We start from the raw sequence: 119907 nt of genomic DNA on the forward strand, positions 1-119907 counted from the left end.
CGAGGAGTTGAGACCTATGGACAGATCCTCATGCAACAGTTGAATAGTAGCTAGCATCCCTGGGGTTATTTTTTATTTCTCCCCTTAGAAAAATTTCTTACAGTGCCAAGAATGCTTGGGTCATAGACTTCTTTCTAGATGAGTGCAATGTAAAGATAATTTGTCTAGAATATCTCAAGTCAGATAACAGCTTAGAAACAGAGGGAGAAATATTAAGCCCAGGTCAGAGAGGAAGGGGTGAGACCAAAAAGGAGGGCTATCATAGCTGATATATGCTACTAGAATCACTGTCCCACTCCCCCACCCCCTTTATTTTTGTACTGTGTTGTGTCTTGGAGGAATGTGGAAAATGCACAGCAAAGATTGTGGCTACTGATGTGACAGAATATGCATCCCAGAGGAATCTGAGTTCTCCCTGGAAAAAATATTAATCCCTTTAGCTTTTTGTCAGCTTGCAGACAGGTCTGCCTGGGGCTGCCCTAGCTCTGTCTGGAGTAGAAGACCCATTCCATTTGGCTTATTGATTGCCTGTGGAGCCGGTTTGTTGCTTGAGAGCGGCTAAGGGCCGAGGTGAAAGACTAGGGGTAAAATTTTCAAAAGTAAATAAGAGCTAAATTGTGAAGGGCTTTGAAGGTAAGGACCAAATGTTTGTCTTCGATATAGTGGAAAAAGGAACCAGAGGAAGGATTTGAAGCATAGTGACAGGATCAACTAGGAAACAGCTTGGCAGCAGTGTTTTCAATGGACCCAAGGTGGTTGTAATTAAGGTTAGAGAGGAGGTGGTTCAAATAGTCAAGTCATGATATGAGTTTGAACAAGAGGTTTGACAATCTGGACAAGGAAAAGGTTGGTTCTTGAAGATATTGAAATGGAGAAATTGCAAGATTTGAATATAGCTTGGTTACAAGGGTTCAGAAAGGGAAGTGTTTAAAATCCATATGGAGTCTTGGATGTTGGTGGCCATCAACAGTGACAGAGGAAAAAGGTTTTGGCAGGAACAATGGAGCTCACCGTTTGCCATGTTCAATTTAAGTTGCCAGATCTGCCAAGACAGTAGTTCTCAATCTTTCCAGACTACTGTCCCCCTTTCAAGAGTCTGATTTGTCTTGCATACCCCCAAGTTTCACCTCACTTAAAAACTACTTGCTTACAAAATCAGATATAAAAATAGTGTCACAGTACACTATTACTGAAAAATTGCTTACTTTCTCATTTTTACCATACAATTATAAAATTGGAATATAAATATTGTACTAACATTTCAGTGTATAGTGTACAGAGCAGTATAAACAAATAATTGTCTATGAAATTTTAGTTTGTACTGACTTCACTAATGCTTTTTATGTAGCCTCTTGTAAAACTAGGCATATATCTAGATGAGTTGATGTACCTCTTGGAAGACCTCTGAGTACCCCCAGGGGTACATGTAGCGCTGGTTGAGAACCACTGAGCCAAGGTGTGGAATAGGTCCTAAGTAGTGAGGCATGTATTTGAGTCATAATTACAAAGATGGTGGTCAGAGCCTATGAAAGTGGGTAAGATTGCCTAGACATTTCGTACAGGGTGTGGAACACAAGGACAGATATGTGGGAAACAGCTACTGAAAGAGAGGGGAATGGGAAGAAAGACCCAGCAAATGACATGCTGAAGGGAATAAACATAGTAGCAAAGGAGAGCCATGGGAGGATGGAGTCATGAAAGCCAATGGTGGACAGGATTTCAAGTACTAGATGGTCATAAAGTGTCATAAGCCCTCAAAAGGAGAGTGAAGATGGAGCAGAAGCCTTGAGCTTTGTACAGGAAGAGGACAGTGGAATGAAGAGGGTAGAAGATAGGTATTTCAGGCAATGATTGAAAATGCAGTTGTCAGTTTGGGCAATAATTGGAAAGGCAAGTGAGGTCAAGGTTAGGGTATTTAAGATGAGGGAGACTAAAGGATACTTATATTGTGAGGAGGAGAAAGAAGCACAAACAGCTTTGACATTTTTTGATGACACACTCTCTGCTGGTTGTCAAAGCGCTCACCTGGGATGTGGGAGAACTGAGTTCAAGTACCTGCTCCAGAGCATATCCCACTTCCCAGTAGAGTAACTTTTGGGCTGGGACTCTCACTCTCTCCTATTAGAGCAGTTCTACTGTATAAGTAATTAAATATTCATTGGAGCAGGGACTTGAATCTGAGTCTCCCACATCCGAGGTGAGTGCCCTAACCAATGGGCTATAGTCAGTCTCTCTGTGACCTAATGATTATTTATTTATACAAACAGCTCTTGACATCAGAGAGTGAGACTCATTTCAGAATACCTTATAGCAGGGATAGGCAACCTATGGAACGCATGCCAAAGGCGGCACACGAGCTGATTTTCAGTGGCACTCACACTGCCCGGGTCCTGGCCACAGGTCCGGGGGGCTCTGCATTCTACTTTAATTTTAAATGAAGCTTCTTAAACATTTTGAAAACCTTATTTACTTTACATACAACAATAGTTTAGTTATATATTATAGACTTTTATAGAAAGAGACCTTCTAAAAACATTAAAATGTATTATTGGCACGCAAAACCTTAAATTAGAGTGAATAAATGAAGACTCAGCACACCACTTCTGAAAGGTTGCTGACCCCTGCCTTATAGCCTGGTGGTTAGGGCATTCACCTGGCTTCAAGTTCCTGCTCTGAATCATGCATGCTTCCAGTTGTCTTGTGTGACAGGTATCAGATCTTAGGTGTGCTCAGAGCCTATGGGATCAGGCCCTAGTAGCAAGATAGGTTTGAGAATCCTGCTTTGGGGCTCAACTTGAGTTAGGGGTCCAATCCAAAATATGGTGTCAGCATTTAAGCACTTGGGTCCCTTAGGCTCCTACTAGGTTAGATGGTGGCTGACTGGGGGCTTTGCAAAATACCAGTGGTGCTGAAAATGTTGGACGTAGGTATCTAAATGCCTTTGTGAATTTGGGCTATTAGCCCTGTTTCACAGGTAGGGAAACTGAAGCACAGAGCAATGAATGGACTTGACCAAGGTCCCCTAGCAGGTCGGGGCAGAGCTAAGTTCTCCTGACTACCATTGCTCCACTGTTAACCTTTTCTTCATGGCCTCAACTTTGTCCATAATTATTCTCTCTCTTCCTTGGTTCACAAGCATCCCCCTTCCCTTATAGAGAATGAAGAAGTTGTCTTGTGGCTTTTGGATGACTTCTGCTTATTTTTCTTGGACAGAGCCCCTTTCTGTTTGTACAAGGAGTCAAGATAAGAAACTGCATTTCTTCTCATTGGAAGATAAGTAACCTGTGCAGAAGGAAACTTTCCCAGAAGAGGAATAGAAAAAGGGATAAATGCTCATTACAGCCACAAAATAAATAAAATGTGGCTCTCTGCACCTGCAGAGCTACTGGCAGGTTGAGCAATTCTTAGCATTCTCTTCAAAGGGCTTGAGCTGTATGTGTCCTGAGGAAGAAGTGGGCAAGCCATTTGTGAATGATAATGGAGAAATGTAAAAAACACCAAAAAAAACCCCTCAGTTTCATCTTGTGCCTTCTTTTTCCACACAATGTGAAAGAACAGACTTCTTTATAAGCCAAATGCTGCAGCCACACACGAGTACATTTACACTTGGGAATAGTTCCCTTGACATGTGCTTTAACTTGAAGCACCTGCAGATGTGTTTGACTAGGGCCTATACATTATATACTTTTGATTTGTGTTAGTAGGGCTTACTGAGATTAGAGAAATAGCGGTGAAGTGGGTTTTGAAAAGATTCCTAGTGCCTGTGATGACTTTTAACACAATTGGTCCCAATAAATAGGTAAGCAGGTTTTGGTTCTTTGTATTGTTTCAAACTCATTGATACAACACTTTTTCCTACTGGAACAGAACAAATGAAGAAAGTTTAAAAATGGATATTTGAGGTGATCTGATTTCATTGAAGTTTTGTTTAAAATGAATATTTTCATTATAAAACAGTACTGTAACTTCACTCATGAATTTGGTACATGACAATACTGAAAAGCTCAGGTTCTCCTCAGCTTTGAAGACACCAACTTTGAAAATTCTAAGTAGCTTTGGAAACAGCAGCATGCTGATTATTTTGTTTAACAATTTAAGAGAAGTCAAGGGTTTATGTTAGATCTCTCATTCAGTGGGTGGGGCGAAGGCCTAAGAGCCAGACACTTAGGGTATAATGTATTCATAGCAGCTCATCCAGTGCTCTCACAAGAGTAGCAGTTGACTATTGCCGACTTAAAGTTATATATTGGAATCTAGATCAAGCCTGTTATGAAAAAGCAGTATCTGGGTATTTAAAAAAAACTCTACTTGGCATGTAAAAATAAATATGTTTGATAGCTGTAACCTACATTGATCATTTCAAAGTGGCAGTAACCATCTTGCTAACACATGGAACCTCATTTTCTGACTCTGAATAAGTTGGGCACAGTTTTCTTTAACAGTAATCAAAAAAATAAATCACAAGTGTGAACACTGCTGCCATCCACAGACCTAAGTTTCTTCGACTACATCTAATGCTGTGCATCATGTGAATAAAAAGTTAACCAGACCTGTTAACCACAAGTCGAATCATAGCTAGCAGGTTCTAGACTGGCTTTCCTTCACCTGGTGTGGAGAGAGATTTTATTCTGAGCACACTAACAACAATGCTGTTTACCAGTTGGATAACATAGTTGTCAGAATAAAATCCCTGTCTCTAGTGGGCAGGAAAGTTTTAGAATTCTGCCATCCACAACCATACTGTGGCTACTATTTCAAACCTAATAAGGACAGAGTCATAGATAACATTTAAAATAAAACCCTGCATCCCATTAAAAGAGGCTTATAAAGTTTCACTTTAAATAACAGAGCCAGTTCTGTTGCAGAAATGCAAACAGGTGCTCAAGTTAAGTCACCTTAAGATTAAAGGGTTGTTTTAAACCACTGTAGTAGTTTAGTGTTATTAGAACCATAAGAGGGATGGGGGTGAGGTAATCTCTTTCACCAACAAAAGTTGGTCCAATAAGAGAGAGTGCTGCCCCCACCATGTCTGTTTTATGTAGTTTAAGTGTTTGTGCTTTGAGCCCTATTGTACAGCAAATTATTACTGTTACACAAAGAGCTAAACAAATTAACTGGGTCTTTTTTCAGAACAAAGAGAGTAATAGCAGAAGTGTAACTCAAACAGACAGAAGAAGGCTTGAAGTGAAGCCTTAAATATCTATAATGTTGTACTATAGCACTGCTTTGAAGCAAAGGAGTTTGAAGTCTTGAAACCAGAAATGTGGACTCTAGAAATGCCAAAACAACGTAAAACTGATTCTGTTTTCCTTTAATAAAAGCAGGACTTAAAACAATTATTACAACAAGAGAATTTAAACCTCCTGTATATATTGTACACTGGAACCAGCAACCATGGTCTCAAGATGATTTTGCTGTAGGTTCATTGTAAATTCAAGAGAATTTATCTTCTCCTTTTCACATTAGGATCATATCTGCAGTAAAAGGGAAAAATGTTATAAGTAAACGGATACCAACTATTTATTTCAGATATTCAAAGCTAAATGTTTGATTTAAACAGTTAAAATTTGACATTTCCTTTTCTGATGAGGGTGAGGGCAGGAGCACGCTCTACTTCCACCTAAGTCAATAGATGTTGAGGGTGTTCAGTATCTTGCAGCACTGTGTTTTTTATTGCCAGTAAAATAAAAAGGGTTACACCTGGACTGTGTGCCATTTCTAGAATTTGTGAGTGGTTTTGGTTAAAAGTAACTTGGTAACTTACTACCTCCTGGGAGTTTTAGATGCTTTAATATTGCAATCAAATGAAAATCTGTAGACATATTTCACCATGAAAGCTGCTATTTCTTGCTGCAATAATTTTCATAGGCTAATACTGAAAGGACTTCCTCTCAATAACAATGAAGTTACCGATAATGACCATGTCATATGCTACAACTCAGTTCACAGAAGCATTTACCAATTCCTTCCACTTCTCCTCCCACACTTGATTCTTCTCCAGCTCCTGCCTACCGCTTGATCTTTTAATGAACTTTTTTGATAGGGTACAAAATGATTAACTAGTGCCCAGGAATGTGTTTATACTTTGAATTCAAACCTTGTCCTTTTTTCTCTCCAGGCCTGCCTCCCACCCCCAGACCAAAACACAAACAAAAAACTTCACTTCTTTGCTTCTAACCTGCTTTGTTTTCACAGATGAATAGGTTACAGTCACAACCGAGTGAGCAGGCAGTTTTACTTCCCCTAAATCTGATTCCATTTACTAAGCTTTCTTCTTTCTCTCTCTCAGACAGGAAAATGTCTCAACTTGTGAGCCAATTTACATCACCACTTAACTAGAAATGTGTTACAGGTCACTGCTGTTCCTAAGCAACTCATTTATCCTTTTTTTTGGGGGGGGGGGGGGGGAAATGAACTGTGAATAACTATCACAGGCTGCATGCTGTTAATACACTCAGAATTTGGAAAGGCTCCTTACATGTTTGAATATGCTATAATACTTATACCGCAAATCACTAGTTCAGCTGGTGAATTAAAAATGTGTTCTGTAATAGCATACAGGATTTTATTTTATTTTTTTAACGAAATCACATTTTGTTTACATTACACATAACATGCAATTCAAGTCCCACAGCTACTACTAGTTCCCTCAGATAGGGAAACGAAAGATACAGCATATACTTTTTGGCTGACTGGAGCAGGATGTTTGGCTATTTCTGCACTACAAAGCTTTTAGCGACAAGGTTGTGTAGCTACAGCTGTGTCGCTAAAAGGCACGCAGTGTAGCTGCTCTTTATCGGCTCTCCGGCCACCAAAGAGCTGTTCACACCAGCACTTGTTGTCGACAAAACGTTTGTCTTTTGGGGAGGTGTTTTTTTTAACACCTCTGAAAGACAAAAGTTTTGTCGTTCAGTTGCCAGCGTAGACATAGCCCTACACTCAACTTGATGGCATTTCTCCGCTTGTCTGTCTGGCTATAATGCTGTATGCAGTAGGGTTGTAGCTGTGTTGGTCCCAAGATATTAGAGAGACAAAGTAGGTGACATAGATGAGAGTCAATCCATCCTTATCATCATATCCACTCATTATAATCCACACCCGAACATAGCCACTTTATGAACTTCATACCCTCATATCTCAATGTCTATACTTTGACCCATCAACCTTTTACCCCCAATCGGGGATATTGCAAATTATGTATTCCTCATGCCACTTTACCTTAAACCAAACTTTGCACCCTCGATAATCTGTATGTTATTCCCTGATAACCAGAAACTTCTATGCTCAAATCTGTTCACTATTTTTTTTTAACATCATCTTAATAAAATTTTTAAATCTATTATTGGACCAACTTCTTGGTGAAAGACAAGCTTTCAAGATACATAAAGCTCTACAGGTCTGGGAAACATGCTTAGTGTAACAGCTAAATACAAGGTGTAACAGATAATTTAGCATAAGTAGTTAACACATATTTCAAGGGACCATTCAAGGCATAGGTGCTGACTCCATGAGTGTTCCAGGGCTGAAGCACTCATGGGAAAAATAATAGCAGGTGCTCAGTACCCACCGGCAACCGCGCAGATCAGTGCCTCCCCCTCCCTCCCAACACCTCCCACCTGCCTCGATCAGCTGTTCTGCAGTATGCAGGAGGCACTGGGAGGGAGGGGGAGGAGTGGGGCAGGAAGAGGCGAGGGAAGGGGTGGGGCTTGAGGGAGAGCGGGGGTCAAGCATCCCCCAGCATCTGATTAAGCCAGTGCCTATGATTTAAGGTGAAGTGGCTTGCTACCCCTCCAGTTCGGTGGGGAGCAGTTGGGCCGGCAGTTTGTGGGCTACAGATTGTTGTAATAAGCCATAAATTCCACTCTTTCTGTTCAGTCCATGATTTTTAGTGTCTAGCAAAGTTATGAATTTAAGTTCCCAAGCTTGTCTTTTGAAAATGTGCAGGTTTCCTTTGAGGATGAGGACTGATAGGTCAGAGATTGAACACTTTTTGCTAAGTGATCATTCTCTCAGAGGTGACAAGGTGTTTTTGTCTTTTATCATTTTCCTGTGAGAGTTGTCGAGAGTGTAACTATTGTCTGGCTTCACCCACCTAGTTATTAGATATACCAACTGTTGTAAACTGATTGTGAGAGTCATGATTTCTGAGTAAAATTAAGCCTCACACATGCTCTCTCAATAGAGCTCTCAAATGTCAGGATTTTTTTTTATATTTCCAGTCAAACAGGAGTTACCCCACCCTCAAGGAAGGAATGTGGTTTCTCTATCTGGCAGTTAATTCCAAAGTACTTTGAAAGACAATGAGAATTCATTTACATATCAGATAAACAAAGCTATCAAACTAACAAGTGGGGAGAAGAGACACTGTGGCTACACCCCAGCAGGGAAAAGAAACTTCATATGGGGCTATGTCTACACTACAGCTAACGTTGGCATAATTTACGTCGCTCAAGGGGGTAAATACATCACCCCCCTGAACAACATAAGTTACACTGACAAGTGCCGGTGTGCACAGTGCTATGTCGATGGAAGAGCTTCTTCCGCTGACATAAATACCGCCGCTCGCGGGGGCTGCAGTAGTAAAGCAGCTACACTAGTAGAGAGTACAAACTCTCTAGTGCAGCGGTTCTCAAACTATGGGTCAGGACCCCAAAATGGGTCGCGACTCCATTTTAATGGGGTCACCAGGGCTGGCATTAGACTTGCTCAGGCCCAGGGCTGAAGCTGAAGCCCAAGCCCCACTGCCCGGGATTGAAGCCGAAGCCCGAAGTCTTAAGCCCTGGGCAGTGAAACTCAGGTTTCAGCTACAGCCCCGGGTGGCGTGGCTCAGGTTACAGCTCCCACCATCCAGGGCTGAAGCCCCCAGGCTTTGGCTTCAACCCCCCCACAGGTGGCAGGCTCAGGCTTCAGTCCCCCTTCTTGGGGTCATGTAATTTTTGTTGTCAGAAGGGGGTCACAGTGCAATGAAATTTGAGAACCGCTGCTCTAGTGTAGCTGAGCCCTGGGACATAAAGAAGGGGGACGGCCAATCCTCGAATAAGCAATTGAATCAACTGTAAAAACAAACAAACAAAAACAAAAAACCTCCTGCCATTTAAGAGTTCTAAAAGTGAGGCTTAATTTTACTTTGAAATCCTGTTAGCCGCCCGAGGCGTGGCCAGGGCAGCTGCTCCCCTACCAGCCTGGGAAGTAGGAGAAGGGACCCCACTGCAGCCTCCCAGGGCTGGGGAGGGTGAAGAACACTAAAGAGCAGAGGTGAGGCTAGAGACTGCAGTGAGGAGGGAGGGGGCACTGAATTGATGGTGTGCTCTGAGCAGATGGGATGAGTGCTGGGAGGGTGAACTGAGGGCGGCGGGGGTTGCTGGAGTATGGGAGCTGAACTGATAGAGGTGGTGTTGATGAGGACTGGAGAACTGAACTGAGGGATGGCTGAACTGAGGGGATTGGGTGGGGAGAGAACTGATGGGGGACTGGAGGACAGGATTAACCGTTGGGCAGGAGACAGGCAGATGTGGTAGTGAGAGCTCCTGCAGCAGGGCCAAAATCACCTTATCCGGTACTTGTGGGAGAGTGGGCAATACTAATTGTCCCATACACATACCCTGGGAATGGGTAGGGGAGTTCAAAAATCAAGAGACTGGCCTAAAAAACGCAATACAATCTTTTTAAAAAATGTCATGATTTTTGGGCCAATCATGATTTTTGCGGGTCCGACTCGATGTTTCATCTCTGGAAGTTGGCAATACTACGTAGTTGCTACTGGGGAATTTAGTGCCCCTCATGAGGTACACATGAATATAATGCTGTAATTTTTTGAGTTTTGCATCCAATCAATTCCGAACTCCCAGGGAATGTTCTAGGCAGCAATGGGCTGCAGCCTATTGATTGTGGTGAAAATTGGGAAGGGAAAATGGGTGAGCCCCTTGCATATGGTTATTAGACCCAGCAACTTCAACCACTTCTGTAATTCTCTAGAGATAAAAGAACTGGCTGACGGCAGCCATCACCATCTTTCAGCAAAACATCCACTGCACCCCTCACCTCTGCCAATCCTCCCAGTAGATTTTAACATGTTGACATTGTGAATGATCTAGTATCTCCTAAGATGGGTACAACAATACTGCAAACTATTAGCTCCCAGACAAAGAAAAAGAAAAAATAAGGGTGGGTGGGAAGAAGGGACATGCAGAGTCTTTGACAGGGGGACCGGATGTGGTAGCTAGGGAGTACACAGAACCGCTAGTAAATATTAAAACTAAATATCAAAAGCAGCATAAAAATAAACTGCAGCCTCGGTAGAATACTATGGTGAAGGGTGTTTTATAAAGGCAACAAAGAAAGTATTCTAACATGTTTGATGATAAAAATTGTGGCATTCTTTGATGATTTGTGCTCTTATTACTACCACTTCACAACAAACATTCTATGGCAAACAGCATTCTTTAATTCAGTTTTGCAAAAATACCTGTAGACTAAGCACAAGATTTAGTCTCATATCTAGGGCCCTACCACATTCAGGGTCCATTTTGGTCAATTTCACAAAGGATTTAAAAAATCATAAATTTCATGATTTCAGTTATTTAAAACTGAAATTTCACAGTGTTGTAATTGTAGGGGTCCTGACCCAAAAAGGGATGTGTGTGTGTGTGTGTGGTACTGCTACCCTTACTTCTGCGCTGCTGCTGGTTGTCCGGGAGCCCAGCTCTGAAGGCAAAGCCACCACTATCAGCAGCGCAGAAGGATGGCTTGGTATGGTATTGCCACCCTTACTTCTGCTCTGCTACCTGCAGAGCTGGGCCCTCAGACAGCAACCACCAGTCTCTGTCCGCCCAGCTCTGAAGGCAGCAGTGCAGAAGTAAGGGTGGTATGGTATATTATGTATTGCCACCCTTACTTCTGCGCTGCTCCTTTGGCGAGGCGCTGTCTTCAGAGCTGAGTGTCCATCCAACAGCCCCTGTTCTCGGCGGTCCAGCTCTGAAGGCAGCGCAGAAGTAAGGGAGGCAATACCGCAACCCGCCTATAATAATCTGTGACCCCTCCTGCAACTCCCTTTTGGGTCAGGACCTCCAATTTGAGAAACACCGGTTTCCCCAATGAAATCTGTATAGTATAGGGTAAAAGCACACAAAAAACCAGATTTCATGGTCCGTGACACGTTTTGCATGGCTGTGAATGTTAGGGCCCTACTCATACATTATTCTACTGCCCAGGCATTTCTATTCTTTTTTACAGAGGAGTTTGGATTCTGCAAATTGTGATTTTTGCATAATTTTATCAACTGTAAAATTAAACAATCAGAGCTGGAATTTTTCTGGGTTCTTCCACCCCTAGTTAAAAGTTCCAACAGTAGCAGGTTTAACGAGCAATGAAAAATTAATTCTTTCTAAACAATCATATTGTTGGTGAAGTTGCAAATAAGGATTTAACTAAGTGAATGTGTGTGAATTGAGAGTCACTCTCATGATTACTGGAAAAAAAAAAGAGCTCTAGCAATAATCACAAAATACTTCATTCCAGGTTACAATCTACACATACACATACAAGTAAACTATATAGTTTACAATACATATCATACAATTTGCATATGTTGGAACAATGCAGAACAATACAGTGACTTTTAAAGAGAAAAACTGAATAAAGAGAAGCAGACTGCCTAGCAGTGGGCTTCCATTTTTGTTTATTATTAGAGATTGGGTTAAGACTCATGCCTAGGAAAAGAGGATGTAGAGAGGCAGAGAATGAACTGGCCAAGGAATAGTGTGGAAGAAGAATCTAATGTCTCTAAAGAGGGCAGACAGGGGAGGAGGAGTAAAAGTAAAATGAGGATATCAGCAGAAAACTGGTGAAGAGGGTTTATGGAAGAGAAGGTGCTTTACACAGGGTAGATTTACAGACGTACAAGATACAGCAACATAACCATGTCTTGAGTCAGGATAAGAGGTGTCACCTCACTCCTGTGGCATGGGCCCTGCCCCAAACAGGGGGATTCTGTGACCTGTAGTCCAATCAGAAGCCACAGAACCAGGGGAACTGTAGGCTTCTAACAGCATGCTGGATATAAAAAGGTTTGCTTTATTCTGGAGAGAGAGATCAGGAAGATGGCAAGACCTGCTGAGAGTCTCTCTACCAAAAAGGAAACGAGGGAAGCGCAGTACTGATCTTTTCATGGAGAAAGGGCCGAAGCAGCAGCCTGGGCAGAAGCCTGGAAATGAATGGGGCAAAGGCCCATTTAGGATCCCTGTGTGAGAAGGTATGAGCCCCCCTGTGAAAAGTGGAGAGGGTCTCCCCCAGACTCTGGTTACAGCACTATAACCCAAGCAATCTGTTTTTATTTTGGACTAGTTTTGTTTATGCTGGAAAGGGGAGTCTCTGGTTCAGCCAGAGCAAAACCTTCCAACCAACAGGGAGACAGGCACTGGCAAACTCTGATAGCAGGAAGGAAAGCTGCATCCTCACAAGTAGGAAAGTGACTCTTGATTCAAACTTAATGCCCAGGTTCCTGGAATTAGGGGCTAAAGTGGAGTTTATAGGACGGAGATGACGCAGCAACAATTCTATCTGAAAAGGCTCTAATTACCAACAAGACTAGTCGTTTTGAACATTATATTAAAAGGAGTCATGTATGGCCCAGGAACTGATGAAGTTTAAGGTATAAAGAAAGTTAGGAAAGAGCAGAAGAGGATGCCACGTTCTACTCAGATGTGGTCTCAAGAAAGGAGGCCGCCAATGGAGCATTAGCCATCACGGTTTAATTAGAAAACTGAAATTTGTCCAGAAAATAAGTGAGGTGAGGTATAACATATCAGACCTTTTAAAAGCACTAACAAAAAAATCCCTTACCTAAAGAGATCATCAGCGAGTGATTCCTCTCTTGCATGCCGATTCTGTTCCTGACAAAATAAAGTAAATCTCTTCAATATTGTTCATACTAACACAACAGTCCTGTACTGAGACATCTTGCTGTCAATACGTCACATACAATGCATTTTACAGGAATGTCAGATTATGGTTTTCAATTCTTAAAGTAGACCATAGTTACAGAAACCAATCTGAAAAACGATCAGACACTTGTGGGAATGTCATCGCTGTAGTTAGTCTTAGCCCATGCTCTTACATGTTTTTGCCCAAACCACTCTCATCCACACACAAAACCCTCAAGCATGTGCTTATTTGGACTTTGAATTTATGCTTGCTTGCATGGGTAGGGGTACGGATTAAAGCCAGAGCTGTGGTTTAGCTCAGGCTAGAACTTGCCTACTTTGCAGTGAAGATGCAGGCAAGATCACTCGTGTGCTGAAAGTCCTACAAAATCCTTTCCCACAATTTCCACCAAAGGACCGAGAAGTTCTCCCACAATTTACTGGAAAAGAATATTAGAGAGTTTCTGCACCAAAAACCCATAGGCTGTGCCCCAGACATTCATGGATGAGAGCAGTAATAATGAGGACACAGTAACAGAGGGACAGCTTTGTTGTGGGAATGCTCATACACAGGCTAGGCTAACTCAAATGCTCAGACCCAGGTGCCAATTACCTGGGCTAACTGCACAGTGTAGCGGTCCTGTGTCAGACAAAAATGAAGGGGACAGAAAAATATTCAGGGCTTTACATTACTCGTCATGATGGAACTTTCAGAAGCAGGAATGTCAGACAAACTGCAACAAGCAGAAACCTAATGGTCAAAATTTTGAGTTTTGTCACAATTAGTTTTAAACTCTGAAACTAGTTCAGCGGTGGTGTGAAGGCAGACTCCTTTATTCAGTGTCAAGTAGCTGTAAGTTAACGTAACTTATGCCAAGGAGATGCAAGTTAAAGTAATGGATGATCTACTTTAGTTTACAACTACCTATACCTTCCTGCTACAGGGTTTTTTCATTCAGTGCTATCATCTTTCAGCAACTGAGTCTGCACTGCACCAACTTTGAATTTGAGTAATTAAGTCTATCTAATACAGGTGATGAGTTACAGGGGTGTGTAAGTGGTACGTTGTGAGCCTTAAGTTAAAATCTATGCTATCTAAGTGTAACATGTATGCTTTGGTGGTGAAAAGGGAAGGGGCAAAAGGAACTGCAAATTTCACCATTTCAAACTGTCCTATGAGTTTGATCCCTTGTGTTGCTATAAAATTTTTAAGAGTTGAGCCGGAGAAGTGCTGAACATCCACAACTAAAGACAATACAAGCCACAGAGCTTTAGCATCTCTCAGGGTTAGGCCAACATGCTGGCATGGTACCTTTTTACGCAAACTATATTCTAAACTTTAAAAAATTTGGGTAGCAGCATACTCTCAAACTGTGGTGTGCTGACCTCTTCTAACCGGAGTTGCTTCTGTCATGGGAGTAAAGCATCTATGGCTGTTTTCAAGAGGGGATACTTTGTTACTTGGAATCCAGGTTATGATTAATTTTAGAGCTTCCAAAGGCTTTTTTAGCTACCTGAGCTGGAGGGTGAGAGGGGAAAAAGGAGTCAGAACCTCTCTGCTCCACTGCTCGTGTCCTTCATAGGTGTGCCTCATATAAATTCAACAATGAGTAAATTTGTGGTGGATGCCAAATTAGGATAACAAGCACCCAAGATGACAAATTTCAATGTGGCCAGGCGAGATTATGCAGTGCTTTACTGCAAGGTAAAATCTAGCACTGAAATCAACTGCTAAAATCAGGGAGAGGAAATAAACAGCAAATACAGAAGTGGGAATGGAGTAAAAAACTCAAGAAGTCCCACCTATCACATTTTCTCCTTAATACTGTCTTATTACCTTTCCAATTAACCAGGTAATACTGATACCACAGGAAAGATATGGAACCTGGAGTGCAAGATTGGGATGGGATGTGGCCCATGAGAGGAGGTTTTTTTAAAGAAGCAGCACACAAAATGAAAAAGTTGAGAACTGCTAAGGCAAGATATAAATTACATACAAATGGCAATATGTTCTCTAGTGAAAAACACAACATTCTGTCTCCTGATTACAACATGAACATCTCATATATATTTTTCATCTGAATATCAACTGCATTCTAGTCTGTGAGCAGACCATCAGCAGTGCTGCATGAGCACCTTGAACGCTGAAGTCACTGAGCTTGTTAATATAAAAACTTTCACTGCCACACTCAGAATTTATGCAGGGCTGAGCTTCAATAAAATGTTTATTTTACTCAGTCATTAAAATCACTTTCCCCTAGGTCAGTGCCTTTTCCTTTACAGCAGACTCCTCTGTACCGACAGTGTGAAAGATTTAAACATCTTATTAAAATTTTTATTAATATTACATATCAGATTTATCCAAAAGAATCAGTAGAATGTCAGCCTTATCATTGAACCCCTTTTGTTTATTTGGGTCACATCCCTAACACCTTTTTGGATGTGTTAAGTGACAGATTTGTTCAGCATATAGGCTCAACTTTTAGTACAGAGCTGCCCTGTTCTTGGGAAGGACCGCAGTTGTTTTGTTGCCTGGAAAGAATTCCTTACCTCCATTTCCTGCCTTAACCATTCTTCCAACTGTGAATTCTTTTTGGCATGGTGACCTATCAGATCTGATCCTCCAATAATATGTGGAAGTTGTCCTGCTCCAGGATAAGGTACCTGTTGGACAAGAAATGTTTTTTGTTCTAGTGCAGGCTGACAACCGTGCAAAACAAGAGTAGTCACCTCTAGTAAATTTACAGTGGCAGAATACCTTTCATCCAATTTGTCTAACAGTATCTGTGCAATGAATAGTTCTACTTAAATAGCACACGACCTGCAAACCTCCCCCCAAAGAAAGACCTGTGAATAGTTATATTTTTAATCTGTTAAATTAATAAGCTAATACATTTTAAATGCATTTGAAAACAACAGAAACTGATATTTTAAGTTTCTAATCCAGTCTGATGTAGAGAAGAACTTGTAATGCAGAATGGAAAGGATGATACATTCAAAGATATTGCATGTTCTATTAAACAACTTTAAAATGCTACTTGGAACTATGGTAGGTACAATATTTTCATACAAATGTGATTTTCAAGATGACCATGTCCATTTAAAGGCATTTACATTTTTTACTTAAATGTAGTGTATTGCATATCTTAGATTACACTGCACTTTCTCTTTAAATTCTGGGCTGAAGCTATATTCCTACAATGAACACAAAGTTTTGTAAAAGTCACTCTCAGAACCCAGTTGATCTTAGTTTTATAAGACATGCATTTTAGTAGTATGTTAGAAATCCAAATTTTCGTAGTCAAAACGTAAAACTTCAAGCCAATATATGTTCTCAATAGGTTATTTGAAAGTGACACAGTAAGCCCAAGAGGAGATACAACCTGAAGTTATAATACTGTTCAAGATCACAGTATCATTTAATGAGTCAGCTTGAGTAAGAACTGCACAAGCCTCCAAAAAGAACACAGGTCTCTAGGTAATCATCTGGTGGGAGCAGAGACGACCCGTGCCAGCTGATGGGGGGAGGACGCAGGTAAGGGCATGCTCAGTCCATGTGAGCATGCTCAGTACAAGGCAAGGAGCAAATCTGGGGGGCACGTGACTCCGCATGCCCCCCCATGGGTTGCCTGTGGGTGGGAGGTGACCTTCTCTGGTATCTGTCTGATAAATTAATACAAAAATAGCCACCGTATTTTGCTCTTTACCACAATGGTGACAGTAAGTTAATAAAATATAAGTGGAAGTAGAATCTCTAAGAATGCCTTTCATCTAATAACATTTCTATTGTATTAGCAGCACTTACATAGCTATTTCAAACAGTGCCATCTTGTGGCAGTTTAAAATATGCACTCACCTTTTTGAATTTCTTAAAGTTGTTCAGTTGCTTATAATTGATTTGTGCAGCAACAAGACTATTTGGCCTTGGATGGCTAACAACCAGTGATCTAAATTCAGTCAACAAGAGTCTGCTGGGCAGATTGCTGGAGACATCTTGAAGTCCGTCAGTGTTCTTGTGAGAGGAAAAAGGGGAAAGGAGAACTTCAAGTTGTTCAGTAAACTAAGAGCCTATTTTTAAGAGATCAGAGAATGTACCCTTGACGGGTTAGAAATGGAAGGCAGATATTAGCTCAGAACATAACAGTCTAGATAAGGCTTAAAATTTAAAACTAGATTTCTAGTAAACTAAGGCTAAACTTAAGTGTTACCCCCACTCTGAGGAAACTCGGACCCAGGTGGTTCCTCCCCTTGCCATGTGGCTTTGGGGGAAAAACTGCAGGGAGGAACGAGATTTGGACTTGGGTCTACACTGCCGCTGGAGATGCAATTCCCAGCTCAGGTAGATGTACAAGCACTAGCTTTGATCAAGCTAGCATGCTAAAAATAGCAGTGTAATCACTGCAGTGTGAACAACATCATGAGCTAGGACCAGTGGTGTGCAAACTGTGGGGCACACCCAGAGGAACATTCGGGGGGCAAGTGGCGATGCCACTATTATTGACACAGTGCCAGCTCCGTGCAGTAGGGCCTGGGCCAGCCCCCATAGGGGAGGTGGGGAGAGAGCGCCACCTCCACCCCGACTCACCTCAGCGGGTCACCCAGCCTATGGATCAGTGTGCCACGACAATTTCCACCCCCAGCAGGCTCCGTGCCCAGCTCTGGCTCCACCCCCCAGAGACCATCACATGTGGTTTCCCCCACCCTGAAAACCAGAGGAGGGTGGGGCAGAGGAGGAGGTATTGGCCCTGCCCTAGCAGTGAAAGACTAGCTGGAAGGAAGAATAAGCCCGGTGCAGAGGAGGCCTTGGCTGTGCAGTAGTGTGTGTGCGTGTGTGAGTGTTTGGAAACAACGAACAGATTCCTTTAATGGTAAGGGGGTGGGTGCGACTGGAAAAGTTTGCACACCACTGGACTAGTTGACTGAGTACATACTTGGTGTCTCAGAGGGGACTGTATGCCGGCGCTTAGCTCGTGATGCTGTCTGCACCACCATGGCTACCCTGCTATTTTTAGCAAACCAGCTTGATCACAGCTATCGTGTGTACATCTACCCGAGCTGGAAATTACATCTCCAGCTGCAGTGTCGATGTACCCAGAGACTCCAGCCCATAGGAGCAGCTGCAGAAGCAGCCAAGTCAGGGACCTTTGGACATTCAAACAACTTTCTATGGTTCTGACTGGACTTTCTCTGCCCTGTGCTGATTGGCTGTTTGCTTCAACCCTCTCCCCCTCATGATCTCTTCACGTCATCTTCACTCCACACCTACTCTCTTAACTTCTTCTCCCCTGCCCTGTCCTCCACACACACCCTTTCTTTCAGTGCCCCTTCTTCCTTCATTTTCCCTCTAATTAGCTGATCTTCCAACCCCTCAAAATTATGGAACCAATATGACATTTGCTGCCATCATATTTTTACTTTGCTTGTGTGTTATAACCCTTCACCCACCCTGTGTCTGTCTGGGCTATTCAGATTATAAACTCTTTGGGACAGGAATTCTACTACTATTTGTACAGCACCTAGCACAAGGAGGGCCTATTCTTGGCATAGGACTACCATAATAAACACGGTTAATAATAATATTTTGGTTAAGGGTATGATTTATTCTACTGTAATAATTTTATGCCACTGAAAGCCCTATTATTGACACAGTTACACCAATATAAAAGATGACTTCTACTGGTGTATTTATCTCCCTTCCCTTATGGTAATAATCTACATGGGATAAGCACTTTTATACCAATGTAACTGCATCCACATAAGAGAAGTTGGTGGTGTACCTGTACGTCTTTGACTATATACTGATATAGTTAAAGCGGTACAACTTTTATGTTTAAATAAGCCCTCATTCATCAAACCCTCCTATGTCCACTGCACACATATGAACTTAGTTTTAAAAGCAAAAAACTGTGATACATTTCCTTCACATTTCTGAGTATTAACTAATGCTAGGTATTGCTTACATTTGACTAGTTTCTTACCAAAACTGATGATTCTTGCTTAATCTCAATTTTCTTCTTTGAAGTTGGAACAGTGCCAAGTTCATTTTCCTGCTGTTTGACCAAACAATTTTAAAGAGCAATCATTGTAAATGTAAATTATGACTGCATATTTACAAAAAAAACCTAAAATACCCTGGACATATACTTTACCAATGCATTGTTCTAATAAAACCACTGTCCCTGGTTTGTTCAGATTACCTTTTTTAGTATAAGAAAACAAGTGTTTTTCCTTAAGAATTCATAATTCCTAAAATCATACCAGTAAGGATTATGAAAATCACTAAATTTTCAGGTATGAATCAAACTCTGAGTTTTCTATTTTAAAGTATATCCCAGAGTTCATGGTCAGGAAATAACTAAATGTAAGTGTCAATTTGGGAGCAATCGTGATTAGGATCAAGGCTAGTCTCCACACAGCCTGTAGTTAAAGAAGGGAAAGCATAATACTACATATCACAATTTTGCTCAATAGCTAATAACTTCTCTAAGACTTTTCTATTTCTGCTATAAAGGTGTGTTGAGGTCACAAATGATGTTTGTTATGAAAAAATCAGGTGGGGAAGGTGCTAGTATCAACTCAACGTTTCCTAAAGTGTTTACTTGCAGTGGCCCAAGTGGTCAGATTAGATTAAAATTTTGCCTTTTATCAAAAGTCCCTGTCATTTTTGGCTCAATACCAAACGTTCTTTCACACCAGAAAACTAAAGCCTTGTCTACACTTTTACCTCAGCCACATGACCAGAATCTCAGTACAAATCAGACTTTGCACCCTCAGATTCCAGAAAGTGTCCAAAAACACGTATCTGACCTCTGAAAAGGGACACAAACAAAAAAAGGATTCCAGGCCACAGTTATCAGGCAAGAACTTGTCTACCACATGAAGAATTAAGCTTATAATAAATTCTTTAGTCACTATGTCTAAAGAAACTTTAGAAGTGCTCTCGTTCAGGTGAATGTCATCAGCTTCCTTTATTTCAACAAACAAGTAATTTTCGGTGCTGACCTTCCATAATATAGGTGAAGTGGGGGGATTCTTTACTGTATAATGTGGAGAGTTATTTGACGCAAATAAAAAAATCCATTATTATTATTACAGCACTTAGGCCATGTCTACACTAGATCATTTTCCCACCAGTGTAGATTAAGCTTCAGCAACTTGTGGTGTTTTTACCACTATGTCAATTAAACCTAATCCTTGCTCCCTTACCACCGCCACATACACACACTTGTCCCCTATGCTTTTAATAATATCCTTCTCCCAAGCATCTTCTCTTGTCCTCCTCCAAGTAACTTATTTTTAATTAGACCAAACATCCAGTAACTTCTATTCTTCCTCTAGGACTTTACTTCAATCTCAAATTTAAAAGAGTCAGTAATCACAAGCTCATAACCACACAATCAATCACATGAGCCCTTATTTGTTATAACCCTTATTCCTCCATTTGCCTGCTGCCATCACTCACATTGTCTAACTTTGATTATACACTCTTTGGGGTAAGAACTAGGGTGACAAGATTCCCAATATTACGAGCTGTCTTGTATATGCAACTATATTTCCTCCTCCTTCCCCCAGCGGAAAAAAAAGTGTCATGATTTTTCCCACTTGCTATCTGGTCACCCAAGTAAGAACAGTTTTACATTTCTACAAGTTTTGTATAAATTTATGGTGCTATATAAATGTTAAATAAGAACATTTAAAACTCTTGTTTCTTTCTGCAATCTGAAGATAAAAAAAGTTGTGTAACCTGTGTGTCCAATATCTGTTGTTTAGCTAAAGGTCACAGCATGCTAATCTGGGACTAGTTTTGTTGCCACATTCTTGGCTTTTCCAAGTGCCATGCTTTCAAAACTTCAGAATGTACCTCTAGAAAAGGAGTTTTCATTGGCGAGCAACATTAGTTAATTTACTATTGTGCATACAAGTGTCTGATTTACTGTGGCAGCCCAACAAAGACTGATATATGGAGTCAGCATACAGAAGAGCATGTTTGGGGGGCAAAAATGGGATAGTGCTTTACTTAGGAAAGAATCTCTGTGGCAAACAGAGGCATATTTCCAAAGGGGGAAAAAGAGAAAAAAGTCACAAGAGCTGTTTACATTCAACCAAAATGTTTCAGATACTCATCACTTACAGTGATTTTCATAAACCCATAAGGTTTGCTAAAATATTTAAGCTGCAATATACTTATACTTTAAGAAAAATAGTGAAGAAATTAACCCCATATCAGATCAGACATCTGTCTATGCAGCTTAGTGTCTCTGTTTCACATATGGGGCGTAGCTATTTGAGAGCTATTAGGTGAGAATGCTAAGAATACATAATGATCTGACAATATATCATCTTGCTGACACCCAACACACAGTTACAGAAATTCTTTGGCTGGAAAGGAACTTGACACAGTTTCTCCTGGGAATTCAGGAGCATAACAGTTAATAACAATAACTGCACACTGTACTAAAAAACTTCTGTTCAGGACAGGAAAAGGATTGGCTGTTCTGCTTACAAAGGCTGTATTTTTTTAACAAGAGCAAATTGACAACTTCAGAAAGAAAGTATGAAGTGTAAATAACTGATGCCAGTTTAAAGTTACAAAGTGCCTCCATCTGGGGAAATAAACTCTAAAAATGCTACAGGATAGTGACTTCTGGAGACCAAGGAAGTCTATACATCTCTACCCCGTTATAACGCGACCCGATATAACATGAATTCGGATATAATGCGGTAAAGCAGTGCTCTGGGGGGTGGGGGGGGGGGGAGCTGCGCACTCTGGTGGATCAAAGCAATTTCGATATAACGCGGTTTCACCTATGATGCGGTAAGATTTTTTTGGCTCCCAAGGACAGTGTTATATTGGGGTAGAGGTGTATTTTAACTCATTCATCACAATGTTTACATAAAATCCCCAGACTATACCTACTGCTCATTTATAACGGCATGAGAGCTAATACAATGCATTCAAACTGCTCAAAGCTGGTATCTGTTCTTAAGCTGCATTTGTCTCTGTGCTAACAGTCTAATCTTGCAAGATGCTGCTGCACAGGCTCCTCCAATGATGCTGTAACTTGCAGGATCAGGTCCATAACAAGTGATTAATAAAGAACATTACTTACCAATATCCTATTGGCTTCTTCTTGAATTACATTTTCTTCTTCAATCCTTTTCCCCTTCGTTTCCAAACGTCTTTTTTTCTGCATATTGGTTCCATGCTCCTCACCACAATCCCCCATTTCAGCTTCCCAATCCAGCTCTTTGCTCCCAAACACAAGCTCTAGTGTAGCTGCATCCTCAACTAAATCACCTAACTCTTTTCTCTTCTTTGATGCAGGCTTTTCACTGGAAACATTTTTAGTAACAGTTTTATCTTTCTCTGATTTGCTACTTTCTATTGCAAGCTTTAGGCTTGTATCTACAGGTGAAAGGTTTGTTTTCAGATCCAAGGTAAATTGTTCCTTTTGAGTCTGTTCCACTTTACTTTTCCACATCAAGGAAGTTGTGGGTTGCGTTTGACTGGAAAGATGAGATGATTTTTCCTCCATCTTTGCCAGTTTAGGTACAGATGTTTCTCCCTCTTCAATCCTTTCCCTTAGCCAGAAAGAAACAAAGAATTTTTCAACATGATAAACTCAGTAAATGAACAACACACAATGACTGAATATGAATCCAAAAATCCACAAGAGATGATTTTCTTCATTTTGATTTTGTAATGTTGCTTACGCGTTTAGAGTACTTGGTTGTGTGCACTGTGCTTAGCTATATGTTGGGTATCCATGGGAGTTTGTTACAGAGATGAACCACCTGCATGAACATTGCATAATACAAGTGGGAGTTAAGGCAATCTTTATTTATATGCCTCAACTGACGATTCTCTGCATTTTTCATGATTGTGTTGGGATTTGAATCTGAGCAACCTTAGCATACACTTTTCTGTTTGGGGAAACAGATACCTAGAAAGGGCCAGTTTAAAATAAAAAATGAATAGAGGAATTCAATTTCTTAGTGAGGTAGTAAAATCTACATTGGGAATAAAATGTATGCCCCTTGAACTAAAACAAATTACTTTCTAAAACAAAAATAGCACCATCTGACAATATGAAAAATGCCCTCCCCCCCCCCCAAAAAAAAGAATTTCCGTGAACATACCTTTTCTTTGGAGCTGCCTGGAAGTAATATTTAATGGAGTTAGACTCTTGCTGTGAAGCTCTCTCTCTATTTCTATTAACTCCTAAAATTTTAGAGGGTGAGAGGGGTTGACTTTTTTGGTCAACCACAAGCGTTCTATGCATCCTGGGTAATACCGTCCCTGTATTTACACTGCCACTAGTGCTGGGAGTCTCCTTTACACTGGTTATATTCTGTGAATACATTTTGACTCTTCGATCCATTTTGGGAGTTTTCTCTGTCTTCTCTCCGCTTATCTCCATACTACACAAAAGGGAGGAAAAAATACTAAGTAAAAATACAGGCAATCATTGTAGAAACAGCATACACATTACAGAGCACCACAGTAATGCAGCTGTACCTGTGGTATACAACGAACACTTATGGAAACTATATAAATTAATATTAATACCTGCTATGAATAGATGATCTAGATAATTATGAAATTGCTTTAGAATTCTGAACATGGTTAAAAGAGCCAATCAGATCTGCTGCATCACCAATTGCATCTTCTAGTGTCAAACCTGATGCCCCCATCTGGCTTTCTTGTTGTACCCTATCACTTCAAGGCAGAAGTTGGACCACTGTGGATAGCGACCACAGTTTACTTTTGCAAGTTAGGGAGTGCCGCCTCAAATGCTGAGCCCCACTGACTATGGCAAGTCTATAACTGGCTCAAATTTCCTCTGACATGGTAATAGCCTTATTTATAGACATCAACTTAGGAAACTATTTCAAGGTGTACTTTACCATGGTTCTTCTGGTTCTGTGTCAGCTACATATGCTCTATCACTTGTAGTAACAGGCATTATGGACTCATCTACAGTTGAACTCTGAGAAAGGGTTGGATGCAGAATAGCTGATCCTGGACTAACTGGCTGTTTAGCTGCAAGTTGAACATATGGAACAATTAAAAAGTTAGCATTCTTCCTGTGGCTCTGTGTATTTATAAGCCATTATTACAGTACTATTACTGTTAACTGATTTTAATTATAAATCCACACAGATTCAATAGTTAACATACAACTCCAGGCAGTGTGCTGCTTGCCTGGAGCTAGAATTCAGGATGTGACGGAGTGTCTGCGGAGACTGATCAAGCCCTCGGACTGCTACCCCTTCCTACTTCTCCTCGTGGGCATCAATGATACTGCCAAAAATGACCTTCAGCAGGTCACTGCAGACAACGTGGCTCTGGGAAGAAGGTTAAAGGAGTTTGAGGCACAAGTCGTCCATCCTCCCTGTTGAAGGAAAAGGCCCAGGTAGGGACCATCGAATTGTGGAAGAAAATGCGCGGTTACGCAGGTGGTATCGGAGAGAGGGCTTTGGATTCTTTGACCATGTGATGTTGTTCCAGGAAGAAGGAGTGCTAGGAAGAGATGGGATCCACCTAACAAAGGAAGGGAAGAGCATCTTTGCAGGCAGGCTTGCTAACCTACTGAGGAGGGCTTTACACTAGGTTCACCAGGGGATGGTGACCTAAGCCCAGAGATAAGTGGGGAAGTGGGATACCAGGAGGAAACACAAGGAGGAAGGTGCAACAGGATAGGTCTCCTGATTCACACTGAGAAAGTAGAACAATCGACTAGATATCTTAGGTGCCTGTACACGAATGCAAGAAGCCTGGGAAACAAGCAGGAAGAACTGGAAGTCCTGCACAGTCAAGGAAATATGATGTGATAGGAATAACAGCAACTTAGTGGTGTAACTCAGATGACTGGAGCACTGTCATGGATGGGTATAAAATGTTCAGGAAGGATAGGTGGGGGAGAAAAGGTGGAGGAGTTGCACTGTATGTAAGAGCTCAGTATGATTGCTCAGAGCTCCAGTATGAAACTGGAGAAAAGCCTGTTGAGAATCTCTGGGTTACATTTAGAAGCGAGAGCAACAAGGGTAATGTTGTGATGGGCATCTCCTATAGACCACCAGACCAGGAGGATGAGGTAGACGAGGCTTTCTTCGGACAGCTAACAGAAGTTTCCAGATCACAGGCCCCGGTTTTCATGGGGGACTTCAATCACCCTGACATCTGTTGGGAGAACAATACAGCAGTGCACAGACAATCCAGGAAGTTTTTGGAGAGTGTTGGTGACAATTTCCTGGTACAAGTGCTGGAGGAACCATGTAGGGGCCATGCTCCTTTTGACCTGCTGCTCACAAACAGGGAAGAATTGGTAGGGGAAGTAGAAGTGGGTGGCAACCTGGGCAGCAGTGACCATGAGATGGTCGAGTTCAGGATCTTGACAAAAGGAAGAAAGGAGAGCAGCAGAATACAAACCCTGGACTTCAGAAAAGCAGACTGACTCCTGCAGGGAACTGATGGGCAGGATCTCCCGGGAGGCTAACATGAGGGAGGGAAAGGAGTCCAGGAGAGCTGGCTGTATTTTAAAGAATCCTTATTGAGGTTGCAGGAACAAATCATCCCGATGTGTAGAAAGAATAGTAAATATGTCAGGTAACCAGCTTGGCTTAACAGTGAAATCCTTGCTGATCTTAAATCCAAAAAAGCAGCTTACAAGAAGTGGAAGCTTGGACAAATGACCAGGGAGGAGTACAAAAATATTGCTCAGGCATGCAGGAGTGAAATCAGGAAGGCCAAATCACAATTGGAGTTGCAGCTAGCAAGGGATGTGAAGAGTAACAAAAAGGGTTTCTACAGGTATGTTAGCAACAAGAAGGTGGTCAGGGAAAGTGTGGGAACCTTACTGAATGGGGGAGGCAACCTAGTGACAGATGATGTGGAAAAAGCTGAAGTCCTAAATGCTTTTTTGCCTTGGTCTTCACAGACAAGATCAGCTCCCAGACTGCTGAGAGGAGGTGAGAACCCCTCAGTGGTGAAAAAACAGGTTAAGGACTATCTAGAAAAGCTGGACATGCACAAGTCCATGGGTCCAGATCTAATGCATCTGAGGGTGCTGAGGGAGTTGGCTGATGTGATTGCAGAGCCATTGGCCATTATCTTTGAAAACTCATGGTGATCGGGGGAGGTCCCGGACGATTGGAAAAAGGCAAATATAGTACCCAGCTTTAAAAAAGGGAAGGAGAATCTGGGGAACTATAGACTGCTCAGCCTCCCCTCACCTCAGTCCCTGGAAAAATCATGGAGCAGGTCCTCAAGGAATCCATTCTGAAGCACTTGGAGAAGAGGAAGGTGATCAGGAACAGTCAACCAGGATTCACCAAGGGCAAGTCATGCCTGACCAACCTGATTGCCTTCTATGATTCCTCTGTGGATATGGGGAAAGCGGTGGATGTGATATATCTTGACTTTAACAAAGTTTTTGATACAATCTCCAACAGTATTCCTGCTAGCAAGTTAAAAAAGTATGGATTGGATGAATGGACTATCAGGTGGATGGAAAGCTGGCTAGATCGTCGGACTCAACGGGTAGTGATCAATGGCTCGATGTCTAGTTGGCAGTCGGTATCAAGAGGAGTTTCCCAGGGGCCGGTCCTGGGGCTGGTTTTGTTCAACATCTTCATTAATGATCTGGATGATAGGATGGATTGCACCCTCAGCAAGCTCGCGGATGACACTAAGCTTGCGGGGAGAGGAAGATACACTGGAGGGTAGGGATAGGGTCCAGAGGGACCTAGACAAATTGGAGGATTGGGCCAAAAGAAATATGATGAGGTTCAACAAGGACAAGTGCAGAGTCCTGCACTTAGGATGGAAGAATCCCATGCACTGCTATAGGCTGGGGACCAACTGGCTAAGCGTCTGTTCTGCAGAAAAGGACCTGGGGATTACAGTGCACGAGAAGCTGGATATGAGTCAACAGTGTGCGCTTGTTGCCAAGAAGGTTAATGGCATATTGGGCTGCATTAATAGGAGCACTGCCAGCAGATCGAGGGAAGTGATTATTCCCCTCTATTTTGTACTGGTGAGGCCACATCTGGAGTATTGCATCCAGTTTTGGGCCCCCCACTACAGAAAGGATGTGGACAAATTGGAGAGAGTCCAGCGGAGAGCAATGACAATGATTAGGGGGCTGGGGCACATGACTTGCAAGGAGAGGCTGAGGGAACCGGGCTTATTTAGTCTGCAGAAGAGAAGAGTGAGGGGAGATTTGATAGCAGCCTTCAACTACCTGAAGAGGGGTTCCAAAGAGGATGGAGCTAGGCTGTTCTCAGTGCTGGCAGATGACAGAACAAGGAGCAATGGTCTCAAGTTGCAGTGCGGGAGGTCTAGGTTGTATATTAGGAAAAACTATTTCACTAAGTGAAAGCACTGGAATGGGTTACCTAGAGAGGTGGTGAAATCTCATCCTTCGAGCAAATGACAGAAATCACACTGATTTCAGTGGGAATAGGATTTCACCCTCACCCTTCAGCCTCGTTGCCTGAATGCACTCAAAACATACACCAGTGACCCAGAAATACCTACCATTTTAGGACTTACTGTTTAATTCAAAAACTACATAGACTAGCATGTAATTTAAACCTGTAAATATAGCTTAGGTTATTAATATAATACAAAACACATACTATTTTAATCCCTTAAACCACGTCCCAAACTTGATGCCCTACCCCCCACCCCTCCCAAAAAAACAAACGTTTGGAAAACAGGAAAAACCTATGATCGGTTGGCATAGATTTAGATTCTTACTGCATTAGTGAATACAATGCAATATACTAGAGTATAAACTGGTTCAAAAAATAATTAGGTAAATTCATGGAGGATAGGTCCCTCAATGGCTATTAGCTAAGATGGTCAGAGATGCAACTTCACACTCTGGGTGTCCCTAAACCTCCAATTGCCAAAAGCATGTGGTACTGGCGACTGTCAGAGACAGGATACTGGGCTAGATGGACCACTGATCTGACCCAGCATGGCTGTTCTTATGCTAATGCTTGGAAACAAAACACCAAAAACCAAACCTGTGAAGTCTAGACCTTTCCCTATTACATTTTCAGGCCAACTAAACTATTACTGTTCTGAATTTTTATTTTAGTTTTTTAAAAAGATTGATGCAAATAAGGAACTGCATTATAAACCCATTCATTTCTTATTATTTTTATTCTTTTTACTTTCTACTGTTCATCCTTCATCTGCTTTGCACTACTGTTCTCATTCCAAGGGTGCAGGATAGCATGGAATAAGCAGATTACATATATATTGTTCCTGTGTGCCATTTAAAAATGTGGATTTCAAAACATTCTTTTAATACGTTTTTGTATATTCACTGCACAATATATCTGATTTTAAGTCAGTGTCTGCTTTTTTCTTTACATCTATAAATATGATAATCTTTGGTGCAAAAATTACAAAAACATTAAAGCATAAAATACTACATGGAAAAAATAAAAGAACATTTATTTTAAAAACAAATATAGGCCTGAAAAGAAAATGGCCAATAGGTATTACTTGACCCTTTTGTATACAAAGACATATGTTGCCTCCTTTGCTTAAACTAAGATAATCAGCCATGACTAAGACTCCTAGGTTCTATGGTAATACAAATAATAAATACTACTAACAAAATATACACACACACACACACACACCCCTCTCCTTCCCCTCCCCCCGCAGAGTAACAAAGTTTATAAAATTACGTATGCCAGGCTGGTTTTGAGGGTTACAATATCTTTCCATAGATATGAAGATAACTGCTAATCCAATTTCTGCTTCTGGAATGGTTCTGAGATTCTTGCTATTAAAAATAAAACACTGTTTTAGAAAATTAAGTACCAAAGATCAGCAGCTTTTATATTCAAATACTCTGTTCTTTTATCCAAACATGTGCTTCTCAAAAACATGTTCAAAGATGGAGTAGCAAATGGCAGCAATCCCATCATACAGTACAAAATGCTTCATGCACCAACAGCAGGCTTAAGGGAAAAAATCGTAACATATGAGCCTTGCAGGTGAGAACTTCAATGTCCCATTGCCACTGCAGGTCCATTTTTAGTCCTAGTAATCTTGACAGTGCCCCTTTCCCTTCCTGTCCTCAGTTCAGATCTGGACACTTAGCCAAACTAAGGTGCTTCCCATAAAGTGTGCTCTAATTCACTGGGGAGGAGGAGAGTAGAAAAATAATATGAAAGACAAGTGCTTCTGACGCGATCTGACTTCTATGGAGGCACCTCTCTTCCATGCACACAGCCTCCTGTGAAACAAAACAGGTTCTCTGGTTTTCTTTCTTACGTGGATGATCTGTGGGCCTAAATACTATTAACCTATTAGGTTTGTTAAAATTCTTTTTTTTTTATCATTATTACCAATGTGAACCTCTATAAAAACATAGGTTTCAGAGTAGCAGTCGTGTTAGTCTGTATCCGCAAAAAGAACAGGAGTACCTGTGGCACCTTAGAGACTAACAAATTTATTAGAGCATAAGCTTTCGTGGGCTACAGCCCACTTCTTCGGATGCGTATAGAAAGGAACATATATTGAGGAGATATATATACACACATACAGAGAGCATGAACAGGTAGGAGTTGTCTTACCAACTCTGAGAGGCCAATTAAGTAAGAGAAAAAAAAACTTTTGAAGTGATAATTAAGATAGCCCAGTACAGACAGTTTGATAAGAAGTGTGAGAATATTTACAAGGGGAGATAGATTCAATGTTTGTAATGGCTAAGCCATTCCCAGTCCTTATTCAATCCTAAATTGATTGTATCTAGTTTGCATATCAATTCCAGCTCAGCAGTCTCTCATTGGAGTCTGTTTTGGAAGTTTTTCTGTTGTAAAATAGCCACCCGCAGGTCTGCCATTGAATGACCAGACAGGTTAAAGTGGTCTCCCACTGGTTTTTGAGTATTATGATTCCTGATGTCAGATTTGTGTCCATTAATTTTTTTGCGTAGAGACTGTCCGGTATGGCCAATGTACATGGCAGAGGGGCATTGCTGGCACATGACGGCATATATCACATTGGTAGATGTGCAGGTGAACGAGCCCCTGATGATATGGCTGATGTGATTAGGTCCTATGATGATGTCACTTGAATAGATATGTGGACAGAGTTGGCATCGGGCTTTGTTACAAGGATAGGTTCCTGGGTCAGTGTTTTTGTTCAGTGATGTGTGGTTGCTGGTGAGTATTTGCTTTAGGTTGGGGGGTTGTCTGTAAGCGAGGACAGGTCTGTCTCCCAAGATCTGTGAGAGTAAAGGATCATCTTTCAGGATAGGTTGTAGATCTTTGATGATGCACTGATGAGGTTTTAGTTGGGGGCTGAAGGTGACAGCTAGTGGTGTTCTGTTATTTTCTTTGTTGGGCCTGTCTTGTAGGAGGTGACTTCTGGGTACTCTCTGTATCTGGGTATATATATCTCCTCAATATACGTTCCATTCTATATGCATCCGAAGAAGTGGGCTGTAGCCCACGAAAGCTTATGCTCTAATAAATTTGTTAGTCTCTAAGGTGCCACAAGTACTCCTGTTCTTTTTATAAAAACATAGGACAGACCCTGCTCCTGTGATCTTATTTGTATTCCGTAAGAGTTTATTTTGAAAGTAGTTCCTATTCATCTGTTGAGAAATGCACTTGTGTCTATTTAACCAATAGATTTTCTCTCCTATTTTTCACAATCCTTTTATTCATAGCTTTTTTTTTTATTTATTTAAATGATAGAACAAGAAAGGACTTGACTTTCCTTTTTATATTGTAGACAGCAAACAGTTGGTCAAGGGAAAAAGTAAACTGACACTTTAACCGAACAAAGTCCAATTAATTGTGATTCATTTGGATGTTCTTAGACAAAATTCTCTAAGACGACACAATCCTTCCCTCCCCCCAAAATTTTAGTCAATATTTCATTAAATTATTCTAAGACTCTTGAGCAATATAGACACCCTCTCCAAAAAAATCCCATCTTTAATCCGTACACAAAGAACTAATCCAAATTACTGCTAAAATTTTCTGAAATTTCTATTAAAGTAAAAGAATCTATTTCACCTTTGTAACACGGTGATAATGGAATCAATCCAATTTCTCACTGAGTCAGACATTGGGACCTGCGAGTTAGTTAATCCTGCATCAATGACACAAACTTCAGGAGCTAACAGTAAAGAAGTTTCTTTTATTCTCTCTGGCAACAGTTTTGCTTCTCCCCCTCCAAGAATAATTGCTGGACTCAGTTTCTTATGCTAAAAATCAAGAAAGAAAATGCAATTTAATGAACAGATTAAATTTAGTCAGATCCATTAGTATTCTTTTTACTGAAGCAACAATAATATTGAATAATATCAGAACCCATTCTAGAATCAGAACTATATTAATTTGAGGAAATCTAAACCCCGTTAGAAATTTTCTGATGAAGAATTTTGTTGGAAAATGCCTGATCATCAAACCCACATTGTCTTGAGAAAATGGTTCAGTTTGACAAACAATCAGCCCTGGGAGCCAGCTGGCCTGGGAACTCTGAAGCACCGGGGTTCCCAGTCCTGAGGCAGTGGGCATGGCCAGTCTGCCCTGGAGCTGCAGACCCCGAGGGTACATCTACACAGGGATAAGAGACCCATGGCACAGCTGAAGCTGCCCAGGTCATCTGACTCAGGCTCATGGGGCTAAAAATTGATGCGTAGACATTTGGGTTTGGGCTGCCAACATCTACACAGCGATTTTTTAGCCCCGGAATCCAAGCCCAAGTCAGCTGACCCAGGTCAGCTGCCAAGTTTTTTATCCCCCTGTAGACATACTCTGGGAGACCTGGCAGCTACTGACTGAAATGGACACTCCTGTCAGTTTCACCACTGCTAGTGAATAAAACCCAACAGCAGTGTTGCAACTGTCAAGAATGTTCGTTTCAGTCAGCAGCTGCCACGTCCCAGGGAACATGCCATGTTTCAGAAATACCATGTGACAGCGTTCCCAAAATGAATTTTCTTCTGGAGCTTGTTAGTGAGAGAACAAAACCAAATTTCAAAATTTGCAATTTCTCGCAAATTGGAAATCCTGAGTTTCAGCCAGCTCTAAGTAAAATGCACATGTGCTACTCCTGGGGGTATTCTGTAGCAAATAAATAAAAATTCTGCACACATTTTAAAATTCTGCAAAATTCTGTAAATTTTATTTGTTGAAATAACACTACATAATCACACCAGTTTCTATTATTTTGGTAATTTATTTCAAAATACCTGTCAGCAAGTATGTCTGTAACAATACAGACACACACAAAAATTCCCCCAGGAGTAGAGAGTTAAAGAAACCCCTATGACAACATAGTTCCTATTTCTCTGCCCCTCCCACCCCCTACCTGCTCCCCGTCCCCCTGAGCCCAGCCGGGAGCCCAGACACCCACAACCCCTTCCCCCCAGAGCGCAGCCATGGTGCCCCCTCCAATCAATACACCCAAACACCCTCCCCACCCCAGAGCCCAGACAGCGCCCTCCTCCCCCCCCCCGACCCCGAGCCCAGCTGTGGCCCTCCCATCCCAGGGATCCAGAGGGAAAAAACAGCCTGATGCTTGGTCCCAGGCTTGCATGGAGTTTCCTGCACACTGCTGTCTCCTTCCCTTAGGGTATGCTGGGAACTGCAGTTGCCAGGAACCCTCTAGCTCCCTCCCCCCGGCAGTGTCGTCTGTGTGCAAGCTGGGCTCTGCTGGGTCCAGCAGCCCCTAATGGTGGCCAGCAACACTGCAGCCCATTTCAGTGGGGGGAAAGAAATTCTGCGTGCATGTTAATTTCTGCAAAATTCTGCATTGCGCAGTGGCGCAGAATTCCCCCAGGAGCAACGTGCTTACATACACGAGCTTATACTACCAGTGCAAGTGATTATTCAAATCTCTATTAAGCATGTTTGGCATCAGAGAGACAATATCAAAAGAGACCATTGCAAGTTTTCTGATTCCTGCCCACCTCCCCGCCAGTTGCCATCATGTCAGTATTTCTCTCATTAGACCTTGTCTCAAACTGGGCTCTGATCCTGTAAAAAGTTCTGAAAATGCAGACTTTTCTTTCCTGTGCAGAATTCAGTTATTTCAGTGGGAATCCACATGGGGTAATGATCTGCACTTGCAGATTCCTTTGCAGGACTTGGGCCTCTGACTCTAAGATCCTGAGGGAAGAGGCAGGGTCTTATGTCTGTAAAGTCCCATGAACATTTATATTTCTCATTTGTTTAAAAAAGTAAGAGGCACACATATACAATAGCACAGGTAGGCAACATCTAGGCGCAATTAAGATACTCTTTAAACTCTCTCGCCCAGTTTTGCAATCCAAGACCAAAGAATTAGTTTTTTGCACCCAACCGAAGGCATTTTTAGTGACCAACCTAAATGGAATAGGTTAACCCTACTCTTCACGTACAGATTTCAGCTGTGTGTGTATTCAACTAAAACTGTTAAAAAACGCAGCTTTTTATCCAGGCTTCTGCAAGCAGAGAGCCCTCTCTTTAAACAGAGACTGTCCAGTAGATCATATGGGCAAAGTTGATATAGTTTTAGGATACTCCACAGCCGATAAGCTTGATATAAAACTGCACAAGCACAATTGTTTTTCTATACTCAGAGGATTGTGGACTTTCAGAGCATACCAATTGGAATCAGACATTCGTGGATAATTTCCGTAGGTGAAGGGAGATGACTCAATGTTTTAAACAAAAGTGAGTAAAAGATACAGATTGAAGGGCTGAGGTCCAATTTCTGTTGATGGGTTAAGACAACGTCTCCGAATCAAGATCAAGTTCCACGGATGCTTGAACATCTGTGGCAGGCCCCCACAAAAGTTTCACTCCCTATTACATATCTTCTGAATGAGTGCAGTTTCAATACACTATCAACATACAAGATGTTACATTTGAATTCTAATTGGTGCATTTTTACAAACAAAACTAATTTAATACGTTTTCTGTTTCAAAGTATCTTTTAAATACTTTGATCAATACTGTCTTTACATCTTTGCAACCCAGAGACCAGTTACCTGTTTAGCACTTAGGAACAGAAAGGTTTTGCCTCTGAAGATAATTTTTCTTTCATGACGCATAGACAGATCCAATTTTTCAGGGCCAATAGCAGGCTCATCAACTGGAGGATAAAAACTACAATGAGGGGGGAAACAAAGTTATAAAATTCAGATTAATATGTTTTATGCAGCTTTTACTGCAATTTATTTCTACTTTGTTTATTTCAAAAGAAATCTTTGAAGGCAGGACGTCAAAATATATTGTAATTCTTTACTGCTGTTATAACTACTTATAAAATGGGGAAAGGAGGGACTGGATCTTTCAAGGGATTTATAACAGTATATGGAGCCTCTCATTTCTGGATCAGTGATTTGAGGCAGAGATTTTCAAATTCAATGGAGTTGGGCATCTCTCTCTCTCTCAGGCTCCTTTGATAATCCTTACCTAAATCTGGCACAGGTCAACTGTGACCTAGAGTCATTACCATCAGTAATGACTTGGTGGTCTAAGTGCCAGTTCTACTGAAGTGATAACCACATCATAAAAACTATCACCATGACAGATACCTTATTGACAATCTCAGCAGAAGCCCATGTCTCAAGCATCCCTGCACAACCTACTCACTACTACAAGTGGTCCTTCTAAACAGGGATAAGGTACATGTATTAGAAGAGATGAAAAACATGTACTAACTCTGACTGTGCTACATATCTTTAAACAGCAATATGTGCATACACAGACAGACACACACACACACTTTTTCATCAAGCGAAACAAAGAGAAGGTTATTCACCCTGTGTAGTAACTGAGGTTCTTTGAGATGGGTGTCCACATGGGTGCTCCACTTTAGGTGAATCTGCGCCCTTTCCCTTGTAATCAAAGATTTTTAGTAGCAGCGCCTGGTTGGGTCACACATGTGCTGTCCCCATCTCGTGCCACCTCTGGCAGTTACATAGCATTGTGCGACCAACCCCCACTTCTCTATCACAGTTTCTAGCATAAAAACTCTAAAGTAGAGGGGTGGGTAGTGGAGCACCCACAGGGACAACCATCTCGAAGAACCTCAGTTACTGCACAGCATGAGTAACCTTCTCTTTTTCAAAGAGTGTCCATGGGGGTTGCTCCACTTTAGGTGACTGTAGAGCAGTGCCCCTCTCTGGAAGGGAGGGGCTTCGGGGTTGCAATCTGGGCGGATGATAAAACTGCAAGGCCCAGTATAGCATCTGATGTCGAGTCCAGCTATACGACATAGTGTTGTGTGAATGTATGGGCAGAGGCCCAAGTTGCTACTCTGCAGATGTCCACAATGGGCACATTGTTGAGGAAGGCTATCAATGTAGAGAAAGCTCTGGTGGAGTGTTTGTGGGTCTGCAGCGGAGTTTGTATTTGTTGATGGCGATAGCAAAAGCCAGTGCAGCCGGAGATCCATTTTGACAGCCTTTGGATATGGAGTCTCCCTTAGATCGTTCCATGATGGAAAGGGATAACTTTGGTGATTTTCTAAAAGACTTTGTCCTTTCAATGTAAAATGCTAGCATCCTTTGGATGCCCAGGGTATGAAGCATTGCTTCTTGTTCCCATGAGGTTTTGGGAAGAATGATGGGATATGGATGGGTTGATTCAAATGGAATGACTAAACTATTTTAGGTAGAAACTTGGGGTGTGGGTCATATGGTAAATTTGTGAAAAATATTGAGTATGGGGGATGTGCCATGAGGGTCCCAGTTCTCCCACTCTTTGGGCGGATGTGATAATGTGTCATTAATTTATAATGACTAGGAAGGCATGGAAAGGTGGAGAAGTGAGCCCGTCACCAGGGTTCAAAAGGGGGCCCCATAAGGCATCGCAGCACCAGACTGAGTTCCCATGATGGAGTGGGGGGCTCGTACTTCAGGGTAGAAGTGGCAGAGACCACTGAGAAAACCTTTGGTGGTAGGGTGGGCGAAGATCGAGAAGTCGTCCTCTTGGTGGCGGAATCCTGTGAGTGCCGCAAGGTATACTCTCACCCAACTCAACCAAAGACCTGATTTCTTAAGTTCTAGTACATAATCCAATACCAGAGGTAGAGGAAAGGTAGTTGCCATTGTTTGACTGTTCTGGCACCATGTATGAAATCTTTTCCATTTGTGAAGGTAGGTATATTGTGTAGTAGACCTTCTGCTGTTTAAAAGGAAGTCCCTTACCTCCTCTGAATAGGTCATTTCACGGTCTTGGAACCATGGAGTAGCCATGTCTTCAGGTGGAGTCTTGCTAGGTTCGGGTGGTAAACTTGCCCGCATCCTGAGACAGGAGATGAGGTAGAAGTGGAGTGCATGGTGGGTACAAAGTGATCTTCAGGAGGTAAGGAAACCATATTTGTCTGGACTATATGGAAGCCATTAAGATGACTTTGGAGTTGTCAGTCCTTACCATGTGTATGATCCTGGCTAGGAGAAGGATCGGGGGAAAAGCATACAGTAGATGTGTATCCCATTTGTGGAGACAGGCATCAACAAGAGAACGGGTCCCAGTCCTGCTCTGGAGCAGAAGTATGGGCTCATGGTGTTTTGTTGCAAAGTGGTCTATAGTTGGGAACCCCCAGCATCTGAATAAGTTCAGCAGTACCCTGATGTTCATTTCCCTCTCATGGTCTTGTGAAAAGGTTCTGCTCAATGCATCTGCTATGGTGTTTTGGCATTCTGGTAGGTAGGAGGCTGAGATGTTGATGTTGTGGCAGATGCCTCAATACATTGCATCGCTTCTGTGCATAGGAAGTACGACCATGCCCTTCCTTGGCATTTTGTATAAAACATACAAGCGACGTTGTCCATCAGCACCTTTATGGAATTGTCTCTGATTATGCGTAGGAAGCGTGAGCATGCATTGCACACTACTCGCAGCTCAAGTGGATTTATGTGTAATGTTGCTTCCAATGGGGACCAACACCCTTTGTTCATGTGCCCCCCAACCTAGCAGAGAGGCATCTGTTGTAAGTATCATTGAGGGAGGGGTGGGGGCATGCGAAGGGAACTCCTGTACAGATATTGTGTGATTGAGGCCACCAGTGTAGACAGTTTTTTTAATTTGCTTGGCATTGTAAGAAGCTTGTTTGTGTGTGGAATATATACTGTCCTGAGCCAGCCTGGCAGGCATCACATGTGCAGTCTGGCGTGCTTGACAACAAATGTGATTGCTGACATACGGCCTCATAGTCAGAGGCAGGTCCTGGCCAATGTCTATGTGATGGCTTGCATTATAGTATTAGGTTGACTAGTGGTAAATCTGTGCCGGGGCAGACATGCTATAGATTCCAGAGAATCGAGGTAGGCCCCAATGAACTCCAATCTCTGCACAGATGTTGACTTTTGTTGGTGTGACGTTATTGACATGAATTGTGACCATATAGATCATTGTTGCAACCAAGGTCCTATAGTTGCACTAAATCATGTACAAAGGAGGTCAAATAAGATGTCTACGAAAAGGTTATGATTTGCCAGTTATGATTACGCTATCTGTATGCAGGTAATCTCTGCTTATAAGGGCAGGGGCGCAGTGGAGCACCCATGTGGACACCAATCTCAAAGAACCTCAGTTACTACACAGAGTGAATAACCTTCTCTTTGTTTTGCTTTCCTGGCATGAGCCTTGAGATTGTGGCAGTGGGAGCACTTTTGTGCTATGTGTGTACCGCCAAGACAGCAGACACAATGTGAGTACCCGTCAGACACCAGGATTGAGGACTGGCAACGTTTAAAACCCAGGGAGCTGGGAATGCCCCTTAGAATAGTGTTTCTCCCGTGAAGGAGGGTAACTAATAAGAACAGGTACTTATACTAAGGGATTTCCTAATAACTGAAACTTAAATTCCTAAGTTACGAGAAATGTTAAGAATAAACAGGGAAGAGGTAGGGTAGTAAACTAACTACTAATTAACTAATTAGTATTCAAAAGTTAAGATAGGCTAAAGATAAATCTCAGAGGTGCTGCCAAATGCTCCATCTCAAGCAGAGGGTGGTAGAGAAGGAACTGGGGGGAGGAGGGAGGCAAGGGGGTCCCAAAACACTATGTAACTGCCAGAGTTGGCACGAGACGGGAGAGCATGTCTGTGATGCAACCAGGCACTGCTACTGAAAATCTCAGATTACAAGCACAGGGGTGCAGATTCACCTAAAGCGGAGCACCGACAGGGACACTTCTTGAAGAACTACCCATTTCCCCTGTTCTGGCTGGTGATAAAAGATGTTTCTCACATTAACATGTAGAGCAGAAAAACAGTTTTCCAGTGGCTTAATGGATAAACCGGATTCAACATATTTATTTTACAGAGTCCACCGGAATACTAGTACAGACAGACACGACTACTGCCCCCAAAATCTACAATTTAGGCCCAAATCCTGAAAACATTTTAGCTTGTGCTCAACTTTAAGCACAAGTTGTCCTATTGTCTTCAGTATGACTACTCACGTGCTTCCAGTATAAGCACCAAAACATAGATATTTGCAGCATCAAGGCCTCATATCAGAGAATGACAGAACAAAGCACAGAATAATCAATAAGTTATTCCACATATGCATGTGCACAGCATGGTGAAGTAGATTTGGGTTTATATTCTACTCAAATGTCATTTCTTGAGAGCCCCATATTAGAAGAGAGAGTTTAGAATTGATATGAATCAGGAGTAGTAGGTTTGCAGAACATATTAGCCAAGTGTAGCACAGAACACAACTAACTGAACAGAGACAGAATTTAGTAGAGTAATGGACTTGGTGGGGGTACTATCCTGTTTTCCTGCCATTAGCTGGAATTTACAAAGAAAGTGAGGTGGGTGGCAAATTTTCATCTTCAGGTAAGACACATGAGTTGACTAATGAACTGGGATTTTTAATTACAAGTCAGTTTTGGGGTTTTCCCCTTCCCTTTTAGCCTGAATTACTCCTGGGGGAATTCTGCACCACTGCACGCATGCAGAATCCAGGTTCCCCACAGATTTCTTTGCTTCCCTACAGAAAAATAACTGTCTGACAGAGAAGCAAAGGGAAGCTGCAAGGGCAGTCACATGCCCCTCCCCAGCACTGCAGGGATGTTGTTTTTGGCGCTCAGAGCTCCTGGCAAAGAGCTAAATCACTGCTGGGGGGCCGGGGGGGGGGCTATGCCCCGGCTGGTGGCCCCTACCTTCTATCGGGCTCAGCGGCTAATCCCAGCTTGGTTGGGGAAATTGGGACTTGCTCTTCCCCTGAAAGGAGCAGCCAAGGTCAGGTCAGATCCACTCCCAAAAACCTCCCCTGCATGCAGAAAGCTCCGCACACACCCCATACTTCCTGCCCCCATCACTCCTCAGCCACAGGGGAAGAGGTCACTGTATGGGAGTTGCTCCCCCACCGACTCCCCATGCATCTGGACCCCCATGTGACACCCTGGCATTCCAATATTCACCACTGTCATGTAATTAGGATATGTTTTATACAAAGTATACCTTATTAGGTATCATTCTAAAAGTTTTGATCTGCTACACAGTAATATCTCATTGGATTGTATGTGCTATCATCATATGTGAAGTTATGAAGTTTGTCTACATATGTGTTACTGAAACATGTTGTGAGGTTGAAAACACCCACAAGTAGCCTTTCAGGTACAACAGTAAAAAGGCCAAACAATGTTAATGTCTTATTGAGGAAATCCACACTGCACACAAGGATTACCCCAGGAACTGTGTAGAATAGAAACCTCTCAGAGATAGGTTTCAGGGTGGTAGCCGTGTTGGGCTGTATCAGCAAAACCAATGAGGAGTCCTTGTGGCACCTTAGAGACTAACAAACTGATTAAGTGGGTTCTAGCCCACGAAAGCTTATGCCCAAATAAATTTTTTAGTCTCTAAGGTGCCACAAGGACTCCTCATTCTCTCAGAGATAGCACCACACAATGGGAACGGTTTGACCCACGTCACAGCAAAAGAGCTTTCCAGCAAGTGAGAAGAAGATATAAAAGGGGGAAATGACATCATGATGGTACCTAACTCTCCCTACAATAACACACCTGGAAACACCTGAGGGGGAAGTGATGGTCCCAGGCTAAAGGGATTTCTAACCTGTGTATGACAACCTGGGAAACCCAAGCTGCAAAGCCAAGGCAACTTGTGCCTTAAGAGTCTGCCAGCCTGTTTATCACTCAGGATGCGAATTTGCTAATTCATATCCTACCTATCTAATATGTTAAGCTCAGTTTGCAGTTTTGTTTATTTACTAGGTAATCTGCTTTGATCTGTTTGCTATCACTTATAATCACTTAAAAAAATCTATCCTTTTGTAGTTAATAAACTCATTTTATGTTCTAATCCAAACCAGAGTGCGTTTGACTAAGGTGTCTGGGGAAAATCTCAGCTTGGTTACCACAAGTGTGCACGGTCCTCTTCACATTGAGGGAGAGGCGGATCGGGTGTTAAACCTATATCTTGGCCAGATATGACGAGGGAAGGCCAGTACTGCTCTGGGAGGTCCTAGGCTGGGAGGCTGGTGGTTAGAGAGCTTGCTTGTGACTGGGTGTGTCCCTACCTGTGTGAATGCTGATGAATGTGCAAGCTTGTCACAGCAGCACAGTGTGAGAGGGAGCCCAGGCTGGGGGTCAGAGGGCTCAGTAGTACCCCAGTTCCAGGTGGCACCATGGGGGAACCCATCACACCCCACCCCTGAACCCACACCACTCCTCGCTGAGCTTCCCACACTCGAACCCCCAACAAGCCCCATCCCACTGCATCTGGACTACCCCGATGAGCCCCCTTCACCTGGAACCCACACCACAGAGCCTGAACCAGCTGCACCTGGACCACCCAATCCAGCATGTCCCACTCCCCCAGCACCCAACCCCCCCCCCCACCTCCCCTGCTGAGCCCCAACCAGCTTCACCTGGACCCCCCTTCTGAGTCCCACTGCCCCTGCATCCAGATCCCCACACACCCAGACCCCTGACTGAGCCACCCACACCCAGATTGCCCCGCACAGAACCCTCTCACTCCCACCTGGGTCCCTCCACACTAAGCCCCTCCACATTTGCATCGTGCCAGGCTGAGCCTTCCTGCCCACACCTGGTACGGAGCAGGGCTCAAAGGTGTTTCTGGGGCAGACTCAGCCCTTGCACTGTGTCAGGGTAGAGTTTAGCCTCAACACCAAATCCGTGTCTTTGGGGGAAGGGGAGTGGGGAGGGGAGAAGGAGGGAATGACTCCAGGGTGCTGATAGACTCAGGCTTCTGGAACATTATGATTTTTCCTAGCCTAATGATCAGTGGAAAAGTGTTTCTCCCACAGGGCCTCTGGCACTGCCTAAGAACATTAGTTAAAATATACAGCCAAATCCCCCTCCTCTGCCTTTTTTTGAGGTGTAGGAAGGAAGCAGATATGATATTTGTGAAAATTAAAAGGAGTTTTTGGAGATTTAACACAAGCAGTTTCTAAGTAAGTTTATAATAGCTCCCTGAAAATTACATCTTAAGGATCATCCATTCTGAGATACTGTAATTATTTTAAATATAGATCTGGTTATTATATGAGCTGCCTCATCCTGCTTGATGCATAGGAATCTCTTTGAAAGTTAAATGATAGATACACTGCAGTGTCAATCATGTTTAGTGAAGTTCAGTTCCACTGGGGGGGCTTTAATAGTTAACAAAAATGTTAGGAAGAGAAAATATCCGTCAAATTCTATTTTAGGGAGCACTTAACGTTCAATTATATTGTCACCTTTTAGCACATCTGTAGTTAGAATGGTCATTATGCACTCTGATTTTCAGAAGCATATGCACTGGCAACACACATTAACAGTAGCTTTACAGCTAGATAATGGAGTACCATTAATGTACACTAATCACAGTTTACACTATCAATGGACTTTCTCTCATGTAACAACCAAGGGCTTGGCTACAGTTGTGAGTTAGAGTGCATTAAAGCATCCCTGGGCGCCCTAACTCATGACGCATCCACACGGGCAAGGCACGTAGAGCGCCCGGACTCCATGGCTAGAGCGCTCCTGGTAATCCACCTCAAGTGACCAGCCGTCAGACCCGCACTTTAAATTCTCTGGGAATTTTGAAAATCCCCTTCCTGTTTGCTCAGCAAGGTGTGGAGTGCTCTCAGCGAATCTTTCCATGCCTCCACGCGCCAAGCGATCCCCAGTATGGAGCAATGGCGAGGTGCTGGACCTCATCAGTATTTGGGGGGAGGAAGCTGTCCAGTCCCAGCTGCGCTCCAGCCATAGGAATTACGATACCTTCGGGCAGATATCAAGGGACACGATGGAAAGGGGTCATGACCGGGACGCACTGCAGTGCAGAGTTAAAGTGAAGGAGCTGCAGAATGCCTACGACAGCCCGCGAGGCAAACTGCTGCTCTGGTGCTGCCCCCACGACGGGCTGTTTCTACAAAGAGCTGGATGCAATACCTGGGGGCAACCCAACCTCCACTCAGAAGACCCCCATGGACACTTCAGAGCCCAGTTCAACAAGGCAGGAGAAGGAGGAAAGTGGGAGTGAGGGTGCTGAGGAGGTGGGAGACAGCCTGGCATCTCTAGATGCATGCAGCCAGGAGGAAGGTAGCCAGTCGCCACGGACGGTGCTTGGGGAAGAAAAAACACCAGAGGAGATGCCCGGTAAGCGGTTTTTATTTTGGGAAGGAAGTTGTTCAGTGCAGGCTCTTGGGGCAAGGAGGGTAAGGGCTGCATGCATGACTAGATGCGGAATAGGGCATTGATGTGCTCTCTCACATCGCAGTAATCAGCCTCAGTGATCTCTTCAAAGATCTCATGCAGAAGTTCGGCAGTCCACTTGCGCAGGTTCCTTGGCAGAGCTACTGTGCTCCTTGTCCCAGTAAGGCTAACATGTCAGCGCCATTGTGCCGTGACGGGTAGGGGGACCATTGCTGCACACAGGCAAGCTGCATATGGGCCAGGGTGGAAGCCGCATTATAGTAGAAGACCCTCCCTTGCTTCCCAGGTCACCCTCAGCAACGAGATATCTTCCAGGATGAACTCCTGTGGAAAATATGGGAACAGTGTTCAGTACAGGGGCCCCCTGCAGCTGTTGGCTCTCGCCAAGGCACAGAATCCTAGAGGACAGTACAGCCGTGAAACAATCAGTCCCCCTTGATCCTGTGCTTACTCACCATTTTGGGGCTCCTGTGGGTTATGTGCGCTCGCTTTGGGACAGGCAATTTCTGCTATTGTGTAGACTGTGCTTGTCTTAAGTACGGCCGAATCATTGCTCTGTCTGGTGTGAACAATGCTGCATCTGTTAAGTGTTGCATTTTGGCTTTACAGATGCAACCTTAAGATCCCAGGTATCCTTGTTATCAACAGCCGAAAGACTCCACAGAATCAGGAAGCGACCACATAGAAGCAAAGAGGACATGCTACATGAAGTAATGCAGCAGACCTTTAATGAAAATCAAAAAGCACAGGAGTGACAGAAGAATAAAAGGAGGGTCCGCCAGCAGAATGCACATCGCCGGCACCAAAGCACAGAGCGGCTGCTAAGTATCATGGAGCGCCAAGTGGACTCAATTCAGGCGCTCGTAGCAATGCAGGCAGAGCACTTCCGCACCGCTCCCCTCTCCACCCCACAGCCCTTGTCCCAAAACTCTTTCCCTTGTGCCCCCATGTCACCTCCAACCCACTTTCCCCAACATCCGGGTTCTTATCACCACCAGCTGCCTCCAACACCTGTAGCTTCGCCACTCAACCCTGCAAACTATGACCCATACCCACTGCACTCAACCCCCATCACCATGCATTTTAGCCAGCTTGAAGTGCAGCACTCATTGCACAGCACTCCAGACAGGAAGGCTCAGTATGATAACAGGACATATGCAAATCTGTGATTCTCCCATTCCCCTCCCCACCCCCTTGCCCTTTCTGTTTCCCAAGCAGTTGTGTTTCTTTTCAATAAACGAATTTTTTGGCTTTGAAAACATTCTTTATTATTGCATTAAGTAAAAGATACCTTAGCCCAGGAAAGAAACAAGCATTGCAAGTCAGAGTATCATACGTAGCAAACACAGATTCCTACTAACATTGGAACCACTGCACTCCAGTCCTGTGCAGGGCACCACCGGTGGCTTTCAGTCTCAAATTGCTCCCTCAAGGGATCCCTAATCCTTGCAGCCCCGCGCTGGGCCCCTCCAATAGCCCTGCTCTCTGGCTGTTCAAATTCAGCCTCCAGGTGTTGAACCTCCGAGGTCCATGCTTGACTGAATCTTTCACCCTTCCCTTCACAAATGTTATGGAGGGTACAGCACGCGGATATAACCGTGGGGATGTTGTCATCGGCCAGGTCCAGCTTCCCATACACAGTTATTCTGCACCGACTCAGCCTGTTGTTGAACCGCTCCTTGCTGCTGTCAAGGCTCCCTGTGTAGGGTTTCATGAGCCATGGCATTAAAGGGTAAGCGTGGTCTCCAAGGATCACAATGGGCATTTTGACTTCCCCTATGGTGATCTTCTGGTCTGGGAAGAAAGTCCCGGCTTGCAGCTTCCTAAACAGGCCTGTGTTCCAAAAGATGCATGCGTCATGTACCTTTCCGGACCAGCCTGCGTTAATGTCAATGAAACACCCCGGTGATCCACAAGCGCCTGGAGAACCATAGAGAAATACCCCTTCCGATTTATGTACTCGGAGACTAGGTGGGCTGGTGCCAGAATTGGAACATGCATCCCATCTATTGCCCCTCCGCAGTTAGGGAAACCCATTTGTGCAAAGCCAGCCACAATGTCATGCACGTTACCCAGAGTCACGGCTCTTCTGAGCAGGATGCGATTAATGGCTCTGCAAACTTGCATCAACATGATTCCAACAGTCGACTTTCCCACTCCAAACTGGTTAGCGACCTATCGGTAGCTGTCTGAAGTTGCCAGCTTCCAGACTGCAATATCCATGCGCTTCTCCATCGTCAGGGCAGCTCTCAATCTTGTGTCCTTGCACCGCAGGGTGGGGGCGAGCTCAGCACACACTCCCATGAAAGTGGTTTTTCTCATGCGAAAGTTCTGCAGCCACTGCTCGTCATCCCAGACTTGCATGACGACGTGATCCCACCACTCAGTGCTTGTTTCCCAAGCCCAAAAGCGGCATTCCACTGTGGTAAGCATGTCCGTGTATGCCACAAGCAATCTTGTGTCACAAGCGTAATGTGAGTCAACATCAACGTCGGACCCCTCACTGTCAGTTTGTAGCTTAAGGAGTAACTGAACTGCCATTTGTGACCCATCAGCATATTCCTCAGCAGTTCAGGCTCCATTCCTGCAGACAGAAAGGGAAGACAGAGTGCGCAGTACAAAAAAACGTTGAAAGATGGTGCCAAATGTTGACGGAAGCACAGGGATTGCTGGGATGCGAAGCGATGAATCATGGGGCTTTGGGACAGGACCCATAATGCCCCACACCCCCACATTCCCTTCCCACAAGCCACAGCGCCAGAATGGGAAGAGGTGCTCTGTGGGATAGCTGCCCATAATGCACCGCTCCCAACGCAACTGCAAGTGCCGCAAATGTGACCACGCCAGTGCGCTTGCAGCTGACAGTGTGAACACACTGCAGCGCTTTCCCTGCTGCGGTTCCTGAGGGCTGGTTTAACTCACAGTGCTCTACATCTGCAAGTGTAGCCATGCCCTTAGTGATCTTGGACACCACCACCAGATCTCCTAGAAGTTCTGTAGCATGCAGGTCTGTCATCACTGTTTTTAAAAAGAAGAAAAGTTCTGCCCTAGGTCAGGGTACTACAGTATCTTGGTCATAATTTAGCTCTCTTAAGTTTTCATAGTTATTCAGCTGTACGAGTGAGAAGGAAAAATTCTCAGGTATCAAGTATCTTTGTTTTTAAATCTTTTGTAACTTAAAAGGAAATGAACTAATTATTCTGAATAATGACTTGGCTTGATGTGCCATTAAATTTTAAAAAGATAGGGATGGCCAGTAACTACTGCAATACATTCTTCTCTGGCCACCAGTCCAAAACTAATACTTTGAAAAGTTTACTGGTCCAGAAATACTTGTATTACTCTGACAAAGTATTCTTAGCAATTTTCAACACATACAGTTCTTACATACAAACTGCAAGTTCACATAAGCTTACTGTAATGCTTCTTCAATGAGGCCATTACTCCATTGAGACTTGTTTGATTTAACAGCAATTTTTCTTTAAAACATTACATTAATGACTAGCTTCAGACGTATTAAGACAAAAATTAAATCTCTCTTCCTGGCTTTCCAGCAGCCCTTCAACATCTAAAACAGTCTCCATTCATCTTAGACAACCAAAGAAAACCCCATACAAAAACCCCAACCCCACCCCTCCCTGCCCTCCCAGTGATGGCATCTTGGGTCCATTACTCACAAATTTAAAAGAATATACGAGGGAAAAACAGGATGGCTTAACTATAGAAAATTAAAGATGACTTCTCAAGGATCTTCTTCCAATAAGTATGTTAGAACTCAGCATGCCTTATTTTTCTTATATCATAAATCCTAACCACTTCCATGTATTGTTTTGACTTTATTTTATATTGTCTTTAATTTCAGAGCATATCAAAGGTAACTAACATCCCTTCCACTTATGATGTTTAATGTCACAGACCATTAATGAGGCAAACATCTTAGTTAAAAATTAGTAATAGAAGAACAGCACCTATAGTTACACTACCTAGCATAAAATTACAAGATCTATCCATCTTCATGATTCAGAATTATTGCACATTTACTTTAAGATCAAGCTAAACAAGGAACCAGGTTTCAGAGTAGCAGCCGTGCTTATGCTCTAATAAATTTGTTAGTCTCTAAGGTGCCACAAGTACTCCTGTTCTAAACAAGGAAAAGGTTTATAGAGCATCCATATATGGAACTGTTCTAGAATAACTACAGCACTTTAAATTCATACCCTACCTTATTCCAGAATAACTTCTGTGTAAACAAGCTGTGAAGTGCATAATGCTTTTAGTCTGAAGCATTTGATATTAGCCGAAGGCAGAGGTAGGAGAGCATACTAGAATGGACAATTAGTCTTTTCTAGTCTGACACTGTCTGTTCTTAAATTTCTAACAACGTGAAATATACAAGACCAAATGACAATCTTAGATGCACAGGCATGAACTAAGTGCCATTTGCATTGTGTATTCATGTGATAGAGCCACAGTATGCACCCTGCTTATCTTGTAAAATGAGGTACTCCACAGGCACATCATCTGGTTACACAAGATAAAAAGTGATTCTTCCACATAAGATCATGACCTAGCCCTTGTTATCTAATGGCATATTAATCTTATTTTAACTTCAGACAAAAGCACAAAAATTTGATATTAAAGGCAGCTGAACATGTTTGGGTTATTTCTGTTGATGACCAAAGCTTAAAATGAAGCTAGTCTTACAAATTGAAAAAATAGTGGAAAAATAAGTTTTCATATTGAGATAAGCTTTATATAATTATTTTAAAACAAGAAAATTAGATTTTTAATGTATCTTTTCCCAAAAGAGTATACATGCTGCTTTGACTATATTACCATAGAGATCTCTATGGCAACCTCTGAAAATGAAGCCTAGGTAGACCTAGTAGCATCTCTAAGCATCTAATGAACACCAAGAACTCACATTTATATATTACGTTTTTTAACTCCTCAGGGATCGAGGCAAGAAAATTACCAGAATGTAAAATGTTTCAAATTAAGCAGTCGTCTGCAACTCAAATTATTGCAATCAAAACTTTTTTCAGTGCTACACTTTACTTCTTTCCACTTTGTACAGGGCAAGAAGGTGAATTACAAAAAAATACTGAATTGATCACAGCATCTTTACATTAGTTGGAATTAGGACTTTTAAGGAAAAAAAGGTAAAAACCTCTCTATACTCTGGAAGACATAAGTAGAATGTAGCGGGGTGGTTACCCCGCTCCTGCCTGAGGGGTTTAAAACAGCCCTGGCAGAGAGCTGGGGCAAAGGGAAAAGCTACTGGGCTGATTGGGGAAGTAGCCACAGCTGGGCCACGCCCCAATCAGGCCGGGAGCAAAGAGCTCAGCAGTCTCTCTCTGCCTTCAGAGAGAGAAGGGCCTGGTTGCAGCAAGCTAGAGACAGGTTACCTGAGTGGAGTAGGGCTGGGGAGCTCCAGCCTGGAGAGCCTCAGGCGGTGGCCTAGCGGAAGGCCAAGGGGTACTGGGGGTTGCAGAGGGCAGCCCAAGGCTAGGCCAAGGCAGCAGGTCCAAACCCAACCTTGCCGATGATGAGTGGCCTATACTACAGTCTGCCCCAGGGAGCGGGGGCTAGTTGGTGACTGGCAGTGGCCTTATCCTGAGGTGAGGCAGGGATAGTGGGGTAGGGGTTCCCCAGGGAGGGGAGACCCTAGTACTGAGGGGTGTACTGCCAGGGGGCAGCACCCCAGATACAAGGGCACTGGGGTCCAGGAGGGACATGGGGCCAGAGGACAGGCGGATCACCAGCCTGCAGAGGGCGTTCTGACAGCTGGATAGAGCTAATTCCCAGAAGTAACCAGCAGGAGGTGCTGCAGGGGTGAGTCTGCTCCTCTACACAGAACAATGTTGTTATAAATTAGTTTAGCTCTTTTATCGGGTAGTTATATGCCATATAAATGCATATGTTACGACAAGTAGATGTCAGAATATCCTATGGTGCTGAAAAATACAGACTATTATACATGCAATAAGACATGTCAGTTACATCTAAACAGGACAAGCTTACGGGGCTTCTCGTTTTAGGAGTAAATAAGTATTTATATGTAATATAATGGTATAACTTCAAAAAAATAGGTGCTAAAAATGTGAAAAGATGATTAATCTAGCACTCAAGTAATGTAAATATTAAATTAAACATAAGCCCTGTTAAATGCACCTTTGTGATACTGAAAACATGCCACTTACCTTTCCAGTTTTGGCAACTGCTGCTTGGATTGAATGGCTCGGATACATTCCACAAAGTACTCTGGCTTTATAATTGGTCGATTGCAAATCAAAGCACATATAGTCTGAAAAGAAGGAAAGATTCATTACCATACTTAACAATTCAAGCAGAATATGCTGTCACCCAAAAAATAGTATTGAAATCTAATATTTATGTAAGGTCTCAAATGTGGAATGTGTGTTACATAAGTGCATGACAATTCTACTCGGGCTAACGTAAACAAACAAAACCAAATAGTTTTGTTCTTACACCCATCACTTATTCTTTATCATTGGAATTATGTTGACAAAAGCCATTAAACGGAATAATCCTTTTTATTACTAACCTACTGGCGAGCAATCTTTAAAAAAAAATTAGAAAAAGGAAAATCAGTGATGCTATACAAACAGTCTTATTTCGCCACAAAAGAGCCCTACATGCAAATTTACAAAATAGAATATTTAGATATCAAATGGCGGGTAAAATGATTGCTATTGCTAACATCTCTTTTCTATGTAGTAGTTTGACGTTTCTACGGCCTTGTCTACATTACAGTTTTGTCGACAAAAGTCAGGTTTCGGTGACAAAGCAGTGGAGGTGTAAACACAACAATGCTCCTCGCACCGATTTAACTCTCCTGTTATGCCGATATAATAAAACCACCTCGACAAGCAGCATAGAGCTTTTTGCAACAAAGTTAGAGCCACAGTGTCAGTGTAGACACTGTGCTTGCTTACGTAATCCTAAGTGGCCTCCAGGAGGTGTCCCACAATGCTCATCATGATCACTCTGGTAAGCAGTTTCTACTCCGCTGCCCTGCAGTCAGGTACACAGGCATACACCCCTCCGCATTTAAAGCTCTGAGAATATTTGAAATTCCACTTCCTGTTTGCTCAGCACCGACAGCTCACATTGCAGCTTCCCAGCTGACAATGATGGCTTTCCGCAGCAAACGCGCTCCCACCTGGAGTATACCAAAGTTGCTGGATCTGTTGGGCGAGAAGGCTGTGCAGTCACAGCTCCCATCCAGCTGTAGGAACTTTGACGCCTACAAACAGAGTACTCGTGGCATGGATGAGAAGAGGCATAAAAGGGACATACAGCAGTGCCATGTTAAAATCAAGGAGCTGAGACAGGCGTACCAGAAGGCAAGGGAAGCCGAAAAGGCAAGGTTGCAGTGCTGAAAACATGCTATTTCTAGAAGGAGCTGCTCACCACCCTTGGCAGCAACTCCTCCTCTATCTCTAAGAGCCCCATAGATACTTTGGGGGGAATGGAGGCAGTGGCCAGCGGAGTCAATCCCAAGGACAAAGTAGTAGATGAGGAGGTTAGACAGGTAACAGGCTCATCCGTTGGCATGGTGAGCCAATACCTCTTTTTGACTCTGGAAGAATGTAGCCTGTCCCAGCAGTGGCATGCCTGAAGTGGTAATTACTTTTTGTTTTTTGATAGTGCACAGTCACATGAGGTAGAGATGTCCTTTATTTTGTTACATGGTGCACATGGGAGAAGAGATCGAAATTAACAACACTAGATACTGTTTGCATCTGCTTCGCATTCCCTTGTGCGGTACGCAGTGGGGGCTCTGCAGAAAAGTTGGTTAATGCACACTGAGATCTCCCAGGAATACTCCGTAAAGATCTCTAGGAAACTTTTTTCCTGCAGATACTCTGCAATGGTTCCTTGGTAGAGCCACTTTGTTTTTTCCCCCATTATAGGAAACTTTGCCGCACCAATCTGCAATTACTTCTGGAGTAAGCAAAGTAGCACACAGGCAAGCAGCATACGGACCTGGTTTGAAGCCGCATGCATGCAGGAGATGCACCCTTGTATCTTCGGTTACCTTCAGTAGTGTGATTTCAGTTTTGATTACCCTTGCTTGTGGAAAACGTTGTCACTATTCATAATATTGCCCATGGCACTTGTACTGATCCCCTTCTGAAACCACCCAGATCCCTTTGTCCCATCTTGCACCCCCCACTCCAGGCCAAACTCCCCATGTTTAATGCTTGGCTGTGCTGCGTGCTTGCCAAGGGAAAGTGAGAAAGAGGTATATGTAACATTTATAATTCAAGACCCTGAGTGTACACACAATAATGACTCTGTGTATTGTTTCTTTTGCTTCTGCAGATCTGCTCTTGAGGGCCAGCTTCTACACACCAGCAGAGTACCTCCGTCAGATAAGGAGGCGAACAAGGAGGAGAAAGGAGGACATGTTTGTGAAGTGCTGCAATAGTCAGATCAGGCAGATAGCAAGAACACAGCTTGGAGAGAGACAATAAATGAAAAACTAGAAATCGATAACCAGAAAGGAGACCGGGCAGGAGCGGGTAATAGAGAGTTGGGAGCGATGATAAAGCTCATGAATGGGGCCATATCAAATTCACATCCACTTCGATCAATTTCACGGCCAGATGGTTTTCAAATTGGTCAATTTCACATCTTCATAATCTGAACCCACCACTAGGTGCTTGTTTCCCAAGCCCAGTAGCGACAGTCCACCACTTGCAGCTGTTCCATGAATGCCAACATCTATCTTGAATTGTTTCTTTCCATGGCACACAGCAGGACAGGCATCACAGATTCCTGTTCAAATTCCCAGCTCATGACATACTGAAGAATCAGCCACATTGTGTTTGTAATGTTTATCACAGGACTGGTGAGCAGTGCAGGATCCATGCTTTCAGGCAGAGATGGCAGGTGAAAAGTTTACAAGGGCAGTTTAAAAATGGAGTGAAACGTAGTTGGAGGCCATTGGAATTATAGGACGGAGAAAACTGTATTATGTCCACCCTCGTACTGTACTGCAAACCATTCCCAGAATTCCTAGAAGGAGAAGGTGGTGATTTACACAATGGGATAGCTACCCACAGTGCACTGCTCTCTCTGTTGGTGCTAGAGCACCAACTGAGGACGTGCTCCATTGATACAAGGAGCATTATGTGAACCTGCACAAGCAACGTAATTACAGTGGTTTACGACAGTCGATGTAAGTTGACTTAACTCTGTAGTGTATACCTGGCCTAAGTTGAATGTGCTATTTTTAGAAAAGAAAACTAAGCTACTGTTTATTCTCTTCTTGATGTAGAGGTGAAACTAATAGGAAGTTATTAACATAGATCAAGTGAAGAATTGTATCCTCTTGTCAAGAGAAAAAAAAAAAAAAAAACCAAACAGTTTACTCAACTCTGCCTCCTATCAGTGCTACATCCGCTCACTGGCTAGAAGGACAAAAAGCGGTGGAAAAATGAATATTTTAAATTTGAATATTTGAAATAAAATATGTCATTCAAAATTTAAAAACAATTGTTTCACTCAGAACTTTGCAAATTTAGAACAATTTAAACTGGAAAAACAATATGGGGAATGTTTAGCCAGCACTAATAAGTAGCCTATGCAACTGACTAATCACAGGTTATCAAGGCCAAGGACTTCTTGAGTTTCAAAAAAAAAAAAAAAAAGAATTACACTACAAAGTTAGGTTGATGTAAGCTGACTTGCACTGACCTACCTGTGCATGTGTCTACACTTAAATCTGTCTCCCATCAATGCACGTACCCTGTCGTGATCCAATAAACCACCTCCCCGAATGGCAGAGAGCAATGATTGATATTCTGAGGTTGACGTAGTGAGAGGGTAGACATTGAATTACCTATGTCAACCCTAGCAGTCCTCCAGCAGCTGTCCCACAATTCCCAGCACCGACTGCTCTGGTCAGAATTGTGAACACCATTGCGCAGGGGTACAACAACTGGAACACTTCCCTCATTTAAAAACTGGCAAATTTTTTAAATGCCTTTTCAAGCACACCTAGCAGCTCTCTGTTGTATGCAGCTGCCCAACCAACCATGACAGCTACATGCTCTAGCCTGTTGCAGACAGGAGATATTGGATCTCCTGGGCCAGTGGGGAGACGAGGCTATGCAGGCACAGTTATGGGCCAGCCACAGAAATGTGTACATCTATGAGTAGATTGCATGGGGATGCAGGAGAAGGGATACAACAAGAATCACTAGCACTGCTGCAAAGTGAAGGAACTCTGATAGGTATATAAGATGGCCAGGGATCCAATGGTCAATTCAATGCCAAGTCACAGACCTGCCACTTTGACAAAGAACTACTTGCCATATTCGGTGGAATCTCCACCACCATGGATACTTCCGAGGAGCCTGAGCCACAGGCCCCAGTGCAAACAGCAAGGATGAGGATAGGGGTCATCTGACCAGGGGATCCAGCTATGCCGCAAGCCAGGACCTGTTTGAGACTCCACTGCAGAATCAGTCCTGGCAGTCAAGCATGGACAAACCTGATGCAGGGGAAGGAACCCCAGGTAAGTGTATAAATGTATTTCCCATTACACTGATACACAGTTATCAATTTTTCATTAATTTACTCAGACTAGAAGAAGTAATGGTATAACAAAGAGAAAGCATTGTTATCTGCTTTTCATTCCCCAGTAGAGTTAGATGAGGAGCAGTTTATTTACGTACACAGGGATGTCCTTTGAATCCTCCTGAGAAAATTGGTTGAAACTTTTGTGGCAGTACTCTGCAATCCTCTCCCCAAGGTTTCTAGTGATGACAGCCTTATTTCTTCCTCTGCAGCAAGACACTTCCCCATGCCAGTCAGCAATTGCTGCAATGATGCCTGCCAAAGTTAACAGCCTAGCAGCATACAGCCCCGGGCAGCTTCAGGATGCCAGCAGCAGCTGTGATCTCTCTGCCTTTGTTACCCTCAGGATAACAGTTAAAAATTACCACTTGTGGGAAATGGTGCCAGCATTCAGTGCCATAGCCCTATACTCTATTTCATGCAACTGAGCAACGCCTTCCTCATTTTCCTCATCCCTTGAAGGCCATCCTCACCCTGGCTGGTGCTGTGAGCGGTACTGCACAAAAGCTCTCTGAAGCTGAAGTGTCAACAAGCATGTTTTATGTAAAACTTTAGGAGAACAAAGGAAGGGAGTTCTGTACCTTAACTTTTGCTTTTAATTGTTACTATACTAACAATGGTACCTCTGCTTTTATCTGTAGCTGCTGCTGTTATGGCCATGAGGAGTTCCCCCTCCATATCTGCGAAACGCCTGAGCCAGACAAGGAGAAAAAAGAAGAGGACTCCAGATAACATGTTCAGCGAGATCCTGCAAGGCAGTGCTGCACCAGGCTGGAAGGTGAGTATTTCAGACTGGAGAAGGAAAGAGCAGACAAGAGACAGACTCAGGAGGCCCATCAGGAAAAGCAGAGGGAGATGCACCAGGATACAATGGGGCTTCACTTTCAGCAAATACAGATGCTGCAGACTCTTGTGGGCCTAGAGATTCAACAATCACAGGCTCGCCTCCCTTTGCAGTCCATGGAGAACTCCAGTACAGCAACTCCATATATTCACCTCAACATTCCATACGGCAGCAGCGGCTACCGCTACCACTCCACACACCAGGGGACCGTAAGTAAAACCACAGCTTCACATACACTGACCTGTGAGAGCCACAGTTCCTGTATGTGTAATTATAATGGACATAAATGTTCTTTCCCCTTGTTAATAAATTAATGGAACAGATCTTAAGTTTTTAATGTATTTGTTTTTAAATTGCAGAGATTTTTCTATGCGCTGGTTCTGTTACTCAAAATTCTATTCCCCAAGAAATAATTTATCTTTATTAATTCACAATATATGCTGCAGAATGTCTCGCGGTACTGAAAGTACCCACTTACTTGTTCTTGTATAGTGTGACAGAACTCATAGTGTAATAAACACAGAAATTCAGTGTAATAGTTATAAATGTAGTTGAATCTTTGTCTTGGTGCTGTTGAGGTGGCTGGTACATTGCTTCATGGGCCACGGGAGCAAGGAGTAGGCTGAGTCCCCGAGAATCACTACTCATCATCACCACCACCAATGGTAATCCGCCAGCCATGAAAGAAAGTCCCTGCTTGCAGCTTTCTGAACAGTCCTGTGTTCTTAAGGAGACAAGCATCATACCCTTCCTTTACCAGCCAAGACTGATGTTAGTGAAGCATCCCCAGTAATCCACCAACGCTTGCATAACCATGGAAAAGTAGCTCTTTCCATTGAAATACTCTGGGGCAAGGTGGGCTGGTGCCAAAATAAGGATATTCATACTACCACTCCACTGCAGTTTGGGAATTCCATTGCTGAAAAGCCATCCACTATGTCACGCATGTTGCTAAGAGTCACGGTCCTGCATCTCTAGGAGACAATTAATGGTCCTGCACACTTGTCTGACAATAGCCCAGTGGATTTTCCAACTCCAAAATGCTACCAGTGAGTGGGAAATCAATCTGGTGTTGCGAGTTTCCACAGTGCAGTCACCACCATTTCTCCACAGTCAGTGCAGCTGTCATTCTGGTGTCTATGAGCTGGAGGGTTGGGGTAAGGTTGGCATACAGATCCAGGAATGTGGCCTTGCACATTCGAAAATTCTGCAGTCTCTGCTCTCGTCCCAAACCTGCATTATGAGGCAATCCCACCAGTAAGTGCTCATTTCTCAGGCCCAGAGTGGTGCTTCACCATTTGCAGCTGCTCTGTGAATGCTACCAATAACCCTCAATTGGTTCTCGCTATTTCCCACAGCAATCTGTCCTCCACGAAATCATCATGTTCCCCACTGATGCAGTTCTTCTTGAAGCTCTGCAAATACAATAGCAGAAGACTATGCATCCTGTGTTTGCAACATTCATGACAACTGTGCTGAGCAGTGCATCTTCTGTCAGATGGCAGAGAGCGAGAAGGGATTCACGGGTTTGCAGGATTTTTAAAGGCTCAAATTATGGTATATGGATGACATTATGAGATGGAGACAGTTGCATGCTGGGAACTTCACCCATTGTTTCCAGTCACCCCTGCACAACTCGTTTCTGCCCCACCATGCATTGCCAAAACATGCCAAAAGACAGTGTGCTGGACAGTGGCAAGTTGCACCCTGGGATACCTAACCATGGTGCACCACACTATGCATCAACACAAGCACTCCTTGTGAATACACGCAGTACAGATGCAAAGAGCCAAATATGCACACATACGAGCATATAAAATATACAATAGCTTTATGTCGAAGTAGCTTGAGTCAGCCAAATTTTGTAGTGCAGACATGGTCTTATCTATATAAATGTCTAATGAAAGCATCCAGAGTGACATTACATAGGATTACATACGAACTAGAAAGGACCTACATTCTCATGTTTGAGGGTAGAAACTAACCTTTAACTACAGGTTAGGAGGAAACTCCCACCCCCCACGGCCAGATTATTCCATAACCATTCACTACAGGGTTTCTTGCACTTCCTCTAAAGTATCCAGTTCTGGCCTCCATCAGACAAAAGGATAATTAATATTATGGACTGCAACCCTAAGAGTATGGTATAGTACGGGGCAGGCAAACTTTTTAGCCTGAGGGCCGCATCGGGTTTTGGAAATTGTATGGAGGGCCGGTTAGGGGAGGGGGTCGTCGCCCGGCCCCCAGCCCCTAACAGCCGGCCCCAGACTCCTGCCCCATCCAACCCCGCCTGTTCTCTGTCCCCTGACCGAAACCCCTCTGTTCCCCCGCCTCTGACTGCCCCCCGCTGCCCCATCCAACCTCTCCTCTCATTCCTGATGGCCCCCGCGGGACCCCCGCTCCATCCAACCCCCCCTTCTCTCTGCCCCCTGACTGCCCCGGGAACCCCTGCCCCCGACTCCCCCCCGCCGGCCCATCCAACCCCCCCCTCTCATTCCTGACTGCCCCACCCAGGACACCTGCCCCATCCAACCATCCCTTCTCCCTGTCCCCTGACTGCCCCCCGCCGCCCCATCTAACCCCTCCTCTCATTCCTGACTGCCCCCTGGGGCCCCTGCCCCCATTCAACCCCCCTGTTCCCCACCCTCTGATTGCCCCGACCCCTACCCACACCCCCGCCCCCTGCCCACCCCCCAAAGCCCTGTCCTCTATCCAACCCCTCCGCACTCCCTGCCCCCTTACCCCGCTGCCTGGCGCACCGGTGATTGGCAGCGCTACAGCCACGCCGCCCGTCTGGAGCCAGCCACGCCGTCGCCACTGCACAGCACAGAGCATCGGATCAGGCTGGGCTCTGCAGCTGCACTGCCCCAGAAGCTCGCAGCCCCGCTGCCCGCAGCATTGCGCTGGCGACGGAGCAAGCTGAGGATGCGGGGGAGGGGCCGGGGGCTAGCCTCCCCGGCCGGGGGCTAGCCTCCCCGGCCGGGAGCTCAGGAGCTGGGCGTGGCCCGCGGGCCATAGTTTGCCCACCTCTGGTTTAGTAACTCCTATGTTCTTCTGATTCACATTTAAGTGGTCTGCTTCTTTTGCATTTTCAAATACCACAGCGAACAGAAAAAATAAAGCCCAGAAAAATACATCATGCACAAAAGTGGATGACAATTGTAAAATATTTTAACTGCTATAAACAGTTCAGACTCTTCTGATTTTAGTTAAATGTTCATATTGATTTTGTTTTTAAGGACTCTTTACTTGAAAACAATCATTTTCCTAGGTGAAAACCTGGCCTCACTGAAGTCAATGAGAATTTTGCCACCGACTTCAATAGGGCACTAGGATTTCACCCCATACATTTTCATGTTGAAGCCACAAAATATATTAATATACAGAAACTCAACCTACCTTAACAGTAACTTTCACTGATATCATGACAAGATGAGTACATTCTTCTGACCAATCATTCACAACAAGGCCTCCAAGCTGCAGAATAGCTTGATTTAAAGCCGTTTTCCCAGAAACTTCTAAACACGAGGAGCAGACAATCAAAGGTTCATATTCTACTCTGCAAGGAACAAGTTACAGAAGAGAATTGTCTAAATTAGGGCTGTCAAGCGATTAAAAAAATTAATTAATCATGCTGTTAAACAATAATAGAATACCATTTATTTAAATCTTTTTGGATGTTTTCTACATTTTCAAATATATTGATTTCAACTTCAACACAGAATACAAAGTGTACACTTTATATATATTTTTTATTACAAATATTTGCACTGTAAAAAAAAACAGTATTTTTCAATTCCCCCACTACAAGTACTGTAGTGCAATCTCTATCATGAAAGTTGAACTTACAAATGTAGAATTATGTAAAAAAAAAAAAAAAAAAACTGCATTCAAAAATAAAACGTAAAACTTTAGAGTCTACAAGTCCACTCAGTCCTTCTTGTTCAGCCAATCGCTCAAACAAGCAAATTTGTTTACATTTGCAGGAGATAATGCTGCCCGCCTCTTGTTTACAATGTCACCTGAAAGCAAGAACAGGCATTGGCATTGCACTGTTGTAGCCAGAATTACAAGATATTTACGTGACAGATGTGCTAAAGATTCCTATGTCTCTTACGCTTCCACCACCATACCAGAGGACATGCGTCCATGCTGATAACAGGTTCTGCTCGATAACTATCCAAAGCAGTGCGGACTCACGCATGTTCATTTTCATCATCTGAGTCAGATGCCACCTACAGATGGTTGATTTTCTTTTTTGGTTTCCGTAACGGAGTGTTGTTTTTTTAAGACTTCTAAAAGCATACTCCACACATCGTCCCTCTCAGATTTTGAAAGGCACTTCAGATTCTTAAACCTTGGGTCCAGTGCTGTAGCTATCTTTAGAAAGCTCACATTGGTACCTTCTTTGCATTTTGTCAAATCTGCAATGAAAGTGTTCTTAAAACAAACAACATGTGACGGTCATCATCCAAGACTGCTGTAACATGAAATATATGGCAGAATGCGGGTAAAACAGAGCAGGAGACATAATTCTCCCCCAAGGAGTTCAGTCCCAAAAAAAAAAAAATTTTTTTTAAAGTTTTAATTAAAACGAGCATCATCAGCATGGAAGCATGTCCTCTGGAATGGTGGCCAAAGCATGAAGGGGCATACGAATGTTTAGCATATCTGGCAGATGGGGTTGTCTGGCTCGCTGGGCCCCAGAATGGACCCGGCTGAGGGATCCCGTTCTCTGTACCTACAAGCTCTGTTTTAGACCGTGTTCCTGTCATCTAACAAACCTCTGTTTTACTGGCTGGCTGAGAGTCACGTCTGACTGCGAAGTTGGGGCTGTGTGCAGGACCCTTTGGCTTCCTCAGGACCCCACCTGGGCGGACTCGCTGTGGGAAGCGCACGGAGGGGCATATGCTGAATGCTCCAAGGTCAGACCCAGGAGGTGAAGCCGTGTGAGCTTCTTGCCCTGAAGACAGTCTGCTCTGAGGGAGAGGAAGTTCCCCAAAGTCCTGACTGGCTTTGTGGGGAGCAGTTCCAGAACATCGCCCGGGGACTCTAACACCATGCTGCCCTGGATTCCTCCAAAGATGGAGCCAGACGAGTCCTACTGCCACCTTGTGCATGAGTCACCTTTCCTGAGTCACCTGCTGCCTCAGACGAATGGGAGTTGGCAAGGATGTTATGTGACTCCCTTGAGGGTCACAGCAAAAAGTGTTTGGGAACCTCTGTGCTAAGACACCTCTTGAAAGTTTTATATTTTGAATACTGAGGTGTTGATTATTGCTACTAACTTATGCTTACTCTGCAGTAATAAGTTATTTTCTTAAAAATTATTCTCCTTAACCTCTGAAGATAGAACAAGTAATGGGCTTAAATTGCAGCAAGGGAGGTTTAGGTTGGACATTAGGAAAAACTTCCTGTCAGGTGGTTAAGTACTGGAATAAATTGCCTTGTGAGGTTGTGGAATTTCCATCATTGGAGATTTTTAATAGCAGGTCAGGGATGGCCTAGTTATTACATAGTTCTGCCTTGAGTGCAGGGGACTGGACTAGATGACCTCTCGAGGTCCCTTCTAGTCCTACGATTCTATCTTCCAAGACTGTATTGTACATGGTTCTTTGGCTTAAAATTGTTCAACTTTTTGGTGCTAAAGTCATGATTGTATATGGTTCTAGGACATTAGTTTCTGAAACATGTTTCAAATATATTTGCTAAATACGATTTAGTAAAATAGCTTATTGTTATAAGAACTGAAGAGTGCTGTTTTGCTACAAACTAATGACACTGGTAGCACTAAGTCCGGTAGGAGTCCGATTTAAGAGACGAAGCCAGCTTCCAACCTCCTTTAACACTGATTTAACAGTCATTAAAAAAAAAAGTTACCATTCTCAGTTACTTTATTTCTTCCTTGAGTACCACTGTATATTTATGAGGAAAAGCACTGCCTTGCCTTACCGCTTAAATCCAAGGCTGTGTAAGAGTCAGTTCCTTTCTCTCCACATCACTAACAGTGGAAGGAGACTCTGCCAAACTTCATCTCACCCCCCAAACTTTATTCCTCTTGTAAATGTTCATGGATGTTTTAGGAACAGTTTTATTAAATAGGGTTTTTATTCTTTGTTTGGGCTAATTTTAGGACACTTAATGCTTATGATGCAGAGTCACTTATGGGCTAATCTTTTACCACAAAAGGTTTCAATGTCAATTCACAGGAAGAACCTTCTACAAGAATGTGGCCTGAACATATATATCACTTTATTTTCCTTCTTTATAGAAATTTATCACTATTTTCTTTATTCTTTTACCTCCTTAAGTACACCCTGTGGTACTATTTTTAAAAATTACAACTGGCAGCTGCAATTTTATTTCACCATTTCAGAATCAATCCAACTAGTTCTCACCTGAACTTGCTTTCAAAGACTCCAAAATTGACTCTATCACCAGACTTCAGAGTTCTGGAAGTACCATTCAAAACTTTTTCTCCATTAACAAAGGTACCATACTTAGAGGTGTCTTGTATTATCAATTCAGGGACTGAGAGAGCTTGACTCTGAAAATGAATATAAATTTGTCAAGTCTTATTAGGTACTAAAAAAAATATTGTATATTGTTACAGAACAAGAAGCAGCAAATGTATAAAATGAAAGCACATATTATGAGATACTCTTATTACTGTCCTAAAAATATACAGTATATTGGGACAAATATGTTAGTTATGCAGTTCAAAGTTTATCACCTGCTTTCCATGAGAAACAATTGAGAAAAAAATTCCCCATAACTACTTAAGAGAAGTAGTATTTTTTGCATTCAACTTTGTTTTGCTATAATTCACTACCTCTACCTTCTGTTATATGGTACTCACGATACCAATGCATCTGTACCCATGTATCAATATCAGGATGTGCTATTAATGCTCAGAGTGATGTTGGGGTGCATTTCCTACCACTACAGATTTCCTTTTTAGTAAATCTTTGTGAAACGTTTTTTTGCCTTCTCTGTGACCAGTCTAGAAGCGATGGAGAAATTTATATAGCTATTCTATTACCTTTAGAGTTTGTAGATATTCATAAGTATTTGTTGTGGGTCAGAATTAAAGCTCTACTTCTGCAACTTAATGCATGCAGGTGAACCCTGCACACATACAGAGTCCCGTTGACTTTAATGAGCCTCTGTGCTACAGCTAGGGTCCACTACTGTGCGTCAAATTACAGAACTCCATTCTAAGGTGACTTTTTACATATGTGATAATCACCAAATAAACAAACCATAGAGGTAATTGAATATTCACATTCAAATACCTTAATTGAGGTTTACTCTTTACAATCCTTCCTCCCCCAATTGTAATGTTAGTATGTAACTTACATAAGGGTTATATTAATCACGGGAAATAACAAGAAAAGTGTTTCTGTGTGGGACAAACCGCATCAAATTTTGCTCAGTTACATAAGTGAGACTCACCTACCTCAAGAAGTCAGTGGGAGTTAAACCTGTGTGGCCTTAAAGGGTATGTCTACATAGCAAAGAAAACCCTATGGCTGGCCTGTGCCAGCTGACTGAGGCTCTTGGGGCTCAGGCTGTGGGGCTGTTTCTTTGCTGTGTACACTTCTAGCTTGAGTTCCCACCTTGCAGGGTCCCAGAGCTCGGGCTCCAGCCCAAGCCTGGAAGTCTACACAGCTATGAAACAAGCCCCATGGGCCAGCAACAGGTGTCTAGTTGCTGTGTAGACCATACCCAAAGACACAAGTTTGGAACACAGAAAGCGAAGTGAGTCACAATTCAATACCGAACCTTATGGGGCCTGTCTAGAAGGGGAAATTTACTGGTATAATTACACCAGTATAATTCCCCGTGTGGGCATAAGAGTATCCACGGGGGGAATTATACCAATATTATTACAGCGCTATAATTTTGTTGGTCAATTTCCCTGTGTAGACAAGCCCATAGAAATATTCAAGAAAAAGATAGCATGAGTCTAGTGCCACCCTAAAAGGTAGGTTTGATGGAATAAACTGGAATTGATTTCAGATTGAAGCACATATATTAAAGGTGGGGGAGTATCCCTAAACCCGGTCAGTTTTAGGTCATATAGCCATAATGTAGTAAAGTGCATACTTACAAGGTTAGTTTCAGGGTGGGTGACCGTCAGAACTGCATGACTTCGACTGATCGACTGATCATCCTGAATTAAAATTGCACAGTTCTTGCGTCCAACAACATACTCAGTACCAACCAAAAGTCGATATGGCTCTGCTGAGAACAACAAAATTAACAAATCATAGAATCATAGATTATAGGACTGGAAGGGACCTCGAGAGGTCATCGAGTCCAGTCCCCTGCCCGCATGGCAGGACCAAATACTGTCTAGACCATCCCTGATAGACATTTATCTAACCTACTCTTAAATATCTCCAGAGACGGAGATTCCACAACCTCCCTAGGCAATTTATTCCAGTGTTTAACCACCTTGACAGTTAGGAACTTTTTCCTAATGTCCAACCTAGACCTCCCTTGCTGCAGTTTAAACCCATTGTTTCTGGTTCTATCCTAAGAGGCTAAGGTGAACAAGTTCTCTCCCTCCTCCTCATGACACCCTTTTAGATACCTGTAAACTGCTATCATGTCCCCTCTCAGTCTTCTCTTCTCCAAACTAAACAAACCCAGTTCTTTCAGCCTTCCTTCATAGGTCATGTTCTCAAGACCTTTAATCATTCTTGTTGCTCTTCTTTGGATCCTTTCCAATTTCTCCACATCTTTTTTAAAATGCGGCGCCCAGAACTGGACACAATACTCCAGCTGAGGCCTAACCAGAGCAGAGTAGAGCGGAAGAATGACTTCTCGTGTCTTGCTCACAACACACCTGTTAATGCATCCCAGAATCATGTTTGCTTTTTTTGCAACAGCATCACACTGTTGACTCATATTTAGCTTGTGGTCCACTATAACCCCTAGATCCCTTTCTGCCGTACTCCTTCCTAGACAGTCTTTTCCCATTCTGTATGTGTGAAATTGATTTTTCCTTCCTAAGTGGAGCACTTTGCATTTGTCTTTGTTAAACTTCATCCTGTTTAACTCAGACCATTTCTCCAATTTGTCCAGATCATTTTGAATTATGACCCTGTCCTCCAAAGTAGTTGCAATCCCTCCCAGTTTGGTATCATCCGCAAACTTAATAAGCGTACTTTCTATGCCAATATCTAAGTCGTTGATGAAGATATTGAACAGAGCCGGTCCCAAAACAGACCCCTGCGGAACCCCACTCGTTACGCCTTTCCAGCAGGATTGGGAACCATTAATAACAACTCTCTGAGTACGGTTATCCAGCCAGTTATGCACCCACCTTATAGTAGCCCCATCTAATTTGTATTTGCCTAGTTTATCGATAAGAATATCATGCGAGACCGTATCAAATGCCTTACTAAAGTCTAGGTATACCACATCCACCGCTTCACCCTTATCCACAAGGCTCGTTATTCTATCAAAGAAAGCTATCAGATTGGTTTGACATGATTTGTTCTTCACAAATCCATGCTGGCTGTTCCCTATCACCTTACCACCTTCCAAGTGTTTGCAGATGATTTCCTTAATTACTTGCTCCATTATCTTCCCTGGCACAGAAGTTAAACTAACTGGTCTGTAGTTACCTGGGTTGTTTTTATTTCCCTTTTTATAGATGGGCACTATATTTGCCCTTTTCCAGTCTTCTGGAATCTCTCCCGTCTCCCATGACTTTCCAAAGATAATAGCTAGAGGCTCAGATACCTCCTCTATTAGCTCCTTGAGTATTCTAGGATGCATTTCATCAGGCCCGGGTGACTTGCAGGCATCTAACTTTTCTAAGTGATTTTTAACTTGTTCTTTTTTTATTTTATCCGCTAAACCTACCCCCTTCCCATTAGCATTCACTATGTTAGGCATTGCTTCAGACTTCTCGGTGAAGACCGAAACAAAGAAGTCATTAAGCATCTCTGCCATTTCCAAGTTTCCTGTTACTGTTTCTCCCTCTTCACTAAGCAGTGGGCCTACCCTGTCTTTGGTCTTCCTCTTGCTTCTAATGTATTGATAAAAAGTCTTCTTGTTTCCTTTTATTCCTGTAGCTAGTTTGAGCTCATTTTGGGCCTTTGCCTTTCTAATCTTGCCCCTGCATTCCTGTGTTGTTTGCCTATATTCCTCCTTTGTAATCTGTCCTAGTTTCCATTTTTTATATGACTCCTTTTTATTTTTCAGATCGTGCAAGATCTCATGGTTAAGCCAAGGTGGTCTTTTGCCACATTTTCTATCTTTCCTAACCAGCGGAATAGCTTGCTTTTGGGCCCTTAATAGTGTCCCTTTGAAAAACTGCCAACTCTCCTCAGTTGTTTTTCCCCTCAGTCTTGATTCCCATGGGACCTTACCTATCAGCTCTCTGAGCTTCCCAAAATCTGCCTTCCTGAAATCCATTGTCTCTATTTTGCTGTTCTCCCTTCTACCCTTCGTTAGAATTGCAAACTCTATGATTTCATGATCACTTTCACCCAGGCTGCCTTCTACTTTCACATTCTCAACGAGTTCCTCCCTATTTGTTAAAATCAAGTTAAAATATTTAACAGCAGAAAAACATAAGTACTTGTGAGCCATCTAAAAGCTTTTGCCAAGATATAACAAACTCAGTCCTGTAATCTAGATATATTGGGCAGGATTGGAAGTGCAATTTTATTTTACAGCTACATTTTTTCTCTCACTGGCTCCTTGTACACTTGAGCTGGACTCACTGTTGTGACAGAAAAAGTAGTTCATAGTTCTGAGGCAATCTTCCAGAGAATAAAATGCATCACAGTGCTAACAAAAACAACTTGCAGTACTACTTACAGGAAATATACAGTACCACTTTTGGGAACCATTAGGATTTATGTGGAGGAAAAAAGTGTATCATACTGCTATTCCAGAATACTATTCAGAAAGACAACTAGCGAAAGAGATTCAGATGAAAAAATCCTACCACTTTTTAATTGAATGCTGGATGATCTACAAGAGAAATCAAACCATAATTGATAAATATCCACTCCACTTTGACTGACTGTTCTATTCCACTCTTGGCATTTGTCATCTAGACAACATGATGGCACAATCGCATACATTTTGAGTGAACTTGAAAAACATGTTCACCTATTTGCCAGCAGAAAGAAACTTTTCCTGATCAAGATGGATGAGTAAAGGGGGTAAAGCACCAATTTCTACAGAACACAAGCTTTCGTTTAAGGAAAGAGTCACTTCATAGCCCTTAGGGTGTTACCTGTGCAGGTAACTTTCAAATATGACAGTAACAGTGCCTCTGCTGCTGCTCATCACTTCCCTAAGGAGCAGTAGAATTACTAAAAAGATTCTACTCAGTTTCACTGCACTACTTAGAACCCTGTTGCTAGTATTAAAATTAACCCAAACACACTTACTCTGGGGTGGTTTGGGAAACTAAAAGCAGCAGCACTTGTAGGCACTGACATTGTTTATAGGGGAGGAGGACCCAAAAAAAAAAGAGAGAGAGAGAGAGAGAGAGAGAGAGTAGAAAAAACTCCCTTCTATATGTGATAGCGGCCAAGCAAATGGAGATTCTTCCTTCAAGAATGAGGACCTCCATCATGTCAGTCACCTTCCAACTGGAGACTGATAGAAAAGATGAAGCCCAAATTATACAGCTAATAAAACTAATAAGAAGAGAAGTGACTTGCCAGTGCCAAAACTGCACCCGATCAGCCCAACACTTGCATGTATGCAACAGGTGCAACTGAGAAAGTGAGACCCCCAGCAGTTTGACTTTCACCCCTGTATTTATTCCCTAAATACTTTTAAGACTGCCAATTTGGGAAATGCAGTACCTTATACATGTATTTTATTGGTTTCTGGAAGATTGTAGAGCATCTCACATCCAAAACCCAATAAAATGTAAGATCTGAGCTCCTCAGGACTCAATTGATAGGGTTAAAGAACATACCTGACCTCAAGGCCATATAGTTTCAAGGATCAATCCTATAGGATTTGAGTCAGAATTTGTCCAAATTAAAGAAAAGTCTTTCTTTCCTCTGCAATTTTAAATTTCCTAATATTATTATATTCTTCCATAATCAAAGTTAGAATGCCTAGTTTTAATTACACCAGTGAATTACCAAGAACTTAACAATTTTCTGAGGAACCTAAATTAAATTAATTTGTTTTCAGTCTCATTCCTAGTGGCAAGTTTTCACAACACACGTACCATCACCAAAGCAGATTCTAATTGTCTCCCTCATTGGCAATTTTAGTCCTTGTCGACACTTGTTGGTATAACAAACAACTATAGAGGAGTTCTTTTGCCAGTATGGCTTATACCAGTTCCCTGAATAAAATCTACAATAGCGCTTTTTACTAGCATGGCTAGGTAAGTTAAGGGTATGACTCTTTTTCTACACTTCTAACTGACATAACTATGCCAGCAAAACTTTCTAGTACAAACCAGTCCTTAGTCAAGAAATCAAAGAATGAACAGGCATGAAGAATAAATGATCCCCCTGAAAAATACCCTAACCAGGTCAGGGATGAGGCATGCAAGAAAGATAGTTCCACCACACACAGGCACTGCAGCTACCTATGCTGCATGCATTCTACAACTTGACGTTTCTGGAGCCTACATGCCTCCATCTATTTGATATCTTTTTCAAGCAATAAAATTCAGATCATAGTGAGGAAAGAGGATGGACTATTTTCCTCAAAAATTTATTTAAAAATTTAAAGTATTGTTTCTCCCCAAAACCTTTTCACATTTTAATTCAACTGAAGAAATTTACCCAGCCTATCTCACCGTACAAGATGAAGTAAAACTTTTTCTCGTAAATACAATTGCTGCCCTCAGTTAAACTATCAGCTAACTAAGCAGTATAACTGAGGCCACAAGACTGTGTTCTACAAAAGTTTTAATCAAATTCTTGCACTGTCATTGTAGCCCAGGTAAAGTTCCTGCTCAGAGCAGACTCAAATGACACAGTGGTTAAAAAAAATAATTCTGGCAGCTGGCATACACTAGCTATATGTTGCTGATGTTATTTAATATATTTATTAATGAAGTGCAAAGGTGGATGAAGTGCAAGGTGGCAAAATTTAGGATGGTCAAAGTAAATAAAAAGTTATTTTGGATAGGCAAGTATATAGATGATTAAGAAAGTCTGGAGGGCCCTGACAAAGCTGGATAGCAGAGAAAGTTCATTGTTGACACATACAAAAGTAATGCATATTGGAAGGAATAAATTTGAACTGCTCATACAAAATACAGGGTTCTAAATTAACTTTACACACTCAAACAAAAAGACGCATTGTAGACAACTCAAGGAAAACCTCTCCCAAACACACAGTAGCAGTCAAAAATACAAACGAACTGCTAACCTGCATAAAGAATGACAAAAAATAATAACTGGAATATTACATAAATCAATAGCACAACCCCATTTAGAATATTGTGATCAGTTCTGGTCACATCATCTAAAAAAAAAGAAGGCTTCAAAGAAGTGATGAAAATGATCAAAGGCACAGAAATAATTTCATATTTAAAAACCTCAAGAATAACTATATAGGGATGACAGAGACAAGGTGGATGAGGTAATAACTACACTGCATATTTAAAGATGAGACATAAGAGGGGTTGTGACACAGGAACATAAAATAAATGGCAAAGAGAAAGCAAATGGAAGTAAAAGGTATGTTTCTACATTCACTCCTATACACACCCTCACATAATAAAGGGGGAATTGAACAAAACTGAAAAGGCAATCACATTAAAACGAGTAAAATATATGTTTTAAAGGAGGCATATTTAGCCTGTGGAACTCATGGCCACATGCTATCTATCATTCAGGTGGCTAAATCTGGCACTGGTACGGTTAGGAGACCATGCAGATTAGACTCAATTTAAAATCCTTATTTAGAGGGGACACAGACACTGTAGTGCACCCCCCTCCCCCGCCAGCAGGGGCTGGAAGCCCCGCGGGCCCCTCACCTGCTGTACTCACACACTGTGGGAGTTGAAACAATGTGTATAGTGGGGGTGCTGAAAGCCACTGAACTACATGGAAAAGCCTGTATCTGATAGAACCCACTTCAAGCCAAGGGGTGCAGCAGTAGCGCCCCTAGTTCCAGCACCTGTGACTGGGGGGGGGGGGGGCGAGGTTCCCGGTACTGCGCCCAGGACCCCTGAGTCGGCGCCGCCCCATTGCCCCACCCTCAACGCAACGTGCCCGCCGGCCTCGGTCCCAGTCCCCGGGGCGGATCCCGCCGGGCAGCGGGGCCAGGTAGGAGCGGGGCGGGCAGGAGCCCAGAGGCCAAGGGGCTGGGGGGTAGGGAACACGGCATTGCTGCCAGCCTGTACCTGGGGCAGGCGCGGGCCCTGCCGCTGACACCAGCTTCCACATCCCGGGGAGGGGGGGGACACCGCCGACCTCCTCAGCCGGCGCCGCCCGCTCCGCAATCCGCGAGCGTGTCCCGGTGCGCGCTCCCGCGCGGCGAGAACCAAATCTCGCTGAGGCACGGGGCGTGCAGCGCCACTTGCCGCCTGGGAGGGGAATAACAGCTAGTTCCGCCTGCTGACTGCGCGCAGGCGCGGAGACAGGACGGACGCAGGAGGGGAGGGAAGAGGTTGCACCGCTGCTAGCCGGAGTACGGGTGGGGGCACGGGACACTCCACTGTTGCCAGCCCAGAGTCCGGGCATGGTTGGAGGTACACTAACACATAAGGTAATCTCACAATCGGCAACTGCACTGTTGCCAGCCCAAGGTCAGGTCATGGGAGGAAGGAGGCAACGCTGCACTGCTGCCAGCACACCTACCTTATGCAGGGTTACGAAGAGACTTGCTATAAATGATTCTTTGAATTAAGTGTTGGAATTTAGAATATGATTATTACTATTAAAAGACTTATGAGAGGGACTCAGAGGTCTGGGAATGGATCCTTTCTCCTCTGCTCTGTGACGCTAATTTGAACTGCAACCATTAGCTAAAACAACAAGGAGTCTGGTGGCACCTTAAAGACTAACAGATTTATTTGGGCATAAGCTTTCGTGAGTAAAAACCTCACTTCTTCGGATGCATAGAGTGAAAGTTACAGATGCAGGCATTATATACTGACACATGGAGAGCAGGGAGTTACTTCACAAGTGGAGAACCAGTGTTGACAGGGCCAATTCAATCAGGGTGGATGTAGTCCACTCCCAATAATAGATGAGGAGGTGTCAATTCCAGGAGAGGAAAAGATGCTTCTGTAGTGAGCCAGCCACTCCCAGTCCCTATTCAAGCCCAGATTAATGGTGTTGAATTTGCAAATGAATTTTAGTTCTGCTGTTTCTCTTTGAAGTCTGTTTCTGAAGTTTTTTTGTTCAATGATAGTGACTTTTAAATCTGTAATAGAATGACCAGGGAGATTGAAGTGTTCACTTACTGGCTTATGTATGTTACCATTCCTGATGTCCGATTTGTGTCCATTTATTCTTTTGCGGAGGGACTGTCCCGTTTGGCCAATGTACATGGCAGAGGGGCATTGCTGGCACATGATGGCATATATGACATTAGAGGATGTGCAGGTGAATGAGCCCCTGATGGTGTGGCTGATGTGGTTGGGTCCTCTGATGCTGTTGCCAGAGTAGATATGGGGACAGAGTAGGCAACGAGGTTTGCTACAGGGATAGGTTCCTGGGTTGGTGTTTCTGTGGTGTGGTGTGTAGTTGCTGGTGAGTATTTGCTTCAGGTTGGGGGGTTGTCTGTAAGCGAGGACTGGCCTGCCTCCCAAGGTCTGTGAGAGTGAGGGATCATTTTCCAGGATAGGTTGTAGATCGTGGATAATGCGCTGGAGAGGTTTTAGCTGGGGGCTGTATGTGATGGCCAGTGGTGTTCTGTTATTGTCCTTGTTGGGCCTGTCCTGCAGTAGGTGATTTCTGGGTACCCGTCTTGCTCTGTCAATCTGTTTCCTCACTTCCCCAGGTGGGTATTGTAGTTTTACGAATGCTTGATAAAGATCTTGTAGGTGTTTGTCTCTGTCTGAGGGGTTGGAGCAAATTCGGTTGTATCTTAGGGCTTGGCTGTAGACAATGGATCGTGTGATGTGTCTTGGATGGAAGCTGGAGGCATGTAGGTACGTATAGCGGTCAGTAGGTTTCCGGTATACAGATACAGACTAACACGGCTACCCCCTGATACTTGAAACCATTAGCTAGTGTCTGACTGAGTCTCTGATAGCACATGTGAAATGTGGTTGGAGTTTTTGTCTAGTTCCTAGCAATCGGGCATCCTTATCACAATACTAGCCTAACAATTTTTTTTTTACTGTGAATGTTTACAAACAATACCAGAGCTCCCATCCAGTGCATTGGTCAGTCTTGATAATCCTATATATCTAGATAGATGGATACACACACAGAGAGAGACACATCAGTTTCCCCAAACCAAATCAACCCAACATATACATAAATATAATAGAAATTAATAACCCCCCACCCCGACCCTGCATGTGCACAAACACACACAGAGACTAGCCTCAGAGTCCCATCTCTACCAGCTCTACCCAACACCTTACAGGCAACGTTACAGGGGGAAAAGGTGAGCCTTGCAGCACATTCTGAGTAACAAACTCAACTATCAAGGATCTGGAGAGGAAGTGGTTTCCACAGGTCTGAGGTCCTACTGAAGAACATCCTGCCAATTGTCATTATTAGGCACAGACATGTAGTTACAAAGGAAATTGGGGGTAGGACAGACTGACAACCATTACAGGGGAATATCAACAAGGTACAGTCAGTGCACTCCTTTTATAAGAATCACATCTGTCCTGGATGATTTAATTCTTACAAGCGGAGTATAAGTTAGTATAGGAATGTTTTTATCCCAGTGGTTTTGATTCTTACAATAGAATATAGGTTAGTATAGGAATGATTTTATCCCAGTGGTTTTGATCACTATACATCAGGGATCGGCAACCTTTGGCACGCAGCCCATCAGGGAAATCCGTTGACAGGCCAGGACGGTTTGTTTACCTGCAGCGTCCACAGGTTTGGCCGATCACAGCTCCCACTGGCCGCGGTTCACCGTTCCAGGCCAATGGGGGCTACGGAAAGCGGCGTGGGCCGAGGGATGTGCTGGCCGCTGCTTCCCACAGCCCCCATTGGCCTGGAACGGCGAACCATGGCCAGTGGGAGCTGTAGTCGGCCAAACCCGCGGACGCTTCAGGTAAACAAACCGGCCCGGCCCACCAACGGATTTCCCTGACAGGCCGCGTCCAAAGGTTGCCGATCCCTGCTATACATGGTTGATTCTTATATCCGTGATTCTGATAAATGGAGTGCACTGTAGTAAAAAAGTTGGGGAAAGGAACATGCCTCATTCATCCTCTTGCTCACCACCAGCCTATACTGTGCATCGTTGACTTGGCACCCTTCTTGGCAGTCTCAGCATAGGCCCAGGATTGAATAGGCATAGAGTGTGACCTCTTACCTCTAGATCAGTGGTTCCCAAACATATTCCGCCGCTTGTGCATGGAAAGCCCCAGGCGGGCCGGGCCGGTTTGTGTACTTGCCACATCCACAGGTTCGGCCAATCGCGGCTTCCACTGGCCGCTACAGGCCAATGGGAGCTGCTGGAAGCGGCACGGGCCAAGGGACGTACTGGCCGCCGCTTCCAGCAGCTCCCATTGGCCTGGAGCAGCGAACCGCAGCCACTGGGAGCCGCGATAGGCCGAACCTGCGGATGCAGCAGGTACACAAACCGGCCTGGCCCGCCAGGGGCTTTCCCTGCACAAGTGGCGGAACAAGTTTGGGAACCACTGCTCTAGATCCTTCAGGTCAGGGAAAAAACGGACTCAGCTTGTCAGTCAGTTGTATCTTTTCTGTTAATAAATGGAAGACTTCAGAATTGTTCATTCAGCATATTTCACCAGCAATAAAATTCACTTTTTTTCTTTTGTAATATTGTTTCTACTTATCTTACTGCTTTTTATCTTGTAAAAAGTCTTTTATTATACTCTTTTTATAGTATTTGCTTTAAATAAACAATTAAAATTTCATGGCCAAAAAGCACTTTACCACATTTAAAGCCATTACACATGGGGATTAAATAACATAAAGAGAGAAATATGGAAATATAGTTCTTATCTGAAATCTCAGCAACTTTAGTACATGAAAGTGGAGTACTTTTGCTGCCTCACTACCCATTTCCCTTGCCAGGAAATTAATAAATATATTAAACAGGATTGAGTACAGAACCTTGAGGCACTCCACTGTTAATCTTTGTCATGATGAAAATTAACCATCTACTCTATGCTTTGTCTCCTAGACAGTTTTTGATCCATTAAAATGTTGCCTCTCCTACTACTTTTTTAGTTGACTCTTGTATGGGACCTTATCAAAGGCCTTTTGTAAGTGTAAATAAATTATGTTGACTGGTTCTCTGTCCACCACTTTGACTCAGTCAAAGAATTCTAATAGACTAGTGAGACGTAATTTTTCTTTGTAGAAATAATACTGGTTAGACCCTGTCATATCATGCTCTTCGGGGGGGGGGGGGTATTTTTAATTATTATTTCAATCAATTTTTCAGATACAGATGTAGGACATACTGGTCTATAATTCCCCTAGCGCATTTGCCACCCTCCAATCCTCTAGAACAGTGGGTGTTTTAAATGAGAATATGCATATTTGTGTTAACAGCTCATTTTCTTCACACTTAACTCTTTCAGAACTCTTGGATGTAACTCATCTGGCCCTGATGATTTATTACTTTTTAAAATATGCATTTATTTCAGTACCTCCTCTTCTGACATCATTCTCAGAGAGTAACTCACTTTTACCAGAAAAGAGCAGGTTCAGGATAGGAAGCTCTCCAACATTCTCTTCAGTGAACTGATGCAAAGAAATCATTTAGCTTCTCAGCAATATCCTATCTTCCTCAATGGCTCGCTTTAAGCCATTGTGATCCACTTTCACAGGCTTCCTATTTTTGCTATACAGTACTTAAAGAATCTTTTGTTGTTTGTTTTTACACCTTTTGCTGTTTACTCCTCAAAATCCTTCTTATTGCCCTCTTGTGGCTTGCTATGATTTCTGTTGCTGTTTATTGGCTTCGCTAGGTTCAGATTTCCAAATTTAGAAGGATATCTGTTTGGCTTGAATAGCCTCTTAAACTTTCCCATTTAGTAATATTAGTTTACTCCTGGGCTACTGAAACTCTATTTTTTGTTTCTTTGTTTCTTTGTTTTTTAAGTATTTTACTTTATTTAATTTTAACTTCAGGGCCTTTTTTGAGTGACCTCCTTTTATTGAAATCTCCTTTCTAAAGTTTGATGTCACTGTGTCACTTTTGGGTATGCTCCTTGGATGTTGAATCTAATTATTATGTGGCTCAGAATACTGTCACTTCTTGAATTAACTCGATAACTAGCTGCTCCAAAAAAAACAATCACTGAAGTGTCAAGAAATTGTTTCTCTAGGCTTTCTCTTGTTGTGTCATTTGACTGGTTGATATGTGGGTAGTTGGAAATGCCTCATTATCACTGTGTTAGATTTTGTTGCCTATCTGGTCTCTCATAACAGGTATATTCAATTTCCTTTTCTTGATCTAGAGGCTGGTAGTATAGCTGTACTAATATGTTTACACCTTGGGATTTGTACCCTACAGAATGGATACATAGTGAGTGGCCCTCTCTTTTTTAATTCTCTAGATTTTATGGAATCCTTTAGCTACAACACTCCTCCAACACATCTTTGGCCTAGCCTGGCATTCACGTATACTTTGTAACCAAGTATTACAGTATCCTGTTATTTTTTGTCATGCCACCAAGTTTCCATAATGCTTATTATATCAAGGTCTGTCCATTGCAATGTATTCTAGTTCACCTATACTTCACAATAGGGTGGGACTCCTTCTTGATCCTTGCAAGTACATTTACAGTGTTTGACTTGAAAGGAAGGAGTAGAGCCACTGAAAAATGATTCAATTAACCCTTATTCTAACATACAGGGCTTGTCTACTCTTGAAACCCTACAGCGAGGCCTTGGCTACACTGGCGCTGTACAGCGCTGCAACTTGCTGCGCTCAGGGGTGTGAAAACGCCCTCCCCCCCCGAGTGCAGCGAGTACAGCGCTGTAAAGCACCAGTGTACTCAGAGCCTGCAGCACTGCACGCTCGCTCGCAGCACTGCAAGCTATTCCCCTCGGAGAGGTGGAGTACTTACAGTGCTGCGAGACCGCTCTCGCAGCGCTGGCGGCACGACTACACTCGCGCTTCACAGCGCTGCCACGGCAGCGCTGGGAAGTCCGGAGTGTAGCCAAGTCCTGGCACTGTAGCACTTCAGTTTAGACACTACCTGTGCTGACATTCTGCCATCAGCATAGGTAATCCATCTCTCCGAGGTGCAGTAATCAGGTCAATGGAAGAATTCTTCCATCAATCTGGTGCTATCTACACAGGGATTTAGGTTGGCTTAACTACATTGTTCAGGGGAGTGTATTTTTCACACCTGAATTATGTAGTTGGGTTGATCTAATTTTCTAGTGTAGTCAATGGTATCAAATATAGGTGACATATATAAAGGAACAAGTGTGGATACCTTATCTTCTTCTGTGATTAGATCAGCAAATGCACTTTCTTTAACATACCCAGACTGAATAGGGTCAAGGAGATTTGAGAATCCCAGATTCTAAAAAAAATTATTTGCCACAGTTATCTTTCTCAATAACTGATGTGATACAGGTAAAAAGTTGGCAAGATTGAGGACCCCTGACAACTTGCATGCCCTCAGGGAGGCACGGATAGTCTCCTGTGAGAACTGACCCAATGTTTTCTTACTGCCTACTCAAGTTTAATATGAGAGATACAAGATAGGTGAGAATATTTTTTTACTGGAAGTAGACGAGCTCTGTGTAAGCTCAAAAGCTTGTCTCTCTCATCAACAGAAGTTGGTCCAATAAAAGATATTACCTCCCCCATCTTCTCTCTCTCATATTCTGGAACCAACAAGGCTGCCACAACACTATGCACCAGTCCTGCAGGACGATCAATTGGCTTTCTTGTCAGCAAATTCTGCCCCTTAAAATGGATGGGAGCAAGAGACTGTACTAAGTCTGTCTGGATGAAATCAGTAGAGCCCTGCAAATCTGCGGACATCCGCTTTATAGCCATGTACCATGTTTGCGGATCAGATACAGATATAGATTTTGTATCCGTGTTGGGCTCTAGAAATCAGCTACTCAGAGGGAAAGGAGGCATGGGAGGCCACTTTGGCTGTCCCACCAAAATATCTCCTGCTGCGGTGGTGGAAGGAGAACAGGTCACCGCAGGCTGAGGCCTTGGCTACACTTGCACATGTACAGCGCTGTGAGTTAAACCTGACTTCGTGCAGCTGAGTAGAGAAAGCAATGCAGTCTGTCCACACTGAGAGCTGCCCAGCGCACTGTCATGGCCACATTTGCGGCAATTGCAGCACTATTGGGAGCGGTGCATTATGGGCAGCTATCCCACAGAGCACCTCTTCCCATTCTGGCGCCGTGGGTTGTCGGAAGGGGGCGTAGGTGTGGGGCATTCTGGGTCCTGTCCCAACGCCCCGTGATGCATCGCTTCGCATCCCAGAAATCTCTTTGTTTCCATCCACCTTTGGCGCCATCTTTCAACGGTTTCTGTGCAGCACAATCTGTCTGCGGGAAATGGAGCCCGAACTGCTGAGGTGTATGCCGACGAGCCTCACCAGCACGTCCCGTTTGGCTGTTGAACTATTCCTTAAGATCCAAAGTGAGAGTGAGGAGTCCGACGATGCTATCGAGCCGTGTAACGCGTATGACACGAAATTGCTTGTGGCATTCACGGACATGCTCAGCACCGTGGAACGCCGCTTTTGGGCTCGGGAAACAAGCACCGAGTGGTGGGATCACATCGTTATGGAAGTCTGGGATGACGAGCAGTGGCTGCAGAACTTTCGGATGGGAAAAGCCACTTTCATTGGACTGTGTGAGGAGCTCGCCCCCACCCTGCGGCGCAAGGACACGAGATTGAGAGCTGCCATGCCAGTGGAGAAGCGGGTGGCTATTGCAATCTGGAAGCTGGCAACTCCAGACAGCTACTGGTCGGTCGCAAACCAGTTTGGAGTGGGAAAGTCGACCGTTGGAATCTTGTTGATGCAAGTTTGCAAGGCCATTAATCGCATCCTACTTAGAAGAACCGTGACTCTGGGTAACGTGCAGGAAATAGTGGATGGCTTTGCACAAATGGGGTTCCCTAACTGTGGAAGGGCGATAAATGGGACGCACATTCCTATTCTGGCACCACCCCACCTAGGCTCCGAGTACGTTAATCGGAAGGGGTATTTCTCTATGGTTCTCCAGGCGCTTGTGGATCACCGTGGGCGTTTCATTGACATTAACACAGGCTGGCCTGGAAAGGTGCATGATGCACGCATCTTTCAGAACACTTGGCTGTTCAGGAAGATGCAGGCCAGGACTTTTTTCCCAGAGCGGAAGATCACGGTAGGGGAAGTTGAAATGCCCATTGTGATCCTTGGAGATCCCGCTTACCCATTAATGCCGTGGCTCATGAAACCCTACACAGGGAGCCTTGACAGCAGCAAGGAACAGTTCAACTACAGGCTGAGACGGTGCCGAATGACTGTAGAGTGTGCCTTTGGCCGTTTAAAGGCCCGCTGGCAATCTCTGTATGGGAAGCTGGACTTGGCCGAAAACAGCATTCCCGCGGTTATATCTGTGCCCTCCATAATATTTGTGAAGGGAGGGGGTGAAAGCTTCACTCAGGAATGGACCTCTGAGGTTCAACACCTGGAGGCTGAATTTGCACAGCCAGAGAGCAGGGCTATTACAGGGGCCCAGCACGGGGCTGCAAGGATTAGGGATGCCTTGAGGGAGCAATTTGAGGCTGAAAACCAGCAGTGATATCTGGTGCCCTGCACGGGAGTGAAGTGCAGTAGTTCCAATCTTTAGGAATCAGTGTTTGCTAAGCAGACAAGCAGACTTGCCGTGCCTGTTTATTTCCTGTGCTAAGGAGTCTTTTACTTTATGCAATGATAAAGAATGTTTTCAAAGCCAAAAAATCCATATATTGAAAAGAAAAAAAATTATTTATTGAAAAGAAACAAGGGGGTGGAGTGGGGAAACGGTACAATCACAGATTCGTGTATGTCCTGTCTGGTGTGCTGTGCAGTGAGTGCTGCACTTCAGGATAGCTATACTGCATGGTGATGGGGGTTGAGTGCAGAGGGTAAGGGTCGTGGTTTTCAGGGCTGGGTGGTGAAGATACTGGTGTTGGAGGCAGCGGGCGGCATGAAGAACATGGAAATTGGGGAAAGTGGGTTGGAGGTGACAGTGGGGCACAATGGAAAGAGTTTTGGAACAAGGGCTGTTGGGGGGGTGGCGTTTGCGTTTGCGGTACTGCTCCTCTTTCTGCATGGCGACGAGCTCCTGGATAGCGTCTGCTTGGCGCTCCAGGATGCTTATGAGCCGATCCGTGCTTTGCTGCCGGTGCTTTGCCGCCGGTGCGCTGCATTTTCCTGGCGGATCCTGCTTTCTCTCTCCCTCCAGTTCTGTGCTTTCTCATTCTCTTTAATAGATTGCCGCATCACTTCTTGCAGCATGTCTTCTTTGCTTTTTTGCGGTCTCTTCCTGAGTCTTTGCAGTCTCTGAGCAGGCGATAAGAGGAACGGCTGAGGTCTCAAGGTTGATGCAGCTGTATAGGCAAAATGCATCATTTAACAGAGGCAGCATTGTTTATACCAGAGTAATGATTTTCCCCACACTTAAGGAGTAGAAAACACACAGGGTCTACACAATAGCATAATTTTCCCGTCCGAAACAGAGCACACACATCCCACGGGAGCCTCAAAATGGTGACTAAGGGGGACTGATTGTTTCAGGGCTGCACTGTCCTCTGGGTTTCTGTGCCTTGGGGAGAGCCAACAGCTTCAGGGGGCACCTACACTGAACACTGTCCCAACATTTTCCACAGGAGTTCGTCCTGAACTATATCTCGCTGCTGAGGGTGACCTGGGAAGCAAGGGAGGGTCTTCTACTGCAATGCGGCTTCCACCCTGGCCCACATGCAGCTTGCCTGTGTGCAGCAATGGTCCCCCCGCCCCTCGCGGCACAGTGGCGCAGACACGTTAGCCTGGCTGGGACAAGGACCACAGTGGCTCTCCCGATAAACCTGCGCAAGCGCATTGCACACGTTCTGGATGAGACATTCAAGGAGATTACCGAGGCCGATCCGTGATGTGATAAACCACATCAATCCACTATTCCGCATCTAGGCATGCATGCCTAACCCTCCTCTCCCAAAGAGCCCGCACCGAAAAAATTCCTTCCCGAAAAAAACCCCCGCTTACCGGGAACCTGCTCTTGTTTGTCCTCCACCAAGCACCGGCCGCTGCGACTGGCTACCTTCCTCCTGGCTCAAGAAGAGCTCCTGGCTGCATGGGTCCAGGGATTCCGGGGTGTCTTCATCCGGCCCACCACCATCACTCCCGTTTTCCTCCTTCTTCTCCTCCTCCTCCCTTCCCCCCGCACCGGCTCTGAAGTGTCCATGGTGGTGCTCTGAGTGGAGGTGGGGTTAACCCCAAGTATCGCATCCAGCTCTTTGTAGAATCGGCATGTCGCGGGGGGGGGGGCACCCGAGCAGCCGTTTGCATCGCGGGCTTTGCGGTAGGCATGCCGCAGCTCCTTCACTTTAATCCTGCAGTGCAGGGCGTCCTGGTCATGGCCCCTTTCCATCATGTCCTTTGATACCTTCCCGAAGATATTGTAATTTCTACGGCTGGAGCGCAGCTGGGACTGTACAGCTTCCTCCCCTCAAACACTGATGAGGTCCAGCAATTCGCCATTGCTCCATGCTGGGGCTCGCTTGGCACGTGGAAGCATGGTCACCTGGAAAGATTCGCTGATAGCACTCCACACCACGCCGGGCTGAGCAAACAGGAAGGGGATTTTTAAAATTCCCGGGGAATGTAAAGGGTGGGTCACATGGTTGGTTACCCGAGGCCAGGGCAGTAGAGTTTGAACTGATGACCAGAGTGGCTAGAACAGGCATTGTGGGATACTGCCAAATAATTCTGGAGGCCATTCACAGCGCATTGGGTGGCCACACTGGCGCCGCAGCGGCAGCGCAATACTCGCTATTTCTCTCGGAGAGGTGGAGTACATGCAGCGCTGCAACCATGGAGATGCAGCGCTGCAAATGCCTTGCCAGTGTGGACGGGGAGTGAGTTACAGCGCTGGGGGCAGCTTTACAGTGCTGCAACTCGCAAGTGTAGCCAAGGCCTGAGCCTCAGCCTGTGCCTGTATTAGAGAACTTGTGTCTGTGTGTAGACAGGGTTGGGAGTGGACAGACAGGCGGACACGAGGCTGATCCAGTCTGCGTCAGGCTCCTGCTAGCTACTTGGGCACCGCTGGCGCTTAAATGGGTAACATTTCACCAATAAATAATAATTATCGGTGACGGGTGAAAAAGGGTGTGCGCCCCAGTGCCTGCGATCCCTGCTGCCCTCGCACAGGCCCAAGCCTGACCCCGTCTCCGCTAAGCCGCTGGGGGGTGGAGGGGGTTTCAGGTGAGTGAGGCGCGCGCAGCCCCAGCGAGGGGAAGCGCCTCCCCACCGCCCTAGAGCGAGCACGCGACTCTCCCTCCTTTCCGCCCCGCGCAGGAGTCAGGAGACCAGAGGGGGCGGGGCCAGGGCTGAGCTCAAGCCCCGCCCCTTCCGCGTGCGCCCACGGTCCCAGGAGGAGGCCCTCACTCCAGTAGTTCGGCGGAGGCCGAGGGTGCGGCAGCGTTGCGGCCATGGCGGTCCGTGCAGGGTGCCGGTGCGGCCAGTGGGCTGGTGTGGCCGCGCGTTTCCCTCCCACGTCGCGGGTAAGGCGCCCCCCTCCCCGCCCCTGCGGAGCTCCCGGCCGGCCGGCCGGGGAGTCGCTGCTTCCCTCCCTTCCTCTCCCGTGTCACTCCCGCGTCTCCACCCGAGCACAGCGTGTCACTTCCCCCCTCGCACCCTCAGGCCGCCCCCCCGGCCCGGGCGCAGCGTGTCACACCCGCCCCGCACCCACGAGCCGCCCCCCCGGCCCGGGCGCAGCGTGTCACACCCGCCCCGCACCCTCGGGCCGCCCCCCCCCGGCCCGGGCACAGCGTGTCACTTGCCCCCGCACCCACGGGCCGACCCCCCGGCCCGGGCGCAGCGTGTCTCACACACCCACACCCACAGGCTATCCTTGTGGCCAGTGCACAGTGTGTCTCACACACACACCCCCGCACCCACAGGCTGTCCCTATGGCCAGGGCACAGCATGTCACACACGCACCCACAGGCTGCCCTTGTGGCCAGGGCACAGCATGTCACACCCCACACCCACAGGCTGCCCCCATGGCCCGGGGCACAGTGTATCACTCTACTCCCACAGGCTGCTCCCATGGCCCGGGGCACAGCATGTCTTTCCCCCGCACCCACAGGCTGCCCTCATAGCCAGGGCACAGCGTGTCACACACACCCTGCACCCACAGGCTGCCCCTATGGCCAGGGCACAGCATGTCACACCCCACATCCACAGGCTGCCCCCATTTCCCGAGTACAGTGTGTAACGCCTTCTCCGCTGGCACACACATCCTACCCCCATGGCTAGGCAACAGTGTATCCTTGCTGTCTTCTGGCACACACATGCTGCCATTGTGGCTGTGGCATGGGGTAACCCATCCCCATCTTCCATTCTCCTTCCCCACAGGGCACACTGTGTAACTGTATCCCAGGAACCAGCATAACCCAACTCATCTCCCCTCTCTCTGGATGCAGTGCTAACCCTTGCTCCATTTTCCCCTTAAAACACAGTAACCTCCAGCATTTCCAGTCCCACCAAATGTTTAAAATAATCATGAGATTTGCTTATAATAATGAAATTTTAAAAAATAAATAAGTTTTGGTTTCTTTTTATTTGCCTCTTGGTTTCTTAGCCTTTAGGATGCACTTGCTTAATTGTTTCATGTTTTTCTCTGCCACCTTGAGGGCTAGAAATTTAGTTTTTAATTAAAGTTGGGATTCTCATGTAATGTCTTGATTTCAATAGCTGCTAGGGCTTTAGAAAAAATGCCAACAGATATGTGATAAAATTGTGAGAGTTTACAATACTGGAAACACACTCCATTTCTCTCCTCTCTCCTCCAGGAACACAGTGAAAGCCCTCCATTTCCTTCTCTACCAACCCAATATAATTTCCTTAGGCAGAGTCACCTTCACCTCACCATACATACATGGTGTAATTTTTATCCCCCTCCTCCCAAGCAGTCAGTGGAACCTTCCATTCTCTTCCAATAAATATTGCTGGTGCACAGCAAGCCTTTTACCAACCTTTGGTCTTGTGAGCAGTACTGTTCAATACAGTTTAACTAAAATAGCTTACATTTTACAGTCCGAGCAACAAAATAGATTGGTCTGTTTACTTATGGTACTTTTGCAGACCATGTTTTGGAAGAGTTTTGTCCAGATGCAGCACTTACTGTTCAGAAAAGACTTGCTGTGTTATTCCTACAAGTGGGGGTAACATTATGATTTCTCTGCCCTCCTCCTTCAGTTACCTAGCTTATTTTTAGCTTGTCCTGGGCATGTTTTCAGCTTAGTTTGATTTTTAACCCATGTTTACATGTGGTTATTTGTACTGGGGTAGCTGACTGATGTAATTGCACACTGGTGGAAACCGCTTAATGTAGACAACATTGCATTCACCCATGTAAAAAGTGACTTGTATCAGCCCAGTTTCAAACTGAGGAAAACTGCACTATCTGCATGCAAATTATGGTTTATACAATTGCAGCGTATCTACACTAGTGGCTGGCACCCGTGTCCCAATATAGAACTGAGTATTAGATTTTTTCAGCCTAAAACCATTGTGGTTTGTGACAATTCCCAGTACTGACTCCTCTGAATAACTTTGCTGCTCTTGTCCTATAATGAGCCTGTTCTGTTCTCCTACTCCTAGAAATCAGCTGTATGTTTGTCTTTTACTAATACATATTTTTTGCTGCTGTGTTCAGTCCTTTACTCTTTTGACTCTAATTTGTTTCTAGTTTTGTGTTTTTTTTTAATTGGATTTTTTTCTTTAATATGCCACAGTTAGAATTCCAGTGTTGTACCTGGGACATTGTGTCCTCCTTTGACTCTCCAAATCAGCTGTCCATTCAGAGGGTCTGTCCTGTAACTTCTCAGCCCCTTCTGTAATGTGCTCAGTATCTTGCTAGATCAGAATAGGCAAGGCCAGCTCTGACACAGGGAAAATATATAGCTGCTCAAGCATCCTGCTCTCTCTTATTTTAGCCGTTTTTTCTTTGTCAGCCTTGCTTGCAAATCTCAGTTGAAGGACCAATCAGATCTCTATAGAACAGTTATATAAAGTGCCTACAAGTCTATGTATCCCCTGAAAACTTTGCACATAGTTTTAAAACCATAAATGTATTACTGCATTTAAATAAAGAAAGAAAAACACGTTTATTATTTTGTGGCAAATGTACGCACCTGATTTGTCACCTTATCAAGCAAATAGTAATTTTACTCTTTCAATGCACTTTACCAGGGTGGATTATTCCTATTTTAAAGACTGTACAGCTGAGATACAGAAATTAAGTTTCTTGCTAATGGTCATATAATGAGTCAATAGCAGGCATGGAATAAAAATCCTGGTCTCCTGATTCCCAGTCTCCTGTTCTAGTCCCTATATGACTGTCTCCCTTAATAACTTCTCTCTCAGATTTTTCTGTGTAACTTTTTGTAATGCTAATTTTGTCTGATTCTCTGTATAGTCATTTAAACTCTTATAGTCCATCTTTGCGTGGTTTAGACCACATAATTTCAAACTACTATTTCATTTATCTTCACACTTCCGCTACATCTTACAGAATTTGTTGTATCACATCCAAATTAATCTGAATATAACGTATAGATGGAGTCCATTAGTTTTTTTCCAAGTAATCAGAGCTTCCTTTGTGCTTCTCGGAAAATCTTCACTATATATTTTATAGCAGAAGTAGAGTGTGTAAACATAAGGAAGGTTTGTAGATGAATTCAGTGAAAACACTGAAGCAGTTATAAGTGGAAATCACCTCAAGCTTATTATTTCCCACATCATCAAACATCATGGTGACTTCTGTGACCTATACATGGCCTTGGACAGCATTTTTAATACCTTGTCTTGTTTAGTGTATAGACTTAATTTAACTTATTTAAATATTTTATTTTTCAAGGTAGTTGGTTTGTGGGGCTAACTGTTCTATAAAGAAGTATAAACTATCAGAGGAGTGAAGTTCTGAAACAGCCTTTCAAGAGGAGCCGTGGGAGCAAAGGACATATTTGGCTTCAAGACTAAGCTTGATAAGTTTATGGAGGGGATGGTATGGTAGGATAGCTTAATTTGGGCAATTAATTGATCTTTTGACTATTAGCGGTAAATATGCCCAATGGCCTATGATGGGATGTTAGATAGGGTGGGATCTGAGTTACTACAGAGAATTCTTTCCTGGGTGTCTGGCTGGTGAGTCTTGCCTACATGCTCAGGTTTTAGCTGATCGCCATATTTGGGGTCGGGAAGGAATTTTCCTCCAGGGCAGATTGGCAGAGGCCCTGGTGGTTTTTCGCCGCCTTCTGCAGTGTGGGGAATGGGTCACTTGCTGGAGGATTCTCTGCACCTTGAAGTCTTTAAACTATGATTTGAGGACTTCAATAGCTCAGACATATTTTAGGGGTTTATTACAGAAATGGATGGGTGAGATTCGGTGGCCTGCATTGTGCAGGAGGTCAAACTAGGCCAGGGATGGGCAACTTTTGGCACGCGGCCCACCAGGGTAAGCCCTTTGGCGGGCTGGGCTGGTTTGTTTACTTGCCGCGTCTGCAGGTTCGGCCGATTGCGGATCCCACTGGCCGCGGTTTGCTGTCCCAGGCCAATGGGGGCTGCGGGAAGTGGTGGCCAGCACATCCCTCGGCCCACACCCCTTCCCGCAGCCCCCGTTGGCATGGAGTGGCAAACCGCGGCCAGTGGGAGCTGCGATCAGCCGAACCTGCGAATGCGGCAGGTAAACAAACCAGCCCGGCCCTCCAGTCCATTGCTGATCCCTGGACTAGATGATCATAATAGTCCCTTCTGATCTTAAAGTCTATTAATCTATGAATAAGTTTGAACTTAATAAATGAGTCTGAAGTAGTGGATTCTCCAAGCCTGCTATGTCGTCTGTCAAAATCCTCACTACTTCTACCTTTGTGTAAATATTATTTACCCAGTGTTTCTTCATTAATATGACCATTCTTGTTTACATTTCACACTCCTTATACCAACTCTTACATTCTCTACCATTTTCTAGTTTCTGATTGTTAGCTACTGCTCCACCATAATAACATTTTATTTTATTTAACTTTTCTGTTCAGTACACGAGAGCTCCAGAACAATTTACAAGCTTGACTGTACATGTGTTTACTGTGATTGCACACAACGTTAAATGGGTGGCACAAAGACAGTTGGTGCTAGCATGCATAAGTAACTACATAAATGTTTAACTGACTGTTTGGACATAAGCAGTTACTGCAATTGTATGTGTGCTTGCGTGGAGGCAGTTCTGAACATTGGGCCCAATAAGACTTGAAAGTCCCATATACATTTGGTTGGGAGCTAAGATTCTAAGCATTAGACATACTTTAATTAAAACCAGTTACTCTTTCCGTTTGGTTGGCAAGCCTAGATGTGGCCAAAGTATATTAAACCCATGTTCTAAATGTGCCCACTCTCCCAGTTTTGTTTTCTCCCAGTCTACTTGCCTTTCATTTTCCCATCTTCACATTTTCTCTGAAATTCCTTTTTAAAATTCAGCTACTCTAGTTTTATTTCGCTTCCTTTCACGGTCAAAATGTCACTTCTTATGTTCTATTTCTAGGGTATATATATTAGATTAGGTTTTGAGCATCTCACTTAGCTTTTTGTAACCAAGATATGTAAAAGAAAATCAGGAAAGTGGTCATTGAAGGCAGTTTGTGAGGTAGAGAGTTTGAGCGTTTTAAAGCTTTGGAGTTCATAAGGAAAGGAAGAAAGAGCTTTGCTAGCATTATTTTTTGAAATAATTTCTTCCAGAAAAAGTTTAAGTGCATCAGGTAAAAATCTGAAAATCTGGTATTCATTAGGAAAAATGTAAAAAATAAGTCTGTATACAGGGCTATTGTGTTACAACTCTGATTACCAGGATTTTGGTGCTTCAGAAAACACATGGTCTGGGAAAATTTTATTGATTCTCAGTTGATTCTGAACAAAATCTTGATTTGAGTTTCTTGAATTTCTCATAATCATCTCTAAAGAGTTCTGTGTTGTTTCATGTATATTACTGAGATGTCTGAGTTTTAGCAGGAATATCTGAAATGAGCAGTTTAATGTAAATATCGAAATACTGTTTTGCTTTCATAGTAGATCTAGCATTGAATCTAATATTGAGCTCCTCCATATTAGGTTAGGTGCCTAGAGTAGGATTACCATATTTCAACAATCAAAAAAGAGGACGGGAGGAGCCCCGCCCCCATCCTGCCCTAGCCCTGCCCCTTCCACTCCCTCCCACTTCCCACCCCCTCAGAACCCCCAACCCTCCCCCCCACTCCTTGTCCCCGTGATTGCCCCCTCCTGGGACCCCTGCCCCTAACTGCCCTCCAGAACCCCACCCCCTACCTAAGCCTCCCTGTGCCTTGTCCCATAACTGCCCCCTCCTGAGACCCCCCCACCTGTACTCTGACTGCCCAAAACCTTACACCCCCAGCCCCCAGACAGCTCCCCCGAACTCCTGACCCATCCAACCCTCCCCCTGCTCCCTGTCTCTTGACTACCCCCACCCCCCAGAACCTCCCTGCCGCTTCTCTGACCCCCGGCCCCCTTACCGTGCTGCAGAGCAACGCGCTCAGCAGCAGGGGGAGGGGAGCAGGGTCGGAGTTCCAGACTGCCGGAGGCCAAGGCGAACGGCCGGCCGGCGATCTGCGAATACAGGGAGGGAGAGGGAGGGAGAGAGAGGAGGGGACTGGTCTCAAGTTGCAGGGGAGAGGAGGGGGAAGTGGAGGAAGGGCTCTGGCTGCTGGAGCCCCGTGCGAGTGGCACGATCCGGCCGGCTGCCCTGTAAACCGCGCACGCTCTGGATGGGGGGAAATCCGGACATTGACAAATTCCCTCCGGACGCTATTTTTAACTCAAAAAAGCTGGACATGTCCGGGGGAATCCGGACGAATGGTAACCCTAGCCTAGAGCTCCACTGGAGTGATGGGATATCTCCTGGCGAAAGAATGAATAGTGTGTATTGTGTTACTCACAAATTTGTGGAGGAGGCCTTTTGATTGTCATCAGATGTTAGTCTTTTCATCTGAATGTAGGCTCTGTGAGGCAAGAATATATAGGATTGGCAATATATTTTTTCTTAGTGTCCTATAATACATAAAAGTTTCTTTCTGGTGGCTGTTTTACTCCACCGTGCTGATGTGTGCACATGCAATGGGAGCACAAAGTATCTAAAGTTAATATATTTTAGTTGACAACTTCTATATAGTGAAAATGGCCCAAACTGACTTCTTAAAATCATATTGGGAGCTTATATTAAAAAGGACCCATTACAAATAAAAAAAAAAGTAACATTAGCAAGAAAATATTATTTTAGATTATTGTTATTAATGTCTTTATAAAAATAAAATACTTTTAATCATTCATGATTTTTTCTTTTTGTTCTATATTCAGAAAATAGAAATAGACCAGTTATTTTCACTTATTAGTGCTTTTACATTAGCCCAATGCTGCACTCTGTGGGTTGTAAAAAAATATGTAGGTGGAAGATGTGGAATGTTCAAATTCAAGCTTACCTATGTTGATAATATTTTAAGCACAATTTCTCAAACATTCCTATTGTACTAGGTTTCATAAAACCTGTTTTATATGAAACCTACAAAACTTGAAACAAACCCATCTGTCTCTCTCCCTTTAAACAGCTGTGTAAAAGTGAACAAAACCAGATCAGAGCTCAGAGGGCTCTAACCAGAAGCAGCAGCCATAGCTCTCCACTTGACTTTTACCAGGTTTTACCCTTCCAGTATGTTTCTTCTGATGAGACATTTTCCAGTGCCTAGTGTTTCAGTACAATGTGCAAATGGACACTGACAAATTATTCTCCTGGGGGAATTCTGCGTCACAGTGCGTGTGCAGAATTCATGTCCTCCGCAGATTTCTTTCCTTCCCCGCAGAAAATTATGACTTCTGACAGGGAAGCAAAGAGAAGAGACACAAGTCATCACGCATCTCTCCCCGGAAGTGCAGGCAGGTTGGTTTGAGCGCCCGGAGCAGCTGATAGCAATGTAAATCGCCCCTGGGATGGAGGGGATGGACTGGGCAGTTTAAATTTTTTGGCACACAATTCCCCAGGAGTAATATTAGAGATAATGGATAAATATTAAGTACATTTGTCTATGGAATAAGAGGGCATAGGTTCACCATTTGTTGTTGAGTGGAATGGGTAAGAGAATAATTAGGTCTGTAATTGGTCTTCCTGAGGTTGAGAAACCACAAAAGTCAGATGAGATAACACTAACGTAATGCTTAGTATGTTGTTGCAAGTGCAGTTACAATTAACCCTTCGTTACATTGTAATATACACTGAAAATGAAGATTTTCCAAGAACATTGTATTCTACATGGGTTTGTGTGCCACACTCCTCATCACAGTAGTATCTGATCACTTTCCAGTGGTGCATTTAGTGATGTAACTACCATCTGCCATGTATTGTGTGTTCTCTCATCTGCTCCCCAGAGGGAGAAATGCATACAGTGGAGAGTCTTATTTTGCTAGGATGTTTTTAATATACATGTTGCTATGTATTTATGTTAGTTGAGGCAAGGTCAAAGAAATGTGAAGTTTGTGATGGTCCTTAGTTCCTGGGGGGAGTTAATTTCACGGTCTCAGTCTGGCCCCCAAGAAAGTTATGTCTTTCACACAAATGAGCTTTATCTTCTTTTTAGAGAGTTCCATTGTGTCAGAGGAGTGAAGTTGTTGACTATGGTCTTCATCTTGGAGATACCCTGGGCCCAAATCATGGAGTGTCTTGAAGATAAGGACTGAAACCTAGAACTTGATTTGAGATTTTAAGGGTAGTACAGGTTTTAATGTATTTGTAGTAGCCTATGTTACTGAGGAGATGTGTTACAGCTTTCTATAGCAGCTGGAGTTTCTGAGCACTGAAGGTTTCGTGCCCAGATATTATGCCTTGCTGTAATCCAACCAAGAGATCCTGAAAGCATGAATAACTAAGGCCAGGTCATTGTCCACCAGAATGGGACACAACCAACTGGAGATGGCAAGAAAGTGTTGTTTGTGGATGCTGCTATGTGAAAGTTTAGTGTCAACAAGCAATCTAAAAGTACTCCTAAACATCAGACTGAATTGAGCAATTGTGGGTATGTACCTTCAACCAAAGGAGACTTCACCATGGCTGAAAACTCTTGAAAATATTTTCTTCTGCCCACTAGCATCACCTCTGCCTTGCTCAGGTTCTGCTTCAGCCAGTTGTTCGCATCCAGGAGCCATCTTGCATCCATCATGGCCATCTTGATGGTAGGGGTGTGGTTATATGTGTATGTGTGTGTTATCAGCATATTGCTGGCACTTAAGTCTGTGTTTTCTGAATAGTTTACTTAGTGGCTGCAGGTAGAAGCTGAAAAGGACCAGATTGAAAATTAATCCTTGTGAGACTTGACAAGTGAGGGGGTTGAGTGGCGGAGTTGCAGTTTCCTATCTCGACTCATTGGATGTGTCCCTCCAAGAAGGATTTAAACTATTTTAGTGCATTACCCTGTACTTCTGTCACCTCTCTCAGGTGAGACAGGAGCATCTTATTGTCAACAATGTTGAATTCTGCAGAGAGGTCCTACAGGATGAGAATAGATGTCTGTCCTATCCATTGACGGGATCAGTGCCACCAAAACAATTTCAGTTCCATGGCCTGGCCTGAATCCAGATTGTGCTGTGTCTAGAATATTAGCTTCAATTAGATGAGGTTGTAGTTGGCCTTTAGCTAGCTTCTCTGTGAGTTTTCTTGGGGGGATGGGAGATTTAACGCTGGGCAGTAGTTGGCTAGAACTGATGTGTCCAGGGTAGGTTTCTTCAGCGTTGGTTGGACTGTTGCGTATTTGAAGTAGGAAGGAAAGATTGCTTTTCTGAATGAGACGTTGGCTTATTTCAGTCAGGGATGGTACCAGTTGCTCTTGACTCTTTCACAAGCCAGGAAGATCATGGGTTGGATTCACAAGTTTCAGGTTGACACTCATACAATATCCAGAACTTCTTGAAGAGTGAAAGTACTGAACTCTAGGAATGCAGGTGGGCTGGTGGTAATAGGTGGAGTGGATCCATGTTGTTTGAGAAGGCTTCCTGAATGTGCGTGATCTTTCCAGCGAGGTAAGATAATAGTTTTTTGGTGTTTGGCTCTGATGCAGGTTGCAGACTCTTAGGATTGAGAAGTGAGTGGTGAGAATGTCGTCAAATGCTTTTGCATAGGATGACATTTTATTATTGTTATCAGATCCTACCTGTGTGGTGCTCTGCTTTCTCCTATGTTGATATCACTCGGCTGCGTGCGTGTGTTCCCTCTGTGTGCGGTCCCAGCTCTGCAGATAGCTGACACAGCAAACCCGACGAGAACCCCCAATGACCACAGACTCTAGTAAGGTACGAAGGCACCTCGGCCAGGTTTATTGCGACCTTGGACACAATTGCAGTTCCCCGTAGATTACTTAGTCTACCGGACATACTACGAGAAAGTGCCTCTTGGCAATGGACCCGGCTCAGTCAGTGGCGGGACTTTCCACTGCCCCCTTGGCCGGACAAAGGCACCACCCCAGGGATACATTCTTATACACAGGTACAAACAAGTTACACATCACTCCTGACGTATTGAGGTGCAACCCCTCTACGTAGCAAGGTACTGCCTCTCACCTTGTACATGTTGGTTTGATCAAAACAACTCTATCCATCATTTTACCCTTTTGCTCCTGACGTTGGGATGGGTCGGCCTGTTCCATGTTATCAGTGGAATGTTCCCGTATGGTATGTCTTGGTACCATGTTTATACTTTAACTTTGCTAGGTGAATATATATTTATGCAACATCAGCCCTTTCCTTGCCAGCTTCTGTGGCAGGGTCTGCCTCTGGCTCACAGCTTAACTTTGCTTTATGTTAGCAAAGTCTTGACCATTACTTTAGTTTGGTTCAGGCCTCAGGCCTCATACTGGGCCTTTATCAGGGCCTTCACTTACCACAGTTATCTTCATGTAAAAGTTCTGGAGGTGGATGACAGTCAGATAGTAAAACTATCTTTGATATGGAAAAAGATTATTGTAGTTTGGTCAATTCATTGTGTATGGGGAAAAAAGAGAAAAATACTTGGCCAAAATGAAACAACTAGTAAATAGCTAACTGAAAAAGCAAAACATTAACTTATATGATTACAAAAACATTTCCACAAGCTCTGCTGTGGAGGAGTTCTAAATTTTGATATTATTTACCAGGCAGACTACAAACTGCCCCAGAATATTTACTTTAGTATATAATCTAGATTTTCATGGTGATAAGTGTGCAGACGTTTTCTGCCACAGACTTTCTTTATAGTATTGAATTCTTTTCTTTGCCTCACGGTGTTCTTTTTTACTTGTTACTTCAATCACCAGATTCACTTCAGGAATATAAGATTTCCTTTTCTTTAAAACAAACTTATAACCAAGTAAAGACACTTTTTCTTCTGGTCAGAACCAGGGTAGATTTAATTTAAATCAAAATGAAATTGATTTAAATCACTAGTCAGGAAGACTTGATTTGATCATGGATTTCTACATAAAAGTGTATTCTTGTTGGTTGTTATAACCTTAATATATATTCTTCACAACTCAGAAATAGATGTAGGTTTCATTTTTAGAAGGTAAATGAAGCAGATATTTCTGAAGTCATTGGGAGGTGAACTATCTCCAATTCAATAGGTTAATCATTAATATTTGGAGGATTTTCTTGCCATGCTTTATTAGGAGGAGAACATCACCAGACAGACATTTAAATTGTTTTATTTAACTAAAACAACAACATTATGTATTCTGGATTTTTTTCTTCAACAGCAAACATACAATATTTTAACAAAACAAGCATTTGAATTTAGTTAAACATTCAAGTTTTTTAAAATCAGGTTTGTTTTTCTTAAAATTGTTTTTAACTAAAATAGTTAAATGAAATATTTAAAAAAATGACCATGTCAGCCAGGTCAACATGAGAAACTTAAAATATTGGCTTCTGCAGCTAACTCGGTCATCTTCACCTTCATTTTCCTGTTTGTTCATAATCTGGAAAAGAAAAAGAAGCTTTCCTGCTTTTTCACGTCCCAAACGATTTCTCAATTTGGAATGAACTAGTCCAAAGGAAGAAAATATTCTTTCTACACCAGCAGAAGAAGCAACTGCTGTTAAAATTGAGATTATCACTTCAACAGTCTCTGAATCCACGTGCTTAAGTGACTTCCACCAATTCACTGGTGTGACTTCCTTTAAAACATCATCAGCAAACATATATTTCTTGAATGGTTCACCCTTAGCTCTGAAGTTTATTATAGTTGGCATTATGGAGGGATGATTGCTGGATGTCCATGCCATAGCCAATTCCTCTTCTTCAGCAGTTAAGGTTTGACCCTGAGAATATTTGAGAATATTTGCAAGAAGATGAGCTGGCGATAGTGCTTGTCCCATTCATTTTTTTTAAATGCTTATAATTTAACTCTGTCACTGCATATTTCTCTTTTTAAGATCTCACTCAGTTCCTTCCGAATTTCAACAGTGTCAGCAATAAAACAGGTATTTCCCTGCATTTTGTTCAAGGCTACAGAAATAGGCTTCAGGATACTCAGCATGTGTTCAACATTTCTCTTAAGCCCGATGTTGAGAACTTTGGCTGTGACAGTGACATCTATTTTTTCACGATTCACAAACTGTCATCAGATTAGGCCAGTTCTTGATATAGTGCTCAAAACAGTCCACTACTGAGTTCCATCGCACCTCTTGTGGGAGAGAGAGCTTGGTTCCTCCCACTTTTTTCAGAGCAGCTGCTGCGAAGTGGTTGTTACAGAAGTATTTTGCAATTTCAACAACTTTAGCCTTTATTTCTGGAACACTGAAGTCTTTGGCTAGGAGGTGCATCAAATGAGCACTGCAACCATATGTTTTTAACTTGGGACTCTCTTCTAAATAATTTCTTCTCATCTTGGATACATTTGTGGCATTGTGTGTGACCAAGCCACGTACTAGACATTTTAATTTTTTTTCAGTTTGTTATAGCTTTTACTGCTACTTCTTGTAAGTATTCTGCTGTGTGTGCGTTTCCTGATGTATCAATTGTTTCTGTAAGGAAGACATTCCCTTTTTCTGTTGTCACACAAGCACATACAACAGAATCATTGTGGACATTGCTTCACCCATCAAGACTCAGGTTAACAATTTCACCCTCTAGACCTTTTGCACACTGCTCAATTTCTCTTTCATACACTTTATCAAGCAATTTGCCTGTGACATCTGCTCTGTTGGGTGGACTGTATTCTGGTCTTCGTGACTGAACCATGTTAATGAAGTCTGGGTTCTCAATCATACAGAAAGGAGAGTTTGTTGCATAAACAAAGCAGGCAATTTTTTCATCAATTACCTCCTTTTGTAATCTGGTTCTTATCAAACACTTATCTGTGGTTGTTTCTGGATGATGAAGATTTTTTTTTTCTTTTTGCTACAGGTGATATACTGTGGCTATGTGACATACATGATGTGACTGAAACACTATCATTGGCAGATAACTCTAAAACTATAGAAAATGATGGTGATCCTGAAGGTGGATAGTCTTCAGAATCCTGTATGTTGAGGGTGGATTCTCCTAAACAAAATAAGTCAATGCAGTTATTTAATTATTATTACCATACTGCTCATTTAGTATTACTCATTGCATTCACTGACACTCAGTACTACTGCAAAGGTGAAATTGTAAAAGGAAGATCTGCCTATTTCAGCTACTTATTTTTTATCACAACTGCATCTAAAATGATAGTACCATAGAGTAACAACTCTATTTTTTGCTCAAACATGAGAATTCAAGAATAGTCCAGAAGGAAGACAGCAGTCCTTAAGAAAGAAATATGAAATAAAAAAGTTATCCAACCTATATATCCTGCATATTCAGACATGTTCCTTTCTTCACTGTAGCTTCCTCCTGAGAAGGAACACTTCTCATGATGTTGTTTCATTCGGGCAACCAGGCCTTGCATTTCTTTGTTACACTGTTTGCATTTTGCACGCATGCCTGTCTGACTCACAGATAGAGGAACTTCTTTAAAATATTCCCAAATTGGGTCTCTTTTATAGCCTGCTGCCATTATAGGTTTTCCCTTCTAGTGAGAGAATGGTATGGTAGATCTCAAATCAATGAAGGATACACTCAGAAAGAACTCAAGACTTCTGGAATATGCTGCTCAAACAGTTTCACTTTTGTTTCTACTGTCTGTCCCTCCCTTCTCACATTTATCTCCAGACTTCTTCTCCTTGTCCAGATCTATTCCGCCCCCAACAATCTTCTATTCATTGAACTTTTTGAAACTTTCACTTTTAACGAGAGGTAAGGGATTGACTTTGTGTACACAAATTTGCAGAGGGACAATAGGGTTGAGGTCTGTTATTTCACACCTCTATATATTTATTTAAGAACATTTTTGCTGTTAACAAGCATGTTATCTCTGGAGACAAATCCACAGTTTGAAAACTACAAAATTAAGCATCTCTGATGGTATCTTCTAGACTGAGCACTGAGTCCCATTGGGTAGATAGAAAGATTAACCTAAATAATCTATACAGAAGCCCCTGGAACTCATAAGATTGGGTCTCTAATCCATGAACTACTGGAATTCATTTACAAAATCTTTCTTAAACATTACATGAATATATTGTCTCATACTATAGAACTAGAATTTATAATCCCTATTCCGTGATGAGATCTCTTTCAGCTATAATGTATCTTAATTAAAACTATCTTTAGATAGGTTTTTCCTCAAAAAGCATTTTATCAAAAAAAAATCTGATTTAAATAAAAACCGATTTTTTTAATTCTTTTTTAAAATCATTGATTTTTACCCACCCTGGTCAGAACCAGTCTTACAGAAAGTCTTGAAAGCATTGCTGCTGAGGCAGGTTACAGCTGTCATCTAACCTCTGACATGGACTATGCGGGACTGCAATTTTAGTTTCCATTGGTAGGTCCAGGAGCAGCCAATGTGGTTCTGCCCCCACTGGCCAGCACCACCCAATTTTGAGGCTAGTCTGAGCCCCTATTGACATTCTTCATGCTCCCCTGTGATAGGGAGATAGCAGGCAACTTACACCACTTCAGCCTCTCATTGATAGTCTTCCTGCCATCTGGGTTACATAAGACTGGCATAACCCTGGGCATGTTTCTGCATTGGAGTAGATAAGGTAGGCTTTAAATTTAGGAGATTATCGTATCTAGGAGTATAGTATAGGGTCTAGCATAATGGGTCCCCAATCCTGATTTGGGACTTCTAAGACTCACTGTAAAGTGGATTCATATTACTGAAGCGCAGTTATAATCATAGTTCATTTTAATTGTTGTTTGTTGGTTACTGAAACATTAAGCATTGCCATGGATAACATAAGATTCAGCACAAGAATTAATTTTCTAGTTTAAACTGTTTTGATTTTCATATTTTAAAAAACTGAGTATTTGAGGGTTTTTAAAAATGTGTTTATTAAAACTAACCAGTTTTAATGTAATTTAATAATGAAAATGATATTTATACAAGAACAAGAACTTAATTTCTTTAATTTTCAGCTAGAAAACTGTGGAAATCTACATAAATGATGACTGACCATCTTCTATGCATTGCCTTAGTGATGATTAATTTTTAAAAATCTACAAGTATTTACAATACATCCTTTGTTATACAAATTACTTGAAAAATATATGTTAAAAGGACATTATTAAGAGTTGCAAAGTCAAACACTCAGAAGTTGGAAATGCCAGAATTAAGGTTGCCTATGCAATCTTGTGTGTATGCATTATGATTAAGGCTACGAGTCAGTCACGGAGGTCACAGATTCCCTGATTTTACATGACCTCTGCAACTTCGGCCCCGGGTGCCAGGGCTCGGGTTGTCGGCGCCAGGGCTTGGGCTTCCATGATTTATTGTTTGTTGCCCGTGTCCAGTCCATGACTTTTACTAAAAATGCACATGACAAAATCTTAGCTTTAATTATGATATGGCCTCCAGTTGCCCCTTCTCCTCAATACTCCCACCCTCACCCCCCCAGATTCCCTATCTCCACTGGCTCCTTACCCCGCTAGTCCCAGTCTCCCCCTACTGTCTCTTCATCTGATCTCAACTCCACCTCCTTCCCCCCACCCCCCCAAGCACTGGTTCTCTGTCTTCTCCCAACCCCATTTCTCTCCTTGGCTCCTTGCCCAACCAGTCCCTAGTCTACATCCGCAGGCAGCCTCCAGTCCTAGTCTCCTGACTCAGGCTCCTTCTTTCAATCTATTCCCACAGCTCTCCTCCATAATTCCTTAGATGTGGTTCTTGTCCCCTCTGCACTTGAATCAGATGGCTTCTTCCTCCATGCCACTTGGGGGCCAACAGGCTGCCTGCTCTCAGTTTCGGTGCCCTGTGGTCCCACCCCAGCTGCTGGAAGCAGCCATTACAGGGGAAGTCCAGCTTTGCTCTGCAGCCTAGGCTGAAGCATGCTCAGTTGCTCGATGGAATTGGTTCATGCACAGTCCAGTCACATGCAGAACCTGTGAGGGGATGGAGCATATTCAATTGTTGTATGGGGCTGGTGCATGTACAGTCTAGTCAAATGTGGGAGCTGTGAAGGGATGGAGCATGCTTATTGAGGATGGAATCTTCAGATATGTTAGTTGTTAAGCTCTAGCAAGTCTTCACTGAGCATGTGTGAACTGTGATTCAGCACATCCCTGACACAAAGGCTGCTCCCCTGCAAAATTTCAAGTCCCTGCCGTAATGTTAAAAATCATATTTTCTCCTAGTCTCATTCTCAGAAATAGTTGAACTGTTTTGGCTGAAATTTTACAAAAACCTTCAGCTTGAAGCAGACACCCAGCATAAAAATGTTCAGCTCAAACTGTTAAAACTGGCAAAATTATAAGCAACTCATAAAAGGGTGTTATAATGGGATGTCAGACAACTTTAATAATAGGCAGTGATTCCTGCTCCACCTATAATAAAGGTTCTAGTCATAAAAGCCTTACTCATACAAGTAGTTCCATTAACCAATGGGATTAGTTGTATGGGGCTTGATCCTGTTCCCGTTGAAGCCAATAATGAGAATTCCATTTACTTCAGTGGTGCAGGATCAAGGCCTTGGGTAGCTACTACTGCAGACCCCAATTTTGCAAAGACTTATACATCTACTTATCTTTACATACCATGAGTAGTCCTGCTGACTTAGTGAAGCTACTCACAATGCATATAGTTAAGCACATACAGAAGTCTTTGCAGGATCAGGGTCTAAGGCTTCAATCCTGCTTTGGGATCTAGAAACAGCTGATGGGTCTACACTAATGAATCCCAGTCTAGGATTGGGGCCTACGTGAGTAATCATTGCACAATGTTCAAAAGAACAAAAATCACTTAACTGTTGAAAAACATATTTTATTTATTTCATTTGAAAATGTAGTGGAAATTACTGCAGTAAATATAAAATTATTGCTCACAGTGAATTTGTGTCAATTGTGAAAATATTTATTATTATAATTCCGAGACTGAAAACTTAATTTTCTTATGATAGTTGTGGGAATCCATGTATATAAGCAGTAATAAATAATTTTATTTTTTTGTTTCAGTTTTTCAGTCATGGATCAAATGTATTAAGTCAAAGTAGCAACGTACCTCAAGCTAGCTTCTTTCCACCTCTTCAAAAAATGATGTTACCACCAAATGCCTTTCAAGGAAAAGTGGCTTTTATTACTGGTGGAGGTACTGGGCTTGGCAAAGGAATGACAACAGCTCTGTCCAGTTTAGGTGCCGAATGTGTTATATCAAGCAGGTAAATACTAATAATCAAACCTAAAAAATCTTTTTAAATTTAGTATTGAAAGCTGCATTGATCTGCTTCCCTGTTCCTTCATAAACAATACATAACGATACATATTTTTATTTCGTAGCTACAGACATGTAATTTAGGTCTGTCTCTTAACCTGCAATACCATTTTAATTATAATCTAATGTGCTAAATTTTAAAAAGCTGCTCTGAAACATACACAAACACATTGCAGAGTATAAATATATTTAAAATTGTTAGTATTTATGTAAGACCTGTAATGTCTTGTGCTTGACTGCCGCATAGCCTTCAATGAGATGAAATACAAGTTAAAGTCATAATGATAGTACACAATCAGAAAGTATAGTAAAACAAAAAAAGCCAGGTACACTTCACCTCTATTGCAAATCCAATGGGTGGGGAGAAGAAAGGCGAATAATTGAAATGTAGACAGGAAGGGACCTCAGGAGGTCATCTAGTCCAGCCTCCTGCCCTATGGCAGAACCAAGTATACCTAGACCAGGTATACTTCTCCCTTGCTGCAAATTATGCCCATTCCTGCAGTGGACATGGAGAATAATTGATTACCATCCTCTTTAAAACAGCCCTTAGCATACTTGAAGACTGTTATCAGGTCCCCACTTAGTCTTCTTATCTCAAGACAAAACATGCCCAGTTTTTTAACCTTTCCTCGTAGGTCAGGTTTTCTAAACCTTTTATCAGTTTTGTTGCTCTCCTTTGGATGATATTGGCCTTATTTTAACTGCATCACATTGACTCTCATTAAATTTGTGATCTACTATAAATGCCAGATCTTTTACATCTATACTACTGCCTAGCCAGTTATTCCCCATTTTATAGTTATGCACTTGATTTGTCTTTCCTAAGCATAGTACTTTGCACTTGTCTTTATTGAATTTCTTCTTGTTGATTTGAGACCAGTTCTCCAATTTGTCAAGGTCATTTTGAATTCTAATCCTGTCCTCTAAACTGCTAGCAATGCTCCCAACCTGGTGGTATCTGCATATTTTATAAGCATACTCTTTACTCCATTATCCAAGTCATTAATGAAAATATTGAATAGCACCAGACCCAGGACAGACCTCTTCCGGACCTCCACTCAATATATTCACTCCAGTGTGACAGCGAGCTATTGATAACTACTCTTTGAATCAGGGTGTATTTGATTTAAATCACTAGTCAGGAAGACTCAATTTAATCATGGATTTCTACATAAAAGTACATTGTTGTCGATCTTCAGATAGGTTTTTTCCCTCAAAAAGCATTTTATCAAAAAAATTCGATTTAAATAATAAAAATCCGATTTTTTTATTTAAAAAAAAATCATTGATTTTTATCCACCCTGCTTTGAATACAGTCTTTTAACCAGTTGTGCATCCACCTTATGTTTATTTCATTTAGACTAAATTTCCATAGTTTGTTTATGATCATGTCATGCGGGACTGTCAAAACCCTTATTAAAATAAAGGTATATCACATTGCAGCTTCCCCCTTATCCACTAGGCCAATAACCCTGTCAAAAAAGGAAATGAAGTTGGTTTGGCATGATTTATTCTTGACAAATTTATGTTGGCTATGATCATCTAGATGCTTACAAAATGATAAGTCAACAAATTTCTTTTTAAATGGACAGCAATGGCCATTGTGATTTTATCATTAGAATTATCTTATCAGGTTTTTTTATTATTTCCTATAGCTAGTATTTCTTTTAAACATCAGGATTTTACAGCAGCCCTAGCATAATTCTCATTATTAAAAATGATCTTTCTAAGATTTCCAGCATAATAGGAGCAAATAATCTCATCCTTCAAGTTAACACAAACATGACTAATTGCGAGATTAAAAAAAATTAATTGTGATTCATCGCAGTTTTAATCGCACTGCTAAACAATAATAGAATACCATTTATTTAAATATTTTTTAAGTTTTCTGTATTTTCAAAAATAGGCTTGGGGGCTCTGGGCTTCAGCCCCCCTCGTTGTGCAGGGCTCCAGGCTCGAGTCCCCCGTCTTGGCTCCGGGCTCCAGCCCCTGTGAGGGCACCAGGCTTCAGCTGCTCTCAGGGCGCGGGGCTCCAGCCCAACCGCCATGCCTCCCCACCTCCAGAGCTCCGGGCTGGAACCCACTCCCCTCCAGCCCACCTGACGCTCTGAGCTGGGGCCACCGCTAATGCGTCCCTCCCTGCCCAAAGGTATGCGATTAACATGTCTTCAGTTAATCGCAGGCGTTAACTGCGATTAATTGACAGCCCTAAATAAAATACTTAGAATCATAGAACAGTCTACTATAACCCCCTGCCAACATGTCGTTTAGGTGCCAAATGTGTTATGGAGGATTTCTGTTGTCTAAACCGTCCAAGACAGATGGCTATCCAGCCTCCTTTTGAAACTTCTAGTGAAGGAGCTTCCACAACCTCCCTAGGAAGTCTGTTCCATTGTCCTACTGTTCTTACCGTTAGGAAATTTTTCCTGAGATTTAATCTAAATCTGCCATGCTGTAGTTTGAACCTATTTCCTCTAGTCCTGCCCTCTGTGGCAAGAGAATAACTTTTCTCATCGTTTTTATGGCAGCCTTTCAAGTATTTGAAGATCATTGTCATGTTCCCCCCTTCATGTCCTCTTTACCAAACTAAACATACCCAGTTCTTTCAGCCTTTGCTCATATGGTCTACATTCTGTCCCTTTGATCATCTTTGTCATTTGCCTTTGGATACTTTACACTTTCTCTACATCCTTTCTATCCATTGATGATCAAAATTGGGCACAGTACTCCAGTTGAGGCCTAGCCACTGCTGAGTAGAGCACTACTATCACCTCCCATTTCGAAATGAAATTTACATGCTATGCCTCTGTTAATGCAACCTAAAACTGCATTTGCTTTTTTTTGCAGCAGCATTGCATTGTTGAATCATGTTGAGCTTGTGATCCGCCACAACTCCCAGATCCTTTTCAGCGATGCTGCTGCCAAGCCAGTTATCCCCTGTTCTGTATTTTTGCATTTGGTTTTTCTTCCCTAAGGGTAGCACCTTACATTCGTCTTTGCTAAATTTCATTGTGCCCAGGATGAAGGCATTTTTTGTTAAATATCACCTGCTGTGTTTTACTATCAAAAGTATCTCTTTTTTAAGTCCCGTCTGAGTTGCTTTTAGCTGATAATATGAAAGAAGATTACTTTGTTGGACATAACTTGGAATTTCTTTAAAGCTCCATTGTACTTGAGAGAGGTTTTTTCAGAAGCTAAATTGAAATACCAAGCCCCTAAATTATTTTAGTTCAAAGGTAAATTTTGCACTAAAATCACCAACACACAAATGGAATTCATAGAAAGATTTTAATGTTTCAAAGTGTAATGATTTGTAACATAGATGCATTTAGTGGAAACTCAGAATTCATCCTAAAATTTATAATTATTTTTAGGAAGATCGATGTTTTGAAACAAACTGCAGAAGAAATTTCTTCTAAAACAGGAAACAAGGTACATTTGTAGATACGTTTGTATTTTTATTATTTTTTAATGCATTTTAAAGAATTTTTTAAAATTCTTTGTCTCATGAGTAATACTTTTATAAAGTCTTACAATTGCCTTTTTCTCCATTAATATATAGGTTCATGCAATCCAGTGTGATGTGAGAGACCCAGCTTCAGTTAAGAATGCTGTTGCTGAATTAATCAAGGTGGCAGGACATCCTGATGTAAGTATGATAGTTATGATGCAAGGACTTCAATCTTCAGTGGTGAAAATACCCTGAATAGTATGTGGGAACAAAAGTGATATATCGTAAAAAAGCAGCTCTTCATACAGAAACCCAGCAGGAAAAAGACAGCTACTAATACAGCAGTAGTGCAGCATAAAACTAGTGATTTATCTGTGATTTGGTCCATTTGGCTATTGAACCATTCAATAGCTACACAAAACTGAGTAGATACTCTGCGGATAGGCACTGTAGAAAACTAAGATAACTTGGTTATTGGCCAAATGGACCAAATCCTGTCCCCTAGTGGCCAGGGTCAATATGGCTACCCCCTTAGTGAGGGCTGCGTAGCCTAATGGCCAGTGATAATATGGCAGCCCTCCTCTGCCGGGCCTAGTGGCCAGAGTCAATATGGTTGTCTCCTTAGTCAGGGCTGTGTAGCCTAGTGGCCAGCGTGAGCAACAAGAGTGATGTCATAGTGGGATGAGGTGGACGAGGCTTTCTTCAGGCAACTAACAGAAGTTACTAGATCACAGGCTCTGGTTCTCATAGGGGACTTCAATCACCCCGATATCTGCTGGGAGAGCAATACAGCAGTACACAGACAATCCAGGAAGTTTTTGGAAAATGTAGGAGACAATTTCGTGGTGGAAGTGCTGAAGGAACCAACTAGGGGCAATGTGCTTCTTGACCTGCTGTTCACAAACAGGGAATAATTAATAGAGGAAGCAAAAGTGGATGGGAACCTGGGCAGCAGTGACCATGAGATGGTAGAGTTCAGGATCCTGACAAAAGGAAGAAAGGAGAGCAGCAAAATACGGGCCCTGGGCTTCAGAAAAGCAGACTTTGACTCCCTCAGGGAACTGATGGGCAGGATACCCTGGGAGAATAACATGAGGGGAAAGGAGTCCAGGAGAGCTGGCTGTATTTTAAAGAATCGTTATTGAGGTTGGAGGAACAAATCATCCCGATGTGTAGAAAGAATAGTAAATGTGTCAGGTGACCAGCTTGGCTTAAACAGTGAAATCCTTGCTGATCTTAAACCCAAAAAAGAAGCTTACAAGAAGTGGAAGCTTGGACAAATGACCAGGGAGGAGTACAAAAATATTGCTCAGGCATGCAGGAGTGAAATCAGGAAGGCCAAATCACAATTGGAGTTGCAGCTAGCAAGGGATGTTAAAAGTAACAAGAAGGGTTTATACAGGTATGTTAGCAAGAAGAAGGTGGTCAGGGAAAGTGTGGGACCCTTACTAAATGTGGGAGGCAACCTAGTGACAGAGGATGTGGAAAAAGCTAATGTACTCAATGCTTTTTTGCCTCTGTCTTCACGAACAAGGTCAGCTCCCAGACTACTGCACTGGGCACCACAGTATGGGGAGGAGGTGGCCTGCCCTCTGTGGAGAAAGAAGTTGTTCAGGACTATTTAGAAAAGCTGGACAAGCACAAGTCCATGTGGCTGGATGGACTGCATCTGAGGGTGCTGAGGGAGTTGGCTGATGTAATTGCAGAGCCATTGGCCATTATCTTTGAAAACACATGGCGATTGGTGAGGTCCCGGATGACTGGAAAAAGGCTAATGTAGTGCCCATCTTTAAAAAAGGGAAGGAGGATCCGGGGAACTACAGGCCAGTCAGCCTCACCTCGTTCCCTGGAAAAATCATGGAGCAGGTCCTCAAAGAATCAATTTTGAAGCACTTTGAGGAGAGGAAAGCAATCAGGAACAGTCAGCATGGATTCACCAAGGGCAAGTTATGCCCGACTAACCTAATTGCCTTCTATGATGAGATAACTGGCTCTGTGGATGAAGGGAAAGCAGTGGACATGTTATTCCATAACTTTAGCAAAGCTTTTGATACGGTCTCCCACAGTATTCTTGCCAGCAAGTTAAAGAAGTAGGGGCTGGATGAATGGACTATAAGGTGGATAGAAAGCTGGCTAGATCATCGGGCTCAACTGGTAGTGATCAATGGCTCCATGTCTAGTTGGCAGCTGGTATCAAGGGGAGTGCCCCAAGGGTCGGTCCTGGGGCCGGTTTTGTTCAATATCTTCATTAATCATCTGGAGGATGGCGTGGATTGCACCCTCAGCAAGTTTTCAGATGACACTAAACTGGGAGGAGTGGTAGATACGTTGGAGGGTAGGGATAGGATACAGGGGGACCTAGACAAATTAGAGTTTGGGGCCAAAAGAAATCTGATGAGGTTCAACAAGGACAAGTGCAGAGTCCTGCACTTAGGACGGAAGAATCCCATGCACTGCTACAGACTAGGGACTGAGTGGCCAGGCAGCAGTTCTGCAGAAAAGGACCTAGGAGTTACAGTGGACAAGAAGCTGTATATGAGTCAACAGTGTGCCCTTGTTGCCAAGAAGGCTAACAGCATTTTGGTCTGTATAAGTAGGAGCATTGCCAGCAGATCAAGGGACATTATCATTCCCCTCTATTCGGCATTGGTGAGGCCTCATCTGGAGTACTGTGTCCAGTTTTGGGCCCCACACTACAAGAAAGATGTGGAAAAATTGGAAAGATTCCAGCGGAGGGCAACAAAAACAATTAGGGGGCTGGAGCACATGACTTATGAGGAGAGGCTGAGGGAACTAGGATTATTTAGTCTGCAGAAGAGAAGAATGAGGGGGGATTTGATAGCTGCTTTCAACTACCTGAAAGGGGGTTCCAAAGAGGATGGATCTAGACCGTTCTCAGTGGTAGCAGATGACAGAACAAGGAGTAATGGTCTCAAGTTGCAGCGAGGGAGGTTTAGGTTGGATATTAGGAAAAACTTTTTCACTCAGAGGGTGGTGAAGCACTGGAATGGGAGGTGGTGGAATCTCCTTCCTTAGAGGTTTTTAAGGTCAAGCTTGACAAAGCCCTGGCTGGGATGATTTAGTTGGTGATTGGTCCTGTTTTGAGCAGGGGGTTGGACTAGATGACCTCCTGAGGTCACTTCCAACCCTGATATTCTATGAGTCTATATGGTGGCCTTCCTCTGCAGTTTATGATGGATTATTTCCTGTGTCTGTCTAAACTGTACTTCATTTGATGGGAACATTTTTACTTCTATCTCTAGCAAGGCCAAAAGGTTTCTTATACCTCTTAAGTGCTGTGGTGAACTAATTTCCATGTAACTTTTTCGGCTTGTTTTCTCTTGTTTTAGGTTGTGATAAACAATGCAGCTGGAAACTTTGTTTCTCCTACTGAACGTCTTTCTGCTAATGCGTGGAAAACAATAGTTGATATTGTTCTTAATGGTACTGCCTTCGTAACTCTAGAAATTGGAAAGGAACTAATTAAAGTACAAAAAGGTAAGTTATACTTAAAGTTAAACAATGCCTAAGGATTGTAACATCTCATTACCATTTACTGTCCTTGCTTTAACACTTGTGTACAATAGCAAGTTTTGATGCTTTAAATAAACATTTTGATAAATGAGTTTTAATGCTGTACAGGTTTGCAAGAAGAAACTTTTGTATAGTGCAAACATCTATGCAACACAGCACTACCTTGCAGAATCCGTAATTTTATTTTAGGACCTGATCCTGCAATCAGATCCAAAGTGAATGATGCTGCCTACATAAATCTGATTGCAGGTTTTGGACCTTATCTCTAAATTATTAAAAACAAGACTTTTCTTTAAATTACAAATAGTGCTATGTCCTTTCTCCATTTTCCTTTAATTAAGCAATGAACTATGTGGCATTCTTTTAACTGGATTCAGTTAGGTTAAAAATCATGGTAGGTTACACCCCCACCCCCCCAAAAAAATACCATTAGTGTTACTATCAGCACCTTAGATTTATTTAAAGTAAAAGAACTGCAAACATCTAACTTGCTTTTCACTACATTTGAAGACTTTCTGCATTTCCCTCTACTTCACCAATAAAAGTAGACGTGTTGGTTTCAGTCTTCTTTCCAGTCAGTTTCCAGTCATTTTTCAAGTTCCAGGCTGTGATGTTTTGGCTAGTAGTGGTGCAAGTTCCTGGGTATGGTTTTCCATATGGTCCCATTTTTATTATCACTTTTCCAGATGTATTAAGGCACAAGGGCGCACATTGAGTCGGTAGTTCACACTAGATAAGAGCCTAGAATTGTCCTGACTTGTATTTAGATTTAGAAAGATTAGCTTTTTATAGGTAAATGTTGGTAAACGTCAATTTCACTGTACGCACACAAACCAACAAAAAGTATTTCCATCAATGATAGAAATTTACATATAAGCAAAATAAGAAAAATGCTGATTGAGAATTTTTCATTTAATTACATTTACTTTGTATATTTTGACATGTGACGTTGACAATTTGTGTTTTAAGAGTTCTATAAAGCTTTAACTTTTTGAATTTCATTATCTACTGTCACTAAAAAATTGTCTGACCACGCCCCATAATTTCCCACAACTGTGAAAATTTAAATTAATAAAAATTGGGGAAAAAATGCTTAAAACCCATAATTTCACGCAACGGTGAACATTTCAATTGATAAAAATAAAAAATGCTTAAAAATAAACATTGATATTATCTGTCAAATATAAACAATAAAAATTGAATTCTGCAAAGCCTATTTGTATTGCATTTCTCTAGCTGCCTGATCAGATGGACTTGTTCATTCTAAGGTTTCAGATTTTTGTTGCTTTAACACAGTCTGCAATTATGTAAAAGCAGCAAAAAGTGTTTCCTTTCTAATATTAAACTTTCCCAAATATGTTCTTACTTATTGTGCAATCACTGTGTCAGGCTCTGTCTTTTGTACCTGAAACCATATTTACTGCTCATTAGATTGTAGTTTTAAAATTAGTCTTTAAATAGCCAAAATCATCTCTTCATATATTTTGCTTCATTATGATCTTTTTAATGTATCTGCATATAACTGCCTCTTTTTTGTGCTTCAGGGAATCCTTGAGAATAAGGTATTTTAATTTCTATCGGATTTTTCCTGGGGAACATTTAAAATAGTAAACTGCCAGTAGAATATAGACTTAATTCAAGAATGAGTTACATCTTCCTTTGTTTTTGTGATAATTATAATGAAAATTCATAGTCTCTTCACTGTACATGAATATTGAGTAGTTCACTTTACATATGTGAGCCACCTCATCTTTTGACTATTTCTCTTCCTCCATTACCCAAAATATACATTTATTCCAGAAGGTTATAGGAAAAGCATTCTGGAAGAAGCCACATCTAGAGTATGAAAATTAATAGCATGCATATAGGCCTGTTCCTATATTTTACCTGAACAAAAATCTGTTACTACAATCATAATTACAAAAAATGCAAATCTGGTCAGATTTATTGAGATTGCAGTCTTTATGACAGCGTAGTACAACTTTACTCCAAAAAGTATCCACGATGCTTTGAATTTGCTGTGCCATTGCTGTATATTGATGACTATAGTTTAAAGTTACAAAGCTGTGTATAGACTCTTTACAGTATGTTACGGTCTCTGGTCAAATGGTATTTTCATGTGCCACATGCAGTGCATTCTAGAAATGTACAGTCAGTCCAATAACACTTAGGTACTAATATCTTCTTCCTACTCAGCATCTCCAAGATCCATCCTCACAGACAAATTTCTGTTGGGACCTCTTAATGTCCTGCCTATTTTACTGCAGTAGCTTCTTTTCTGGCCTTCCAAACATATACCTTGCTTCCCTTTAGTCAATACACATTGCAGCCATTAAAGTCAGCTTCCTTGTCTCACAATAGGAACTTGTCAATGTCCTCTTCAATTACCTTCCCTGGCTCCCCATCTCATATCCCATTAAATTTAAGCTTCTTGCCTCCTTCAAAGCTCCATGTACTTCTTTCCATCTCTGTATATCCTTATTAAGTTTCATGGCATCCCTCTACCTTCCCTCTCCATTCTAATAGTGTCCACACCCTTGGCCACCAGTTAGTCATAGTCTTTCACAGTTTTGCTCTCTTCTTCATGGCCCCTGCGTGCAAGGCCTGTTCACATTTAAGGCCCTCTTAAGACACCCACTTCTGCCATGCTACCTTCAGTGAATTTCATACATTTATATTTTTTAAAATTCCCTATTTGTTGTTTCCCTTCCCCTAACCTATGTCTACTTGCCTGTCCTTACACTATGAGCTCCTTGGAGCAGGGACCATTCTTTCTTGAATGTTTGGGATGCACATAGGACATTGTGAGTGTTACTGTAAACAAATATTTAATAATAGTATGCTAGCATACATCTCAGCAGTTACAGGGACTGTGACATGTATTTTAAGTCCAAAATGTGATTTACATTAAAACTATTTTTGTAAATAGTACACGCTTTATTTAGTTTTAAGCTCTTTGTTGCAGGAAATGTCTTACTGTGCATTTGTATTCTATCTAGCACAGTGGGGTCCCAATCTCTGTTGGGGCATATAAGTGTTACTGTAATACAAATTACTAATAGTAATCTGCCAGTCCATTGCCTCTTTATTTAAACATTCTTTTAAATTTTAACACATGAGATAGCAAAAACAATTAGATAATGGCCTTTTAATGAACTGATACATTTACACATATACCTTGTAAGAGTGAACTGAAATACATATAAAGAAAACTTTGATGAGCCTTAACAACACCTGGTAAATATAAGTCTTGCTGCTTCTAAGCTGGGGGCACCTGGTTTTACTTAACATGCATTTAATAAACCAATGCCTTGTAAGTCTACAAACTATGCATAATTTATATCCACGTCAAAAGAGATTTTAAAGTTAGGGGTTTTGGGGGGGGGGTGTCTCTTTTTCTGTTCAAAGTCTCTGTATGGAGAATTTCATTTCTCTAAGGCTAATTGTTGAAGGATATCCTCAGACATATCTGTTAATGCCCATTTAGCTTATGTTGTTGGTTTTTATTTTAATTCTCCTGTGAATTTTTCTCACCATAAATATTTAACTGAGTTATTTTACTTTGTCTTTGTATGTGGGCTATCCTCAAAACATAAAATGTTAGTGATGTCCATTGGGCAACAATCCTAATTAAAATAATTATTCTACCTACAGTATTTTTTTAAATATTTTAGTTTTACATTCACTAGCATAAGGAACTAGTAGTCTCTTTACCAGGGAATTATAGCTAATGTTTTGTTCCCTTTCTCAACTACAGTAGTATACACTAATGATTGGGCAAGCTATTTTGGGTTACTGAATATTACAAAAGAAAATGAATGAACAAACAAAAAATATATTATATCATTCATTTATGTTGATAATTGCTATTCTAACTGAATGTCTGTTAATGTATTTTATAAAAATAACAGTCTTTGTTATGAGAGCTCATTATGGCACTAATAGCAAGATTAGTACAATTGTCAAGATTAACTTGGGTATATTTTCTGCTATAGTGTGAGTTACTATAATCTGCTAAGAAAGAGATCTCTGGGCACTAGAATAAACTTCAATTTCAGCCTCAAGACCCCTACTGCAATTCATAATAATTTAAAACTGTGCTGAAATTAATAATTGTTCACATTGATGTTTTATGTCCTGCCCTTTCAGCCAGGAAGTGTGGGGAACTGATGGAAGCTGTAGCAAAAATAGCTGCCTGAGAACTGACTGTATGCCTGCACTGCAGATGGAAGTGTAATTCCCAGCTTGGGAAGACACCCTGGCTAGCTTTCATCAAGCTAAAAATAGCAGTGCAGCCACAGCAGCGTGAGCAGTGGCTCGGGCTAGCCGCCAGAGTACATAGCTAGGATCTTGGATGGGATTGTACTCAGGCAGCTGGCCCAAGCAGTTGGCCTATGCCATTGCATCTATGCCACTGGTTGTAGAACACTAGCACAAGAAAAGCTGGCATATGTACATCCACCCAAGCTGGAAATTACAGCTCTAATTGCAGAATAGATCTGTTCCTAAAGGCCTGGGCAGCAAGAAGTATGATGAGTATAGCAACCTGGCTCATGCCTTGTGTACACTAGAAGGGGTTTACTGGTATAATTTCAGTGTCAATGGGACTCTATGGGTGCAAGGGCCTATTTGCACAATTCCAAATGCAGTATTGGGATTTATAGTACCACCAAGAAAAGGCATTCGTATATATGGAATAACTCTTTCATTTCAGGGACAGGGAGAACCGAAAGTGAAAAGAACAGCTGGAGCCAAACTTGTTTGAGTTCATTTTTACAGCTGAAAGTTAAATCCCTGAAAACAGAGATGATGCAAACACCAGTACTGTTCTGATACTTGTTATTGTTCAATTTAAGATTTGTAGCTCATCCTGCGTGTTTAAAAATGTTATCTTCTGGCATCTTACAGGGGCAGCATTCTTGGCTATTACAACAATCTATGCAGAGAGTGGGTCTGGCTTTGTGTCACCAAGTGCCTCTGCCAAAGCTGGGGTAGATGCAATGTGCAAGTGAGTAGTTGAGCATACCAATGCTTTATCTTCACATTTCCCAGACTGGGCTGATTGATTCTTTATCCACATCCTGTCAGTCTGGCAAAATGAAGCTAGTTGACTGGATCATGAATGAACTCCTTAGCTTCCATTTTACATAACAAGAAAGCAGTTGCTACTATCACAGCTTGTCATGGAAAGAATTATTTCAGTTTTATTACTTTTGCCATCTTACTAGGGTAGAAGTTTACTCAATTCATGGAATTCTGCTGCTTAGATTTTTATCAGGACTATCTGCAATAATTCCTTTAATAGCATTACACAGATATCCACATTCATTCCCCAAACAAAGACATCTGTGATTAGCAGCTATAGGGGAATAGATGATACTAACAGACAGTTCAGCCTCTACACTTCAGTAGAGATAATCAAATGGAAATGTTTGAAAATATAAGTAGGTCAGGTGTGATTATTTCTCCAGAAAAACAGAAAGCAAATAGGGATACTTCTGCTTTGTTCTGTGTACACTTTTTTCATACAAGTTGAGTGTGTATTACTTAAGTGTGTATTTCAAAGACTAGCCACCTTATTCATTTACCACACCAGATGTTTTAGCACCTTTAAAGAAAGAGCATATGCAAAGATAATATTGTTCATAAAAGGAAAACTGCACTGCTTACTCTGCTTTGTAAAATATTTTAGAAGTTGAGGTTTGGTTATCTTATTTTTCCTAAAATACTTGGTTTGAGAATTATATTGAAGATCTGCCACAAGTGTATACCGGTGGGATTTTCTAAAATGCCTAAGGGAGATAGGTACCTAACTCCCAATGATTGTCATGAATGTATGCTTTATACGCAATATATACTTCAAATTGGTGTTACTGTATTTGTCAGTTGGCTTATTCATATAACATCAGATCCATGTGTGAGAAGATTAAAATTCAATAACAATAACAAAAAAAAGGAAAATATTTCAAAAAAATCTACGAGTACATAGGTCAGGATTCAAATGTTAAAGTGTTTATAAATTCGACATATATATTTCCCAGTTTTGATTCTAAATTATGTCCTGAATAACATTAGGCAACATGCTGTTTGAAATATTTATGCATTCTATTAATGAATTTTTAGGTCTCTTGCAGCTGAATGGGGTAGATATGGCATGAGATTCAATGTGATCCAACCAGGTCCAATAAGAACAAAGGTACATTTCTGTCATTAAAAAGTGAGACATGGCCTTACATGTGCTTAGGCCTGGTAGAAATTGATTTTTATTTTTGTAATAATTTTGATGGAAAATATTAATGTTTATTTTAAAACATTTTATATATTTTTATTGATTAATATTTTCACAGTTGCACAAAATTGTTTTTTTAGCTTTTCTTATTTTTTTCTCTTAAATTTTCACAATTGTGGGAACTTATGGCAGTCGTACAATAATTATTTAATTACATTAGATGTTGAGATTTAAAAAGTTAAAGCTTTATAACTGTTAACACAAGTTGTCACCGTATCAAAATATACAAAATAAATAGTCTTAAATCAAACTCCAGAGAGTTCTCAAGCAGCATTTCTTTTACTTTGCCTATCTGTAAATTTTGATAATTGATGGAAATATATTTTATTCGGTTTGTGTGTGTACAGTGAAATTGATGTTGTCATGGAGTGCTTCACTCATCGCTGGTCTAGCACCTCATCCTGGTCACTCTGGGGATTAACTCTCAAGGCTAGTGCTCCTGTCCACAGTTTGCATGCCATCACTCTGACTCTGGTCTGCAGCTCCTCTCATTCTAGGACCCGCAGCATCTTCTTTGTGACTTACCCCTCCAGCTAGGTCATTCAGTGTTCCCCCTTCCGGGGTTCAGACCACCAACAGTCCTAGACAGTCTTCTCATTCACTGCCCTGGTGCCACTCCCTCAGTAGCTGGTAGGGGAACTTTTCCCAGGGAGTGACTACCCTTTCTCAGCATCTGTCCCCATCTCTTGCCAGCTTCCTGGCCTTATAGGGCCCATGTGTTCCTACACAGGTGAGCCTATTCCTAATCAGCTGCCTGCAGCCAAAAGCTCCCCTGTTTGAAGCGTAATTAGCTGATTGGGCCTACCTGGCTCAATTCCACTCTTGCAGAGCTAGTGTGGGGGTCTCACCCCATCACAGACATATATCGACATTTACCAATAAAAATCTAATAATTCCAAGTCTATATATGCTATGCCATGCAAACTTGCTTTAAGATAGCGTAACCCTTACTATAACCCTTTCAGTATAGATAAGACCAAACTTGGTTTCTCCAGTGATCCAACGGTGTTGTGCAACGTTGAGCAAGTCGCTTATACTCTCAATGGTTTATTTTCCCCATCTGTGAAATGAGAGTAATTGTAAAATGCTTTAGGATAGTATTTTCCCAAACTTTTAAAAGTTGAGACTCCCTTCTTCCAATAAAGGAAAATGGAACTTCATGCCTCCCTTCAACTCCTCTGAGGGTTGTTTTAGAATTTAAGTTAAATGAAATTAAATTGTATTTTTAAACAGGTCTTTCAGTTTTTATTTTAAGAAATGACATATCTGTTTGAGGAAAGCAATGCTTTACATTAAATTCTGTGGCATTTGTTTGTCTGTAATGCTTTTGAATGCCACGTCCAATCAATTCCAAAATTTCAAGGAATGTTGTAGGCATCAGTGGGTAGAACCCTATTGATTTTGGTGAAAATAAGAGAACTGGAAGGAGGAAACTGGAGGACACTCGGGCCTCTGGCATCTGGTTAGCAGACCCAGCAGCTTCAACCTCCTCTGCGATTGTGTATATATCAAAGAACTGGTTGATGATAACCCTTAATGCCTTCCAGTATAATAATACCCACCATCTCAGCTCTGCTGATCCTCCCAGGACAGTTTAAAAATGTTGACATCATGAATGACTTATGTCCCAGACAGAAAGAAAAGAAATGAGTGGTGTGGAAAATGGGGAGGTTCACAGAAGTCCTGGTGGTTGGGTGGCAGGGAGGAGAACAGGGGGTCCCTGGTATGGAAAAGAAGGGAGAAAGGGAGAGAATAGGGGAGGCATAGAGCCCCTGGCATGGGAGACAGTGGTATGGGTGAAGGGAGACCTGGAGAGCACACAGAGCCCCTGGTATGAATGATGGAGTGGGGGATTTGTAGGGAGGCTGACAAACAGGGAGCTTGTAGGGGTAATGGAGCAATGCAAGGAGCCCCAGGTGGATACAGGGTGCTTGGCCTACAGATACAACAAAGTGTGCAACTCCCTAGTCAATACTGAATGATTGAATACAAGTTATTTTATTATTTAAAACTGAAATAAAACATTAATTTTCAAGTTTACAGTATCACTTCACAGCGATTTTTAGTTCTAGTTGCATGTGCTAAGTGGTGACATTAATTTTTTTCTCTAAAACACAGTTTCACACTCATTAATTATGTTAATCACAGTTCTTGGCCTTGGCTTCCTCTCAAGTGGGCTTAGATGCCCTATGCTTTCTTGACTTCACATATGTTTTCTTAGGTTTCTGATTTTGCTCAGTAAAGTTTATTCCTCTTAGTAAAAGAGTCCATTTGAGTGAGATTTTTCTCCCCAGGCTCACCCATGTCTTGCACTGTCCCCAGATATTCAAATGCACTTTAAAGCCCAAAGCTATCTAGATTTATTCTGTTCATTGTTCCTATTCAACCAGATTAAAGGATACTTGCTTTTCAGTTTGGTTATTCTGTGCTATGTATGATTTTGGTTTATTTTTAAGTTTCCTCTACATTTCTATAGTAGCCCTGAGGCAATCCCATTTTTCTCAAACCTTTATCCTGCAAGTTTTCAGAAAAAGTGTACAAGACGCTTACTAGAGCCTCTCTTTACTGCTCTATAATTGTGTAGAAGGGTCACTGCTGAACACCATGAACTGCTGTGTTAAATTCTGGTGTAACTGGTTGACTGAATTTACACCAGAATTTGACCTTTGTCTCCTGTTCTCTCTTAACCCACCCCACTAATAAGCATTTGATTGTCACAACACTCCTACTAACTGTTAGATTATGTATTAAGTCTGAAACCAGGAATCAAATCTTAGTTTGAATTTATTTACTAGTTACTCATAACATTTTGCTGAATGGTTGTTTTTTTTTTTAATTCTGTAGGGTGCTTTTAGCCGTCTTGACCCAACAGGTAAATTTGAGAAAGAAATGATTGGGAGGATTCCCTGTGGCCGTCTGGGAACTGTAGAAGAAATTGCAAATCTTGCCACATACCTCTGTAGTGAATATGCAAGTTGGGTTACTGGAGCAGTAAGTTTTCGTTATTCTAGTTCATGCTGTCAGCAGTAATAAGCTTATAGATGATGTTCTTAGTGGTGTTGAGAACTTTTAAAGCAGCTTTAGGTGCTGTAGAGTATTTGAGAACTTAAGCAAAAGAAATTGCTAATTTGAAAACCTTAGGTTCATTTTTAACCTAGTCAGTTGATTATATTTAAGGCTATGATTTAGTAACAGAGGTTGCGAAGTCACAGAATCCGTGACTTCCAGTGACCTGCGTGACTTCAGCCTGTGGCACTCGGGAGCTGCAGGGTCTGCTGCTGCCCGTGGAGGCCAGGAGCAGCAGTGTACACTGCTGCCTCTGGCAGCCCCCGGAGCTCCAAGCCGCCCCATGTGGTGGCGGTACCCTGCAGCTCCCAGCCACCCCTGACGGTGGGGAAATCCCCGAGCTTCAGGCCATGGCGGGTGGCAGGGCAGCCCCCGAGTTGCCGGCTGCTGTGGGTGGTGGAGGCCCCTGGAGCTGCTGGCAGTGGGACACCCTGCAGCTCCCAGCCCACAGGAGCAGCAGGGGAACCCCCGAGCTTCTAGCTGCAGCGGGCCCTCAGGGCAGTGGGGGTACCCCACAGCTCCCAACCCCCGCAGGTGGTGGGGGACTCCCGAAGCTGCAGGCGGCTTGGCCCCCGCAGTTCCCAGTCGTGGGGTGCGGGGGATTCTCAAGCTCCAACACCCAACCCGCGGTGGGGGCTCCCAGAGCTCCTAGCCGCGGCACAGCTGCCCCGTTGCAAGTGGTGTGGGGACCCACCATTTTGTCAGGGATATTTTTAGTAAAAGTCACTGACAGGTCACAGCTTCCACTAATTTTTCTTTATTGCTCGTGACCTCTCCATGACTTATACTAAAAATATTCATGACAAACTCTTAGCCTTAATTATACTTCACTCTAGCTCAGAGATCTCAAACTCAAATCACCATGAGGGCCACATGAGGACTAGTACATTGGCCTGAGGGCCGCATAACTGACACCTTTTCATACAAAGAGACAAAAGAACACCCCCCGACCTCACCCCCATTCCACCCCTTCCATGAGGCCCTGCCCCTGCCCTGCCCTAATTCCAACCCCTTCCCCAAAGTCGCTGCCCCAACTCCGCCCCCTCCCTGCCCCTATTCTAATCCCTTCCCCAAATCCCAACCCCAGCCCCACCTCTTCTCCGCCTCCTCCCATGAGCGTGCGGCATCCCTGCTCCTCCCCCCCTCCCTCCTGGAAAGTCCTAAGCGCCGCCAAACAGCTTTTTGGCGGCGCTTAGGACTTTCTGGGGCGGGGGAGGAGCAGGGATGCAGCATGCTCGGGGGGCTGAGGCGGGGGGTGGGGAGGACTGCAGGTGAGGGTAGCTATGGCGGGCCGCAGGAAATAACTCGGTCCGTGGGCCGCGTGTTTGAGACCCCTGCATGGCTTTAAAGCACAGAGCCTGTTCTTATAAGAAGTGTTGCATTCATTTATTTTGAGTGTATTTTTTAAATCTGAATTTGCACAAGTTGAGGTTAGGGTGAACCCTGATATATGAGAATGCTAATGATACAGGAGCTTAATAAAAAAGCACCAGTCTTAAGTGCATTGCTTCCTTTTCCCCTAGGTTATTAGAATGGATGGTGGAGAATATGTTTCTATGGCTGGAGAGTTCAATGACCTGAAAAAGGTAATAAATTACATGCATACTATTTAAATACAAACATACTTAAAAATTTATATAAAATTGTATACAGACCCAAGTGAAATGCTATTTCTTCTTATATTATGTAGGTTACCAATGAGCAGTGGGATATGATGGAAGCATTAATCAGGAAAACAAAAGGCTCTTAAAATACTCTTGTCTTATCATCTTCCTTACAGAAAGTATCACTGGAAAAGTACCATTAGCTGTAAATCTCTCACACATTAAGAAATAATCTTGTTAAATATTTTATCTGACAATTCTAATAAAACATTTTGAAATTGTAATATGTTTTGAATGAGTCATTTATACTTACCCCTTAATTTGACTGTTTTGTTCCCATAGACAAATGAAGTCTTTTGATTAGGTACGTAAAATTTTCTGCAGCTTTGAGTAAAAATGTCTATGCCATGCTGTGGAATTAGTTCCCCTTCTCAGCTTGTTTTAATGTGGGCTGGTCTACATGGTGTGATAGCGTGCACCAGCTGGGGTGTAATTTCTAGTGTGCACCAGCACTAATTGGTCCATGTGGGACCTGGCTGGCACACACTAAAAGTTCCCTAGTCTCCATTAACATAGTCCCATTTCAAACAGTACTACGTTTACAGGAAGTAGGGAACCTTTAGTGCGTGCTAGCAGGATCCATATAGGTAGGGTGACCAGACAGCAAATGTGAAAAATCGGGACGGGGGTGGGGGGTAATAGGAGCCTATATAAGAAAAAGACCCCAAAATCGGGACTGTCCCTATAAAATCGGGACATCTGGTCACCCTACATATAGGTCAGTTAGTGCGTGACATGCTGATGGGCGCTAGAATTTACATCCCAGCTGGAGTACATTAAAACATCATGTAGTCAAACCTATATTTCAATGTTTTTTTCTTAGTTGTTCAGATATTTGCATATTTTTAATCCTAATTTCAATTCCAGTAATGTTTCTGGAATGTTTTACTGAAAATATAGATGATAAACAAACTGATGGAAACTACGAAATTAAGATGTAAGCTTTGCACTCCAGTTCTGGTTCCCAACCCTGCAAACACTTACACATGTGCTTTGCTTTACTACCATGAGGAATGGAACATGCATAAGTCTTTGCAGAATTGGGGCCTAATACTGTTGCTGGGAGAAAGAGTGTAAATGGATAGGGAGTACCAAGGTACATCTCACACAGAAGTTAGACTGACTACAGTACTAGTCGGAATCTTGATTTTGCTGACATTTTTCAGTCTGTGTTGCATCTGTTGTAATTGATATTAAAAATTGCATTGAAGACTGGGTTTGCCTTCCTGAATATATATATATATATTTTCTTTATATATATTTTTGCTCCCTCAAAAGTTTTGAGTAAATGCTCCTGAAAAGAGAGAGACTAGTAGCTCTTTCGGTGCAATTGTGATTTGGAATCCTTTACTTATTGTCTGATATCACTTAGGGCAGAAACAAGGCTCCGCCATTCCTGTCTGTCATGCTATTTGTGTGACAAAAGCTTTGTTGACATAAGTGCTAGTGTAGACATGGCCTCAAACCTCAAAATGTGTCTCAGATCCAGGGAAATGGAAGCAGCTCAGTCCTCTAGCAAGGAAAACACTAACAATTCAGTGCCCTCTAGGCCAGGAGTAAAAGGAACAATTCAGTTCCCTTTTACCAGAATTTGGGGTATCTCTTGGATCTGTGTCCAAACTTTTCAGGTCTCTGGATTTTTTCTGGCTCTTGAGGAGAGTCAGTTATATGTTACCTGATTGCTTTCTCCGAATCAGCGAGACAGGTTTTCCTTACCTAACTACATTTATTCTCTGGATGACAAATTAGATAAAACATGGCTTGTTACTTCACACCAGTCTCTGCGGGTGACATTCATGACAGAAGGTTTAACCTTTCTCCTTCCAAATGCAGGACAAATTCTTATTTATAATAGTCATTTTTAATATTTACAATTGATGGATGAACTTCCAAAGGTGATGTTTCTCTGATCTCCCAAAAATTCAGATGCTTATCTGTGTTACAATCACTATGGAAATCCACTGGAGATTGTTTTTATCAAACTTTGTGGTTTTCCAAAGATTGTTTTAAATCCTATGGAATATAAAAATCTTATCATCAGAAGGGTGATCTTGTGACTAAGACACTGGATTGGGACTCAGGGATCTGCCACAAATTTGTGTGTGATCTTGGGCAAGTGACTTAAACTTTTTTTCCCCTCCGTTCCCTATCTGTAAAATGAGAATAGTGATACCTCCTTTCTCCTACCTTCTGTCTTATTTAAATATTAAAATCTTCGGGGCTGCCTGTTACTATGTGTTTGTATAATGGATCACTAATTTTAGTTGGGGCCTATAAATGCTATCATAATACAAATTAATAACACATTTTTAAAAAAATTCAGATGTAACCTTGTTAGTCCAATTCCAGTCTTAAAATGGTTCCAATGACAGGTATGTCCTCAGACCCAGAGCTCATGAACGCTAGAAATCCTTGATCTGAATTTTACACAGCATGAACATTTCTTTTCAGCTTATTACACTAATACAAAATTACCCTGCCTATTTACGTTTGCTTTTTTTAAAGTGAACTCTTCGCAAGTCAAATCTGAAGTGTATCACTTTCATAGCAAAGTGTGGTGAATACACACAGACTTATTTTAGGAATTCTGAATCCTTTTTGCAGTTTAGAATGAATTCTACTGGTTGCCCCTCCCCCCCCCTCCCCCCCCCCCCCCCCCCCGAAAGAAAGAAAACCTTTGTCTTTTCTCCATCTCCCTGTTCATCTCTAAATTGCAGACCAATACTGGCATTCAGCTGCTGGAACTAGAGGGAGTTCCTTCAGACAGAGGGCCCATCTTAACCCACCTAGTCTCAGCCCTGACACAATTTTAGCACTGAAAAAGCTACATGTACATGTCCTTGAAGGTGTTTTTTTTTTTGTTTGGGTTTTTTTTTTAACCTGATAAAATCAGAAGAGTTAAGAGGGATCCATTATAATTTGGCTTATATATATATATTAGGTATTTATTTAGTAACTGAACATTTGTCACCTACAAAAATGGGCATTATTTCCCAAGTAACTTCCTGCACCTGTTTATGATCCATAACTAAGCAAGTAATTAATCACAAAATGACTACAAAGCAAAATGTTTTTTTTTAATTTTTTTTCCAGTCTTGCCATGTTTTGTGGCAGAAACAAAAGGCACATTTTAAACTTTAATGAGAAGCTTATACAATGAAAATAGAGCATGTTACACATATTATCTTAGGCTTCACCCATGAAATTTGCTTCAAGTTGCAGAGAGTTTTCAATAAACAAAGGGGAATATTTGCTACTTCATTTAAAATGTCTTTGTCTGTTAATGAGATGTATACAATTTATACATTAAGCCTGCATAAGATGAGCAGAACAATATGTATTGTTATAAAGAATGCAGTACATTTCATAGGGCTCTTTATAAAGTTCTCTCCAATAAGTATAATAGAATCTTAGACATTAGAAGTGAAAGGAGGGTTAGCTCTGATCCATCCTATTATTTCAGGACTGTTCCCACAAGAGTATATTCTGTCTTTGCTTGTCTTCCTGCTCGTTCTGGTAAAGGAGGTGTTTGACTTGTCGAGGACAAGAGAGGAGAAGGGCAAGAATGTTTGACTAACAGTTGAACTTTGACCATCTGAAGTTTATATTTTATTTCACTTCTACTCTGCTTCTCTTTAGCTATCAGTTGTTATAAATAGCAACCCCTGAATTATGTTATTGATGCTTAAGCACACACTTGTTTCTCAACTCTTTGTCATAGAGAGTTGTTTCCTAATGCTAAGGGTCATATCTGAAAGTCTGGTCTCATAGAATCAAACAGTTAATCCTTTCACAACTGGATCTTATCCCAAAGGTTCTGGGGTAGGAAAGATCAGTGGTAGCTGGGAGGGAAGTAGGTGAGAAGGGCTAATACAGGCAGTGCTGCCAAATCTACAACCGCAGAGGGCATGAAGGGATGAGGGTACAGTGAGAGGGTACTACTGCTTGTGTGATATCTACGGCCAATGTTCCAGTGCCGCATGGTGTGAAACACAAATCGCTTATTGCCAAGTGTTCTGTGGGGATTGTAACTAGTGCATATGCCTATAAAAGCAGGATGCTTTCTCCTATATTAGCGCTCAGGCACATCACAGGCTCCCACACTTTTTTCCTGTTTAACAAGAACTCTCTATTCACTGTGTTTTTAACTCTCTCCACAAATGTACACATCAGTTCTGGATACAGTGCCTATTCCCTGCTTCCTCTGGGACTGATGAAACCCTCCATGTCTAGTATGGCATAGGAATTTTGATCAGGTCATATGCTGGACCTTGGGCCTTTTAGCTGGGGACCTAATTGAACGACTTTGTTAGGGGCCCCAGATTTGCTTGAACCAGCCCTGCAGACAAAGGAGGTAGCTGGATGAGTCAGGTGGCTAATAGGAAAAAAACACTATGCAATGGATGAACAGCATGGGGATGAAGCTGGAGCAACAGCTAAAGAGGCAAGCAGAGGAAGCAAGAAAGGAAGGTAATGAGCGTTGGGAGTACTGGAGAAGAGGAAAGGTGGGAGCTGCAGAGACGGACAAACTGCCTTGGATGTGAAGTTACAGCTACTTTTTGAAGTAAAATCACATTTCTAGGGGACAGTAGCTATCACATCAGTGAAATGTATGATCAGCCCTGTGACCTCGGCCTGGAGAGACCGTGCCAATGATTACTCATCATT

General features: G+C 42.7%; 2 protein-coding genes across 10 annotated transcripts; one reads left to right on the forward strand and one right to left on the reverse strand.

The window, feature by feature from the left end:
* Nucleotides 1-5295: 5295 nt before the first annotated feature.
* NBN (nibrin) lies at nt 5296-68656 on the reverse strand. 8 transcript variants are annotated; one of them, XM_065585876.1, is made up of 17 exons: nt 68414-68528; nt 62165-62298; nt 60450-60598; nt 58252-58491; nt 57451-57610; nt 48797-48900; nt 33941-34058; nt 30978-31168; nt 28632-28729; nt 23829-23964; nt 23061-23342; nt 22031-22502; nt 18899-18970; nt 16777-16932; nt 15471-15584; nt 12841-12890; nt 5296-5474 (listed from the first exon to the last, which is right to left on the reverse strand). In XM_065585876.1, exons 5-17 carry the CDS (start codon nt 57475-57477, stop codon nt 5444-5446), a joined length of 1851 nt encoding a protein of 616 aa, XP_065441948.1. In that variant the 5' UTR covers nt 57478-57610; nt 58252-58491; nt 60450-60598; nt 62165-62298; nt 68414-68528; the 3' UTR covers nt 5296-5443. The 8 variants fall into 8 exon arrangements, with proteins under 8 accessions (XP_065441948.1, XP_065441949.1, XP_065441947.1 ...); XM_065585877.1 differs by having other exon boundaries at nt 58252-58475; nt 68414-68510; XM_065585875.1 differs by lacking the exon at nt 58252-58491 and having other exon boundaries at nt 62165-62295; nt 68414-68656.
* Nucleotides 68644-115463, forward strand: DECR1 (2,4-dienoyl-CoA reductase 1). Of its 2 annotated transcripts, none has more exons than XM_024106239.3 (10): nt 68644-68778; nt 96977-97179; nt 100610-100667; nt 100798-100884; nt 104037-104184; nt 109129-109228; nt 110344-110416; nt 113354-113500; nt 115099-115161; nt 115266-115463. In XM_024106239.3, exons 1-10 carry the CDS (start codon nt 68752-68754, stop codon nt 115323-115325), a joined length of 966 nt encoding a protein of 321 aa, XP_023962007.2. In that variant the 5' UTR covers nt 68644-68751; the 3' UTR covers nt 115326-115463. The 2 variants fall into 2 exon arrangements, with proteins under 2 accessions (XP_023962007.2, XP_005299423.2); XM_005299366.5 differs by lacking the exon at nt 68644-68778 and adding an exon at nt 79751-79923.
* Nucleotides 115464-119907: the final 4444 nt, after the last annotated feature.

The sequence above is a fragment of the Chrysemys picta genome, chromosome 2 (genome assembly GCF_011386835.1).
Source record: "Chrysemys picta bellii isolate R12L10 chromosome 2, ASM1138683v2, whole genome shotgun sequence".
In the NCBI taxonomy this organism is placed as follows: Eukaryota; Metazoa; Chordata; order Testudines; family Emydidae; genus Chrysemys; species Chrysemys picta.

What these genes read in the sequence shown, in the direction of transcription:
- NBN (XM_065585871.1), bottom strand. Translation starts at nt 68,456, where the DNA reads ATGTGGAAGCTGGTGTCAGCGGCAGGGCCCGCGCCTGCCCCAG. An exon ending in GTCTTTGAAAGCAAGTTCAG is followed by an intron (nt 57,611 to 60,449) that starts GTGAGAACTAGT and finishes TGTTCCTTGCAG; the next exon opens with AGTAGAATATGAACCTTTGA. An exon ending in CAGGCAGCTCCAAAGAAAAG is followed by an intron (nt 22,503 to 23,060) that starts GTATGTTCACGG and finishes TTTCTGGCTAAG; the next exon opens with GGAAAGGATTGAAGAGGGAG.
- DECR1 (XM_005299366.5), top strand. Translation starts at nt 79,852, where the DNA reads ATGGCGGTCCGTGCAGGGTGCCGGTGCGGCCAGTGGGCTGGTGTGGCC. An exon ending in GTTTCCCTCCCACGTCGCGG is followed by an intron (nt 79,924 to 96,976) that starts GTAAGGCGCCCC and finishes TTTTTGTTTCAG; the next exon opens with TTTTTCAGTCATGGATCAAA. An exon ending in AGGTGGCAGGACATCCTGAT is followed by an intron (nt 100,885 to 104,036) that starts GTAAGTATGATA and finishes CTCTTGTTTTAG; the next exon opens with GTTGTGATAAACAATGCAGC.